This window comes from Cylas formicarius, unplaced genomic scaffold (assembly GCF_029955315.1).
Source record: "Cylas formicarius isolate icCylForm1 unplaced genomic scaffold, icCylForm1.1 PGA_scaffold_7__23_contigs__length_41026272, whole genome shotgun sequence".
NCBI lineage: Eukaryota > Metazoa > Arthropoda > Insecta > Coleoptera > Brentidae > Cylas > Cylas formicarius.
The window spans coordinates 34,996,143-35,140,321 of NW_026844352.1; the positions used below are offsets into that span (position 1 = coordinate 34,996,143).

Sequence of the window (144,179 nt, forward strand, 5' to 3'; positions counted from 1 at the left end):
CAGCTGTATATATGCGTATTGGTTGTCGGGATATTTTTAAAAAATTTAAAATTTTTCCCTTAGCTTTTATGTGCCTTTTTGGGCGTTTAAACAAATGCTATTTCGACAAGAAATAAAAATTTTCCAAGAATACATCCTGTTAAAGTAAATGATTTCCTGGCTGAGATCTGTTACTATAAATTCTATTTTATATTTAATGACGGAGCTAGAAAATCTTGTAATTATTGGATGAATAAACAAAATAGTTCAGATATTTAATGATTGTTAATACTGAATGGCAACTAGCATTCGTCTGGATTTGTAAGTTGTAATGAAAACACACCCTCTAAAAAATTTGCTACTGACCCTGGTACAAAATCCACTGCTTAAAGCAACTTCGGAGTCGAAAACATTTTTAATAACATGAAACAAACAGAACACAATTTTATCTGCTCCTATAGCTATCGTTTAAAGTTTCAGTAATATTATTCTACCCTAGCCGTAGCAATATAGAAGGAGGATAGGTGCGGTTGTCACTTGGAGTTTTTGCGCTGTGCTTGGAAATTGTGTATACTTTAAAACTTTGTGCGGAGCGCAAAAGCAATTCGCCGAATTGGATTTTACACGCTTCGCATAAAACCAGATTCATCCTGACGAGCAACTGCTTGACGGTTTAATCCATTACCCAGCTCTTCCCCAAACAACCATGATTACTCCCATGATGCAATTAGCGTTAGAAACAGTATCTTAACTGCAAACGACAACAGTAAATACTTCCAATATTTTTAAAGCTATGTCGGCGTATTCGTCTGCCATACACCTGAGCAGAGTTTAGGCGGGTATCGCGTAGAACGGAAAATTAATAAGAAATTCCTCCGGAAAATATTTGACCGAAAAAGCGTGTCACACAGCACGATACGCTTCGGCATCCCCTCTCTGGCGGCGGGAAATACGATGTAATGGAGACAGTGGTGTACCACCTCGAATAAGAATAAGCAAAGGCGACGGTAAAACCGTCAGCCATTTTTTTTATTATAATAATTTCAAATTGACAGAAAGTCACGTTAAAGTCGCATGTATATGACAGACCGTTACGTCTAGCTACGTGGCGTTACAATAAAAAGAGCAATGCAAAGGAAACAAATGTATCCGAGGGTGAGATCCACGTCTGCGTTTATGTGCACTACAAAATAAAATAGGATAAGGCAAACCAAGCTCGACGCCTGACGTTCAACGCAACGGTGAAAAGATAAATTAGAATTGGAGGCCGTCACACCGCCCGCTTCTTTCTATTTCTATTGCGTTCCTTTACTTTGTAAACCTTAGATATGGCATGAATTATGTATGACATCTTTCTCGATCCAGGATTTTCAATGCAAAACCCATGATAAAAGTCAAAAATGGGATTAAATAAATTAAAAGAATGACAGCGAATATTTTTAAGCACTATGCATTAGAACTGTCATTTTTTTTAGTAATACGTAGATATTACCTAAATCTGCGCATAATAGGGGCTCACAAAAAAATATATATTTTTTCAGGTTATTATAAAATTATCAAAAATAGTGTCTACTCCCTACCTTAAAATTTCTCAGTTATGCACCGATTGAGTGTTCAGAAAGTACCACTCACGAATTTGGTTGCGGTTGGATGTTTTAGTGTGACGGTCACTTCGCACATCGCTCAGTGGATGGATTCGAAATATTGTGCAAAAATGTATGGTTATAAGAAAGGCACAGTATGCACCAACTTCGCACTCGCCCCGTGACTAAAACGGCATTTATTAAGGTTGTTGCATAATATACTACAACCATATGTTCCGAATACTAAATAGTATATGACAATAAAAACATAATTGCAATTTATACAATAATTTAGGAGCTTGAAAATCGAACTTACTGTCTATGGCTGCCCGTCCCTGGGCTGTAAAATAGCAATAAAACAAGTTTATTATTTACGAGTTTATACGAAGATGATTGTTTGGATAATCTTAAAATTAAACACTTGAGCTGATTTAAACAGATGTAATCTACGATGAAACACTAGATATACAAACAATAAATGAACAAAATTCAATAAAGTCGACAGAAAAAATAAAATACTTGGGGGTACACAATTAAATGGAATAAATATTTACAAACAGTAGTATACAACCTAAGGCCACTGACTTACAAATTTAAATATTTTATAAATATCTTAAATCAATAAACACCACTTCATTATGCGTTAGTGCAGTCACGTTAACAATATGGTATTTTAGGATGGGGAGAAGTACTGCATATATATCTTAAAAAATTGGAAATTACGCAAAAATATTTCCTGACAATAGTTTTCCAAAAAACTAGAAATTACTCTTCTGTTCAATTGTTCAGGATGTTTTACGATAAGACAATTATTTTTTTTAAACAACGGTTTTTAATATTTTCAAAAACAAAACGGATCTACAAAATATAAATCGTTATTATAATACAAAATATTGAGAAGAGGGAAATGTGATAAAAAAATAATAAAATATAATTTTCTAGTCGAGGATTTAAAGCAGAGATCCATAATTTTAACATCATTAATATTAAAATTTATAAACAACTTAATAAACACAAATGCATAAAGAACAAGAAGTAAAAGAAATATGAGAAAAAATATATTTGTATACAAGAATAAATAACAATTTTTTTGTTTTTAATATCAAATGTAAAGTAATATTTTTCTTTTAAAATTTTTATATTATGCACGAGAGACTTTATATTTTATATAAATTAAACATTTATTAGCGTCACTTTCTGCAATATGTGGGAGGGCAATGTGATCCCGCACAATTTAAGGGTTTTAGATAGAATTTTTTATTTGTATGTTTTATGGATATACAAAATGTGATGTATTACTGAGAGACAATGGGCTGCACTTTCAGTTTTAGTGGAAACGACGGTAACATTCAAATTTCAAATGCACACCGTGTTTTTTTTTATTTTTGGTTTCTATTTCGAGTAGGTTAATTTCTTCCATTTTCTTATATTTTCCAAATTTTACCAAGAAGACCGCGAACACAATACCGATGACATAAAAACATGTGAGTTCACGATTTTAGAGGTTATTTTTGACATCAGATAAGTAGTAATTTAGAAAAATTTCACTTAGTTTCGATTAGTTTGGAACTGCAGCTATCTACATTTTGAGCGTCGTCTAGGACTGAAACAAATTTCAGCAGAACTTAAGTCTCCGGTACAGGCAAAGTAATCAGGTAAATTGAAATTTAAATCTTTGAATAAGCACTAATTGCAGCGCTTGATAGACGAAACCGTTAACTCTTGGAGGAAGTTCGGCGAAGCGTGGCAGTTACGTGCGAATTCGGCTCATTTAAAATTCACAACTCCGGAGGCACTGAGCATCGGCGTTAATCATAAATTAAATTATTATTTTACATCTAATCGATATACACTTCGCATAAGAAATAAATTCGGTTTCTTTTGAAGCGTATTCACATCAGCGGACTTTCAACTAGTCTTGCAAGAATTCCAATGAATTCCCGAAGAATTCTAGTGAATTATAAGTTTAAATAGAATTAGTCGAATCCTATGCACTGGTCGAGCAATTAATAAAAAAAATCCCATATTTTGCACACTTAAGTGACACTTGATTTTTTTTTGTTTTGGTAAAATTTCATTAAATACATATAACATACCCTATACATATTCAAGGTTAGTCATAAATCCCGCAACGGCTATATATCTCAGGAATTATTAGTCTTAAATTCATAAAATTTACTATAAGGAGGTTTCTAATTAGGGTGGATCCAACGGTGTTATGTTTCCCTTCCTAAGCTTCCAAACTTTCTTATTCCAAATAGACGGGATATGTTTTTATTCCATTTTGATTGTTCTTAAATTTCTAATTATTTTTCATGTAACGTGCCTACCCTATACCCAAAATCAACCGTCTTTTCAGAAATGACAAATGATGTGTACCTAAATAACAATAGAAAATACTGGGTTTGTGGAAAACCGCTCAATGGTAGGACTACTAATCTAAACTAAAACCGATGAAGAGGTTTTAAATGTTTTATTACCAACTATAGATAATCCACAAACTTGGACAATACAGTTAGCAGCGTATAATAATTCTAGACAGTTATCAGTGAGAAGCACAAAATAAATACAATTGTCTGAAGATCTAAATTTCCCGAGTTTCCAATCTGTTCTTCGGATGATATCCCCAATGGGCTCCAATAATAAATGGGAATATTATACGGCCTTAGTTTTGCTATATCCGAATATTAGAAATGGCGAAATAGGGATGATTGATAGCCAGAGATGGTTTCAACAAAACGGGGCACCTCCCATTATACACAAAATGTAAGAGCACCTGCATGAAATGCTTCCAAATCGGTGGATCGGACGAAAAAGGGACTATCGTTCACCTGATTAAATTCCCTAGATTTTTTTCTTCGCAAATATCTGAAAACTACAATATACGAAACCAAACCCAACACCTTGACCAAGTTTCAAGAACGAATAAGAGCCGAAATTCGAGTTATAACACCGAATTTTCTCCAAAACAACATACGAGAACTTGCAGACCGCTTAGCAAGCAACAAAAAGGGGGTCAGCTTCAGCATTTATTAAAATAAGTACCTTTCTTTGTTTTTAAATAGTTCTCATTATCATTTAAGTTTATCAACCCCTTAAAATCAATAATAATAATAATAAATAAATTATTTTCGTTTTTTGTCATTTCTGCAAAAACGGTTGATTCTGGGTACACATGAAAAATTCAAAAATACATTTTAAGGGCAATTCAAAAATGGAATAAAAATATACCAGTTCTATTTTAAATAAGAAACTGTGGTAGCATTAGGAAAAGAGGTTTATAGCAACATCGCAATTAGATCCGGTCTAATTAGAAACGCTTGTGTACTCAATTTTATGAATTTAAAACTGAGATATATGGGCGATGCGCGACATACATAACTCGGAAACTAGATACGAAGACGCAGAAAAAAAGAGTGAGATAAAGAGGAATAAAACGTAACTGATAATAAATAGTATAAAATGTTCTGTAAAAAAATCCATGTTTGTTTAATTCTTTTAATTTCTTTAATTATTTCTATTGCAAAATACAAAAAAATATGGCATGCGCGCGTTGAATGGACTTCTCAATTTTTTTATTGATATTTGCCTCATAACTTTCTGTATTATGGACATAGGCAGGGTCCCTATCTCTCCAGTAGACAAGTATGACATGACAAACCGTAGACAGTACAATACTAAGGCTCATTCTAAAGTTTTTCATAAAATTTAGTTATTCTTTGGTCGGCAATATTCGCTACGTTATAAATCACGTCTCTCGCACAGGGCTAATAATATGAATACCTTCGTCCGTACTCAAAAAAGTTTTCCTATTCGTACGGCTTTCATGAAACATACAAACACAGACGGAAATATTACTTCCTCTTATATGGCGCGTAACTTTCTGTTCATTTTCAACTTTTCGCCTAGAGGTTATAAATCGCTCTAGTTCCGAATTTAATTTCGAGATATAAATTTTCAAAAGTGCACCACTTTGATCTCTTCACGTTACTGCAGTACGTGTACTGTGGGTGTCCAGTTGTAGATGTGGTAGGTGTAGGTGTAGAACTTGAAATGTTGTATAATAATATTTTGACATTTTTGTAATCGAATTTTTAATGCAACAGTAAGCATTAAGCATTTAAAATTGAAATTAAAAGCTAAAACTACAGGTGATACAAAATCTGATAATACCAAAAATAATAACGGATTCTCTCATCATATATCAAAAATGGGAGAATCTGAATCCTAGGTGGATATACGCTTAACACAATAATATATCCAAAAATTTAAGCAAAATACACTTTACACTCTCCTTGCATGATATAACTGTGCAAATAATTAGCTTAATCGATTTATTAATTTCAAATCATAACTTTAAGTAGTAAGCAAATCAATCGTCGCAAAATACCTCAGGGGAGACGACGTTGTCCTTGGCTTACAATAGTCCCTGATACTCAAACGCACGGAGCAAATCCAACATCTGATTGGTAATTAACTGAAGTTACCCAAACAACGCTTAAATCACGTGTATAATATGTTGTGTGCGATCTAAATCGAGCGTAGGCGTTTGAGACCTACAAACCAGACAACCCGATGACATAGTCGCTACTTTTTAGAGCATTTTCAAATTCAAACGGCATCGGCATCGATTTTAGTAAAGTCCTGGTTTGAAGTAACCGCGAAGACTTATATTTTGGAAAGTAGTTTAAATAAATATGAATAACAATGGATGACATTTTCAAAACTAATTATTGAAAGGAATTCGTAAAAGTTCAAAAGTGAGAAGCACCTCGACGCAAGTTTTAATGTACTGTCACTCTAACTGGCATGGTTAGGATACATAATTTAACCTGATCACGTAGGCGTTGTATATCCCGTATAAATATTGATGAGTGTGATGACCTTGAGGAGGAAGGCACTGTAACATCTATCTCTCTATGTGCAGAATATTTTATACAACCATCAATTTTTCCCTTCCTTCTCTTTCCTTTCCTTCCACTATAAACAAAATAATATTTATTGTTATATAAATACTATATTTTTTATGAATTTGGGAAAATTATATGTATACCTTTATTCTCTCTTTTTTAATTACTTTTTCCTTCTACTTGTTTGTGCCCAATAAATAGTTAAGGCGCCTCAATCCGTGATGCCTCTAGTAAGAGCGGTCTCACTCTACGTGCAAAATCGACATTTTCATCTTTCTCCACGGCTACGACCTTCGCGAACCCAAAACTATGACCAATTCATTACTTCTCGCTATCCACGGCCTAATTCCATTGGCTACTTTTTGAGAGCATACCAGTCTATGGTCAATTGACCGATCAATTCTACATCGCTACAGTAGCCCATAAATTTTAATTCTTCGATAATTCGATCTGATCAATATCTGTGGAACCTTTGATTGAGCCGTTTCCGGTCACTGCTTCTTTTTAAACCCCAGTGCCCATATTCTGAGCAGTCCTGTTTCCAATTTGAGAGAAAAAATGTTGGTTTCAATCAGTTTAACCAAGATTTAATATCCTCCAGTTGGACCCCTGGCCAAACAGATCAAGCACCAAGTTCTTTGGAATGCCACAGTCGCACGTACTGAGCTTAGAATTACTCCGCGTTAGTCAGCCATCAACTCCTAGCTTTAAATAATCTGTTTGATCTAGAATTTCCATCCAATAGGTTTGTAGTTGGGATTGATACCCTGGATTTCTGCCAGTTACATACGCTTTAGTCTCGGGGAGGGGCAATTCGATTTACACTTCTCTCTTCTCTATTCGAACGAGACAGGGCCGGGAGAGCATCAATAATTAATGTCAAAACGTCCGCTTTGGCTGTATAAAGTTTGCGGCCGGACCGCCTTTTACCCTGTTTAATTATGTAATGCAAAAACGTAAAATTCCGTTAATTATTCCGTACAAGCGAGCTAGACTGCCCGCTCCACAAAGGAAGTCAAAACATCCTAGAGTATTGCCTTTGTCGAAACCTTTACTATTTGACTGAGCCCGTTAATATTTCAACTCAAAAGGATCATCCACATACCGAATAGTTCAAGGAGAGTTTTAATAGTGGATCTGTTTACTCGAAATTTTCATTTATATTAGGGGTAAAACTACTTAAATTTCATTTACAATTACAATTTTCACTAAATACAAGTGCCATTGCATTAAATAAATAAATTTTTATTTTCTTTTATTACCCTATATTTTGAGGACCATTACAGAAATGACTTATAAGATAAATGCAATCGAAACGAAACTTACATTCACAACATTTTCCGGAAATGATATAAAGAGTAATTTCAAAAACCGAATTTAAAAAAAAAGAGCATGAAAGCTAACAATCTAAACAAATCTTTTACAAGGGCCACAAAATCATCCTACAATGTGATATTGAAAAACCAACAAAACAAAATCATTGCATTTCAATATAACTTTTTAGTTTTAATGATCTAGCCCAAAAAAAGAAAAACAAATATTAGGGGTATATAAATAGGAGCAAGAGTAGGACAATCGGAGGATACAAGTTAAAACAAAATTTCAAAGACCAAAATCTTTGCCAAACTGTAGTTTATTTAACGAAATTGTTGAAAAAAGTACTAGTTTTTCTAAAAACTATCACCCTACTATGCACCAATCAAGCGAGTGCAAAGTATTACTTTAAGACGTCTTCGTTACCCACAGTGAAATCGAAATTTTCGGGTTGGATTTAGTCAAGTGAAAGTTAGGTAGTCGAAATCGGAAATCTAAGTTTTGGTATCAACTGATATTCTGTGCAGTGTTGATGTCCATTCCAAAACTTAGGTCGTTTCTTATTAATCAATCCTCTTAACGGATTCCAGGAAAATGTTTTCCAAACCAGGTTATACCTCTTTTTTTAAATTGTGTGTTAACATCTTATTTTATTTTATTTTGATTATTTTTTCTAATTTTCTTTTTCAGTTAAAATTGACAGTAGCACTAAGTTACGCTTACGCTTTAGAGGTCCTTGTTATAGGAATACTCGTATTTCCTAATAAACAATATATAAAATTAAAATTGGATTGAATTGGTATCAACCAATATTCATATAAGGATCCTTAGGTTATATGCAATTAAGTCGTCCATAGATTAATAATACATAAATTTTCTTATAGATTTTTCCAATATGTCATTCCTTATCTTATAGAGCATATTTTTATCTTCAGAATAAGTCCTGTTTTAAACGACTTATTAACCACAAAATTTCCCCCTTAATTCAAAAATTTATCCAAATTACCTAGAAATATCTATGATTGCAACAAAAATTTACCAGGAATGCCTACTGCAATTTACTACAATTTAATTCGAATTTGAAGTCGGCACTAAAAATTTTTTTTCGCAAAAATGTGGTCCTTGTTTTCACTGGATAGATAATACAGTGCGGGTTCATGCTCAAAACCTCGCCACCGAAAGGTAATCGCGGGTAATTTTTGCCGCCGTTTAAAACTTTCGTTATCGACGGATCTTGAACCAAAATTTATTCCCGACGAACTTTTTATTAGCGACGTAACAAACAAATTAACTTTTGAGAAATTGCCCCTTAACGCGGACTCGTTTAATATTAAATTAGCCATAACAAATTTTCTTAATAGGCGGCAATTTAAAGTTTCTTAAAGCTTAATTGAAATTCGTTACGGAGTGTATCCCGGCTGAATTGCTCTCGAGCAAAATAGGTGTTTATCGCTTAAATGTAGCTCGCAGCTTGCCTCCGATGCGGCCTAGCGAGCGTTTTTGTAAAGGTAGGAATTCATTGATGATGATTGTGGCATATTCGTAATGTTTTACTTAACCATTTTGCTTTTAAGGGTGTCGACAACTGCCTAGTTCTTCGATCTTCTTTTTTATTACTTCCAAAGTGTCAAAAATTGTATCTGCAACAAGATCCGTTGCATATAGATTACTGCAAGGTCAGTTAGCAACAAAAATGACAAACTCTACAGAGAGATAGATAGACAACACACGACCTTGCTTGGTTAAACAATACAGGACTTCAAAATCAGAGAAAACTGGGGAAATGGCTCACGAAGGAACTCAAGAAGGAATAGGACGAAGAAATTCCAATGGGTAAGCTAGCAACAGTGTTACAAGCACTGGTCAACGCACTGTGGAAGACAAATAAAAAAAAAATAAAACAATTGCGATCTACATCCATACCCAGAAGCAATTAAAGTTATGCAATCCATCAAAATAACATCTAAGCTAGTTTTGGATTGGTAGAAGGCATAAATCTATTGGTAAAGGTAAGATCTATGAATTCTGCAGAAATCCATAGGCCTAATTTACAGCAGGCTTGTTAAAATATACGCAACGTAACAATAATAGTAGGTCGTCTCCTGACGGGTCAACGCGGGCTAAAGTTCGCCTAATGGGTAGGAAAGAAGACACTGTCGAAACTGTAGGGTCAAGTCCACGAACCTAGACAAAGCTGTATAGCTATGTAGCTAAATTCCTAAACTTATTTAGTTCGAAATGGCGGTGAATAATTTATAATTATTTTAACCACGTGACAATAAATAAATATCATTGTCTGCTTGCATTTGCGTGCTTTACTCTAAGGTTCATACTTACTGGCAATCTGCACGCTTAGAAGTACGAGATTTAATTTATTTGTTCATTGTCATAAACGAAACCAGTCTTGCAGTATCACACTGTTTGGCGAATTTATTCCGAAATTAATATTAAAATGTTATAACGATTGACAGAAAAACAAATGTACTACCTGTTCTAGGAGTTGTCCCACCTGTACAATCGGTTTTAAGGAAGCTTAGTAGTCAATGATTATTTTTAGAACTCTATACCTCTCTTAGTGGTTTCTAGAGTCCAAATGAAAATGCGCAGTTCTCAAGCTTTCCCGTTCAAAATATTGAATTTCAGTTGATTCTAGACAAACTTTGTTGGTCTCAGCGTATGATTTATGATTATCGGGTTATTCAATTCCGAGACGCTCGCTTTAACTCAATTGTCATCCCGAACGAATAAATGGCCTCGCGCTGTACACGAAGGCACATCATCTTCTTTTGCGAAATGAAAAATTAGGCGGCAAGTGCCTCACGCAGCTGTTGCCAGACTTCCGACTACGTCGCTATGCTACTTGGAGGAGAAAAAGTAACCAGCGGAATTAGTTCGGACGTAATTTACGGCTATGCAAATTCTCGCGGATGTTTTATGTAAGGGTCCGGAATTTTGGATTACGGCGGGGGCGCGGGTGTCGAACAAAAAAAAACTTGTTAATCTCGGCTTTCGGCGAATCTTTCGAAAACGCGAGGATTTACTCGTTGAAAAGAATACTAATTAGTTTTTAGCTTCGCCTAAAGCACGGCCAGCCTTTTAATGCTAAATACGATAAAATTATATTCCCAAGTAGCACTTACAACCACATCTTTGCCTATCCCGACGTTGCATTTACTTACCATTTCTGTTAGTTTTATGTAATTTCTGTTAACACTGGTTTATACGTTAATGATACGCAAAAAGTTTAACTGCAAATTTTTAACTGCAAATAATTTACCGTCGTTCAGACGTTGATCGCTGACTAATTATTTTATTGTCTAGTTTTAACTAATTTTAAATTACTTGTGACTCATATTCTAATTGCTTGAGTTTCTAGGTCCGTTGTATGGTTTTCTATTTTAAGCATAAAATAGATTTTTTTTTAATTAAAATTTATTAATTAATTAAATTAAAACACTGTGCAAAAGAGCAATCACAATATGTAGCGACCAAGCATCTCTCGATGCCGAATTGAACAATATTAAAAACATCAAGTTAAAACTGTATTTAAATCTGAATCAACATTAAGAAGTGTACTCAGAAAAACAAAGCCTCGACTCAAGAGAAAGGGTGTATCTACCAGATACCCTGTGAACGCGGAGAGGCATATATTGGCGAAACCAAATGACCTCTAAAAATAAGAGTTGAAGAACATAAGAAACATACAATGAAGGGTGAAACGCGAAAATCAGGTATCGCAGAACATGCGTGGACCAAACAACACAACATTCAATGGTCCAGGCGCGGGTTGTTCACAGAGAGTAGCATTGGAGGAAGCGCAAACTTAAAGAAGCAGTTTTGGCAACCTCTAATAAGGCGCACCAATGCTGGCGTTCTAGTTGAACAACTTCATCCTTGACCACACCAGACTCCGTCATGGATGAGCGCCCTCGCCTAGTATATAAACCTTGTAGCCTTAGAATTAAGTTTAGTTTACACTTGACAACGGGTAGTGATACAACTGTCCGAAACGTTGTGTAAGTTAAAAATAAAGACAATGGAAGTTCGACATTCTTTTAGCATTTCTTCAAGGAAAGCTGATAACGAAAGATTTTTCTGCGTTTTCAAATTTCCAAAACCGAAAAAGGTGTTTTCCATTTATTTTGCAAAAAGATATATTTTTACAAAAGCTAGTTTCTTGGATCAATTTTGATTCAACTGCTAAAACTTATCCATAAAATCACAATTTAAAAAAATACTATTTGATGTAAGGACGTTCGCGTCACCTCGGGTCATTATTCCAAAACATGGCGTAGTCACCTAATTCTTACTAGCATGGACCGCCGGTTAATCAAATTACCCCGGAAAAAACAGTATCGACGACGATTTGAACTATTTCAGTTTCGATTACGGTCACAACTAATTTCCAACTGTGTGCCAACTACATTTGAAGGGTAGCAGGTACATTTTACAATTTAAATCCTCATAATGATATGAAAAGGCTTTGTGGAATGCGCGGTCTTACCGCATGCAATTTTGGTTCGATCCGCTGCAGCAATCGACAATACAAAGGACATCTTTGCATCGCGCCTTCAAGTTGCTTTTTTATCTATTTATTCTTCTAGACCCCAAGCTTGAATTACTTTCACCTTCTTTGGAAACTCATAAAAATCTTTGTATCGGTAAAATATCACCATGAAATCAAAATACCTGGCACAAGTAAGGTTATAGTTATTTCTTGATTAAGTTTAGTTTAGTTAAGAAAGCTACAAATATTTTTACAGAAACTATTTAATAAAATAATTAGTCATCGACCGAACGTTTGGGTTATTTTCAGTCAAAAACTGGTTGGTCTATGACCTCTTTATATATAACTTACATAAAGAAAAAAAAGATAACCAAATCCAATGTCGAGATATTTAAAGATGTGGTTGTATGAGCAGCTTTGGTTAAGATTGGATACAAATGTCTCTTGAATTACCGATTGTAGCAGTAGATCCCGTAAAAATTGCATTCTTAGCATTTAATAGGACCTCGCCTTCTACAAAACGTTTGTACATCACAATCTGCATTTATTTAGGCAGACAATATCTGCGACTGGTGGAAGTCTATAAACTGCTGACCTGCAAACTGCTTTCCGATGGTATTTTGCTTAACCGAAGGTCCGTATTAACAAAAATTAGGTGCATTTAGTTACTACGCCATAGTTTGGAAACACGACCCGAGCTGGCGCGACCGCCATTGGACAAACTTATGTTATTTTTCCAAATTCTTGTGATTATTTGCAATCAGTTAACAGGTTTTAAAAACATAAAATTGATAATGTGTTTCAATGAGTTTCGAAAAAAAAACTGAATACTGAATATCAGTTTTTGGGTCTTTTGAGATATACAGGAGATATCAGGAAGAGAAACAGAGCAAAACGATAGTGACTGTGTCTGTGTGCAAGTCATTGAAAAGAAAAGCATTATTTAATAGCACCAAAAAATATAGTGTGTTCGATATAAAATAGGTTTGTGGGGGTTATACCTAACCTTTTGTGTACCCTAATAAATTCTACGTAAAATCCATCTATCAAAAGGGTTTTTAATTTTCTAATGTCCCCAAGAGACTATCGAGATCTGGGTAGTATTTTCAAAAATGTATTTAGCTTGTGATGTTATCAAATTTCTCGTAAAAAAGTGCCAAGGTGGTATCTTTATTGGTTCTCCAGGGGACAACTGTGTTATCTTAATGACATCATTTTTATTAATATTATGATTATGAGTATTACGGGATTAATTTTTTATGAGAAATTTATTCTTACATCTTCTATTTGAATATTTCTTCATGTTTCAAAGTTACAGAGTGATGATAAAAACGAATTTTTTGGTATATAAAACTTCAGATTTCAATTATAACGAGTAGGGGAACATCAACTTTGGTAAGCACTGTACATACAGAACGAAAAACTTAAAACAATATTTTTAATTAAAAAAAAAAAATAAAGGCTACAAAATTGAGGCCTCATAATTAGAAAATTTTAAATCCAGACCACATAGTAATAAATGGTGAGGAACATTTAGCCATCTTGCATGGGAATTTCTTTGAGGTATGAAGACAAACTCAAAAAGTCCGGGAAAGGGTGCCTGAGTTATTCGAGGTGTAAATAAATAAGGGATGAGCTTGCAGTCACCGATGCGAGCCGACTGAAACTAAAACGCCCCAGCAAGCGTGTAGTTCTTAATTGGGATCGCAACTGAGGCTTTTGTGCTTTTGAATTTGTGAATTAAGGATGGCAAGAGTTTGCTCGTACTTGGATATACGAGCAAACCCTCGGGATCATAGTTCGCGAAAATGTCACCGCACTGTTAATCCAAAATTGCCGTGAAACTACAAAATGAATTCCGTCCATTCACAACCGGACGCGTCACGACAAGCAAGGATTCTATAAAAGATTTAAAAAACGGTCGAATGGGGATTGGGTGGGAACGGGGAGGACATCGTTTCCGTCGCGTGTGATGTAGAGTTGTATTTGAGGGTCCCATCAAGCGCGGATTTAAGCGTATAAAAAATGGTCGTCGGTTTCTGCGGGGTTCTCGCCCTGATGATAAAAATTCCGCTCAATATTTTGATGAAATCTGCTCCGCTTCGGCAAGTCGGATGTGTGGCCATTTATTTGTCGGCTCTAAGGGGGGCTAAAATGTGTGACCTTTCGGCAAGAGATACGTGCCGCGCAGCGCTCGAGTTCCGGGGTGTTAATTTTAGGCAGAGACGGGAGCAAAAAAAAAACATTTCTGCTCAATATTAACTTTCGCCCGCCGGTGACGTAATAGGATCGTCGTTTAATCACTTGATTTCTCCGCTCTCACTCGTCGCATGGTGGAGGTTTCGCTTATTATTATCATAACAATAAAACATACTTAAAGCTTTTAAAAAATAACAACAGCTTTTGTTTCGCAATATTTTAGAATGAAATAAAAATATTTCGATGCATTTTTTAAATCGAAATTAAAACTATACGAATTTGTTTCATTTTTCAATATATCGATGTTGGCAAAACACATGATTAGATTAGATTAACTTCCTATCAAGCTGCATTTTGTATACGCCCGGATTACGATGGACATTTTGTATAAAAATATTGTACTATATTGGCCATATTAACGGTATGGTAAATATTGTAGACAAGAAAAAATGTTTTCTCGCAGATCTTTAATAGAATTTTGTGTTTGGATTTTGTTAGGCGTGCGTTAGGTGACAGAGATTGGGCAACTTAATTCAGGTATGTCTCAATCTTCATCGTGTTGGACCCTCCCCAATAAAACGATGTTACTACCTATTGTTATTGGGAAAAGCCATTAACCAAAAGTTTATTCTTACTTGAGTGACAAGGTAGGGGTGCAGTCTTTCTTACTGATATATTTCTTGGTGGTTTACCATTTGTGGCAATTTTGAATAATCGTTTTTACTGTGCGTTCCGAAAATATTATTTTACCGTATAACAATTTCGCGTCGAGATCATTTATCGCTTGATGCAAAACAGGTTGCGAAAAATGTGTATGAAACTTTAATCCGTTGAAGACTTATTCAACAAGAAGCTTCGAAAGCAACATGCCTACTTAAAAAAATCGCCAATATCGTCGATAAGGGATAGTATTAATAGTGGAGAATTGAAGAAAAGGATAGTGATCAGTACCTAATAAGATGAAAATTTATCTTTATCAAAGCGATGTTGTTCCTACCTTGCATAAAAAGAACTGAAAAGAGCGAGAAGATGAAACCAGTATAAATATAAACCGTGCCACTCTCTATAGAGTTGTTTGTAAAATGGGATTTAAGTTCCGCAAAAGAAAAGTAATTACGCAATTAGAGATTTAATTGCTTTTAAGAAATTAAAACATGTAGATTAGAAAACAGATTCATAATTTACCTTGTTGAAACATTCCCCAACACTGTATCCAAAGGATGAGTTTCCACGAGTTAGACGAAGGTACCTTCAAATAAAAGAAAACGCATCACCACGCATAATTTGTCTGAACAGGGTGGGCATACCATTTTACGTCTTCCTCCACATCATTGCATGTTTAACTCACTAAAGCATGTATGGCATTAAGTAATATCTAAGGTCAAAGCAGAAAATGTTTCTCGTACTTTAAGTCCCAGTGTTATAAATTTGATAAAAAATGTAATTAATAACATACCAATTGACAGCTGGCATAAATCCTATTGCAGTGACTGATAGTGAAACAATTAGATTTAGACATTTAGAATAAAAAAGTAATTATGTATAGATATTCCTATGAATGAGTCCGTCCCTAATGTTCTGTCCTCTAATAACTACTGGACCCGAATTTCATTACCATTCATAATTGCGGGCAAAAACCTGCACGATACAGATTGAGACAGACCATATCAACTAGAGTGGTTCAGAACCAACTTTAGTAGTCTGGGAAACGAAATTTAGGTGTCACCTATCGTTAGGCGGCCCCTAAAATTGTTCGTTGATTTACTCTGATATTTTTCTGCGCGAGTTATAGGTCAATAAACCGAATATAACAATATCCCATATAATCGAACCACTGTGGCGATCACAACTGACATTCAAGCGAGCAGCCACCACATAGCAGACATCGCCTATCGCGGGGGGTTTTATTTAATATCACGAACAATGTGGAGCGTTGGAAAGTTCTCGTGAAAATCCCCTCCGATATACAACGTGGGGAAAACCGCGAAATACGCCTGCAAAAGTCGGTCAAAGTTTGTCAGATATATTGCGAGACGGCTTGACCGCTAATTAGAAATTTCCCCTGTTACGGCCAGTCTGTATTAGTGGGCCCGTCTCTATATACATATATGGGTGCCGGGAAATTATTACAATAAATCATTGGCACCGCAATTGGGAAGGCTGGCGGCGGACGCTTTGCAAATGTCCGCGCATTTTTAAATTTAGGTCCCCCAACCCCGCCGCAATTTTCCGACGGGTTGCCCGCGAAATAATTGTCTTCCAAATGATTGGATTGGATAGTTGTTGTTAGAGCAACAGTTTATATCGTTAATAGTAATGCAACAAGTGTGATTAAGTCCACTTTAGTCACGAGTTCTTAATAAACGAGTGACTGAAGAAGATTATTGACATGTTGGCATACTATACGTTTTCCACGGTCATTAGTTTTTAGGTGCATTTTTGGAAAACAGCACGAATTCATTCACCGAGTAAAGTAAGCATCAGAAATGGCAAATATCAAAATACGATCACAGTTTGTAACCATTCGCAATTCCACAATTACGGTCCAGAACCGTACTTCGGTACTTCGTGCATACAAATGCTGAAAGCAGGCGGATTTAATAAATTGGATTGGACAAATTGTAATGAAATGTATATGGAACCCAATAAAAATGGCACACTGAGTCTTGAATAACAGTAAGTTGGTAAATACTAATTACAAACACAAGACGGAATACAAATAACTAAAGCTTCGACGGCTAAGAAAATCCTGTGTCATAAAACTGACAGCCACCGCAAATGAACCAATAGCAAAGTGGGAAAACGTCAAAAGATTTTGTATTGCTTTCCTAGGTAAATATTTTAGAGTCATTTTGATAAACGTTTAAATTGGGCATCGGTTTAAGCTTTCGAGCGTATGTATAACATAGAAGATCAAACAATCTAATGGGAAAATTCAATTTGAAATCGAGCTACTTCAAGTAGGGAGTGTGTTAGGAAGATTCACAAAAAGAACACTGATATGAATTAATATATAGCAGTTTAATCAAAGGAAATTTCTGTACAGTTCTTGTCGCCTAAGATCTTAGATACCCCTTCCGCTTTACAACAAGCGGGTCTTAAACTCATTTCGTAGTCAAAACCATAAAAGGGTGGTAGAAATGGCATATCGTCTGGAGAGCTCTACCGGAAACCCTGGAAGTGGCTCGCAACGTGTTTACTGTAGATAAAGTTTGAAAGTGACTCGTTCGATCTTACTTTCTTCTAAAATCTACCTACGTCTAATTATTTAACAGAGTAAATTTCGACGAAAATAATAGAAATTAGAGAACGGCATGTATACCAACATTATCCCTGTGAATTAGTTGGGATTGGGGATATATTGGTTGGAGATACTACATGACCGATTGATTTTCCCCGGGCACTATACCTCTCGCAACGTGTTAAAGAAGAATCTACTGAATATTTTTACCTCAAATTTCGAACTGCACTGGCCGAATTGCGAGGACCTATTGTGGTCATTCGCCACTACGCGACTAATCGAATATTAACTATGTGATGAACAAAATTAAGAACGCCAAAAATTATATAAATTCATTACTACAAAACAAAACAAACAAAAATAAAAACAAGTGGGACGGACCAGCAGAGATTTCCTAACAACATTATCAAAATGAAGCAACAAAACAAAGCCAGATCCATTTTTGCTTATTTTATGAATTTTTGATTTTGTTCTTGAACACTAAATTGGTTTTTATTTAAACACTAATTTGAGAATTGTAAAGTTTATTAATTTGCACGCATTTTCTTCATGTGACAGCTACATATTTTCTAGGTCTGTAATTTTTTTTCCATTATTCTCCTATTTGGTATAATTTATTAGTGTCTAAATCATTATCAAGTTAAAAAACCAATAAAATATTGTGGAATTTAAACAAACCTCAATTCCTGTATTAGCATAAGCTATCTCTCGGATGAAGCTATTTTAAGAGCAGCAAAGAAGTTTAAAAATAAGGCTACCCAGGGACCAGATAGAGTACCATCCTTTGTTGCCAGAGATTGTATTAATGCTTTCCTTAGACCTATCGCTTACATATAATAACCTCTATCTCGAAACAAGCACCTTCTGTGTACGAGTGCATCTATGGACAATTGAAGCATGTTATTACCCAAAAATAACACGGATTCTTAACCAATAGAAGTACTGCCAGCAATCTAACATGTCTTGATGTACTATACACAGATTTGACCATGCTATCTTTCTGAAGAAGATTGAGGGAATGGGAAGCAATAAACTGGTAGACTTTTTTGCTTCATATCTACAGGATAGATATCAGTATCAGTACCGCTCTTTGAGGTTTATAGCCACAAGCGAGACACCTCAGGGCAGTAATCTGGCTCCACTGATCTTCCTATTATTCGTTAACGACATAGCCGACCACATAACTGCTGCGCCCTGTTGTTTGCCGATGACCTGAAGCTGATTAGGATTGTGGTGGGCATTGCCGGCTGTACAGCATTGCTGAGGGATCTGGAGTCGTTGATTAACTGGTGTGTGGCAAACAATCTTCATCTGAATCCGGATAAGTGTTCTGTGATGACGTTTTGTAACAGATAGTTTTTAACTACAGCCTGGGAACTACTCCAATTACCAGATGCACCTCTTTCAAAGACCTTGGCATTTTGTACGACACTAAACTGTCCTTTGCCTCTCATATTGAAACCATTTGCAAAGATGCAATAAGATCGATGGGCTTTATATTTCGTAACGTTAAAGAGTTTCGCCTGAATGGCTCTCAAAGCATTGTTTTTTAGCTATGTCAGATCCAAGTTTGAGTACGGCGCGGGGTACTGAACAGTCATTACTTTTGGAAAGATTTGAACTCCCGTTGTTCTGTCCAGGAGCTCTGAACGCAATTACCTCTCCATGTTCCTCAAAGATTTGTCCGCGGTTCACCGATTTTCCACTTGCCTACCCCATCTACAAACTTCCTTATAAAAACCCCCTTATACAATGCTATGTATCTTTTCAATGACCGTTGTAGTGATATTGACATTTTCAACCTCTCCTGTAATCAGTTATCAAACATTCTCAAAACAAAATTTTTTGTTTAGGCAATTGATATTGTACCACGCATAGGCACTAAGGTACGAGTACAAGTGTGTTGTATTTAAATTATGTATCATATGCTTGTCAGATTGTCTTGTAAATGGATGTAGAATCTGTTAGACAATAAATGATTATTATTATTATTATTATTAAAAGAAAATAAAAAAAATAACAATTTAAATCGACTAGATGGTGATAACAAATTTAGCAAAAATAAACCAACAAAACTACTAAAATCTCATAAAATTTGCGAATTTTAAGCCACGTCGAAAATGAGACCTTCTCTTCCATAGTCTGTAATATAGGGAGCATTTTTTAATGGCGGATTGCCTTTCTGCAAATTGTTTCAATATCCATCCGATTATCGATTCAAAGTCGAAACAAAAGGGCAGGGCGGATAAAGATGTTCATTAACGTATTCTAATGAATGAACCGGAGTCAAACGAAAATGAATCAATTTGAATATTTTGCCCATTTCCCGGCCTTATTCGGGCGATTTAATTAGGAAGTCGCTAAGCAATACTAATGTCGACTTATTTGCTTTCCCCGGATTTAACTAGCGCTTAAGTAATAATTTTTTATTTTCTCGTTCTTCCCGCCCGTCGTGCGTCCGCGACCGAGACAGAGACAGACTTTAAGTTAATTTCCTGAAGGAATTAAAGAGTCTCCGGGATTTCAGGAATTTATTAAAGAATAAAACTCCGGTCGAACTTGATTTTCAGTTGGCTGTGGGCGTACAATCAGCTGAAGCCGGCCCATTATTTGTATAGTTACTTCGAAAAGGGAAGGGACATGACTTTTAGTTTTTTTACTACATTTTAACAAATAACCCTTTGCAGCAAATGTAAGTTCGTAGGATTTTAACCTGAAATATTGAAACAAACAAATAACAAAACAAGTTTTAACAAACAAATATTACCGGTACTGCAACTCATTTACAATGTTCATCTTTACACAGCTTTCAACTCATTAATTTGTTGAGTTTGTTGAGCACTTTTAAATGTTTTTTTTTTCAGATAGTATATTACCTACCCATAAAAAACCGGAATTGAATTGCCGCGCGCAGTGCTTGTATAGTACACCTTTCTGCCGCTAGGTTGTGGATAGTACAACTTATTGCGAGTTCAACGCCACCTTCGATTTAAATTTAACTTGTTTTCGTTTTTTTTCGATGGCAAGTTTAAAAGAACAACGTGCAGCTGTGAAATTTTGTTTTCTGCAGGGTAAAAGTGCTGCAATGTTAAAAACAGCTGCGACGGGAAAACTCAAGTGTACCAGTGGTTTGTTCGCTTCAAAAATGGCGACGAGTCAATTGATGACCGACCTCGTTCTGGACGTCCATCAACTGCTCGAATCGACGAAAATATTGGAAAGATTCGAGAGTTTGTGCTCACAGACCGTCGACAGACAATTGAACAATTATCACAGATTAGTGGGTTGTCTTGGAGCACCGTTCAGCGAATTTTAACCGAAGATTTGGGAAGTTTGTTCCTCGTGTTCTGACTGACATGCAAAAAGAACATCGAGTTGAAACATGTCGTGCTTTGAATCAACAGCTTGAAACGGATCCAGATTTTCTTTCCAAGATCATTACTGGTGACGAGTCATGGTGCTATGGTTACGATTCAGAAACGAAGCAACAGTCCAGCCAATGGAAGACGTCACTGTCTCCCCGTCCAAAAAAATATAGTCAGGTCAAATCAAACATCAAAACGATGCTGATTTGCTTTTTCGACATCAACGGCGTAGTTCATGCAGAGTTCGTTCCACCAGGTGAGACTGTTAATCAACCTTTTTATCTGGAAGTTTTAAGAAGATTGCGCAACAGTATTCGACAAAAAAAATCCGATTTGTGGCGGACAGGGGACTGGTTCTTTCACCGCGATAATGCACCTGCACACACAGCCGTTTCTGTTAAGCAGTTTTTGGCTAAAAATGGCATGGTTCCTCTGCCCCATGCATCTTACTCGCCTGATCTCGCTCCGTGTGACTTCTTCTTATTTCCACGTATGAAAAGGGACGTGAAAGGACAGCGATTTGATAACATTGAAGAGGTCAAGAAAAAAAACGAGGGATGAGCTGTCGGCTATAGCCTAAGATGAATGAAAAAAAATGTTTCGAAGTTGGAAGCACCGCTGGGACAAATGTATTAGTGGTAATGGAGAGTATTTTGAAGGGGATAAGGTCGTTCAATATATAGGTTATAAAAAATGATTCCGGTTTTTTTTGGGTACTCCCTCGTATGTAATAAGTGCGGTAAAGGGCACTTGAGTCACAAGTCTATTTGGCACCAGAATAGTGAGTGCTTAATCAACCAGTGACTTAAAAATCTCTCAAACGTATTGCATACGACCATTAGTTTCGGAGTACATTTTTGGAAAACAACGCGAACACATTCACTGATATGACCGATGGATTTGACAAAAGTGGATATTCAAGCCGTTGTAAACATCCGATTGATCCCAAACCCGAAATATTCTGGAAATGTCCGAAGTGGCTATCAGCCGTAGGTAACAAAACTGACGTCGCAGAGAAGCAAGTAAAAACTTTACAAAACGTGTTGCATACTAGTTTTTGGGAATATTTTTCCAAAACAGTCGGACATTAACATATTTCAACATTTAAATCTTGGGAAATATCTCCGAAAATTTCCGATTGCTCCCAAACCCGTGCGGTAACATCCCGGAAATGTCCGTGGGTATCGACACTGATGTGGTAAAATAACACTTTCCGTATCGGGGTATAATTGAGTATTTTAGAGAAGGAACTAGAAAAACGTATTTCTAACCACAAAATCGGTTCCAATAATAAATCATTTTTTAATATAACAATCAGATAAGAAACAATAACAAAATAATTTAAACAATTTATTATGGTTGTTTGTCCCGTTTTCACTAAATAACTAATATTTACGCATGTTATAATAAATCGTTAATTACAACGAGTTTGAACAGAGGTCGGCGCCAGTAGTATAGCAATTCCCTGTTCTAACCCACTTTTGGCGGCAGCAATTACTTAAGACACCCACTTTTATATCCGAATCAGGTCATGAGCACAGTATAGGTTGGTCATTATCTAAAGTTTTTGTGTGGCGAAAACATTGCTTGGAATTCTAATTAAAGTTTAGCCTGAGTTTTCCGTAACGAATTCGAATTCCATTTCAGCGCCGGATCAAACTATTTAAACAAATTCGACAGATTTACGATCCAAACAGTCGCGCAGATGTGATCCGATCGCTTGCGAGATATCAACGTAATAAAAGTGCTTTCGAAACTTTCGAAAACCGTCCGAATTCCACTTCGACCGAGTTTACAGGGAATTCTCGCTGCAATTTTGTTTCCCCTTTGAAATTCGAATATTGTTTTTATGGCGAAACGACTCGCCATAGATAATATATACTTTTCCCGCAAACACGGGAGGTAAAAGGGTTTGCAAATACATATTCAAACGGTATCGTTTCCTTTGTATACAAACTGGTTAGTCTAGGATTATGTTCTACTGAAAGGGCTTGCTTACGGTTTTCCGAATTTGTTTACCGAACGATTTGGCTCACAAGATAAAAACGCGTCGTCGATTTTTAAGCGCTTTCCTATAGATAAAGTGACGAATAAACAATAGAGCAACATACATTTACAAACATGAACTGTCGGTAGTAATATAATATATAGTAAATATATAGAGCGTTTCATAACTTCGTCCGTAAAATGAAACGCAATTTCAAAAGTAATGAGAAGTACACCATTTTTTTATTGTCATCTCAACAATAGAACCAAAGAACCAAGTGTAATATTTTAAATCGATGACGTCACTATTCCCTGCGCTATATTCCATTTCTCAATGATGCCAAATAATAAAACTTCGTTATACTTGTAGAAGAATAACCTCTCCTCCCTCTCACCACCCCAAAAACAATTTAAAAATCTTACCAATTTGTCCCTTGTTATCGCGTAGGACCACGGGTGCACAGCCCCTAAATATAAAATAGGAGTACCGTATGGGATGCAAAAAGAAGTTAATAAAAATTTTATTGCAACAAGGGAAATGTATAACATTAAAATCAATATGTGTGGATAATAAAAATTATAGATACCGGTGTTCGGTCATACTTGGTCCCGCAACAACAGGTTTATCTGTCAAACCAAATAGATAAAATAACAGGATACTAATAAATATTAAACCCTACTTACACATTTTAACATTTTTTGCATAATATCTAAAATATTGTCCAATTTTTATGCTTTTTTGTTAATTTTCTCTCTGCGCCTCTGGGCGATCCTTAATGTCGGGTGTAAAAACAATTCCAGTTCAATACTACAACTAACTAAAAATAAAATAGAACTTTTTTGCCAATTTCAAATGGATAGCGAATTTCCCTTTGTTAACATTTTTAATATCTTTGTGAATTTTTAAGGTTTTTTTTTAATTTGGAATTTAGTAGGTGACATTCCTTATATTTTCGATAATCATGTTTTATCATTAAACTTAAAACCCTTTGCTAGAATTGCTCCACGCTTTTGACTTTGACTCTAATAGGTATATAAAAAATAAAGCCTTTTTGATCTGTTGACGCACACACCTTGTGCGTTAAATTAGGACAACAAAAGCTGTACCAAAAACAACGCAGCTGCCTCTCGCGACCGGAACGAACCTGCAAAAATAAGCGCCCGTGTAGAGTGCGAAAAAACTCTTGGCGCTTTTGTGAAACGAACGGGGCAAAGTGCTGAAATTGCTCTTCAAAGTCGCCAAAATTCAAAAGGGCGGAAATAACATTTTTCCAGCATAAACGGAGGTGCCGGTACAATAGGGACCAGGAGTCGAACCGTGAAAAATATTTAATTAGCCGGGTTGCCGTGGACTATACGCTCTCGCATTTAATCTTCCTGTTTTTTGTTCCGAAACTTCATATACCGCTCGCCCGTACATCGGTGTTTTATTCTGGAAAAAATAACAAAAGATGTGGAAGTTTTGAAATTAGAGTGCATTAGCCTTCGGATTTATTATACCCCAGCAGATTTAACCATCAAATATAGTCCGTTATTTTATGCGGGGTATGGTCCGGAAATTCTCACGTCTCAAGATTTTCGATCTCCTGCTGTGAGTACATAGTTGCTTCTGCTTTTCGCTGCATCGCCCATGAAAACTCATTGGCTATGCCGATTTTCATAATATCCCGAAACTCGGTTATTATTGAAAATTAATAATTAATAGTTAATAGTTATAATAAATTATAGCTATATAATATAACAAAAAAATGTAATGTACAATAACAATGAAAATGTTCTTGAGACTTAAAACGTCCCGAAAATAAAATTTACATCAATTGCGACGCTGATGACGGTCTTGGAAAAGCAAAGCCTTTAATTGTTGAAAACATTTGAATTAAAAAGTATTTACAAAATCAAAATATTTTTCATATAAGATATAGACGACAGAATTTTTAAAATTGACAATTTTACAATTTTCCCTGGTAGCTCAGTAAAATATTACTATACCGCTGTTGAAGTCTAAAAAACATGCAATATGCAAACGGCATCTGTGTATCTTCAGCAATAACGAAGATTCGAAGCCAATTTTATATATTAAAAAAAATCGCCAACCACTCTTTCCATGGCATCGAAATGTTGTTTAACATATTTCTCAAAAATTTAAGATTCCATACGTCATTCGAACGAATCTGCAGCATCCCAATGGAGAGTTAAAGAAAAGAGTTAAAAGAAACATTTTTAAGAACTTTCACTATCCATTGTTATTTTCCAGACTACTAACTAAAACTAAACTAAACTATTGATCCAATCTGTAGATTGTCTTTAGTTATTTCTTTTCTCGCAAGAGGATTTAAGAATATTTTTAATTTATTATGAAACCAAAATATGGGGGGAATTATCTGTATGAATATCATATCTACGAATATGTTTTTATCATGTTTTAAGAAAGCTGTTAATTCCAATTTCCCATTAGCACATTATGTAATATTTGGGTAGCGTGTTGAGGCTGGCCAATTGACCACTTCTTAATTGACTAGTCAAATTCGATCAAAATGTTTTAAATAACATCTTGCAATTGTAGAGTGTTATCTGTCATTACTTAATAATAATATATATGTATTTTATTAAGAATTTACCTCTTCAAGGCATACCCGAAGACTGCATTTAGTTCTCAGAACGATGCAATGGTGACGTAACGCGCCACATAAATAAATATAAATAAATAAATAACCACAAAGAAATTTGACCGGCCAATTCCTCAACGCTAGTTGAGCAAAATAGCAATCATGTCATGACGTCGGTTATACGCTATACATTGAATTGGGCATTGGCAACAGATGTTGATGACCCCGTCCTGTCAAGCCAGCAGGAAACTTTCAGTCTTATATTTATGGCCAGATGATTATTATTATTATTATATTTATCATTGATTCGATTTTTTGGATTCAAGTTTTTAAAGTCTAATACCAATTTCTGTAGATCTCGCCTATCTTGAACTACTTGCTGACTCGGCACTGTTTGAGATCACATTTTGAACGAATCCGAAGAGGCATTATAGGTAATCCCGAATATAACGGACAATACGAAGCCCGGGCGAATTTAGACGAAATAGTTACAGCGACAAAAGGCCCTCTCCCTTACTCTCTCTTGAGCTTTTGCGTCTTAACTGAAGGCTAGCTGAATTATGGGTCATCGATAAGGCTTAAGATATATGTCATTGTTAACTTCGATTACCCCTGGGCTTCCTTTGTTGACGGTTGCATTGTTGCCGTTAATAAGATCCGACGTGCTTCACAATAATAACAGTCGACGTCCTAGGCAAGAAACGTACGAGTTTATTTAATAAAAATAATTGTCGGAAGCGTAATGTAACTCGCATAGGTTTTTAAAATTCCTCGCCGACTATCTATACCAATTCGGCACACTGTTTGATATGTAATTACGATTGTCGCACGCGTTCAGACTTAACCCGTTTTCTATTAAGTAACGAACAATGGGCCCCTTAAATCTCTTTATTCTGTTTGTGACGTTACGAGCGAGAATGTGGAGAAAAGCCGCGATTCTGTCACGATTGGTTTCATCGCAAGGCATCTTTATTTTGACAAAGTTATCTGTACGACCCCGGTCGATATCTACCACCAGCCCATTATTCTGCTTCAGCGCATTTTCTTGTAGGTTCAGAGGTATAAATTAGGTATTAATTTTATTCGATTTTCGTGATAACAGAAGCTTCGTTGTGCCGTGCACTTCGTTTTTTTTATTGAAACGCGTTGTATTCAGGAGCTCACTATTGCGAGATTTTTTTACATCTTCGTAAACGTTTATTTTATCGAAAAATTGTAAATACAGAAGTTGTTTGTATGAAAGTCCAATGAAAATTGTTTCCATCAAACAGGGCCTCATAAGTCTCTCAAGGTACCTAACTTGAGTGGAACTTTCGGTATGTTATTTCACTTTTGAATTACTCTGAAAATCTCATGGTAGGTTACTCCAGGTTCAAAGAAAATGAAATTTCATCGAATGGTTACCAAAACCTTGGTAGAATATATCAAACTCAGCATGCTCATCGACTATACTATTATAAGATTTGGCATTGAAGCTCAGTATGCCAACCTGCTGGCGAGATATGAAGACCAAGCCAAAATTAATACTAATCTTTGATCAGAGATTGCCGAGTTAAGAAATCAAATTGCTAATAACAATCGCAGTGATAGCACCACAGCAGCCGAACAAAATCACGCAAACGGCATTCTGCAAGAGAGCATGCCTGAGAATCACTTCAAGTCTCTTCACTGCTCTCCTGCAGTGGCTCTACACAGATTCAGGTCACTAACGTTGTTTATGTCGGTAAACCAAACCATAATCGCTACAAACCAGTTAAAGTGACACTTTCTAAACCCAGCGACGTGTCACTTGTGCTGAACATTATTCTTGCCATTTGCACGCCCACTAAAACACCGAGACGAAGGCGATTTCCATCATGGTTCAACCAAAGAAATGATCGCAAATATATTTGAGAAGGAGAGAGCTGTCCATAATTTCAGGCAACACAAAGCCGCGTAAGTCAATTAAGTTCCAGTCGCGCATAGCGGATACTGATTTTTTTCGTCGTGCTGAGCTGAGTATAAATGATAGTCCTACCAATTTCTGTCATTTGTTCAGTTTAAGAAGACAGATTCGTGAATCCCAACCACGATGTCCTATTCTAATCAGCCATGCCATAGGCTTAATATGATTGTTGCAGCTTTTGCAAAGTACTTTGGTAGCGTTTACACCATATCCTATCCAGATCGATGTTCATCTTCAACCGTATCCTTTAATCTCGATTTTGTCAATATTACCTAAGCTTACCATCCAGGATGTCTTATCAGCAAGCAAAGCACTCAAAACAAATTACCGCCGGTCCTGATGGCATACCAAGTTTTATCCCGAGAGACTGTGTGCTCCTTTATGTTACATTTTTAACTAACCTGATACTTGAAACGGGTGTTTATCCAGAACCTTGAAAAATTGTCGTGAAAGTTTATCCTATTCTCAAAAAGGATTATCCTTCTGTAGTTGACAACTACCGACCTGTTTCGATCTTATGCAATTTTTCTAAAATATTCGGGATTATATTGAATAAATTTATTTTGCTCAAATTAGAAATAAACTATATACGCAACAACATGGTTTTTATTAGGAAAGATCATGTATCACCAAGTTATGCTTCCTGTCTTCGTATGTCTGTGACTCCCTGAACAAGCAAGGTCAAGTTGTCGTCATATACACTGACTTCCACAAAGCCTTTGACCAGATAGATCATCCCTTACTGATTGAAAAAACATCTCAAAAAATTTGGTTTCTGCGTTTCGCTGATTACAGTGTTTCGGTCATATCTGGTGAACCGTAAACAGTTCGTTGGGATTGGGGGGTTTAGATCAGTTCTATTTGTTCCAACTACTGGTGTGCCTCAGGGTTCTAATCCTGGACCACTTCTGCGGATGACCTAAAAATGCATTGAAACCAGTACGGACTGCATGACTCTCCAGGACAACTTCAATATTGTCAGTCAATGGTGGACTACAAATAAATTGCATATTAACATTGGCATGGTACTATTCTGACTGAACTTGTCACTGTGAAGCATCTAGGGATTTTATTTGACCAGACGTTTTTGTACCTCACATTACTAAATGGTTTCCAGTGCAATACAAATTTCAGGATTCGTAGTTAGAAACTGCATGCATTTTTGAAGCTCAGCTACTGTTAAATTTTTATTTAACTGTTACAAGCTTGACTATGGCGCGCTGGTATGGTCACCAATATATAACTGCCACACTCAGTCCGTTGAGGGTGTACAGAGAAGGTTACTGAAGTATCTAATGTTCAGGGAGCATGGTTCCTATCCTGAAATTGAAGTTAATCATGATCTTCTGCTGAGAAGGTTCACTTTACTGCCTCTGAGCTTCCGCAGAGATTTTGCAATCTGTTTCATTTATCTATAAATTAGTTCATTACGGACTTGATTGTCCGTTTCTTCTGGAACAATTGCGTTTTAATGTGCTGCGGATGGAAGCGAGACCTCAATCAGCTTTCTTAACGCAGTTCAAAACTCCATTTACAATATGTGTATGACCTTCAAGAAACTATCCTCGCACTGCGATTTATATGATGATGGTCTCCAGGCGATACTTCTGCAACTTGGATTGGCGTCGGGTTATCCGTACCGATAAGTCTCATCCTTTTATTTCTCCTTCTATCTTTCTTTTAGTTATATGTTTAGTAGATTTAAGATTATTTTTTACGTCCCATAGTATATACATTGGATTTAATATTTCCTGTAATTAGGTCATGTTGCCTGTTGGAAATAAAGTGCTATTATTATTATTATTATTATTATTATTATTATTATCAGATATTATAAAAACCGGCATAATTATTTTTCATTATTTAGTCCATTTTGTATATTAAATGTATTAACTCTCGTATTAAAATAAGATGTGATGATTATACAGAAAGTAGGATAACTAAGACTTTACCTAAAAATAATCATCCTGAAACGATGACTCGCAGGACCATGTTGCATTACGCTGTTTTAAAGGCCTTTTAATTAATTAAATCACTTGTTAATTTGTTTTCTTTATGCTTGTCTAACCGCACTCAGTACGTCTATCTCTATGGTCACACTTCCGATGAATACATTGCTTCCTCAGGTGTTCCTCAACGCTCAATATTGGGGCCATCCTTACTCAACATTTTCGTTAATGGCATCAGTTTTTTTGACACATGTGGATGACGTAAACATTTTTAGAGAGGATTATCTTACTCTACAGCGTAGTTTGAAGCAAATCAACAATTGGTCCCTAAGTAGCAACTTGCAACTTATTACAGTCAAGTGTAATGTAGTCTATTTTACCACCGTGGGTGCAGCTGTAAAATATGACTATCATCTTTTTGATAAACCTCTCCCGTTCTAACACTTTTTGTGACTTGGGAGTAATATTCGACTCGAAATTATCCTTTGCTCCTCGTTTGATTGGCTAAGACATAGACTATATTTGCTTATACCCCGTATTAACCCTAGGCATAGTAAAACATTCTTTCTGCCCACACCAAGAAATAATATTTTAAAATAAAATAAAAAAAAGAGTACAATGCAAGACACGATTAGGACTTTTTTCCGCAATCTATTGCTAAGGTAAAAACGTTATTGTCCCAGTAACTACAATTATTAATTTCAGTCTTTTCCCATTCTCTTGTTTTTTTATTAGAGTTAATATTTATGTTAAACTTAGGTTAAGTTTCGTCATATCATCATTACTTGTAATGCCTCTGTAACTATTTAATGCTTTGTACTACAACCTACCTATTAGTTGGGCTTCATGCGTGTTAGGTAGACTTCTTTTAATATGCGGAGTTAGATGAAACCTGACAAAACTGTAACGGTATAAAATGGTAAAAAATTTATTTTGGGGCAAAAGTAAAATTTATTTTAATTTATATTTATTTAAATGTTATTCAAAAAATCCATGTTCCATTGTGATATTGAAAACAAGAAAATTAAATTAAAACCCTTAATAAAATGTCCACCCTGTAGAATATTGGGGTGAGGACCGACAAACGCTCTGAAAATTGTGATGTTTTTAAAAAGGGTACGGAAATGCCACTCGGTCGTGATTAAGCACTCGGCAGAGCATATCCGCGCTTATCTCATAAGCGGCTCTGAATGACGGTTGACGTTTCGCAGGTGATCAAAAATACGTTTCCGTTTCTACAGAGTTTAGCAATTTTTTTGAACATCCTTGTGTCGTAGAAATTTTCGGCTGTGGATTTAACGAAGGTTTGTAAATTAAATTGATATTGCAAGCTTAAAGTGATTTCCTTAGTTTTCATTACCGTAACGTTGTTATAATGTTACGATACCTTTTTCTTCTCTAAAAATAGTTCCTTAAAGCCAAATTTTCTATTACCGTGACATACCGAAAGAGTATTCTAAATAATTAAAAAATAATATCGCAGAGTAAATTTTTAGCTACAAAACATAAAAACAAATTATCTTTAAAGCAAACTACGTCAACAACCATTAACGCGAACCTGCCAATTTCACTTTTCACACTATTACCATTTATCCTTCAATTAAGATAATAAAAAATTATTCAATTTCATGAAATAATTAATTATACGAAGTTATTACAAAAAAAATCGAAAATCCGCAAACTGGCAACGAGATGGGCAGGTGGGGGACCGAAATTTCATCAAAACCGAACGCTCCCCCTCCCCTCCGAGTTAAAATTCTCGTGCCGCCGCGACGACGGTCATCCTCTGCGTCAATTAAATTCGTCGGGGCGATAAAATTCCGTTTTCATTAAACTTGTATTAAATTTGTTACGCACAAACGAAAGATCCCCCCTCCTAAGCTCGTCCGCCCCCCGGTGTTCCCGGTCTGCCCTTTTACAGGTGGCGTAACGTTTTATTTTTTTTTTTTGGCGCTCCCTCCTAAAATTATTTAACGAATTTTAAACGGGTATTTAATGTCCGATTCGTTCCGCTTTTAATTTCTAAGTACTCCGGGCAGGCGAGATTTAAATTAAATTCGGATAAAACTCCGGACCGTGGCTGTTTCGCAATTTATCGCGGGTTAAAAAAAAGAATCATAATAACACTATTCATCCGGGAGCCAATTTTCGAAAAGATGGTGGTGGATGGCTGGCGATGGTGGTTTTTTATTATAAGGTCCACCGTGTAATTAGAGTCATTCGAACGTAATTGGCAGATTTCCGCACTGTTTAAAAATAATAATAATAATAGCACTTTATTTCCAACAAGTAACATGACCCATTTACAGGAAACATTGAATATCAATCATATGATAAATTTACAAGGGACGTAAAAACTAATCTTAAATCTTCTAATCTTATAACTAAAGAAAGAAGAAGAAAGAACAGGTAATAATAATAATAATAATAAATAGCCTTTATTATAACAAAAAAAAACAATATACAACATTAATATTTTTCAAAACAAAGTAAATAGATAGCTCAAAAGCTTTAAATAGCTACTCTACTGAACCGCTAGAGAATATTTATATAATTAATAAATTGCGCACTACTTATTGAAATAAAAAATGGATGAAAAACAAATAAAATATGAAAAATTCCTGCAAAATCGCTACTACAACACTACACACTACAGAAAATGCAATTGAAGATAAAGAATTTGATAACTCAATATAATCCCTTGCTAATCACATAATTAGTAACACATTATTAGGAAAACTGTATTTGTAACAAATGATTTTTGTACCTTTTTTTAAATGAATATAAATTTAAGTTACTGAAGAATAGCGCTGAATGTGAAAGATCTACGAAACAAGATGATGTGGCATCGTCTGTACATGTATCTTACATTCACAGAATGGATAGTACTCCTAGGAGTAAGCCGGTCTCTCAGCAAATTGGGTGAATCGAGGTTATGGATAATTGTCATAACGAATATGTTGAAATGAAGACCTCTTCTTTGTTCCATTCTAAGCCAATTGAGTTGACGATATGCAGCAGATACATGGTCGTATTCTCGAAGACCCATAATAAAACGAACACAAGCATTCTGCAACCTTTGAATACGGCACTTACACTCGTTATCAATAAAAAAGCTATACACTACATCACAGTTGTTAAAATGTGAGACAACAAGTGACTCACATAATTGTCTCCTTAGTCTAAAATTTCAAATATGCCTGTTACTATATAAGATTTTTAGTGAGAAATATGCCCTTTGAAAGATATTTTTTAAATATTCACGGAATCTTCCCCATCACCCCCAAATTTTTTGCTGAATCGGTAACGGAAAGTTTAATATTATCTTACATTTTATTAATATTTTGTTTAAGTAGCTTAACTTTATTTTTATTTCTAAATATCATTAAATGCGATTCTGATGGGTTTAGCTTTTTGAGGAAGTTCACTAATCCTGTAAATTTATTAATACCGTTGCCTCCATGCTACTATTAACATCAAAACAGCAATACAATTGAGTATCGTCGGTATATGCCTGAACTTTGCAAAACTCTAAAGATTTTAAAATATCAGAAGTGTAAAAAAAAATAACGGCCCTAAAATGGAACCTTGTGGCACCCCACAGAAAATTTAAATTTCTTTCGAATATCTGCTATCACAACGTCGATGTGATGTCGACTTGAAAAATACTATTTAATCACCGCGCGTCAATTAGAGAAAAAACCATAGAAATTCAGGTTGGAAATCAAAATTGCACAGTGAATCTAGATATATTCTCCTTTCTCTTTTTATTGTAGACAATGTAAAATTCCTTAAATTTTTATATAAGAGCCAATCATTATTATTCCTATTTCTTTGTAAAGCTGAAGCTCTCTGCTTCATAAATATTTTAACATTTTCCGTCAACCAGGGAGCGTTTGGTTTACTTATACGTGACTCTTTAATTGGAGCATGTGCGTCAAATAATGTTAACAGTAAATTATTTAGTATTGTAATTTTCTCATCAATATTATTTTCATGATATTGTCCCGAGGTAATTTGCACATATCCTGTTGAAAATTGTTTAGAATCATTTTTAATCGGTTCTTTAAAGAAATCCAAGATGCAATAAATTAATTATTGTGATGTGTATCTAAAGTGCCAGATTCGTTAGCAACAAAACAAAAATCGCATCAATCAACGTACTACTAGTTGCTGTAATTCTTGTGGGTTCGTTTATAACTTGATAAAGATTGTAATTTTCAAAGAAGGGTACTAGTGGATTATCGTGAGATAAAAGAATGATTAAAGTCGCCAAGATAAATACTGTGTTTATGCAATTTTTTAAGATTAAGTATTCTAATCCACTATTTCCATTAAAATTATGATTAATAACTTCTACATTTAAATGACTTTTTAATTTTTTCTTATTTTAATTATTCTTATCTTTACTTTGTTATATCTGCGGCGTGCTCCCACACTCACAAACAGTTGCCAACTAAACGTTTCGATCGTCTGTCTGAGTAGTCTGTTTCTAGAGTCTCCAAACAATTTCTGCAAGGTCACGAGTAGTTAATAAACATAATTGCGAATTTGTTAGCCTAAGGAAAATGCTCATATTTTCAATCTGGTTAATTGACAAGACAAAGGAATTGCCGATGTACTCCTTCCCAAAATTAAAAAATAGAGAAAGGTGCGGCACAAAACGCCACAATGGGAAACTGACCTGAACCAACGCTTCCCAAAAAAATATTCGCGGAAGTTTCACCGTTAACGCCGTTAGCGTTTCTTTGCTCTGTTAATAGGCTTTGCGGACGTTTTTCCATTCAATTTCACAACCTCCACGAGGCAACCCTCGAAACCTCCGGGGTTAAATCCCAGCAGAGCAACACGCGAGCGACGTTGCCAGATTTAACCGGACGAGAGCGCTGGCCCTTTTATATATTAAGCCGCCATGGATTTTCCTTGGGGAAGGAACACGAGTGCGCCGTCTTGAATTATGTTCGAGAGACGTGCCTTGCATGTCGCTTTTCAAATACGTCGAACCACCTGCCTTTGTTTTTTTAATGCTTGCTCTGTACCTACCGAATTTACTTAAATAAAATACTCGAAAAATACATAACAAATAACTACAACTCTTTTCTAGACATTTTAAAAATGGTTCGAGTTTCGATCATTTAAAATGAATTAATTGATGGATGAACGTCCTTATTTGGCTGCCAATTTGATATACAGTTTCTTAAAAGCAATTGTTTGGAAATTGCACTAGAATCGGTAATATAGTTATTAAGAACTACAGTTCCCAAACAGAGAAATTTTCTTTAAGAAGAATAATTGAGATAATTAGAGTATAGGAAAAGGAAAATAATACAGCTAAAATTTAATAAACTCTAGAAAACCTCAATTGAGTTAAAATATGACAAAACAAAATTCAAGACACAGGAACATATTTGCCTTCATTTGCAACGTGAATGATTATGCTACTCATCAACAAACATTCCGCTACTTAGGAGGCAGCAGGGGTTAGAAAACGGCAACGGCGCTTGGGAGTAACTTGGATCGAGAATTTTGTCCTTAATTCGAGGCTCATATTAATTATGTTGCCCCATATGAATATGACACCGCAAATGCAGAATGTGTCGGTGCCACCATACAGGCAGACAAAAGGTCCCCGGGCAGGACTACTTCAATAATTATCGCGGCCCAAAGCGCACACGCCATGTTAATTCCATATAGTTGCCTCCAAAGACCTGTAGAATTTTATATCAAAATCTATCATAAAACAAAACTCACAACAATAATAAGTCATTTACCACTTATGTGTGAACGATAAAGTTAGGCATACGAGAATGGGTCAGTATGTAACAGCAACGTAACAGAAATTGTCTGACCAATCACAAAAATAACAATTAACAACTAATAGCTAACAAATATGCACATCAGTTCGTAAATTACAATTAACAAAACAATTACCATACATTTGGGGATATATTAATTTTTTGTTATTTCTTCCGCGGCTGAAGAAAATGCATTATACATTTTTATTATATAAAAATCTGGCTAATACTTGATAGGGAATGGAAAATAAAACATGATCGATAAACAAACGTTCTGTTTATGCCGTAATTTCATCTGATCCTTTACAACCAATAGCAAAGATACATTCATGATATATACGAACATATGTATGTCTTTTGTGAGACAGGGCGAAAAATTTTCAAAAATAATATATATATATATATATATATATATATATATATATATATATATATATATATATATATATATATATATATATATATATATATATATATATATATATATATATATATATATATATATATATATATATATATATATATATATATATATATATATATATATAAATATATATATATATATATATATATATATATATATATATATATATATATATATATATATATATATATATATATATATATATATATATATATATATATATATATATATATATATATATATATATATATATATATATATATATATATATATATATATATATATATATATATATATATATATATATATATATATATATATATATATATATATATATATTCTCACGTATTGATTCACGGATGGAAAAATGTGATGACACTATATTCCGGGATATCATCCGTTCGCTCGTTGAACTCCGACTGGAATCCTGCGATCTTCGACAAAACGGATACCAAAGGCGCACTATCAGCAAGGCAATCAGTAAACAACAACAGCCGCAGCAGAGAGTGCAGGACGAGACCCAACGAAGATCGATCTCTGTCCTGCCATACATCAAGGGGGTTACTGACAAAATCGGCCGAATATTACGGAAACACGACATATCAACGGCATACAAACCTGACCATACCATCGGAGCAATACTAAGAAACCCAAAACAAAAAATTACTCTGGAGAACTAAGGAGTATACAGTGTAGCATGCGGATCGTGCAGCCTGACGTATGTGGGACAGACCAACAGAAGGATTTCAGCCAGGCTCGAGGAACATCGTTTAGCCATAAGAAACAAACAAACAACACCTGCTTTGTTTCAGCACCAACATCAGACAGGCCATAAAATTGATTTCGGCACTTGCAAACAAATAGCTAATATTCCTGATTTTAGGACTCCTCAATACGAGAGACGACGCTCTGCATTTATCCAACACGTGGAGAACGATAATCAAACAGCAGAGCGATGCGCAGCAGCCAACGGGGACATCGCAACTACGATCGGGCGAGATTAACAACGCGACAATTCAGGGGGCGGAGCCACCTCCCCCCACGCACAAGCAGCACCGTTACCATCTCCAGCGCAGAGTATAAATACCGCACGCACCGCCGATAACCTCCCAGTGTTCGAAGTGTTTTCGGAGCGCGAACATTGAAGATGCCAAGTGAGATTTTGGCGAAACCTCTGCAGGATTCCAGTCGGAGTTCAACGAGCGAACGGATGATATTGTCAACAAAGGCATGGGCCTCTAAATATATATTCACCCATAGGGGGAAATTAATTTAAAAATACAACAACTGCTAGGATATTTAAAATTCTTACACAATCAACATTCCATGGAGCAAATATTCTATTAGATGCGACATGATTTTAGTTACCTACATTTTCCAGTATTTATTCCAGTATTTATTTGAAAGCAATAATTCATAAACTACTTGAAAAACTTTTTTCTGCAAAACATTGTTGATAAACTTCTGCAGTCACTCGAATATTATGTAGCCGCTTCGCTGCGTTCCGCTCTTGATGCATAATATACTACAATTGTTTAATAAAATTTCCCGTTCTTCGCTCCTTTTCATGTGCACAATGGTTGTCCATGCGGGGGCCGCTGTGGCCCAAATGGGATGAAGGAGCCGAGTTAGTTTCGACTTTATTCGTTTTTCCGCAAATTGGGAGAAAACGATTCGTTATGCACAGCGCATAAAAGCAATCAACGTTGGGCAACGTTATAAGCATTTTTGCCCGCATCATCGCCTAAAACACGGCAAAAAAAGATTTTTTTTTAATCGATCTATTTGATACGACGACAATATTTACATACATTTTTCGGGCGCGAGTGTACGCTCAAAACTCCGGGCCCCGTTAATTGGAAAATCAGTTACGCTTAAATTTCAATTTGTATTTTAATACGGATTTTTTGCGTGCCAATGCGATTTAATTGAATATCGGTGTCCATGTGGAAATCCGCGGCATAACTGCCTGAAAAAGCGTCACAAAATTGTTAATCTTCTGTTGCCGTCGACAAAATTTGGTTTCCGTAACCGCAATTCGACATTTTGTTGTTTTCAAAGTGACATGCGATAAAACCTCTCCGTTTGATTCTCGTGGTGTGTGGGCAACCCACAATACACGGCTATTCTATGGGGTGCTGCATCGCATTGATATTTTAATTATTTTTTATTAATTTATTTGTTTTTAGTTATTGAATTGATATCCTGTAATTTACGAGTGAATCTCTGAATAGAGGACAGAAATACTCGTAACGTTGGGCATATAAAATCTCGGATTTAATTTAATACTGGGGCTCCAATTCCATCCGCGTCAACAGCGAAGCAAGGAAATTTAATAATAGACAACAAAATGGTAGAAATTTTTGTGTGTGACATGTAGTGCGCCTGTGGGAGATTTTGTCTCGACAAGAACGTGCGGCGGGGCGCGTCTTCAAAAGCCGAAACTCGTCGGCAAGGTTCCCGTTTTACATGAAAAAACTTCTGTGACGTGGACGAAATAAACCGATGCGACGGAACGGGCTTATACGGTTATAGTAAACCCGACGGTTTAGATTTCCGCTAAACTTTGCTTAGGGTTATTTAAGTTTTTACGGTGCTTTATTTACTAAAAAAAACAATTCTGATTGATATTGCCAGGTATCAAAGAAGTTTTATAATTGCCAATTTATTGGCTTGTTTTTCGATGCTCATTAAAAAAAATAATTGGCGCTTAGGGCGAACGAACACGAGGTCATGCAATAACAACAATGCCCATGTCGCAGAGGATCGTCAAAATGACGTCATTTTCTGGCAAGTGACGAGATTATGACCTGAATTTGACCTACTGATTTCTTTGGCCTACTGATTTCTTAGACAGAGAGTTGTCAATTTATGTCAAATAAATCATAATTCTATAAGCCCCATAAGTTATACGGTGGTATTTGTTTTAGCAACCTCGCCAATCCGGCTAAATAAAAATAAATTTAAATTAAAAGTAAAGGAATACGTCTGTGATAATTATGAAGAAAATCTGGAGCATACAGTTTTAAGGCTTCCACCTTACCATTGTATATTTAATACCATTGGACATGTTTGGCACCAACTGAAATCTGCCATTCATCGTAACAATGTATCAGTTAGTCACTTTCTTATATCTATGAACAGACTTTACCTGTCCTTTATGGCCCAGGCGCTGCATTCAGAGGCACAGAGAGAATGTTTTACGAAAAAAAATATTAAAAACTGCGGCGTAGTTTTCAGCCCAAGAAACATTTTAGTTTATAACACTCCAAAGGATAGAAAAAACCTCGGGTTCTAACGGCAACAAAGCCAATTCAATTATACTTTAATTAGTCGGTTCCTCTTATGATCTAAAAGTTGGACCGATTTATTGCATTCTAAAGAGTACTTTATTAAAATCGCCACTACGTTCAAAGCGAAGAAGACGACATAAAAGTTTTGAAAGTTGTACGAGATCAAAGACGAACTCCAATATTTGTTTTCAACCGATTTAATTTCGCTCATGACCGCTTACCGAGGCTGGAAAATAACGCTTCGTCCAACTTATTTTCTGTGCAATGTTTTCTCCGGATGACGGTTATATTTTTAAATCATTAGCGTGTTTAATTGGTTTAACAACGGTAATTTTAATTATAATTTTGTTACTTCTATGAAGCCGTATATTTTGTTACCGTTAGAATGGCTTTGTAAAGTTTTGAAAGCTGTTTCGGTGGCGTAATGTCTCTTAGTAATAAAATATGACAGTATAAAGCTTGGCAAAAAAATCAAAAAACTAACGAGCTAAGCTGAAACACGGACGCAGCACGAAATCCAAGAGTTAATCTTAATCTGGGGCATACGTAATTATCCCACAAAGCCTCGTAATGTTAAATTAAATACGATTTAAGTTCTGAACTAACTTTTAATCCCTCGCTTCATAATTCCGCCTTTATTAAAGATTAAACTAATCATTTTAGTCTTGCGGACGTTTTCGATATTACACGCGACAATAATATGGGGCACGTGCAGAATCGTAAGGGCGATCCCAAGAGATTCAAAAATAGCTGTCAGAATACTACGTCCCTGCTGTCTACTATCCGTACGATTTATGACAAAAACAGATCACAACTTCCTTGAGCAAGTTTTTTCTTTTCTTTAAGGCAAAGAGAATGTTTCTACTCCGAACTAAGTCACTATCAGGGCTACAAAAAAAGCACAAAAACTTTTTTCTTTACCAATGAGAGTCTAGTCTTAGATTTTTGCATGTGCAAAATATTGCCCAACAAAGTTCGGTTGTTGTTGTTAAAAATTTGAATTACACTTAAAGCAAATAGATAATTTCTAAAAACCCTTTCGTAATTCATTGACACCACCGTTTTGCGATATTTGGAAGTTATAGTTGATGATTTTTGTTTTTCCTTATGGACGTCATTTCGCATACAGTGTTGAGGTTTTGAAAACAAAACCTCTAAACCGGCATGTGTCGATAACATAAAAGAAATTATCGTCAACGGAAACGTAGATTATAGATCAGCCAGGATATAAAGCTAGTCGAACTCAGTCAAAAGAATATATATATTTTTAAAACTTTACTGGAAAAAATACCTTTAATAAAAATAAATGAGTAAATAATATTAAACAAATAAATATATTTCAAAAAATTGAAGGTTCAGCTTAGATTTTTATTAGTTTCTGAATATGGATTTCTCAACCCAGTCAATTGAGTAAACAGAATTTTCCCAGAAAAACTTTAACGTAAAATAAATACTTACCTGTCATTACGGTTGGAGAAAGAATGAAAAAGGAAATTTTAAAAAATTAGAAGACATTTTAAGAGGAATATGAAATAAAAATTGTACTCTTCTGTTGATGAGTTCCTTTCTTTTTTTTTTCTTTCTCCAAACACTTATTATTGCCATTATTAATAGGTCTAGGACTTGCTTAATCCAGAGCTTCCTTCCACCTCTTTCTTGGATATCTACATTTTGTCCATCTTTTTCTTACCCACCAGATGCCTTAATAGTTTGCAGTCTGACTTCTTCATTGATGTTCGTTATTTGGACACCGAGGTAGTTCAAAAGTGGCACTCGTTTGAACGATAGTGTTGTGAAGTTGGAGCTTTTTGGGAGGTTTCCTACTTCATCAACTACATAATGACCAGTAATTTTATGATTTTTTGGAAACTCTAATGGTGATAATCGTTTTACGTTACGATGGGCCAAATATACGTAAAAACTAAATCTTCCTGCTAATTTTTGTATTCTGTTGTGGTTTGCAAAAAGAACTTATTGAAATTCAGCAACTTATCGCCATCTCTATATGAGAAGCATAAGTAAATGGCTTAAGCCTCACCACTCGGGGTCCTGTCGATTGAGAGCGTGCAACGCAGTTGCTCCCTACCCATCATCATCAATCCACATTTTGTCCATGCAAGTCGGGCATTTTTAATTCAATCCAAAAATTTTGATTCTTACGTTTTTTACTGTGTGCGTATCAATAGCAACGTTCAAAAAGGTATAGGTTTTATTTTGGGATGTACTATTTACAGGCAACGAGGGAATTTTATTGAACTTCTGTTAAAAGGAAATTTTACACGTACACCGGTCAAGAAACTAGATGCTCCTTAGCACACCCGAATATTTTCCTTTCTTTTTTCTATTGACTGTTAAATTTAGTAACAAATGCACATCTTTGAGCCACTCTGTATGATACTTCAGTACTATAACATGTACCGCATTTAAACCCTCCTAGTTTTTATAACAAGCCCAACTTGAATATCTCTATACGCGTGTATGATCCAGCCACACCACAAAAGAAATATCGATAATTATAATAATTGATATTATCACATCGGAGCGGTATAATAATAGCCACATTCGTCGGGCGTTATCTAAATGGACTTCCGTTTCAAATTTGCTGCGCATACGGCACCACCAGGTCCAGCAAATAAGCAAACAAGCACAAAGCCTTTGTACCGTTTAAACTGCGTAACTAAATAACTCGCGATGAGTCGGAACTAAAAATGTTAATCCGATAAGCGACCATTCGAAATCCCGTTGCGCAAATATATCTAAATTTATTTTGGCAGCATGGCCGCAAACTGTTTTTCCGACCCGAGAGTTTTATCGACACTGTTTGCAGTTTCCGGCTGTACCACGAGTATATATAGTTTGGACCAAGATATTTCTTGTGTTAAATTTTGCAGCCAATATGCGAGGTAAAGAGTTATTTAAGAGAAAGAACACTTCTTTTAACTGACTAGATCTAACTAGAGGATGAATTATATTTTTCTACTTCTGTCTATAAAATACCTAATTACACACCGATCTAGCGCGCGGGAACGTCACTTTACCACGTCAGATTCGTTTCCCACGAATCCGAGCCAGTTCGGACATTTCCGGAATTTTCGGAGATATTTCCCACGCCTTGCATTCTGACGTTTGTCAATTCTGATGGTCATGTCAGTAAATGTGGTGTTTTGCGAAAATGTATCAAAAACTAACGGTCATAGAAAAAGTATAGTATGCAACACGTTCGGTAAACTTATTAAGTCGCTCGTTTATTAAACACTCGCTCCGCTCGTGTCACATAAACTCGCGAGTCAAATGCCGTTTACCGCACTTGTTGCATAATATACTATTTTCTATTCCCTTCTGTAAAATACCTAATTATACACTGATTTAGCGTGCGGAAAGCGTCACTTTTACACGTTAGTTTCTTGTCCCATGCATCCGAGCCCCCTTGGTAAACTTTTTAAATCACTCGTTTATTAAACACTTGCTTCGCTCATGCCAAGTAAACTCGTGATTCACATGCCACATTTGTATAATATACTATTACCGCCTTGTCTTTAAACTTGATATTATATCAAACGCGCTGCATGGTATACTTTTCCTACGACCTTTAGTTTTTGAGTACATTTTTCCAAAACAACACGAATACAATTACAAATCTACGGAAACATCCGATTGCTCCCAAACGCGTGCGGCAATATCCCGGAAATGTCCGATCGGGTGGGAAGCGAAACTGACGCCATAAAATGACACTAGATCGGAATATAATTAGGTATTTTACAGAGGGGAGTAGAAAAACAATGTGAAAGATATAAAGTTCATGTAGAGATTTAGGTTCAGTGACAATACAGAAGAAACTATTAACAGTACTGGTAAAATCCTAACGGCATGCTGCGCATATACTTACGCAAAAAACAAAAGCAAATTACCAGCCGTCATAAGAATATGCGCCCTTCCCATAACGGAAATGTTCCATCATAAGGGTCCATATCTCGGCAACTAATAGCCGCAGTTTGAGAGAAAATATCTTTTAAGAATCATCGACCATGAGAACTTGATGGCAATATTTTTTATGTTTCTCATGTCTACCGCTAGGGAAAAAATACCGTTGCCTTTATATCACTCAATATTTGTTACATGTCACGCGAAAGTAAGGCGTTGTTGCCAAGGTCGAATGATCCTGTTAATCAAGTGTAGCAAAGAAGAACTTTTTCTAAAATTTAATAATAATTGATGCGTGGCTTTGCTCTTTTAGGTACTCAGATACAGCAATAAACATGCCTTTTTGGTGGTTTCATAAAGGGCGATTATTAACTTTTGAGGTGTGGACCTTGGTATTAATATATAAAATAATTACTTCAAATCAAATGACTTACAGTAATTATTTTACAGGTCTCCACATCCCAATTTCCTCGGAAATAACCAAAACTTTATTAAAATTTATGGGGTTTCACAAATATATCGCGATATAGGTTCCGTTCGCAGGCAGAAACTTTCTCACTCGGACCGGCGTGTACCTGCATAAATAAATTTATTTTATACTTTAAAATATTTGCATAAATTTGATTCGGAAGGGCTTCTCGGGCGGTAGAAGTGTCGTATATGGAATTTATTAGCATATAAACTACCCTTTTGCTCGCTATTGATGACGCTTCCGCTTGTTTCGGCCCACGCGATATTTTAGGCGGTCCGCAAATGATATATCCGCATTTTTGTTTCTGGGTTTCGCGTTTTGCATCGAAATAAGCCACGTAAGATTAAAAGAACCTCGCTACGCAGATTTACCCGATGCGCGTTTTATATTTGATCGGGGTGGATCTGATTCAGCAGGTCACCGTCACCGGCCATATTTTAGGAGTCGGATTACGAATTGTGTTAAAGTTTCTTAATATCATTATGATTATTAATGAATATATTTTCAAAAATATGTTAAAAATTTTATCTAATTTGATTAATTTGTAAATTTTCTGAAAAATTATACAGACGACATTTCTCCAATATTCCTTCAAACTTCCTCTAAAGGACCAAACACCCCTCAGTTTTCCAAAACATACCCAAATATTTCTTCAAACTTTGCAGTTTTACGTTTTTTTTCTTTGATGCATTGGGATAGCAAGTGAGCCTCGAAAACTTAATGTAGGTTCGTGTTACAATAAAAACAGAGGTATTTTTTTCCCAAAATTTCAGCGTTGATTATTTGATTGAATCTTGGAAATTCCTCATGATTTTTCGAAATTCCCGAAGAAGTTTTACTGGAGAGTTCTGCCCTTTATGCCGGAGATTTTAATATGCAAATTACGAATAAACTATTCTTGGAACCAGTACAATCCGGACATAAATGCTTACTTAGATATAATTGATATTTCATATCTCGGCAACCACTCGACGTTGGTGAGTACCCTATTTCGACTCCATTTGTTTGTAATGCTATTATCGAATCGAAAGATACGATTTCCTCCCATTTGGTTAGTGCAACTGGTGCAACAACTTTCATATACTCCACTATTAAGTACTCCATCCTTGCATTATCAACTGGATGTAATTCTTTGCAATGAGAATGCAGCAACTGGTTTGCAGGTGTCATTTATTTACTACGTATATTATGATAATTACATTAAAAACATTGAATCCAATATTGAGCAAAATACAAAAAAAAAAGAGTTTAATCGGAAATAAAAGGAAAAATAATGTTAAACAGAGTAAAACATAGAAAACTTTTTTGTTATTTATTTAAAAATTGGGAGCCCTGACGAGTGCGTTGGACTATAAGAAGATCTTATGCGATTGGAAGAGTACTGCCAAAATAACTACCTTAAATACTGCAAAGTGCTTTTGTATTTATTTTACTAAAAATATAAATATAATCAATTCCTTATACTATATCAATAACATTGAGAATCGTGTGTGTGTTTAATTTCCATAGTCTTTTCCTAGATTTTGATATGTTTGCTATGTCATTTGAATGTTTTAATCGTCGGGTAAAAAAATATCTTTTAAAATAGAAGCTTTAAGTTTAAGTTAAGTTTAAGTGCACTATAGGTTCTCTTTTGTTGATTAGGTTTACCCGATGCGCGTTTTATATTTGATCGGGGTGGATCTGATTCAGCAGGTCACCGTCACCGGCCATATTTTAGGAGTCGGATTACGAATTGTGTTAAAGTTTCTTAATATCATTATGATTATTAATGAATATATTTTCAAAAATATGTTAAAAATTTTATCTAATTTGATAAATTTGTAAATTTTCTGAAAAATTATACAGACGACATTTCTCCAATATTCCTTCAAACTTGCTCTAAAGGACCAAACACCCCTCAGTTTTCCAAAATATACCCAAATATTTCTTCAAACTTTGCAGTTTTACATTTTTTTTCTTTGATGCATTGGGATAGCAAGTGAGCCTCGAAAACTTAATGTAGGTTCGTGTTACAATAAAAACCAGAGGTATTTTTTCCCAAAATTTCAGCGTTGATTATTTGATTGAATCTTGGAAATTCCTCATGATTTTTCGAAATTCCCCGAAATATCCGAATTCCACTAAAATACCTTGACTATAATCCTCTGGCTTCAAGTTCTACGTTAAGTACCAAATTCATAATTATATAATTGTACTAAAAAAATAACACCTACCTATGCATCCGTTGTTTAAACTGAAATAAATTGCACGGTGTTTTCTCCTTCGAATCAATCGTATTCTTAGATGTCTATCCATAATAATTCCATAATTTATTATTAGTTTCCTTGCTAAGCCATTTGCAGTAGCCAATAAGGGTCAAAACCACTTTTGATGTTATGGTTTGCGATTGCTGCCATCCAAGAGAGGGATTTTTTTACCATAGCGGCTTAATTAACACTCTAACAGGTTAGATAACATCAGCTGAGCAGTAGTGTGGCTTATTTTAAAATTCAAATGCAATTAGTCTACGCAAAGGTTGCGGCAATGCAGCGGCTGACGAAAAAGTAAATTCGTATTGTGGCCGCTTTCACAGACATCAAAGCGTCCCTCATTCCACGACCTAATTTCCATGGTCTTATAATTAGTACGACGCATTCGTGGCGAACTCTTTCGCTCATCGAATTTGGAATATGGATTATGCGCGGGCCTTATGGGCTTCATCAGTGCGGACCTTTGAACGAACGGAAATACGTGATTACGCAAATGATTGTCCCGATACATAGATGCGTGTATGCATGTTATAAACTATGCAACGACACGAATTGCAAGATCCAAACACACACAATTGACAATTAATGGATGTGGACGTGGATTATATGCGGTTCATGACCGGGGATGACGATCGCGGCGGGATTTTCCATTGTCATTCGATAACCGATGTCCGATGAAACATCCAACTGGCGAAACGGAAAGAAAAAAATGAGGTACCATCTATTTCAGAGACATAAGTCTTCGATAAATTATCGTACATCATCGATAGATCTCCGTAAATTAATTCTACTGAATAAATCGTAATAAATACCCTGCTTTCTGTAGTTTGATATCGACACGGTGTTGTCGAAACAATTGTCATGTAAAAATATATAATTTCGTGAAAATCTGAACTTTTAGTTCTTATTTATTAATAAATCGTCTGAGAAATGACAAATACTGAACATCGCTAAAATTAGTGTTCGATATCCGTTGGTTGAGGCCAAAAAAAATTAAATCTTTTAACACGTCCGTTAAAGTTTGCGTAGAAATCGATATAAAAAGCAACGAGAATTGTCACACATAAAAAGAAAAATAAAATCGTGGTGTCAGGTGCGGGGTAGTTGTATATGCGGACAGGTGATTAAGATTTTCGTTTTCAAACAATACATGGGTACTCTATTAAATCATTTTTTTTATTTTGACATAATACAAAGACGAAAAATAAAACCAGTTTTAACATCCAACATCAGTGATTTTCAAAATTTATCGGCAATATGTGAAGCAGATGGATTTTACTTCCAACAGGGTTAAAAGTCAGTACAAACCATACAGCTTCGTTGAACCATTTAACCAAAAATTTATATAAAGAGAAAAGGTCCTAAGAACTAAAAGAAAAAGAGAAACTTTGTGGTCAGTCGGTCGGTGGTTGTGTCATATATTGGGTTGTTCGGAAAGTCATTTCGTTTTTTTTGGGGAACATGAAAGACAGTTTTCGTATAATGAATAAATATTTTATTAAATTATATATTGGCCATTCTGGTCCAACACCTTTTGCCATCTTCCTGGCAGTAACATAATTCCCCTCTCATAAAAGTTTTGGTCCTTGCTGGCAAAAAACTGGTTCAGGTGGTTTTTGACATCTTCATTTGAGGTAAAGGTTTTGCCATCCAAAAAATTTTGCAGGGACCGGAACAAATAGTAGTCGGAAGGCGCCAGATCTGGAGAATATGGTGGATGTTGCAGTACGTCCCATTCAAGCTGTAAAAGTTTTTGGCGAGTGACCAAATTTGGGTGACGTCTCGCATTATCCTGGTGGAACACTACACCCTTCCTGTTGATTAATTCGGGTCTCTTCTCTTTAAGTGAATCATTCAATTTGTCCAGTTGATGACAATAGACTTCTGAATTAATCGTTGTATTGTCCGGCAGAAGCTCAAAAAAAACGATTCCTTTGACATCCCACCAAACGGAGAGCATCACCTTTTTTTGGTGAATGTTGGCTTTTGACACGCTGTGAGCCGGTTCATCTTTTCTGCTCCATGACCTCTTGCGTTTAACATTGTTGTATACAACCCATTTTTCGTCCCCAGTAATAATCCGCTTCAAAAATGGATCATTTTCTTGACGTTTGAGGAGCGAATCACACACGTCAACGCGACGACACAAATTTCGCTCCGTAAGGACATGGGGCACCCACACATCGAGCTTCGAGGTTAAGCCCATGCCTTTCAAATGGCCATAAACAGTCGAATTCGACAAATTTAATCTCTCACCGATCTCTCGTGTGGTTATTCGCCGATTTGCATCAACTAATGCCTTTATCGCATCTTTGTCAGCTTCGACCGGCCTTCCAGACCGTGGTGCATCTTCGACATCAAAATTGCCGGATCAAAATTTTGCAAACCAGTTCTGGCACTGGCGTACTGTTAACACGCCTTCTCCATACACATCCGTCAATTTTTTTCTCGCTAGGACAGCATATTTACCTTTTCTGAAGTAAAAAAGTAAAATATGACGAAAATGCTGCTTATTGCTCTCCATATTTAAAAGGGCACCAACCAAAAACTACTGCGTAGAATTAATAGAACTTTTTCACACACAAGCCTTGCAATATCAGCTCTCAAGACATATAATGGTTATGCGGCTTAAGTGTGAAGTTGGTTTCGAAAAAACATAATTAAGTCCTCTGACGGGAAAAAACGAAATGACTTTCCGAACAACCTTATACATATCGCGCTGTCACTGAAATTGAGTTTTTGACAAATTCGTATAAAATATAATATATATATAATGGTGTACAATTTGTCGGGCAGTCAGAACGAAATGAAAATGTCGCAGTTAGAGACTCACTCTTGCCTACAGCACAAGAAACGCAACTGAGGAGGGATGTAGTTGACTACTTCGAAGAAAAACTTAATAATATAGGTGAGTGGATGGGCAATCTAGACAAAGTAATTTACGAGAATTTGAACCTTAAGCAATAAGTAGCAATGCTTGAATTCAAACTCAATGAATTGGGTTCAACATCACATTTAAACAACATCGAAATCTTAATAATGTTAATCATCAAATTGCAGAATAAGTTAGCAATACAGCTAAGAGTGAATTGAATATGTAACAAGAGTATAGAATGTCAATAAATTGATTATCCGAAGAATTTTATGTAAACAATGGAAAACAAAATTCTATTTAAGGAGGCCATTGTAAAAAATTAAAATTGTAAGTTAAAAGAATACTTCACGTCAGTGATGCTACTTTTATAATGCTAGAGAAGAATGTGTCAAGGTCTTTGAGCAAAAACCTGATTAAACAACGCCGAGCTTTTCAATAACAACTATTTGGTGTATCGGTGTGACCAGTAAACAGCGTTTACAAAAAAGACGGGGGAGGATGCTTTATAGCTTTCAAGAAAATCCTTACGTCAAATCGATAATATGATCTAATAGTTAGTCCATTAGATCTAATAGTGGAGAAAGCCTACTCCACTTATACTTGCACTAAGGTGATGTAGCTAAACACGAATAAGTTTTACTGGAGAGTTCTGCCCTTTATGCCGGAGATTTTAATATGCAAATTACGAATAAACTATTCTTTGAACCAGTACAATCCGGACATAAATGCTTACTTAGATATAATTGATATTTCATATCTCGGCAACCACTCGACGTTAGTGAGTACCCTATTTCGACTCCATTTGTTTGTAATGCTATTATCGAATCGAAAGATACGATTTCCTCCCATTTGGTTAGTGCAACTGGTGCAACAACTTTCATATAGTCCACTATTAAGTACTCCCTCCTTGCACTATCAACTGGATGTAATTCTTTGCAATGAGAATACAGCAACTGGTTTGCAGGTGTCATTTATTTACTACGTATATTATGATAATTACATTAAAAACATTGAATCCAATATTGAGCAAAATACAAAAAAAAGAGTTTAATCGGAAATTAAATAAAAAATAATGTTGAACAGAGTAAAACATAGAAAACGTGTTTGTTATTTATTTAAAAATTGGGAGCCCTGACGAGTGCGTTGGACTATAAGAAGATCTTATGCGATTGGAAGAGTACTGCCAAAATAACTACCTTAAATACTGCAAAGTGCTTTTGCATTTATTTTACTAAAAATATAAATATAATCAATTCGTTATAATATATCAATAACATTGAGAATCGCGTGTGTGTTTAATTTCCATAGTCTTTTCCTAGATTTTGATATGTTTGCTATGTCATTTGAATGTTTTAATCGTCGGGTAAAAAAATATCTTTTAGAATAGAAGCTTTAAGTTTAAGTTAAGTTTATGTGCACTTTTTCTCTTTTGTTGATTAGCAATTGTTTGTTAACATACAACTTTTTTGTTGCATAGGGATGATTTTTTTGGTACTCTGTACCTTATGCAACCTAAATTGGCAATAAATAAATTCCGATTGATCCAATCGCTTTCACAGATAATCTTTCTTGCAGATCCCCACGTCGCCGGCAGTAAACCTGCCCCCCACCAAAACGTAAAAGTGTTTCTACCCACTCGAATTTTAGCTTCGCTCTCTCGGATAACGCTTCCCACTTTTTTTACTTCTTTAATAACTACATTTAAAGTAAAAAGGCTGCGTATAATTCAAGCGTAGCGGCGCAGACATGGAGGAAACACGGTTATTCACTTTAAATGATAGATCTGCTTAATACCGGGGTGCATTACGCTGTAACCAGCGTACGTTGTCAGGAACGAACTTCTGCAGATTTATGTCGCGCTTATGGCCGACGCTCGGTGTTAATATGACCGCGCATGGCTACGAAGGTGTGTTAATTTGTTTAACAGTACCGCTACCGTTTTATTACCTCTGCAAGCTTACAACGGTCTCCATAATAATATATAGAATAAATTTACCTCCAATTTCGTAAATTTATCGATTTTTTAAAATTTGTACAAAATCACCCTATGAAATATCTTTTTCAAAACCTGATTTTTGTGTATAATACAATCTAAGAGTGTACTCGTGGCACATGACTTCGGTTTAAACCTTTATGCAAAAATCCTAAAACGCGACAAAAATGAGTTTAATACAACATACACGAGAGCTGATAGAGCCAATAAAGTTGTCGAGGTTAAGTGACAGGGTTTTGTCTAAACGCCGATAGTGAAGGCTGCGTTGGATCGTTTAACTGCCTCGCTTAATTAAATGGATGTCGAAGGAGGATCTGCTTAGAGAGTATTTCAAAATATCAGGATCGCGTAGAGCAGTGGCTCTCAACCTTTTTGGGATCACGGAACACTTTTAAGTGGTCTCGATTTTGGCGGAACACCATTATCATAAAATTTGTAAATCTAATGTAAATCACACAAAATAATTGGAAGATTAATATTTAATTGAAATAAAGATATATATTACATGGTAACTTATTTTAATGAGAAATTTGCGCTTGACGACCTTTACAAATTTCCTCAAGGTTGGGTCTTATGTAAGAGAGCGCTACTCTCATTTCTTCTTCTAAATTGGTAAGTCTTTCTCTTTTTTTGCTTTTAATATTTGTTAGAGTTGAAAATCCAAGTTCGCACAGATAGGACGTCGAAAAGAGCAACAAGATATTCAACGCTCGTTTTGCAATAAATGGATGTTCATTCTCGATGGAAATCCAAAACCTTTCCACTCCTTCTTCTTTGAATTTTAGTTGTAACGTTCGATCCGTTGATATATTAATAAACTCATCTGCTTCCTGAATAGAAAAATCTTGGTTCATTATATCAAACTCACCAAATGGATTTCGCGCCCAATCAAAGTCTTCAATATTAAGAGATGGAAAGTAATGAGTTATTTTGTCTTGCAATATTGACAAATGCTCTGCCACATTTGAAATCATTTCGTTAATGTTAACAATATTTTCCGTTGCTAATAACGGAAACATATCAAATTTGCGATTTTGAGCAATACGATTTTTCCAAAGCAAAAGCTTTTTCTGGAAAGCTAGCAATTTGTCTGTGGATGTCAGAATATTTTCATTTTTTCCTTGAAGAGATGTATTGACTGAATTTAAGTAGCTGAAGATATCGGCTAAATATGCTAGCTTAGTACACCATGCATCATTTTCCAAATATTTTACGTATACATCATTACCCTCTTGTCTAAAAAAAACTAGCAATTCCTGTTTCAACTCATGAACTCGGGTTAGCACTTTTCCTCTTGAGAGCCACCTCACTTCAGAGTGCAAAAGCAAACATTCATATTTGGATTCCATGGTGTTACAAAGTTGTTTGTTGTTTTTATAAGAAGCGATTTGCGCTTTATCCGAAATTGTAACGGTCTTTCGAAAGCATGTTGCTTGCACTTCTTGATTTTTCAGCAATCTTTCGAAATAATCTTTACCTTTCGAAGTTAGACAAGAATGTTTTGTTGAAAGGTGTCGCTGTAACTTAGCTGGGACCATTGCACTGTTAGCCAATTTTTCACCACAAACAATACATCTCGGAATAGGAACATCTTGACTACCGCTCCATGTAAAACCAAACTTCAGATATTCTTCCGAATAATGCCGAACTGATTCGGATATCTTTTTACGTTTATTTTCGACATTTTTGTTGCCTTGCATATCTCCTTCAATTGAAGAAGACCTGCTTGTACTCGCCCCAACATTAACCTCACTTTCAGTCTTTCTTTTCAAAAATTTGTCCATATTTCAGATTTAAAAGTCTTGTATAAATGCTAAAATAAGCAACTAAAAAAGATAAGAATACTGTTAAAACTACACAACTTGCATTTCATCTTACCAATTTCCAACAATATAAAATATATATATACAATAAAAAACACACTCACGAAAACTCGATATTTATATTAAATTATGGCTGAACCGCAGATCGAAATTGCGCTTTTGTTATTTACGTACGAAGAAAGAGAAACAGCACGAAATCAACACTACGTAGCGCTCCCTGCGTTATCGAGTACACTAGAAATTTAGTGGTATTCCCCGGAGTAACTCCAAACGACGTAACTGCGTCGTTCGATAATTACACTGTTAATATTATTGACTGTTCCGCGAAAATTTAGAATAATATTGAATATTTTTGCTAAATTTCAAATAATTAACAAAACTATGTAGTATTTATTTTATAGTAATAAAAAAATTTGCTGTTTCTTATTATATTATATTCAAAATTTTCGCGGAACACCTGGGACAGCTTCGCGGAACACCAGTGTTCCGCGGAAGGGCGGTTGAGAACCATTGGCGTAGAGCATTACGCCACATATTGGAAGGCGCTCTCGCTCGGTCAACCTTGCAATTACTATTATATTTGTAGTAGCAGAAAATAGGAAAACCTGGGAACTAACAACAACTAAAACAACATAATGACTTCGTATATACTGTTCGTTTGTACGAAAATATAATGCTAAAACGTGCCGCAAGCTTATAGTTGTTGCCTGCCCTAGCCTATATCCACTGTTGATTTAACATCTTCATAAATGCATCTTTCTCTTCGTTCCAAGATGTTAAATTTGACTTCCATTTAGCAGCTCGATGAGAATAACTAAAGTGATAGGGTGCAAATATTAAACACACGTTTGTGTCTTTCTCTATCCTCTGCTCTCTCTTCCTCTATCTCTCTGTCCTGATACGACCGAAAATCTTCGTCCCGTGAAAATTCATTTGAAGAATAAGAAACCGGTGTAACGCTTTCTTAACAAATCGATAACAATTTTAGCACATCAATTTTGCGCGTCTCTTCATTGTTGGGAAATATTAGCCATCATTCGCTTGATGTGCGTCATTATGCGCGAGAAAAGAAATAATTTTCCTTATTCGAGACGAGGCGGCAGGTGTCTGCCGTACTAGCTAATGTTAATAATATAAAATATTATCGCCCTGCCATGTTGCATACAACTTTTGCCTTCTATTGTTGGGAATATAATCACCAACGTGATTGGTTCGTTCAATCTTTAAAGTTAAGGTGTTCAGGGCCGAACTGAGCTGCAGAAGTAACGCCCATTTATTGATTTTAACTACTTGCACCAAATATTTTGCTGACCTGAGGAAGTTGATTTGATTTTCAAAGTTTTACAATCAAAAGTACTAAAAACGAACAACTGAAAAATTGTTCTCAAGCTTAACCAGCTATGAAGATGAGCCAATTTTCGGACCATTTAATAGGGTAGCTTTGGTATTTATAAAAAACAGTCATCAAATCAAATTGTGGACTCTTGTCTATAAGAACTTTAAACTCTGCAAGGGATACAAGGCAAAACTATCCCCTAACTGTTGGTTAATAGGGAGCAATTATTGGAAAACATTAGAGAGGAATTTGAGAAAACGTCGGGAAATATAAGAAAATCTTACGAAAATATTGGAGGACAGAGAAAAAATATTTGTGTGAATATTAAAAGTTAGTTTTTTCATGTACATCCACTTAAACGTAAGTTGATTTCGCAATTTCGTCGCGAATTTGCCGCATATCCCCTCCTCTTTGACGTAAGCATTGGCAATTGTTCGCTAACTCCTCTCTTGCCGTTACAAACTTTAAGGGATGTCGATTAATCACTTGGCAATAAAAGCAAGTTCCTTCTTTTCCTCGTCGTCGCCCGGGTTAAAACAATGGAAAAGCAATCGATCGTTATCGGCGGCCATAAAAAAAAATTTCAACACTCGTAACAACGGCGGAGGTAGGGTAAGTATAAGGCCGCCTTCACACACCCGATGATGTTCACATAAAATAATTTTAGTAGATATTTTTACGTCGTTTAGACGATATATTTTTGGGTTGTTGTTCCTAAGAAGGAAATATTAAAAGAGAAAACCCCAGAGGCGATTTTGGGTAAAGTCCGTTCATAGATATAAGAAAGTGACTAACTGATACGAATTAAGGAAAGACACGGCCAAGCTACTTAAATTACTTAAAATTATTCACATAATATATCAGTATCACTATTGCTATCATCGCCTGTTCTAATTATTATTTATTCTATATTATTTGCAATATGGATATACGATTGTTCTGCTTTTTCTATATGTTTAACAGCACATTTCAGATGGTGCCAAACATGTTCAATGGGATTAAATATACAGTGGCGGGAGCGCCTCCTGAGATACACTAGACTCGTACATACTTTGCCTAATTCGCACACGATACAACACACGCTGTATTACACACGAAATAAGAATTATTACTAATAAACTTAAACTAAGTAGTATACCAAACCAAAGAATATTAAATACAGGGAGGTACAAACTTATTTTCTGTTACGGACCACAATTTTACCTTAATTTAAATTCCGAAACTTTAGGTAATAATCTTGTGCACATTCGTATAATCCAACATTGAAATCGACAAATCGGAAACCGACTTCTGCTGTCGAAACAGCAAATTTGATGAATCGAAATTCGTGTGAAAGAATCAATTTAATTATATTGAAACCGGCGGCGGTGTCAGTACCGGCATCGGCTTTACCGGTGTGTGTGAAAGCGGCCTAAGGCATAGGCGCGGCAAAAAAAGAACGTCTCGCATAAACCTCGACAAAGTACGCCGCTAATCTGAATCAATGAAACAAGTTTAAGGCGCCGGGGAAATCAAATTTATCAAAGTTTTCACTCTCCCGGGGCGAGGACAGGTATAACGGCGAAGAAACTTCAGGGGCTTCTGGGGAGCGCTTCTCGAATATCTCGATAACCGCCATTTAAGTGTTTAGCGACTGTTTTCCTACGCTCACGAGAATGTATAGGCTTCACCACGACAAAGTCCTACACATACATTTTAATAGTAAAAAGAGAGAGGGAGAAAGAGGTTTTCGGATAAAAATCAATAAGAAAAACACCGAAAATGTGTTGTTTTCCCCGATATCAATAATTATTCTGAAATAAAGCTTATCGGTGTTCCTTTAGATGATCGTCTGATCTGGCTGAACACTCGAAGAATTTGGCCAAAAAAATCAATAGAAATTACCATATCTATTTAGATATCTCGTGAAGGAGGTTCAGTCAGTGCCTTATTTATCTTTATTGGTAATAGATTGGCATTCTAACCTTGAGTGAAGAGTTTCAAAAGTTCGGCTGGGATTAAATAATATTATAAGCAACCTAAAATTGTGACCTTTGGAGAAATGTCTAATACCACTATGGAATAATGTTTTACAACAAAGTGCCAAAAGCAAAAAGTAAATCCTTTTGTACATGTTACGAATATTGTAGCCCAGAGTTTATCTGTTTTTTAAGTGATTTTATTGTACATTCCACCGTTTTTTTTAAAAACCTTGTATTTTTTATTGACGGCAATAAATTTACGTCACGTTAACTTGGGTGGGAAGGGAGGAAGGGAGAACCAAAAATTGAATAAAGACTTGTGTAGAAATAGTTCATACTCTTAGTGAGACACAGACCGCAAAATTGGTCTCTTAAAATTTCCATCCATTAAGATAATTGAATATTAGATTTGCACACCATAATATAACTTAAACTAATGAAAATTACCTTTACATATTTTTTATTCATTGGAATTATCAAGTCACACATTATTTTCTAATAAATTGGACCCTTGGGAAGACTCAGCACTTCTTAAAGCAGAAAAAGCGGTAAAATCGAATTCAAAAATTGTTGTTGAGTTGATCTGCTTCCCCGAGCTTCTGAAGAAATCATTCAAACAAAAGGTCAAAGAGCGAATTTTCTCACTCAAACAGAGATACATCATATATCAATCCAATCCCACCAAAGCTTTATCGTATAAGACAACTTCACCTTAAATTATTCCCCTTTATAGATAAATTAAATTTTCTAAAAACGGACCCTCGTAACATAAACCTCTCCAAGGTAACTTGATTTTTTACAGAAATATGTCTAACCCTTATAAATAAATTTCATACATACATATATTTAAATAGAGTGAGTAAAAAAAAATTGTATTATTTTGTTCCAGGTAAACGGCACGTGGGCCTTGCCGGGCTTCGTCTGTGACTTTTACATCGCAATGGATGTAACCTGCTCAACTTGTTCCATTTTTAATTTAGTCGCCATTTCTATAGATAGGTGAGTGCGATTATTATTTTTTTGTATCGGACTAAAACAGCATATCGATAAATCTTCGGTATCGATAACCGGGGTCGACCATTAATCCTTAGGGAACAAAACGGCAAAAGTGCAAGTTAAAAAGATGTCGTGTCCGCTTAATGATAGTTTTCGCCTTCTCTTTCGAAGAGAATCGGAGGTCGCGCTGCTCCCTTTTAAGGGTACTTAACAGTAAGTGGATATAAAATGGAAGGAAAATTAAAGAGGGAGGAAGTAATGCCCGAGGAACATGACGACCGTTTCATTTAATTTGATGTAGAAGGATAGAAATTAAAAAGAATATACCCTACATAAAGCTAAACCCCCTTAAGAACCGGGTTAGGTAAGGTAAAAGAAGTAATATAAATTCGTCGCTCGGCCATTAATTCTATCAATTTTATAGCAAGTTAATGCATTCTGAAAGCGTTGTAGTTCAAAGCGCATTGTGATTCGAAACTGGGTCGTCCTCATTGCTTCTTTTTTTACTACAACTTGAAAATATTAGTAGAATACGAAACATGATTCTGGGACCAACCGCAGTTTCCCGCTACTTACCTGTCGATTTAATTTTGATTATGGATTGACTCATGGGTCGCTTTAATGGTTGTACAAATTTGTTAACCACTGAACTATACCATAATGAAAATTATTTCCTTTATTATGATTACTTACTTTTCTGCTACCGTTAAAAAGTTGAAATCGAAATTGATAATATATACAGGTCGTCTTAATTTTAAACGGAAGTTATACGGAGCATAGCAAAAATCCTAACGAAAAATCGACTCAGGGGCAACTCGAGACATGTTTACGTCTAGCGAAAATCGAATCTATTTATCTCAGTCATAAAACCAACCACAATATCACCGAACGCTTATTTGCCGAACGTGAAACGCTATATGTTCGTTCCCCAAGGACTCATCCCTCCCATTATGTCACGGTCAATAACGTATTTCCGCTAATAGCATATACCTCGTATGCATTTACGGTAAATATGTTTTGGTGGGGCATTTTATGAGACGACAATAGTTACGGACGACCCGTTTAAAGGATTCAACTGCGTTTCCGTCGTCGGTTATTGTCGAAGGTTTTATCCTTGTTGATGCCATAAAACGTGTACTTCCAATTTGGCGCAGCGGCGTTGTTGTTTTTAACCTACATTGTGTACCGAAACGGCAATTTTACGAACCCGCTCTTAGCACCTTAAACTTAATTTGTATGCGGGATTATCGCCAGGCAATGTCTGTATTGCCAGCTAAAGTTTAATTCATCCAGCTTCGCGAATGGCAATTGCCTTCAACAACAAACGAAAATTGCAACGCAGATAGAAATTACTTAGTTATTAAAGGATACCTAACTGACTTTCCTCTACGCTCAGTATGATTTTAGCTGGGAACGTGACTCACAACTGAAACAAAATATTTAGGAATCTGCACATTGATAACGTCAGAAGACATGCTTTTTTGGTGAATTCACAAGAAGCAACCATACTCGCGAAAGCCGCTTGCAGGAAGCCGACAGAAAGTCGAACTGACAGAATAGAGAAACCAGAATATTCCAGAAACAAACAGAAAAATTGTGTACTAGAAACCTAAAAAAGACGATATGTTGAAAGATAAGATCAGAGCGTTCTTCGTGTTCCTTTAAATTATTTGGTTGCATCCTGTTTCAGCAACGTTCACCTTTCTATTCGATTTGATTGAACTGAGTAATGCATGTAATAATGGAGTAGCGACATTTACGAATTGCGTTGTGTAACCACAACAACCAAAAAAATAGCACTACAATTGTCAACCAAATACACAACCACTAGAAATAGACGCACATCATAAACTCGTAAGCTTTTGCTCGATACTGTCGGTCCTAATAAACAATATTAACTATTTTCTGAAGGACTTTATTGTGGGGAGTGATGTTATGGCCTAAGATATTTCGTTAAATATTTTAACTGCGTTATAGCTAAAAGATCTCTCGAAAGTTACCGAAGTATGTCTAATAACGCCGTATAGCAAAACAATGGCATGGTATTCAATAAGGGTACACGGTATTCGTGTGCCGCAGACACCTCGGAAATTATTTTTAGATAAAAATATATTTTAGTAGCAGCATTCAAACCTTTACTAGCAACAAAAAAATAACTGAGTGTCATCGGCGTATTGATGAGATTTGTAAAATGTAAGAAAAGTAGAGAAGTCAGCTGTATAAAATGAGGTCCCAGCATACTCCCCTGGGGAACACCCCCTTTCAAAGCAATAGCATTTGAATGAGTATTTCCTACAACTACTTTTTGATGTCTCTGTCTTTTATCCCGAAGTATTTCCAGTTCATCAGTAACGTGAAGCGAATCAGAAGAAGAAGCAACCTTTAATATGGCTGGCGACAAACTGATTGGTCCAAAGTCGTTAATGCCACTTGGACAATATTTCTTTGGAACGGGTATAATTCCAGCTTGCTTCCAACAGTCCGAGAAAAAGACACTTGCTAACAAGGAAAGCGATATGATCGACTAAATATGGAGTAGTTAAAAGAATTATTTTGATATCAATATTTTCTGAGCACTGAACGTTGGTTTTAATACTAATCAAAGTGTTATTAACTTCCTCGAGGTAAACTTTAGCGAAACGGAATGAACTAGGACCAAATTGTTTATTAGTATAATTTAAGACACAAAATCAGGATAAATACCAGCAATTATTGCCATAAATTTCATCCTTTAATGCTAGTAAATTCTTAGGTAACGTTTCACCCATGACAACTATGACCAAAAAAAGAAGTATTTTCAGGTATAAATTTCTCCGCGTCGATATTAACATATTTCAAATTTTGTTGCTCCGGTGCGAGTGTCGAAAACGTCAGCAAAAACACAATTTACCGCGGTAAATGTGAACTTCCTCGCGAAAATAGGATTTAATGGCGTGAGACAGAACAAGTCGAACCGAATTTGCGCAAATTCTTACCCCATTCTCCCCGAGAGAGCATTAGGAAATTAAAGAACCCTCTATTTCCTCTTTAAACGAGAATTCCCACGGGGAGTTGGGTTTTCTATTTATTTTTCTTTATATACGCCGGCGGTGGGGGTTATATCATAAGGCAATTTATGCGCCAGACCGAGTCCAATATCCTTAGTTCGCGACGATTGGTTAGTTGAACTGCGAATAGGTTCAGTGGATGTTGATGAGTAACGTTCCTAAAACTGTTAACGTTGAATTCGGCCGCAATCAAAGACAAAAGGTTTACGACAAAATACTATTTCTAGAAAGCTTTATGAGTTTCGCATCTTTTGCTTATATGAACTGCTGTCGACATTCACCCGTAAAACCTGAGGTCATTGAAAAACACGACAAGAGTCTTAGCGAATGAAAATTAAGTGTCTGGGCTGAATAAATTGGTCCATTGGAACCAATCTAGATCGTCGCGCGCCCGACAGAGGGAGAAATGAAAATAAAGAGAGACGAAGAGGTAGGGGGGCGAGAGAGAAAGCAATAGATAGAGCGAGAGAAATAAACGCTTGCTTGCGTAATCGATTTAGCGAAATTTGTGTCATTTGATAAACAGATCCGTTTAATTAAATTACTTTGTCTCGCAGCACGTCCGCGGGACGAAGCTTTTTGAAAATTATACCGACGTTTCTTGTTTGGGTCATTACGGCCCGTATACCGTGCTGATTACTTAATTCGGTTGTCGCATAAAAATGGTCCTAGTTAGTTGTTTACGTTGAAAAAGCCAGGTAACACAAATCAAGGTTCCACTTCAAAAATAATAGTCTCCACACTCTTTCCGTTATTCTCGAATACCGTAACTTTGTGACAAGTATCAAAACAACTTAACAAAGAGATAATTAAAACAACTTCAAAGTTCTTAATTTAAACACTGAAATATGGTATCACACATTAAGTCAATGAACCTAAACCCAAGGAAAAGAAACATTCAAAGTCAGTTAAAGAAACAACTTTAGATATAAAATATCCTAAAATGAAAATGACCCAGCAAGTTACGTGGCAGGTCGAATCGAGTAATTAGTAAATTCTGGGGAACAATGGACGAAGATCTGAAGAAGCCTGTTGAGACTTAGTTATCCCAAACTTTCGCTGAAAAAATGGATTTGCGTAATGATTACAGCTAAAGGTAACTGCTATGTATTATTATGTATGTATTATGTACCCAGATACATACCACAGTCAACCTTAGACCTTAGTAATAAATAAGAAAATGGGGCATATAAGATGGAAATATACTATAAATGACTATAACTTGGTGAGCAATCCAAGAGGGGAAAAAACTAAAAAAACTAAATTTTAGCGTATTTGATAAACGTTATACAACTAAACAGTTAAACTCCTCTTTCAGGCCATCCTTAATACAAATTCACATATTTCACCGACGTTACCAAACAAGGAGCTGTTGCTAAATAGTACTGTTATAATTTGGAGCGAAAAAATGAAATGAAGGGTCTATATTTAAAGATATGTATCGTATTTGCAACGAAATACGAAATGATACTAAGTACACTTCTCTTAAAATTGTCGCCGAGAATAGATTGTATATCACAGCCAAGATTACACGTGTTACAAGTTTTATTGGCTTTGATAGCCGGCATCCGCCAAGTTACAAGTGCACAGAAGATTTTGATAAAAGTGCATAAATGCAATAAATTTTCATTAGAACATGAACACTTTACCACACCAGTTTCGTTACATCGTGGACACATCTACCCAAAAACTAACGGTCTTAAAAAAAGTATGTTGCATAATATAATTTATATACAATATAGGATTTCCGTTAATATTTCTAAATATGGTTAAAACTCTTTATCTCCAAGGTTTCCATAATCTCGAGTGGATCAACAAATTCGTACACCTCATATGTGTGCCCGCAGAGGAAGAAATCCAAGGGCGAAAGGTCAGGCGATCTAGGATGCCATTTATTAAAGCAAATGCACTAAGCTTCCTCTAAAACATTCTACATGTACTTTGCTGTAGGTATAATAGGAGCGGCGATCCCTGTGTCGAGAAACGAATGTGGGACAGATTGTAAAGTCCGTCTCAACCGAGAAGAGCTCGGTGAAGTCAGATGCGCACAAGACGGATGGATCAGCTGTCGTTCGAAGATGCGGCCGCTATTGGCGTGGATGAAATCGTTCTAATTGCATACGTTTCGTAGCTGTGTTTTGTGGGTGCTTAAATTTTGTTCATTTTTATAGATTATTATTTTCGTTTTGGTTGCAGTGTCTTTGTTAAGGTAAGGCGTTTTAATGAATATTATTTGCGCCAAACCACTACGATAATAAATGTAATAAGTCAGATTTTCTATCACAAAGATTTTATTTACCAGCAGCAGTATACACCTTTTGCTTAAAATTAAGAAGAAAATGTAATATGTTTTTCTTCAATTTAAAACACAAGCCGGAACTAATGCTTGAAGTAATTTGTAATTTTGTCACAGTTTTTTTTTAATAAATTTAAGTACCTGTTCTACTTACTGATGCCCAAAAGCAGTGTGTTTTATATATGAAGTGAAGTGAGAAGAAGTATCACAGGTAAATAATTTTATGTCAGATGTAATTAAAACATCCATCTCGCTTTTTACAAAACTTCTGGGTTCCTTCTGCGTCGGTTTCTGCTTAGCCGAAACGTCAGCAATTTCGACAAAGCAAAAACCGATGCAGGAGGAATCCAGAAGTTTTATAAAAAGCATTACAGTAGCCTGTTGAAGTTTCTTTGAAAAATTAACATCCATCTCTTTTAAAATTTGTTGGCTTAAAATAATATATGTTTACTTTTCAGATGAGTGGCTCAGCATATGTAACCATGTGAAGAAGTATGAAAATAAGTTAATCGAAAGATACCACATATTTGATGAAACTAGATCATTTAAAATTTGTAATTAACACAACCTCATCCGAGGAAACGGAGAGTGCTTCAAGCGATGGCAGCTTGGAATGTGCTGAGCTTTCCGAATCCGACTAATCGAATATATATTTTTTTAACATTGAAAATCTTACTTTACTTGAAAATGACGTCGGACTCTGTTATGTGCTTCTTCCTATGACCACTTATGAAAGTAATAAAAAGAACACTGGTAACTTGGCCCGAAAGTATCCAATATCACACCCTTGATGAAAAAAATCATTTTAGTGTTTAAAAGGACTTTTTTCAAACATAAAACGTTTTGGTTCTTTGGGAATGAAACATAATTTAGGCGTAATATAAGTACATGTTAAGTTACATTACTAGCATTTCGATTTATTACTTCTTCAACACTTGTGTCATTTTCTTTAACCATAGTATTGAAACGTTTTTTTTTTAAGAAATATGCTTTGTAATAGTAGGAAAAATAGTATGCATTAATCACGTAAAAGGAAGTTTTCAAACTTATCGTTTGAAAATTTTCATTTCTTGTTATTTAATATACCGTTGATATAATTGTCCCGAAAGTAACAGTTCAACACAAAGCCAAAACATAGCCGGTTTTTCTTAATAAAAAATGTTTCTTTGCCAAATATTTTTAACTATTTTTTTACTTTCTTGGCGAAAGTTTAACTGGAGTGAAATTTGCTTACCGACCAGTAAAATTACACTTTCGGGACTTGTTACATAAACAATTATTTTTTACTACTTCAGCTTAATAATTATTTGTAGTATTTGTTATTCAGAATGTGTTCTATTTATTTTTTATACCTTTTAATCGTGTATTTTGATTAAATATTGTTTACTTATTATTGATATACCTAACTTATTTTCCCATTCGATTATATAATTTAATATTTTTCCTGCCTTTGGTCAGTGATATACTGCCCTGCTCAGCTGGAAAATCCAATCCGACTTTTGGAAAGTTTGGGAAGTATTGACGATTTGTTTTATGTTTCGCAACGTAGATGTGTTTAAAGAAAAATGTTGATTATTAAGCAAAATTGGTAATCGATAAAATTGGATATTTACCTTTGTATTGTGTTTAGTTCATTTAAATTTTCAAAGACACCTCCACGGGCTACCATAATATTTTTTCAAAAAACTTCTGGATTCCTCCTGCGAGTCGAACTTGCTAACGTTTCGCCAATCATCCTATTGGTTTCTTCGGAGCTTGACTGAAACTGAGAGTTCCAGAATCCAGGAGTTTTGTAAAAAGTAGTTCATTTAATTGTTTTAGTTTTTCATAAAAATTTCCAGTACTTTTCGCACCATCAACAAATTGAAAAGAAAAATATGTAAATTGTTACACCTTTACCCAAAATTTTTCAGTTATAACAAACTTAACACAATGTACTAGAATAATGAACATTATGGGTATTAAAAATCTGGTGAAAGCGCAGACATTGAACAATGAAATACACGTAATTGAAATAAGTGGTGCCTATAATGAAACCAATAACGCGAGACGCACATATGACGCTTATTTCGCACATCGAACAACGATGTCACTCGGCTCTTCTCTATTGAGACAGACTCTATCCGTTAAAGTTTATTTTATTTCTCGTGCTTGCGTTTAGACAGTGACTTTTTTGTGGCGTAACAAGAACCTCTGCATTGTAGACGACTCAAATTGATTATCTTATCGGTTTGCTTTACACTCTCAAGAAAAATAGCTAGTCTGGTTTCGATGGTCTATCTCTGGCTTGGCTAAAAAAAATTACCGAAACATTTACTTCCTTTCTAGGCATAGAATTATTAGGCAACATCTGCCCCGGGCAGCCCGGTGGAAAAATCGCTTATTATCCAACAACCGTTTAGATGTTTAAATTGCCAAGACGCGTTGTATGCGCAAGGAAATGGCTTGTTTGTTGTTGATTAATGATAGAGTGTGACAGGTTGATTAGTAAACAAGCACCCCACTATGTGTAATGCCATGAAGCGACTTTGTATGATTTGCATTAGGTTCGTGTTTATCCGGAATACGACGACGTAGTACATGGTAACCACTATCTTGGAAAGGAAATCGCTTTTTAAAGTTAATCTTCTATTTCACGACTGAAATTATTTTTAAGAAATTAATTAATATTTGAAAAATGGTGACGGTAGTGCAAACCTTCTTAAATCTGAGATGGTTTGTTAGTGGTAACTTTAAAATCTGCTGAACTAGGTGATTACTAGGCATACCAAACTAATATCCTTTTTTTTATCTATGAATGGACCCAGCCTATTCAGAGACACCCTAGAAGCATATTTATGTAACTATTTTGCTGTATTTTGGTTATATTTATTATTTATTTGGTTGTTGCCTGCAAGATATGATATGGCCCTGTGATAATATTATTATAAATATAATACTAATAATCCTCTACTAAATAAGTCAGAATGTCATATTAATTGTTTTCAAAAACAATAAATGTCAAACTATAGACGTATGAAACTATGGACAAAATCCTTTTTTTCAAAGTGTTTAGAACATTTTTATCTGAGCTAAAATGTTTCAGCTTTTCTGCGATTTATTGCTTAATGTAGATTCAAGTGTTTATTTTTTTTCTTTCTTTCCTTTTTGTTTATTTTCTCTATGGTTCTTGAAATCAAATCAAATATTCATATTCGTAAAATTACCGCACATGCATTCCCCAGAACAGGGTGACAAATCGCTGAGGTCAGTGGTTAACTTGGCCAACTTGTATTCTCATTTAGTCTAGTCTAGTGTGTTTGAGAAAAAATGAAGATATATATAATGCACTTATACGATTACATAATCGCCTACAGCCAAGAGCCATAATTAACGTGTCTTCTTCTACCATAATTCAAATAAAAGTTTAATTCAAAATTACCCAGGGAGTCGGAAACACGTGGCACGTCCTCACCTGCGTGTCGTATAGATGGTAAAACTACCGCCCCACAATTGCGGCACGTCATCGGAGACGGGGTTGGCGAATTTACTTGTTGAAGTTGGAGGCAAGACCATTGGCGCCATGTGGCACCAGCGAAGTTATCTCCCAACTTTGAAACTTTCAATGAGATTATGGAATTCTGACCGAAATTGTATTAAGCGGGTGCGAATTGGGTTTTCCGCTTGTTTTCGTTTAGATATCCACGTCCGGACACCAACCGAATCCCTAATTGGTTTGCCGCAAGCCATTTGCGACGACATCCTCCATATCACTTTGTTTAATAAATTTATTAAAATTTATTGTTTAATGTATGTTAGTAAAGAAAAAACGGTGATCAACTTTTGCCCCGTCTGACAAATCTACCAAAAATAAAAAGTCTCCCTCACTTCACAGAGCGCTGATAATATGTATTTAATTGAACGTCATAGAAGATCATAAATATCATTAAAACGAGATGCTGTTCCTTTCACGTTTCCCTAAGTTAATAATAATTGATGGGTGTGGTCGTGCGTATTGTTTCCAAATACTATCAACACGTGGGATGAATGAATGATTGACAGCAGTTTCTTTGAATTTTCTCATCCTCCATTGCTGTTGATCCTCATTTTTAAAGGTCCCTTGGTCCGGCCTCGAAAACTATCTGAGATATACAGCTTACGGTTTTCTAGTATTTACCTGAGGACGACTGTAGATGTTTGCCAGTTGAAGGCTTGTCGAAGTAAATATTAATGATAATGAAAGTCCAAAATACAGTTCTATACAGTTCCTCCAACGCTGCTTCCGTCTTTCTAACCCGTCCAAATAGTACCCAGCCCAAAGGTGATTGCCTCCTGATTTCACAAAAATCTTTGTCCTCCGAGCTCAGTTTTCAGATGGGGGCACAAAAAGAAGTCGCTTGGGGCTGGATCTGGTGAGTAAGGCTGATGGTCAAGCAGATATGGCAACCGCTAAGTATGTCTTGGTGCAAGAGGATTCTTTTTTTGCAAATGTGGCTATTTTTCCGCAATTTCTGCGCCCAGATGGTCAAGTAATAATGCGTAGTATGATCCTGCACAAGGACGTCCGTAAAACAGGATATATTGGATATGGTTGGTGAATCATCACTGAAGTAGCAGGCGATATTTGAAATGCACAAATTCCAATTAATCTTTAATTTTGCTTTTGATGGTAAAAGTGAAAGAACGCCGATTGATACCATTAATAAAACACATTTTATACACATCTAATTTTTTTCTCTTTTAGGTATGAAAAAATTGTAGTTATATAATATAGCAAAAAGATAGAACAACCTAACCTAAAGTATCTTAAAAATAAAGTAAGATACCATATCTTGAACTAACCTCTAAAAAAACAACAAATATTTGACAGGTTTTCCGTCATTCTTTGATGAAATTAGCTTTTTTCAGCCAAGTAGCTATTTAATTCTCACATTCTTGTGATATTTGTGATGTTTTTGCCTTTTTATCCTCATCTGAAAATATTTTAGTTTTGAGAAAGACAGGTTTTCTATATCTGTACTTTATAAAAAAATAAAAAGAACGAGACTGGTATCTTATATGTTTAAAAAACAGATTTAAAAAAATCTCTGCTTCCTCCTTTTAATTAAAGGCTTGATTTGAGGCTGATAGTACTGAATGTGATCTTAGATGCTAATCTCCACGATGATGTAGGTGTACATTTGTGTATTTCATTTCATTAAATACAAACCTCATTAAACTCTCATCGGTAAGATCTCTTTCATGAGAAGTACTATCGTAGGAAAAATGTTTTCATGAATTATCTCAACAACCATTTTAATGTGGAAATTGTACTTTATGAAAGGTGATTCCTAAAATTAATACTTTGTTTTTGCGGGGCGATTCTTGCATCCATTTTAAGAAAAAAATATACTAACTATAGATACATTTTCTCTAATATTGCTTACTTAAATTAAAAATTAGTTGTTGTATGCCTAAATTTAAATGCTCAAAAAACATGAATGAAAAGTAGATTTTATTTTTCTTTTGAAAAACTAAGCAATAAGATACGAAAAGAAGTCTAGAATCAAAAAGGATATGTAATGTAAAACATATATAGGTTATAAAAAAGTCAGTTTTATCTTACCTCGATCCAGCAATCACTCCCTAAACATCACAATAATATATACATAATACCTACTTACCAAGTATTAATTTTGACAATTTTAATTTCGAAAATTTCTCCTTTTTCTTCATGCCCAACCAATTAAATTTCATTGCAAGTTCATTTGAAAACAGCTGGGTCAGAGCTTCTTTTACATTTACAACTCATAACTGCTGCCGCCGCCTGATCTTGCTATCGCTTTGACCTAGCCAAATAATAAAAAAACAAGGCATGACGTTGGTAGACTGTTTGGAATGGTTCGTGCAGCTTAGAATTTATCAAATCTTATGTTATATCTAACCATAAAGCTTTACTTACATGAGTTCTTAGTTCTTCAGTAGCAATAATACCACAAAAAAAAAACTTAAACCAGTAAGCACAGCACACAAAATCCTCAAAATAGACTCCAAGTCACCGTATACCCTATACCGCCAACAAAAACAAGGCGGACGATGAGGCTGAGGAGAAGCCAACGAGACTCGAGCGAGTCCGGCACTGCACGACCGCGAGTAGTTGCGTCATTGGTTGCGGCCGAACGTTGTTGTCAAATGGGATCTTATTAACAAATATATTATTTTTACGTTTTTGTAATTTTTTCACTTAGATGAATTCGTATTTTTATTAAAATATCTTTTAACAAAAATAATAAAAAAAAGTTGATTTTAACGGTTTCAATCGGTTTTTTTTAGGACTTGCCAACACTGATGTCGATGTAGATAGATAGATATATAGATATTTATTTCGCTTTTCGATACTACATATAACACATATATGGGTATATTAAGCACGTCATATCATATTAAAATACAGTGTTTAAATAATACATTTAAAAAAAATCATCTACTGTTAAAAAGGTCTTAATTCTTTTCTTAAACACAGATAAACTATCAGTTTCTTCGAGGCATTTATAGAAATTTAAAGCTCTGTTATATACTTTCAAGCCAAAATACCTTGGGTTTTGTTGCCCGATATGCAGTCTAGAGAATGGAACATCCAAGTAATCTCTTTGCCGTGTGTCATGTTCGTGCAAGTCACATCTCCTATTCCATCTTATCATGTTACTCTTGACGTAAATCAAAACGGAATAAATATATAATGAAGTGTCATGATCTGAAGTTCCCTAAATAAATCCCTAAATGAATATTTACTAGTTACACGCATCATGTAACGAATAGCACGTTTTTGGGCTAAGAAAACCCGGTGTGCACCAGTGGCTAGACCCCAATAGATTATACCGTAACCCATCACTGATTGGACCAGCCCATAGTACACCAGCTTTAAAACGTCAATGGATACCGTATCTCGAATATTTTGGAATAAGTATGAGCAGGAGCTTAATTTGGGCAATATGTTGTCGATGTGATGATTCCATGTAAGTTTGTTGTCAATGTACAGACCGAGAAACTTAGTAGCCTCCACGTTTTCTATAGAACGGCCCTCCAATTGGAGGAGAATACTGGAATCAACGCGAGTATTTTTTGTGACTATTTCCATAGCTATTGACTTAGATTTATTTAATTGTAGTCCGTTATCGCGACACCATTCATTCACCCTCGTGACCCTTGGTTCTGCGGCCCCTTTTAAATTAGCTCTGTTTTTATCTGTAACTAAAATGCTTGTGTCATCTGCATACAGTACAAATAATGCATCTATATTATCCTGAGGAAGATCGTTAATAAAACAATTAAAGAGGAGCGGTGATAGGCAGGATCCTTGCGGGGTACCTCTGCCTACATATTGAGGGCTAGATTTTGAACCGCCGATCACAACCTGCTGTACTCTCTCGGAGAGGTAAGATTTGACCCATGAGTTTGCTGGACCTCTAATGCCCATATTTTCCAGTTTTTTTAAGAGCAGGCTGTGATCGACAGTGTCGAAAGCGCGGCTCAAATAAAAAAATAAGCCTAATGTGGCTGTTTTGTTATTAAGGCTATTGTAGATATGCTCCAGAGCACAGTCCAGAGCTGTAGTTGTGGCGCGGTTTTTTTTAATTACTTGTGTTATCTCTACTGTTGTACTAGGGTAGAGAAACATCGAGCTTGAGTGTATTTTAATATCAGGCGTTAGATTTTAAAGCTGCTTGCTATTGTTAGCAAGATCAGCAAAATATTTGTTAAAAATTTCACAGATTTTGGATCTGTCTTGTAGTGTTTCACCACTAACGGTTATGTTGGTTATAGAAGAGGATTTACTTTTATGGTTGCTATTTTCCCTGACTATTGCCCAACTTTCCCTACTTATGTTACCAGATTTCATTAACCTTAAATTGTGGTGAGTTTTCTTTGCGTGTTTAAGTTTTTTGTTGTAATGGGATTTAAGTCCTTTATATTTTTTATTATACAGATCATTTTTTATTCTTTTGTTTACTTGATGCATCTCGTGTACCACACGACTCAGTTCTCTTAATTCTCTATTAAACCAATTGGTTTTTTTCCTGTACGAGACTTTTCCTTTTTTTGTAAATGGAAAACTTGACATAAATATTTGTTTCAGTTTTTCGTAAAAAGTGTTAAATTTTTTATCCAAGTCATCAGATGTGCACAAAAACGTTGCCAATGAAATGTCTCCCAAAATACCACAAATCTAAAAAAACTAAGTATTTTCGTTCTCAGTTGTTAGGTTTCTATTCTAATGTTCCCATTATGGCGCAAGGGATACCCTCCTCTGAGGGTATCCCTTGCGCCAGAGAGGATATCTGTGGTATATCGTATCCGCAAGCTATCCATTCGGAGGTTATCCCTGGGATGTATTTTACAGCATATCCTTAGTATATATGCTAACGTGTATCCTAAGAATATTCTCCACTCGGGACATGCGACTTATATGGGACATTGACGGGATATAATGAGGATATTGTGTCCTATCTGGATGTAGGTCAGGGTGGGGCAGAAAGGCCTACCTCAAAAATTAACCAGTTTTTTTTTTTCGTTTTTTCTTCTAATAATTATAAATTCTGGTTATTTGTTTATTTTTAGCCCTTTGTGAAATACCACGGGTAAAATGGACCGCTGAAAAATTCTAAAAAAGCTGCATGTTATTGTACCCGAATCATAATTAATTTATTGAAAGTGTTATTATTTGGATAATTTTATGGATATAGCCCAAAACCCAATCTTTCGAAAATCTTATAGATACCAATAATAAATTTTTTAATAGATAGAAAAATGGTTACTAATCAATATCGTTTTTTTTATTAAATATTTTTTAATAATTAATTTGAATTATTTCATATAATATTATAAATTGGGGAGAGTGGGGCAGAAGTTTCGACAAAATTTTAGTAAATTTTGTTAAAGTTAGTCGACTTGATGGTTAAAATCCCCAAAAAATAATAAAAAGCTTAAGTGAACCGCGCCGCCCCATCCTCCTCTAATGATTTTTCCTTTTTAAAGATATAATCTATTAAGATGACTCCATGGCTATCCCAAAAAAACAGTCGCCCTGCGCAGTCCACGGTTTTGACTGCAATTTTGATTCCGGCTTAAAATGGAGTATCCAAGTTTCACCTACATTAATTCATCGCCGCCAAAACTTGAATTTACTGTGTCTAAACTGTCCGTCTAAAAGAGCATTGAAAACGTTCACTGGAACACGTTTTTGATCTAACGTCAGTAAACGTGACACCAAACATATTTAGTAACTAGTGCCGCCATCTTCAGGGTGATGTAAGAAACTTTTCAAGTATTTTGAAAAGCATAAGTTTTGACTAGCCAACCGGTCTGGTACCCCTGTATCTCAAAACCCCTAGTGTATTTACGCCAAAACAAACACGAGTTTATCCAATATAGGCGAGTAATTTTTTTCCCATTAAACATCAAAGAGATGCGAGTAAAATTATTACAAACCTCGTTTTCTAATCCGTTTCGATGGCGGTGAGGTTTTAATGCGATTGGATTTTTAGTGTCCGTCCGGCGGAAAAATCGTGGAGCTAATTTCGATAAATAGTCGTCCAATTACTTAATGAAGGCTCTACGTTAAAAGGGGAATAAAAATATCCAATGGGTTATTATGAATATCATTCAATTAAGGATATTTTTTCCTCTGATAAACGCACGACATTTTTATTTGGTTCGTCTGCAGATTCAAGTTCAGTGATTATTTTACATCATCCCCCAAAATGACTTTTTCTTCTTCTTCTTCTTCTTCTTCTTCTTCTTCCTCTTCTTCTTCATGTGCCTTGTTCGTTACGACCGTTGACAATTATGACAATTCTAATTTTATTTTCTACACTTCTGAATAATTGTAGTGATGTCAACCCAAACCACGGGAGTAAATCATGAAGCCACGGATGTCTTCTTCTTCCTGGTCATCGTCTGCTGTCTACCTTTCCCTAGACTATTAATTGCAATCAGTGGAATTTGTCGTGCCTCATTAGATAACCGAGGTATTCTATCTTCTTTTTCTTAATGGTGAATGTTTCGTTGTCTTTTCCCATCCGGCGTAACGCCCTCTTTCTATCAAATATAACAAAATCGCTTTTTATTTCAGATACATAGCGGTAACGCAGCCAATCAAATACGCAAAACACAAGAACAACCGCCGCATATGGCTGACGATAGCCTTGGTCTGGGTGATATCGGCGGCAATCGGATCACCGATAGTTCTCGGGCTGAACAACACTCCCGACAGGATACCTGACGCTTGCTTGTTCTACAACAGCGACTTCATAATCTACTCGAGCCTGTCGTCGTTCTACATTCCCTGTATTATAATGGTGTTCCTTTATTATAATATATTTAAGGTGAGTGGCTCTGTTGAAGCGCATCAACAGAAAATACCGACGTAGCGGTGCCTCGAGGCCAAGAAAATTCGTTTCAAATCCTTAAATTATTTTCAGCAAAAGGCTATCACGCTTGACCCCCGTTTCCGCACAGCCAACTCGCTTCTCAATTTTCCTTTTTGATTTATTAGTTTTACGAGGTGTATTTTTATGTTTTTATTTTGTATTATCGGCTGCGGCTGCGGGAAAATAGGTGAGCGGTGGTTGAAAATGTTACGGGGGACTTGAGGGTTATCCTTAAAATATATTATAGCCGACGGGCCATGGACATGACCTCTCCGTGCCAACAAATCAAAGCCACTGTAATAAAGAACCCCGTGAATTGTAAAATATATTATAATTTAAAAAAATAAGTTAGATAAGATCAGTATTCCGACCAAATATACAGAGGCTTGAAGGGCATTTTTCATAACACTTCCCTGTCAATTTGCCATTTCGATCGATTAGAATTGGAAAGATTATGCGCTTGCGCCCAAACTTATGTTTAATAATAAGGTAATATAGCAACAATAATAATAATAATAATAATAATAGACATTATTCATAATAACCGAAGTATAGGGTATTTTTTTTCGATGTATAGAACTTTAAGTTGCAATAAAACATCGATGGATTATTCGATTGACATGAATTTTATTTATCCGAAAAATAATCTTGTGGCATTACATTTTATTATTATGATTTCTGGCATATGACCGCCACGGCTGGCGCGGATGTAGTCCAATCCGGACGTCCAATTTTCGATGGCTTCTTCCAACATTTGTGGCCGTATATCTGCAATAACACGGCAAATGTTGTCTTCCAAATGGTCAAGCGTTTGTGGCATATCCGCATAGACCAATGACTTTACATAGCCCCACAGAAAGTAGTCTAGCGGTGTTAAATCACAAGATCTTGGAGGCCAATTCACAGGTCCAAAACGTGAAATTAGGCGGTCACCAAACGTGTCTTTCAATCAATCGATTGTGGCACGAGCTGTGTGACATATTGCGCCGTCTTGTTGAAACCACAGCTCCTGGACATCATGGTTATTCAATTCAGGAATGAAAGGGTTAGTAATCATAGCTCTATACCGATCACCATTGACTGTAACGTTTTGACCATCATCGTTTTTGAAGAAGTACGGACCAATGAGTCCACCAGCCCATAAAGCGCACCAAACAGTCAGTTTTTCTGGATGTAACGGTGTTTCGACATACACTTGAGGATAAGCTTCGCTCCAAATGCGGCAGTTTTATTTGTTGACGTAGCTATTCAACCAGAAGTGCGCTTCATCGCTAAACAAAATTCGCTTATGAAAATCGGGAACAACGGCAATCTCGTTTTGGGCCCATTCGACGAATCTATGTCTTACTTGATGATCGTTTGGCTTCAATTCTTGCACGAGTTGGATTTTGTAAGCACGTAAACCAAGATCCTTCCGCAAAATCTTCCATAAAGTGGATGGAAACAGATCCAATTCCTGTGCACGATGGCGGATGGACTCATTCGGGTCTTCCTCAATGCTACTCTCTATAGCAGCAATACCTTCTTCTGTACGCACCGTACGGCGTCTCTGGTGCGAGTTATCAATAAAAGTAAACGTGGTGCGAAAACGTTCCATGGTTAATCGAATTAACTGCTCTGATGGACGATTTTGTCGATGATAAAATGGACGTAGTGCGCGATACGTATTTCGCACAGAACCATTATTTTAGAAATAAAATTGCACTATTTGCAAGCGTTGTTCACGCGTGAGTCTATTCATGATGAATTGCCGAACCCAAACTGAGACTAAATCACTTGAGAGCTGTTAAACCAGTCGCCATCTTGAAGAGTAATGCCAACTTAAAGTTCTATACATCGAAAAAAACACCCATTATAAATGTATAAACAATATAAATATATTGTTGCGGTTGCAACATTGGGGTAATTCAACAATCAAAAAAATTTCGCAAGCACTTTTTACAGGGTGAAGTCTAACATAAGGCTATTCAAACTTAATCCAGGTCAAACCAAGTTTATAGTATAGTAGATAGCGCGTCAACTTATAAATATACCAATTAATATAAATTGTGTGTAAAAGAAAGCAAGGATATCATTATGAACTGTTTAAAATGCAATAACTACAATAACAAATTTATTCCTAGTAACAGAATTGCGATGAGAAGGGTACACCAAAAACTCTAGTTGACTGAGCTATGTTATCTACAACCCGCTCAAGTCTTAATAGCTTCAGGATCACTCTTAGACAAAACCATGATGAGACAATGCACGTCAGCTTCACTTTGCTGGTGCTTGATCGATTTCACACTATATATATATATATATATATATATATATATATATATATATATATATATATATATATATATATATATATATATATATATATATATATATATATATATATATATATATATATATATATATATATATATATATATATATATATATATATATATATTCTCACGTATTGATTCACGGATGAAAAAATGTGATGACACTATATTCCGGGACATCATCCGTTCGCTCGTTGAACTCCGACTGGAATCCTGCAAATCTTGCATCTGACTGGAATCCTGCAGACGTTTCGCCAAAATCTCACTTGGCATCTTCAATGCTCGCGCTCCGAAAACAGTGTTCGACGTGTTTTCGGAGCGCGAGCATTGAAGATGCCAAGTGAGATTTTGGCGAAACGTCTGCAGGATTCCAGTCGGATGCAAGATTTGCAGGATTCCAGTCGGAGTTCAACGAGCGAACGGATGATGTCCCGGAATATAGTGTCATCATATATATATATATATATATATATATATATATATATATATATATATATATATATATATATATATATATATATATATGGATAACGGGATATTTCATTATGTTAAATAAGGTAATTGAATCAGTGCCCTTAATGCGTAGGTAACAAGACTCTGAGAACAATTAAAACCTAAGGAAGATAAGTAGATGGCGCTGCGCGAGTCGTACTGCTTTCGAGCAGTTGCTTAAAATTGGTAATCATGCCTATGAACTATATTCTATTATGAACTATTTCACCTTCAATAACCTCTATCTTACCTCTCTTACCTTATTTAGATATCTAGGAAACACCAGATGGTTAGGAATGTTTCCCATTTTTTTCAAGTCCCAAGAGTTAGATTGACCATTGACCATTTACCTTAAAATTCTTTGTTTTTGCGCAGGCATTGCGGAGGAGGGCGATGCAGCAGCGGGCGAATCGAAAACCTCAACCCGCCGAAATCAAACCCGGATCTGTGATAGAAAACCTTGCGAGTACGCGACGCCTGGCTGAAACCACCCTCGGAGCGGGCAACATCGACGAACCAGCCACCAACACTGGATCGGGATCAGCCGATGAAGACGATGATATCGTCGAGGCCGAGTGTCACGTCATCTCGAACGATAAAAGTACCGAATTCATCCTGGCAACGGTGGTTGAAGAAGCAGCGTAAGTCGATCCCGCCAGACCCAAAAGGGGTTGACTACATAGCACCAAATATTTTCAAGTCGTAAAGGGCTACTCTCGGTAGGCGGCACTCTGTACCATTCAATAATACTTGTCAACACCCGGTGCTGACAAACGTATACCGGGTGATGCATTGCCGAAGAGAACACAGGAAATCCCATGTAAATTTTTTAGATGCCCAAATATTGGCTCCCCTAAACAGTTTATAGTTGTAATAAAACTTCTTCACGGGGCTGATATGATTAACTCATGTGCCGAGTTTGAATAAATTTTACTAAGCCAGTCTTCATTTATTGAATTAAATATTACGGCAAAATTGCCAAAGGTCAATACAACACCACCGAATATTATGTCCATGACGCTATTTCCAAAACTTGACGACGTTAAACTGGACAATGACATATCAAATACAAGTTGGTTTACAATAAAGACATGTACATTTGGTTTCACACATTCAAAATAAACTAAACATGCAGGTATATCATTGTTTTTCTCCTCCTTGTCCCATAAAGGGTTCTTGGAATGAATTTCATTTAAAGGGCGGCTTAAGCAACAAGGAAGTTTCAAGGAACAACTATAAATTGGACCCTCGAGTCTTTTATTGAAAATAATTAATAATTATAATAAAAATACGGCTACAAAGCATTGCTAAAAGGAAAAAGAAACAACCCTACTTTAACAGTTAAACAATATCGTAAGCGATCATAAAATTCATTTCTAACATTGCTTAATTGATGTTGTGAAATCCTGTTACATTCTAAGGAAATGGCGTTTTATAACTGGTTAAGAATTTCAAATGTAAGGGACACCACAGAAAGAAGTCGTTCGGCGAGAGGTGAGGTAACTTGGGTTGCCAAAAGATTCGGCACCTTGGGCCACTAATATTCCCGTTAAAAGTATTTCCCCAATACTCCCTAACCATAAGGGAATTGTGGGCTGGACAACCATCCATCTGGCACCAGATCTTCTGATCTTCGCGAACAACTTCATCAAGTGCGGGTTCGATTTGATTTTGTATTAAGTAAAAATAGGTTTCTGCATTGATAATAACATAATGTCTAACTATAACATTTATTTTTTCATGATATTGGCTTCGAGTATGAACAAAACAATATTCATCTTCCAATACCGACAGTTTTGAACTTTTGGCTCGTTGTTGAGTGTGAAAATCCAAACCCGTGCGGTAAAATCCCGGAAAAGTGGCTCGGATTCGTGGGAAACTGACGTGGTAAAGTGACGCTTCCCGTACGCTAGATCGGTGTGTAATTAGGTATTTTATCGTGCATAATACCACTTAATTATGGTTACTTTTTCTTCAATTGAATAACGTATATTTAAATTCCATTAAAGCGTGTTGTCAATCACAAATAAAAATATTGTTACTGTCACGAATTTTCGTGTTGTCATTGTCATAATGCACTGGTGTTTGATTTATTACCTAAACCATAAAAATGTTCTCCTTTTGCGTTAATATTTAATTCAATAACTGAAGATTGGCTTATTAAAATTTTATCAAACTCGGCAGATGAGTTATTCATACCGCCCCCCTTAAAAAGCACAACTTTGCTATAAAATGTACAGGGGAGCCAATATTTCGGCACCTAAAATATTACATGTGATTTCCTATATTCCGTTCCTTTATATTTTGTAAATGTTTGATACTTATTTCGTGGATTTCGTATGCTCCCATTAAATAATAGATTTATTTTTTACCCCAGGATCTAATTAAAGTGCCTTAAAAAATTGAAAACTCCACATTTAACTAAAGTTTATCTTTAAATTAAATATGGAAAATTAAACATAAACCGGCACCCTTTTGGTGATTTATTTTTTTAAATGAGTTCTTAATTGGTATTCACAAAAAAGTGTAAACACCCTAATATGAAAAAATAATATTTTTTTATTGAAAGTTGGAGTATACGTATAGTGGACGAACAAATTTTGAAATTCAAATGGTAGAGGCTACGCTCAACTTTGTCTAAAGAAGTAAACTTTCTATAGAACGCGAAAATTTGGATCTTTGTTCCTTTAGGAGTATAGTTTTCAGGCATTGTTCTTTTGAGTTGCGGCCAACCATCTAAAGTTTAGCAGGCTAGACGGTTCGATTTTGTTGATTATCTTTTAATTTCGCTCTTACAACTTACAACCGATGGGGGTTGGTTAGAGAAATTGTTTTTGGATCTTCCCTGTAACTTTGGATCGAAATACACTTCAACTTTAAACCATTTTCAAAATTTGGGTTAATGTATGAAAAATGGCAACAGTTTTAATATTACATTTCTTTGTAATAATTTAGTTACAAGGTTTCTTAATGCCTATAGGACGTTTTTCATAATCGGTTGCCTATCATTCTGCTCCCAGATACTTAGGAAATACTAGTAACGTAAGCTAGATTTCTAGAATCTGAGCACCTTTAGTCGATGCTTTTGAAATTTGAATTTTTTTTGTACTTATCCTTATTTTTGTTGAAATAGAGCAGCAAAATAAAGACGTACCGAAGAAAATGCATTTATTTAGATATTCAAGAGAATTCTCGCTTATGATCATCCCCTGTAGGTAGGATGCTCAAAATATAAGAAATTACTGCCAAATTGATTTACTTTTAATTTAACTGAGATGCTATTTTGAACATTAAATTTAAGGTTGTTTTTCAAACATTCATTCGATGCCGAATATATGCCGGATGCACGCTTCTGAAAAAAGGTCACCTCTTTTGAAGAGATTTTTTTTGTGTGTAGTATCGACTCAGTCTTACAAGTACGTTGTTTACAGAATGCATCGTTCCGAATCGGAATACGAGAAAATGTAAGTGATCTTATATTAATCGAACCCTCGTCATCACGGCACACACGAATTCCTTTTTATCCTTATAGCATGACGATTAGTCCGAATTCACTTCACGTTAGCTCACGAGAGGATAAAACCGATACATAAACCTTCTGACCGAACTCCCACGAGAAGCAAACTGTCCCTTATAAAGAAAGTATTAGCTTTCAGCCCCTCCATACATATTTTATGCGGTGATACGTCGGCAATGAGCGGCATTCCGCTTTGAAAATTAAACCCCCCGAGAGTCGGCCAAGAAAGCGACCCTAACCTTGACAAACTTTGCGTATGGGGAACTCAAACAATTTCTTTGGGGTAAATGGGGAGGTAGAAATGCGACGGCGGTAAATTTTTAAACCGGTTTAAAGCGATTAGCATCGTAATATTATTTATCCGAAGAATACGCGGGCATTTTCTTTTAGAAAGGAAATGGACGTTGAACAGCAATTTTTATAAATTTAACACAACAGGTTCCGGTAGAGTCTAATCCCTTCACAGACTGTCATTTCACAGAAGCAACAACAAATATTCACGAAAATCCTAAAATCTAAATAGAGTGTGACCCGCTTGCCCATGTGAAGTGCGCACTTTCCCTTCAACGCACTGACGTAAAATAAAAATTTAAACCCAAGGTTCACATTCCAAACGCTATGCGGTGTTGCTGACCCAGTCGATTTTCATTTTTTCCCCATGACTTGTTGCCTTCGCTAAGCCCATATTTTCTAGAGAGTTAGCAGAATCATTTGTTACAGAATATCAAGTGTGGTGGCTAGTCTAGCCACCCCACGTTCACTTGCAGATCCTAATGGTAACAACGACTCTGGATACGCGCAAAGTCAACCTGATAGCACAGCGCCAGACAGTCCGAGACAGTTTGGGACGCTAAGGAGCTCCTCGAAGAAAAACGGAACGACATTGGACACCGAAATGAGGTATGAAGAACCAAAATACAAATCTCGGTCTCAAATTGTCGATTAATAACTAAATGGTCCCAAAGTATACACTAACCCAATTTGATAGTAGAGATGTTTTCAAAGTAGGGTATTAAAGTTTTTTTTTAAACTTTTTCGTATTAATATTTAAAATACTGCCAATTTTATTTATAAGTTCACTGATTAAGGGAGGTGACGAATTAAAAAAATCATTAATATTTTCGAATTTGGCAACTAAATATTAATAATAATAATAAAATAGGTCTTGTCAGTCTGTTCAACCTTGGCGTGTGCTTTGAGAGTAATATCCAAAAAGAAGGACTAACCTGACGTCCTTTATAACAAAAAGAAAAAGATAGCTCTGTCCTGTGAGGTGCCCCATTGGCATATTCGCCCGACTTGTTGAGTAGTGGAAGTCAACAGCTGTCCTTTTTACCATGGAATTGTTAGTAGAAACGATTAGAAAATCTAATTTGTTATGGGATATGACAGATAGAAGGTGTCTGTTAATAGACAGGGAGTGGACAAAAATGGAATTAGACGAAACAAGTAAAACAAAAGGTTAAATGTAATTTGAGACTTTCTGTATATTTAATGAGATTATTTACATGCATATTTTTTTGAGTATAACAGGCAGTGATATTGTTAGTTTTATGCGATACATGATATTGGAACATAAATTAAGTAATTCGAGTGAATTCTGCAAGTATCAAAACTCATTATTTGCAAGTCTGGCATCTTAAAATATATACATTACACATATACATACATATTTACTGTTTTCTTATTTTTTTTAATTATGGATAAACCGATGTGCGTATTGTAAAACTTTCTATGTACGGAATATTAAGAATATAGATATGAAATTCCATTGAAACACATGGTTGGTTAGTTTGTGTATTGTGTATTGATAGATCTTAGTGTGAAAAATCTGCAAAACTTTTTCCTTACAATGACTGTTCTTTTCGTAGCCCTATTATTTCTTTTTCTTGCTCTAAAATATTCCGATGTTTCCTCAAAGTCTATAATGATGTTATGCATTGCTTCAGCAATATGCACAACATTTTCTTTGGTATCTATAGCTTTTCCTAAAATTCGAAACTTAGTAACTATGCTTCCAAATGAACAGTTCACGAGCATTCTGGCTCTTAAGAGTAGGTAGTTGAATATGTCATTATCGGTTCCCACCTGCAGTTGAGATCGCGGAAAAGGAAAAGATCGCAAAGATAGCAACTTCGTTTAGTGACGTATTTATACGAACGAGGAAAATAAAACCCATCAAATATATGGGAGACAACAAATGTCAATTAGATAGGTATGTTTTTGAAAAACCCAAACTCGGGGGAAATATTAGATATACTCTATCAGAAGTATTATTTTAATCTTACTTTGGCATCATAATATCGTTTACAATCTAACCAAATATCTCTATCGCATTAAATTGGCAATAATAAGGCGGAAGTCGTAAAACGTCATGGCCCTTTTCCAATTCTAACTTGTCCATTTTGAAATAACATCATATTCAAAGAAAAATGTTTAGAAACTTCCTATGCAGTGGTTCTTCAATAACATCCACGGCTGGTCTTAAATTAAACTCGTCCGGAATGGGATAATCCTTTTTTGCAGCCAGTCGCTGAGAGACTGCGTGATCGAACTTTGATTAGGTATTGACCCAGCAAGTCCTCAGTGATCCAATGCATTGTCCATTATTATTAATGAAGATTCACTAAGACTGGGCAACAGCTGTCGATTGAGTAAAAAAAAATATATAAGTTAGTTTTTGCCCAAAGAAATGAGAGTTTCCGCCTACTTTTCCGATAAATAAGAAATATAAATCACCTTTCAAAAGTTACAGTTTTCATCGAATCATGGTAGTCCCCCGATTTTAAGGCTCTCTCACCATATTTCCTCCGAACTGTTTGTAGAGAATCGTCTTGACAGTATTTTCTAGACGCTCCTTTACTAAATATCCAAGTCCAAAAATACTGGATTGAATGAACATTCCGGTTTTTCATGTATTCTCTCAAAAATGTCAGTCCTTTGTGAGCAATACAATCTTCCATCAGATATTTTTGGCTTGAAATATTACATTTTTTTCAAAAAAATTATCATCCTTTTTAATCAATTAATTAATGAAGCATGTGAAATATCAATCGATACCATCGATTTCGTGTAAAGTTTTGTCTGAAATTTAACTTTATGTTTATGATCGGTTTGGATATCTAATGCATCGGCAACACGCTAACAAGTACCTACCTAATTAATACATTTCAAAAACTTTTAAATTGCTTGCTCATAAAATACGGAGACAGCAAATACTTACATTGTGTACAGCGCTTAAGGGTAAAAGCGGTTTCCCAACATTTTCTTCTCTAGTGAAATAATCCACCAGTTTTAAAATAACAGCTTGCTCTTTTTTAAAAAAATTTTGATGCGGCTTTTGACACAGATTTCGAAACAGACAAACAAAATTCTTGTCTCAATTTACGACATTCAGTAGACTTTAGATAACCAGTAGAGTACAAATTCTTGTAACAATAATACATAGAACCAGAATAGGCAGGTAATTCTGATGTGCCGTCTATACACCCTAGACAATGAGGAAACTGCCACCTTTCCCAAAATGTTTTCACAATTTCTTTGAATGTGGTAGTTGAAAATTCTGGCTATGTTCCATAATCAATTCCAAATTGGTGCACTGCCTGTTGCCAAGAATCTGAAAAAAAAAATGCGATTTTAGTTTTAGAAGAAACAGTTAACGGTGCAGAAATTTACGTGATATGAGAGTTCAAGAAGGTACTGAAATCGGGAGACAGTGCAGAACAGGTGCCTCTATATACAGGTTCTTGGTCTCACTTCGAAGCTATGCAATTTTTAAAGCGTGTAGAAAAATGGAAGAGTATCTAACAGCGTCTCAAGCAACACATATTACTAAAGGAGAGCCTGGAGAACTTAAATTGCACCAACATGACTTGCAAGTGAAAACAGGGACAAAAAGGAAAACACTGATAATGAATCACAGATTACACTACAGCTATCAATTTATAGTGAGACTCATACCTAGAGTTTACAAAAGGAAATGGAAGACTTTGAAAAATTATTACCTCAGGTACCTGCTTCACGCAAAGAAACGGCAAAAACGCTCCAGAAAGAGAAATATTGCAACTTGAGGTAAAAAATCTCGAAGTTTTAGCAAAAGTGGATGATGACAAGATGTCAGTCACTCTTCCAACATGTTAAAAAGCTTCCTTAAATGAATAAATTCAACTTTCAAACTGAAGTGCCAAATTTGCTGCTACAAGAATTAACTAAGCTTCAAAGCTCAAATTTTCCAATATTCGAGCAATGAATCACACACAAGCGCTAGCTGGTGTCTTTTGTGATAATATTAACCATAATTTCCTTTTTTCCCCAATAGCCATAAGTTGTCTTAATACATATTTATGCAAAAATTTATTTTTGTTTTCATAGCTGTTATAACAAAAATAAAATTGCTTTAACTTATAATTTTAAGTGAACGTGTTAACGTGAGCCTTCCTTCTACTGGAATAAGTCGCCAAAAATTAATTGCCTGATATCTTATTTCTTTGCTCATAGAGTAAATATTGAAACTCTTCAAATGTTCGTCCTAAATCAATAATATCTTTTGGTTTCCTTTTTACAGTTAGTTTTCTCTGTTTCACACTTCGCATATTAATTAACACATTCTCAGAGAGTAAAATGTTACGTCTGGACGACCAAGCCGTTTTTACACCACTGCATGTTCTCAGATCTTCTATTTTTTTATTAGAATTTTAGTAAATTATTACTGATAAAATTTTAATTCAAAAACATTTCGTAGGTATTTCCGAAATAATTTTTTTTGGGCCCTTCTAAAAGCGGCACATTAACCAAACTAACTTTGTTTTTTAATATTCTGTTTGCCCCAGAACTTAGCTGAACGTTTTTTCAAACGTTCGATTTCTTTCTACAAAGAAATTTATTTAATCAATATTATAAGATTTTGCAAAGGCAAGATTTAACTATCGAGGGTTTAACGGAAGAGGGAAGAGTGTACACGGAATTATATTTATATATGTTTAGAATAATGAAAACTGCAATATGAAATCGACGAATTTCACGATGAAACATTGACTATAGGAAAGCACTAAACAATGTTTCTCTTGTCCTTTCCAGGGTCGTGTCGGCGGTCAACTCTCGGACAGCAAGTGTGCGATCGATAGGCTCGAAAAAAGAAAAGAAAGCCACCAGCGCCGCCAGATTTACTATTTACAAGGTAAACAAGGCGAGTAGGAAAAAACGGGAGAAGTCCTCCGCCAAGAAGGAGCGGAAGGCGACAAAAACGCTCGCGATCGTCCTAGGTAAGGGTGCTCTCCGTCTTTCTCATCGACAAAAGGCGTACGCTTTTTGTTGTCATTTCGCACACAATATTCGACTTTATTTTCGGCACAAAACTTCGGAGAAGGTTTTTCCGACAGCGCAAAAAAAAACGGCCGGGTGGATCCTAACGATATTCCCGCTTATCCCAGTCACACCATTTGTGCATTTTTGTTAAAACTTTTTGAGAAAAAAACAGCTTTCGAAAATAAGTTACTAACCTTGTTTTAACACGTTGACTACTATTTCTATAACCTTTTTCGTTCTTAAAACCCTTTCACGTACATAGGTAACAGAACAATGCTCGAAAAATCACGCCTTTTTTAATATACTAAGTATTATCACCAAATCAAAGTAATATTTAAGTGAAAAACTACAAAAAAGGAAAAAAAAATAACTTCAAATTTTGAATCCATGAATACACCGTGTTGTTGCCGTTGAAATTATTTGGACAACAAATGAAGCTGTTAGTCAAATTGCGAACTTTTCGACTCCTACCAAGAAATATTTATATATTTATAGAGCAGTCGAGAGACTATACAGCAATGCAATAATTACAGGATTGCCCAAAAACTTAAGTACGGAGAGGGATTCCAGTCGGAGTTCAACAAACGAACGCATGGTATCCCGGAATACATTGTCATCACATTTTTCCATCCGTGCATCAATACGTAATATATATATATACATATATATATATATATATATATATATATATATATATATATATATATATATATATATATATATATATATATATATATATATATATATATATATATATATATATATATATATATATATATATATATATATATATATATATATACATATATATATATATACATATATATATATATATATATATATATATATATATATATATATATATATATATATATATATATATATATATATATATATATATATATGATGACACTATATTCCGGGATATCCTCCGTTCGCTCGTTGAACTCCGGCTGGAATCCTGCATCAGACTGGAATCCTGCAAATCTTGCATCCGACTGGAATCCTGCAGACGTTTCGCCAAAATCTCACTTGGCATCTTCAATGCTCGCGCTCCGAAAACACCTCGAAGTGTTCGAGAATATATATATATATATATATATATATATATATATATATATATATATATATATATATATATATATATATATCATCCGTTCGCTCGTTGAACTCCGACTGGAATCCTGCAGACGTTTCGCTAAAATCTCACTTGGCATCTACAATGCTGGCAATCACAGGTGAGAGAGATGATCCCATTGCTGCTCCATCTATTTGTCGGTAAATTTTCCCGTTGTACATAAAGTAAGCGTTTCTCAGGCAATGTCTTGACAGATCTATTATGTAGAGCGGAAGATCTTCGTTTTTATTCAAGAGTGCCTGTTCTACTGGAATGCTCGGGTAGAGGGATTTGACATCGAAACTTGCCATAATGTCGTCCTTGTCCATCCTGAGAGAACCTAAAATCTGAGTGAAATGTTCTGAGTTTTAAACATAGGAATCTGCCTTTTCCACTATGGGCTGAAGTGCACTGGCCAGATGTTTTTCCAGCTTGCATAATGGTGAGTTAAAGGCGCTTACGATTGGACGCAGGGGAACCCGGTCCTTATGGATCTTTGGGAGCCCGTAGAATTTTGGGCAACGACTCGATTTTTCCATCGGAATAAGTTTCTTCTTTGGTATCCTCGTTTATTGGTGAATCGAGAATTTTGGACTTAGTTGTTTTTTCCAAATATGTCGTGGGATCTCTGGTGACTAGTTTGTATATAGGGTCGTTCAAAATATCCTCCAATTTTGCATTATAATCCGACGTATTCATGACGACAGTGGCATTTCCTTTGTCTGCTGGCATTATTAGAATATTTTCGTTTTTGTTTAGATTCCTTAAGGCTTGCATTTCTTAAGTTTGGTTGCGGTGGGTTTAACTGTCTTAAGACTCTGGCGACATCTTGCCTAATTAACTCCGCATCTTGTTCGTCAATGGTGTAAAGACTTGCTTCGACGTTGGAAACGATCTCTTCGACGGGTAATCTTTTTGGAGCTATTGCATAGTGAAATCTTTTATTCAGTACGCTGACTTCTGTATCGCAAAGATGATATGCTTAAATATTATGAACTGTACTGCTTCGGTTTGTATTTGGCACTTGTCCTGATTTTTTGGAATTGGACTGCAGGATTTCTAATTGCTTCCACAGTTTTTTTGACGTGATGTCCTTGTCTTTCTCAGTGCGCCATGATGTTAATAATTCTATGCGGTCCCACAGCAACTGCTGTGGGATCTTGTTGCTCAGTTTCAGGTGGAGTCTAAAATGTTGTAGCTCAGTCTCACTAATTTCGTACCGGGTCCGCCTGATCTGGTCTTGGAGTAAGGCCTTGCTAGCTTTGTCCAGGATAGCTTGTGTCTTTCTGGTGCGTGTGTGATAAGACAACCTTGTAAATGTTGTCTTAGTTTTTCATAACACTTGGTGGCCGTAAAGGTTTCCTCCCCGTAAAGGTGTATGATATTTTCACGTATTGATTAATTGATTCACGGATGGAAAAATGTGATGACACTATATTCCGGGAGATCATCCGTTCGCTTGTTAAACTCCGACTGGAATCCTGCAGTCGTTTCGCCAAAATCTCACTTGGCATCTTCAGTGTTCGAAGTGTTTTCGGAGCGCGGAAATCGATTTTCATCAAGTAAAAGCCACCTCAGTTCAATTTTTAAAAACTTTACTTATTTTTTGAACAAATCGTTACAATGTGCCTGGCGGCAGCGTGATAATTTTGGACACGTGCGTCCTTACGCGGAGATGTCTGAATCGCATCTTTTTGTGGGTGTGCGGTGTAACACGCATCCCTACCCCATCTGCTTCAGCTGCGCGTCCATACACGGAACCTTTTGTCAATAAAGCAAATCACACACGTTACTTCGCTTTACGCTCGAACACACACGTAGAAATCAAGTAGGGTTATATCTGGTGACCTATGAGGCCGATAACAATTAACTTATTGTTAAAAATCGTTGTCCAAAATTAATATGTGCCTCGGAAGTTATGATCTGATGCGCCATGTTGTTGGAAATGGAGATTCTGCCTACTTATGTGGTCAAGCTCATCTGGAAAATCATCCAACATTTCAGTAATAATTGCAATGTAAGAGTATAGCTGACCGGTCAGCATGCCATCGTAAAAATTTAGACCAACAATGCGAGAATCAATTATACCGTACCAAACGTTAAAGCTGAAGCGAACTTGTGGGCTTCGTGGATATAATAGCAATACATTTTCTCTTTATTAATTAATCAATAAATTTCAGAAAATTATTTTTTTTTGGGGCGGAAAAAGTTAACATACCTCTGACCAAAAAAAGTCTTATCTCTGCAACCCCTGCCAAAAGCACCTGAGCTAGTCGGCATTTATAAGGGCAAAATTTGTGTTTTTTTTTTGCTTTGACAGTATTAAAGGATAGATAAGAGCCTTTGACTATGTCTCGAATAGAATTTTCGCAATATGCTTCCTGTGGTGAAATGCGCTGTGGTTTATGTATCGTTGTCACACTTTTCTTCGTATGTTAAATAAAACCTTTTTTGAATCAGTGATAAGTAAAATTAATATTGCAAATGACGTTTCTTGTTCTGTGGATGTTTTACGAACGAAACTTAATTTTCGTTACGTTTATTGAACACATCTTTTTGTGATTTATAGTATCATCATCATTAAAATATTGGGTGGCACAAATTCAAACAGTATCATTAGGATTTTGATAACAGTGTTAATTACAGAGCAGGTGTCGTTTTCAATTTTATTTTTTTCTAGCTCAAAGAGGAGATTGAATTTGGAATTTAGAATTAGTCACATACGGATCAGGATATTCAATATTTTATAGACCATTTGTTAATTAAATTAATAGTAAAGGTTAACAAAAAACACCGGTAAGTCTGATCTTACTCAACTATAAAACTGCCTCCCAATATATCCATAGAGAATGCAATTCATATAAATAGGGTCAAATAAGAAAGTTATCTGAAAAAAGGCGGGAATAGTGAACTGACACAAAACACAGACATAATTTTGTAAGAATTATCTTTTTTTTTTGGATAACCCAAACATCAAACTACAACGTTCATTTAATTTTTCTGAATTGGTTATTTCATGAAGAAAACGGTCGAGGATAAAATCGCAATATGTAAAATTCTAAAGAACTAGAGATTCATATAGCTCCTTTTTTGTTCAAGTTTATTAAACGTTCACTATTATGAAAGCTTAAAGCTGAGCTTAAAGTATGAAATTGAAATTAAGCTCCCAAAATTTTGTCTAATTCTCAAATCAGTGTCCAATACCAAGCCTAGGTTCCTAGGAGAATCAACAAACTTCAAATTTCAATTTAGAGATACCATTTTGTGGTAAAAGCCCATCCCGAAGCCCTTTCTTATGGAAGATACTTTTAATAAGTCGCCTTATTCATGAAGGGATACATCTTTCACTATTTTATAGCCAATTAATTCCAAAATTTTTCTATAATTTATCTGTGCGCCTGGACTGTCTGACAAAAAACTCTAAAAAACCATTTAATAAATACAAAAAGCTATATAGCGGCGCGGAGAAGATATCTCTCTCCTATCCGCGAATTAGATCTTACGCCGATGCATCTGTCAACCGGCTGTGATTTACAAAATTGTCGTTGGCTAGGATAATAGTCGACGTGGAGCTTTTATTTGTCGCAGATATCGGATTAAGACGGCGACACGTTTAATTTTTGAGCTGTAAATAGCAATTTAAATCTCATCTGAAGATAACGTGATTTAAGGCGAAGTTAATTCAATGTCGCCGTCAATCCCCGCCCCAGAGTATCTCTCGCACTTAAGCCCCGGCGTTTAAATTTAAGTGGGGCGGCTATTACCCGCAACCGCCGCCGTGCCGGTAGGCACCTTGCGAGCAAAATACGGTGAAATTCGGGACCCGAGCTACGGCGCAGACGCGATAGTCTCTCCTGCTGAGTTAATAAACAACTGCACAAAAAATGCATATTTTCCCCAAGAATTCAAAATTAAATAATATAAATCTTGAACAATTTCACTAGGACGCAATACAGTTACAATGGAATTTCATTTTTAATACTGAAAATGTAGACCACAAATTAGAAATTTAAAGCAAAGGAAAATTGAAGAAAAGCACTCTAGTCAGTGGATAACCGATAATATTAAACTTTTGATGAAACCAAGGAATAATTAAACCCTTAAGAATCATATACTAAGCATTATTAGGGAGAAGATTTCTTATTTTGAACACCTCTCGGAAAAAAAAGGAAATGATTTTTGGGTAGGGGCAAAACAACTTAATCTTACTCGAAACAAAATAGATGATCTCCCTGAGGAATATCTAATCCCTAAGTACTTAATAAACATTTTGCAAGTGGTGATAGTGTTTCAATTGAAAAAAAGTCCATCCAAATATATAATCTAAATTTTAGTTCGATTAGCAAAGATTAATTATTACAGATTATAAACAGAACAACCAAAAACCCGTCTGGACAAGACGAAATTTCTATAAAATATGTCAAGCTCTGTTAGCCATCCACTGTTTGGAAAAAGGCCATCATAAAACCAGTTGCGTAAATATCAAATAGCAATGTATTGTTGGCATGTTATTTCGGGTTCTCAGCTGGATCTGGTACTGAAAAAGAAAAAATCTATCTATACCCCCCATTCACTACTGGCGTGCCCCAAGGTTCTATTTTGGGACCTTTATTGTTTAGACTTTATGTAGCACATATGAATGAGTGTATCAAATATTCACACTATGGGGATAATTTCCATAACCTTAAACTTATTTCTTATATAGACTGGTCTGTTGTTATATAAACGCTGGGTGGTGGCACACAAAAATTATATCATCTAAGAAATGGCTAAGATATCTTTGTGAACTTTGGTAAATCCACGACTTGTAGTGCAATTTTGGGAATATATACCGGGAATCTAAAAAGTATGGGACCGGTGCAACATCTTAACAGTTACACTGTTGATTTGAATAATTTGAATTGATACCCCAAGTTTTTATTACACTTCTCATTCTATACCGCAAAAAAAACTCCAGTTTTTGTCCGATTTTTTTTTGTGTTTTGGATTCTCGGTAGACAGTGCTGTAATCGCAAAAAAAATGCAATTTATCCTATTTTTCCTTACTCCCTACTCTAATTATATACTTGTTGTACTGCGCAAAATGTCACATTAAAACGTCAACTTCATTAAACACTGTCGCGAGCCAATTCGATTTCATCGATTTTCCTAAAGTAATAGGTTCTACCAAGAAGGAAGCTGAAATAATTTCATCGACTCGTCTTACGGCGAGGAGCTTCAATTTTATATTCCCGGCAACGAGCGTTCGTAACATGTATTTATTTACATTCCTTAATGGACGGCAACGGGACTGCACCGAATTTAAATTGCTTCGTGTGATGTAAATTCTCAATTCCCACGAAAATATGCATACAGACGCGTAACGCGTCGAATCGATTTAAAGGAGGCGATAAGTTTCCCCGATTTCAAATAGAAATGCCGTATATTACGTCTACGATGTCAAAGTGTAGAGAAATTCGCCATCGTCTTGCTCCGGGCGGTATGGACCACCAGCTTATTAGGGGCGAAGCAAGCAAACCCCATAATTAAAGGCGAAACGTGAGTTAGGTCATAATGTTTTCGTTAATGTACAGAGTGGGCCAGAATTCTCGAACGACAGACATGAAAAATTCCACTGTTTCTGAATGTATTAACAATGCAATATTTTCTAGCATTTTGTACGATGCACACAGAATTTTCCTCAAAAGCTGGCCAGAAGTCAGAAACTCCAACTTAAAAATCTTGAGCTAAATCCATTACATTTCAGTGATCTAGTTACCTGACTATTATAAATAAACAACCTTTTGTTTTGATTCGCGTTGCTACGCGCCATATTGTTATTGAAACTTGAAAGTTTATTAATTTGTATTCATTTAATCAGAGTGCATCAGTGTGTATTTAACCACTTTTTTCGAAAGTTGCTGATTGAAAAATATTAAAATTATAGTATGGAGCCTATTGCTAGTGGTAAGTACAAGCATATAATTATTATTATCCATGCAATTATTATCATCTATGAATTGTTTTACATGTCACAGTGGCGTCCCTTCTTAAAACACATAAATGTTTTGTTTTTTTTAGACAAAAAGCACATTTCCCCGCGTTTCACCATCTTCGAATTAGCATAGAACTCTTATTTAATATGTCCTTAAAAAGACATATTTTCCTATTTATGCGATAATTTGCGATCTTAATGGGTATCTATTTTTTAAAAAGTGCTGTCAGTGCTGGTATATATTTTTAATTTTGGTAAAATTTACTATTGTAGGGTTTTTGAACATGCAAAATTCAAAAATGCTAAGGGCAATATTGCCAGATTTACAGCTTTTTGAGAAGAAATATTTATATCCTAGATTATTAAGTGTTTTTTGACTAATGCATGACATAGCATACATGACAGTCTAAAACCTGTGTTTGCCCTGTGTCATTTTAAAAATTTGTGACACAGACACAGGTATCTAATTAGATTTTTTTTTATAATAGACCAAGAATTATGAGATATGTTTTTGTACTAGATTTTCATAGACGCGACTCTACAAATTTCAATAGTACAGAAAAAGACTTGTCATAAAAAGTTCTGCTTGTTTATTTACCTACATAATAAGATTATACTTGCGAAATTCTTAATACTCAAAGTACTCAAATATCAGTATCTCATCTTCGTTTTTACCCCTTTTCTCTAAAATATTTATGATTATCTTTTTATAATATTGTTTTTGTAATTACATATACATATCATAATGGTGTTGTTAAAATAAGTTTTAATAACTGTCACTGAAAAATAAATGAATTACGTAAAAATGTGAACAAGCGAGAAACTAAATTAAAAATGTTCTAACGTCATTCTAACAAAAAAAATATTAATCAGTACTGTATATTTTTAAGTGTAACGGAATAATAGTGTAAAGTACTGTATTAACATTGAAATTTATACTTTTCTTAAATAAATTCATTATTCATCATTTTTAGATATTTCTTAAGATTAATATTGGCCAGCATTTTAATCAAATTCGCCTGTGTGCGATGTACGCGAGACATTTCAAATAATCATTTTCTTTTCAACATTTTTTTGTATTTCAATTTCTCGTCTATTGTACAGGGTGCAAAATATATTTGAAAAAAATATGTTTTTTTGATTGTACCATGTAAGCTTATATTGTATGCTAAATAATAATTGTTATGCTCTGTTTCATAATGCGAGACAGTTATAAATCATTATTGAAATGTAAAACTTGGTGGTCTGATGATGAATGTCAAGGATCCAAGGATGGCAGATAGACAGACCTTGCCATAGTGTTTAAAATTAAAATTATTACTTTCCGGAAGTTGTTGACAAAGTTCATTCTTGAGAATAGCAAATGCTAGATCTTATTACTCCTGGGTCTGTTGAACTGGGTTATTTATTATATCTTGGCACCCACTTAGAAGGTTAATTTTGAAAGATAGGTAAAAAAGTGTAAATACAAAAGTGTGAAGATTTTTGCTCTATTATCTTATGCAAATGTCGGAAAAAACAAAGACGGTTGCAAGCTGTCAAAATGACACCAACATCTTTTTTTTTAATTGAATCCCTTATATATTATTACCTAAAATCGTAAACCTTTTTCTTCTGATTTCATTTAGCCGGTTTTGAGATATTTCAGTTTAAAAATAATTATTGTTCGCTATTGTTTAAAAATGGCCAAGTCTGCCGTAATGGCAACCATATTATCTATTATTAACTAATCAAAACATTATCTATGTTTGCAATTGTTTTAAAAATGTTTTACTTTTGACAACTAATCAAAACTAAAGATCCACAGCGTAAGTTAAATAACATAATATATTTCAAAAGGGTTATACAGAGGAAGAAAAACGCCAAATAAAAAAATTACATTATTCAAACGAACATAGTGTTGCAAGGATTAAAAAAACATCGACAAATATATCCTAGTAGCAGAGTTGTTATTAAACAATGTTATTAAACAATTTAAGGACCGAAATAGTGTCACACGGAAGAAGAATAGAAAGAAATTTTGATGAAGACCTCAATATATTACTTTACTTTCAAGGTAAATTATTATACTATACTATATATATACATTTCATATTATATATTTTTTACAAAATCCTGAATATTCTATACCTGCATTATCCGGAATCTCTTATAGTAAAATTCAACGAACGCTAAAATATAAGTTTCACCCGTATCAGTCCCCACCAGTGCAAAATTTAACCGATGAACATAAAAAGCAGAGGCTCGAAATTTGCACTGAAATATATAGAAGATCACAAGAAGATGAACATTTTCTAAGCAAAACAATATTTTTTGGTCCACCAATAATCCACACAAAATGCAAGCAGTGAAAATCCAAAGATGGTCGGACCAATTATATAGGAAAAATCATTGATTGGCCAACGATATTTAAATTTATTTGCAAAAGAAATAGAACAGTTGTGCCCGTTAGGAATTATTTAAATTTAATTTGGCGTCAAGATTGCTGATCTCCACATAATTTCCAACCGGTTAGCAATTATCTAAATAATAAATATAGACTTTGAATAGGTAGACAAGCAACTATCAAATGCCCTACTAACAGCGCCGACCTGAATTCTTGTGACATTTTTTGTGGACATAGTTAATTAGTGATATTTCTTTTGTTTAAATAATATAAGTTTGTCATTTGGCTGTGTTTCTTCGTCAATATAACCCATTTGAAATATCTTCAGTTATTTAACTTACGCTGCAGATCTTTAGTTTTGATTAGTTAATAACAGATAACACAACAAAACCGTAAATGAAATGGGGAAAACCAGGGAAAAAAGATCTACGATTTAGCCTAATATAAAATATTGTTACTGTCATTTTGACAGCTTGCGATCTTTGTTTCTTTTTTCTGACATTTGTATTAAATAATAGAGCAAATCATCCTGTAGGAGTTTGTCAAAATATAATGAATAACCATGTATGTATAGAGTGGGCCGTTTATCTCAGAAACTATAAGGAGTGGAGCCAAAAGTTAATTGGGGTCTTGCAAAACTTTTAATTTATTTTAATTTTGTATATACAGGGAGTTTCATTTTCGTTCAACTTTCTCATTTTAAACGGAACACCTGATATACTACTTAATTTTTGAATTCTATACAAAATTCTAGATATATTTTGTGCAAACTTAGTCCAACCGTTTTTGAAATTTGAAAAATGACGCACTAATATGGTGTCCACGAAAAAAAACTGCCAAAAAAAATTTTTTAGACCAAGGATATGGAATTTTTTTGATAATGAACGATCAATAAAAAATTAATAGCTGACAAAGGATAAAAATTATTGTAATAGTTGTTCAATATGTCGCGCCATTTGAGGAATACAAGCAAGGATTTTTAAATACATAATGGCAAAATATGACGACGTCTATTTATTTCTTTCTTCAATGTTCCATATATGTATTATAAAGTGTTGGTAAATCCTGTAGAAGATCTTTTTTTCTGGGCGCCTCCTTAATGGAAATTTTCTAATATAATCTCTAAGAGCCAGGGTGCGGTTTTTATTGTACAATATGTTACTTTCTAACATATCAATCTTTTCCTCTGTGGTAAACATAATACGCAAGCAGCGTTCTGGCACTTGTTTTGTTTAAACGCCGTCATAGCCACCTTACACTAACTGAACTTATATGGCAACAGCATATTATTGTATTGTATTGTATATACAAAGGTTTGTACTACCCCAATTAACTTTTGGCCCCATTCACTATAGTTTCTAAGATAAGGTAAAGTCCCAAGATAAATGGCCCACATAATGCCAGCTACTACTCAAGAAATTTCAAAAAAATACCGACGCCTTTAAAACAAAGAGTCTATTCATTGGCTTACTTTAAATAAGAAGCAATTTCAGAAAGAATAATATAATATGAGTTACTGGACATTTTAAATCTAAATAAACCCCTTGGTACATTTGTTACACAACTTTTAAAATGAAGGAAGTTCAGGCAGTTGATTTTGAGTAAATGCGTCAAACATGTGACTGAAATAAAGGAAAGAATGTAGGAAGCTACTCACAAACACTGTAACGACTACAGTCGTCTGACAACGCCTAACATGATGACTAAGATTTACAAATGAAGTTCTATTGTAAAAAGTACATCTTTTAAAATTATAATATCCATTACAATTTATCAATTTTGATATTGTTTTTGCTTCTATGTCAGTTTTTATTTATCTTGCCTTTCTATTGTATGCAAATTAGTGTGACCCCAATTTAAGATTGACTCGAAGTATGTTGGTCATAAAAACTGAAATATGGAAAATTATAAGTGCAGTGACCACCCTGCGTAGTGATTGACTTTTTTTTGTTACCAGGCATTAAGAAAAAATACCGGAGCAGTTGCTTTGGATAAGGGTATACAAGGAGAGTCTAAAAGAGACCCTTTGGGCGAAAGTATTGCTAATTCTATAATTACATTTTTCACTTTCACGCCCGGTTTCTATAATACAGGGCGTCACAATCTTTTAAACTCTTTAAACAATTTTAATAACTATTTTATTTATCATTTTTGCACACATTTTCTGAAATTTGATGTGTGCAATTGCCCTGTTAGTTTAAAACTTTTTATGCAGACCTTGTCGATAAAAGCAACATATTAGTAGCCCCAAATTTTCTCGATGTACAATTTCAAAGGCTTTCAAGGCATAAAGCAAATTTGAGTGCTACCTTCGTTAACTTTTTAAAACAATATCAGAGGAATATATGGATCAAATTGTCATAAGAATCCGACAAGGTTATTTGTAGATTAAAGTAAAGAATGTGCTATTTGCTAATCGTCATTTTTAAACATTTAATTTAGTAATCAATCCACAATGTCTCGAAAGTTAGTGTTATTCAAAATAAGCAAGGTTCGAAACATTATGCAGTATAACGGGCTTATTAAACGAAATATTTGCGAACTTTGCGACTCATATATATATATATATATATATATATATATATATATATATATATATATATATATATATATATATATATATATATATATATATATATATATATATATATATATATATATATATATATATATATATATATATATATATATATATATATATATATATATATATATATATATATATATATATATATATATATATATATATATATATATATATATATATATATATATATATATATATATATATATATGTATATATTCTCACGTATTGATTCACGGATGGAAAAATGTGATGACACTGTATTCCGGGATATCATCCGTTCGCTCGTTGTTCGAAGTGTTTTCGGAGCGCGAGCATTGAAGATGCCAAGTGAGATTTTGGCGAAACGTCTGCAGGATTCCAGTTGGATGCAGGATTCCAGTCGGAGTTCAACGAGCGAACGGATGATATCCCGGAATATAGTGTCATCATATATATATATATATATATATATATATATATATATATATATATATATATATATATATGAAAACTTTCTATAGAGTTTTTTAATTCATCAGAAAATACTCTCGACTTCGTACAGTGGACGGCTTTTTCTGGACACGACGTCCTTAATGGAAATAAAACGGAGGTGGGAAATTGAAGCCGGCACGCAGATACTTTCCAATAAAAGGCAGAAAAAATAAAATGTTAAAACGCAAATCAGTCGGTGAAAACGCGGCGGCCTTTTTTTTCCTTTCGTCTGCAAAAAGAAATCACCTCTAAGGAGACATTCAACGAAACCAACCAAGAATAAACGTTCTGCGAAAGGAAGAAAATTATTACGCCAAATCGGGCAAAACTTCTAAAAGGCCCCGCACACGAGATAACCTTTCCATGTTATTAACAACGTTTTTCGATATAAGTTTTTTTTTCGCCCTACATTTTTTCATTAATAATGAGACCGATCGGTTTAACGTTGCCGAGACGTTTCGAAAACTTTGTAATTCGATTCGGGAACAACTTGCCTAAAAATAAAAGTTGCTTTGTCAATTTGGAAGCAGCGTCGAGAGCAAAAATCACAAAAAAAATACATGAAAACTATCGAAAAGTTGGGAAAAGGCTGCAAGAGAAACACGTTGCAAACAATTTGCGATGAATAAAGACAACTTTCTTTTTTAAATTACCGGCTTAGGTTTTTCTAACATTGCTTTTCTCATTCTGAAATATATGTCACTATTTTTTAATTCAATAAAAAATGACAATGAAAATACACCCTATTCCATTTTTCCATATCGTGATTCCTCCAAGTACCGTAATGCGATGTTGCCAACGTATTGGGTAAAAATGGAAATACTTCATTCAACACGATTTCATATGATCTTCTATATTGTTCCATTTCTGACCTTTTAAAAGCAACACCCCGTATCTATCTACTTAGAGTGCTCAGTTACCTCTCTATTACTTCGGTTGAAGTGTAAATTTTTATTTTCTCCCAATCAGTTTTCAACATCGCGTTGACATTCAAAACAAGGTGTCATAAAATCACTTATTTTTAAAATATTTTTTATGCAACACGTATTAAACCAATTTTCCCCAATAGTGATATAATACTTTGCGTTTCGCTGTACATGTCTTGCCCAGTAACACCACTTTTATAAAAAATAGCAACAGCTACCCTATATTTTGTTTCAATTTCTGCTCTGCTGTTACAAAATTAATACGTTTATTGTACGTGGCGGAAGACAGCAAAATTTTAAAAATGCTGTATTAACCTTATTTATGAAGCAAAATTAACGAAATGTCTCTCAAGGAATTCTTCTTCATCCATGTCCCTAACAGATTTATTCCCTATCTCTACCTAAATAAAAAAACCTTTGAACGATTTCAGTGATATTCAATGCGTTCAGTTTTAATGACATTAATATCCATTCGGAACACTTAAATGTCGTAATTCACAATTTTATGCAGGCCATGGTTTGTGGGGCATCAATTAAAAGCGAATTTTCCTCTTCTTAATGCACCGTCGAAGGTACCGAAAAAACCGGTTTTATGAAAAAATTATTTGTTTCACCCTGTAGAGGATTTTGTGCATCGTCAAAAATATGTGCAATCACATTATAAAACACAATAACTTAAGAATTTTCTTTGTAATTCAAATTAATGAGTTTTCTTGCTTTTTTCAACTATCCAAAGCTAGCTTTTCTAGTTTTTTTTTATTTAAGGGCTGTATTAAAAGGAACTGTAACTAAAACTTGCTTTCTTACTTTTTTCAACTAACGCAAAAAATAACTAAAAGTTTATTTTAATTTAATTTAAAAAATATTCTTCTAGTTGAAACAAAATTAACAACAAATTAATTAGTTTTATACAAATTATTTTACCTTTTTTAGTATTTTTTTTTTAGTATAGAAGAAAAACTTGTAACTTAAACTTATTTTTAAATTTCAAATGAAAAAGGTTTCTTACTATTTTCAAGTACCGTAAATTTAACTGACGCGTCTTCTTTGATATTGAAAATTAAAAAGTGTTCTTCAAATATTTTTTTACTCAATTGTATAGAAAAGAAATTGCAACAGTTTTTAAATTTCAAATCTAAAAGTTTTCTTACTATTTTCAACTAACGCAAAATTAACTAAAACGTTTTCTTTGATATTTAAAAGTAAAAAGCATTCTTCAAATTAAAACGTGTTCCTCAGATTAATATGTTTTTACCTAAATGAATAAATATTCTTCAAATGAAAAATTTTGTTTTTATTACAAATATAAATATATATATATATATATATATATATATATATATATATATATATATATATATATATATATATATATATATATATATATATATATATATATATATATATATATATATATATATATATATATATATATATATTCTCACGTATTGATTCACGGATGGAAAAATGTGATGACACTATATTCCGGGATATCATCCGTTCGCTCGTTGAACTCCGACTGGAATCCTGCAAATCCTGCATCCGACTGGAATCCTGCAGACGTTTCGCCAAAATCTCACTTGGCATCTTCAATGCTCGCGCTCCGAAAACACTTCGAACACGTTTCACGCAAGATTTGCAGGATTCCAGTCGGAGTTCAACGAGCGAACGGATGATATCCCGGAATATAGTGTCATCATATATATATATATATATATATATATATATATATATATATATATATATATATATATATATATATATATATATATATATATATATATATATATATATATATAAATCTTCTTTTTTATTAAATATGGAAAAGCACTTGCAATCAATTACACTGTGGTCTAATCATTACTCGGTAAATGCCTCGGGAGGTGCAATATCATGATTATATTTGAATCTTAAGGTTAAGTAAGATTTTCCGCTAGTATTTCAGTTTGAATATTATACGAATAGAAAATTAATTATGTAATGAATTTGAAGGAAAGAATTGTTATTAATTTTTTCATTTGGATTCTCTTGTGTTTGAATGATTTTTTCCAAAGTTTTTAATTGGAAGTAATTCGTGTTTATTTTCGTTTTAGTTTTCATTTCCCTTTTTCGCCATTAAAAACCTCATTTTTTACAATTTTGAACCAGCATTCAACAACAGAATTGAACAATTTGGTGGTATTTACTTCAATGAGTTCATTCCATAAACCAATCCATAAAGAAAATGCCATGCAGTATTTCAGCAAATATTTGAAAAAATATTCTAATTCATTAATTCATTCAGTTCATTTTTATTTAAAGGCATTTTGATTTAATATTATTTTCTGTATCTGTTGTAACAAGTAACAAACACACCGATTAAACCCATACATTATGGGTAATAGAATATAAGTTTTGACAATACAACATTTACATTTAAATTTGCCCTACCTATTAAAGTGAAAGAAATTAACATTCATCCACTTCTTTTAAAGAACAAAATTAACTTCAAATTGCACATATTTTTGACGAGGCACAAAATCATTTACAGAGTGAAAATGTGAATTTTTTACACATTCGGCGGTGCAAAAATTACCAGATATCTATTAAACATGACACAAAATCGTCTACAGAGTGAAACACAAAATTTGATAAAAGTGCCTTTTTTCATACCTTCGACGGTGCAGAAACTGGAAACTACCTAGTCCTATTGAAGATAGCAAAATTCGTTTACAGGGTGAATCGTACAATTATTTGCAAATCCAACATGCTGGCCACACTAATTAAATTCAATAAAGGCAGCTTTATTAATTCTTTTAGGCAGTGCAAGCAAAATTTGGGAATATTTCATTACTGTTAAATTGATTTTTTAAAGATTTTTACAATCTGCACCTTCTAACATATACCCCACAAGCAATAATTTGTAAAATTATGAAAACATATCTGTAAATATACATCAGTCGGAGAATTCCTTGAGAAACATGCGTGCCAAAATACGTTATTTGTGCTCCAAAAATAAGGTTAATACAGTATTTTCAATGTATTTGTTTCGTCCGCTCTAATTTGACGCAGATTTCAAGCCCAACCCCAAGCAAACTTCAGCCATTTGATTTATTGTTACCAACCATCAAAATTACGTACATTTAAATAGGAAAATATAAATAGAATAATACAAACAACAACAAGCCTTGGAAGCGTCAAACACGCACTTTTTATTTATTTGCTAATAATTATAATTAAATATACTGTAAGAAATTAATTCTATTGAGATGCCAAGAGGTCCTAGCGGGTTTCGAGATAATATCGAAATTCTTTATTTTATGGGTGAGAAAATTGAAATCGTTTTTCGATATTTGGAAAATTTAAATTTCAGTTATTGTTAGTATCCGATGTCAGTATCCTGTAGAACCTTCCGTCATCGACATGAAAATGGCAGAAATGCATGTATTCAAATGGCATTTTAGGCATTTTAAAAACAACCTTCCAAAGTAACGACATAATTTTCAGGGGTGTTCCTGATCTGCTGGGTGCCGTTCTTCACCTGTAACATTTTAGACGCGATGTGCAGCAAACTGAACCTCGAGTGTCAACCGGGCGTTTCGGCGTTCCTGCTCACCACGTGGCTGGGTTACATGAACAGCTTCGTCAATCCCATCATCTACACGATATTCAATCCTGAATTCAGGAAAGCGTTCAAGAAAATTATGTTCTTGGGCCCGTAATGGATCAGGTTTTCCGTAAAGATCGAAATCATTTTCACTGAAAATTACCTTTAAGTACTTCTGATTTCAACAATGTTTAATATGAGAGAATCTCTTATCTTTCAATTTTGTTAAATGAATCGAAATGTTTCCCAGTAGTTTTATTTTGACCGCAAAACTTTCTTTTTTCCGTTGTCGTGGAAGACTCTGGAAAACCCTACATATATTTGCGTGTTTCGATTCTATCAAGAAAGGTTTATATGTCAACGCATCGCAAAAAGAATGACACTTTTTTTCTTTTGATCTCCTATATATTTAAATCTGCTATCTTTCTAATATCCAAAAAGCACCTTAATACAGTCAAAAAACATATAACAGGAGCACCCTGTATCTGACTACTTTATCATGTTCAACTATTGCACTTCTACTACTTTGCATAAGTTTTTCTGTACCTAACAATTTAAATTTGGTTAATTTTGGTGAATATTTGCTTTTATTAATCATTTTGAACAGATTGTTATCCATTTTTTTGAAAGGCAGCAAATAGAAAGATATAGGTGATCGTATATGTTGTGCTTCTATTTATTTGTTTCGTTTTTTTTTTGTTTAACGTTTTTAATAGTCTATAAATTAATAATTACTTTTTCTATTATTTTTAATTAATTGAGTTGACAGTGTGAAAAAAAGAAACTACTTTCTACTTTATCTCTTTCCCTGCCATCCTTTTATTACTGGAGCACCACGTATCTTTCTATTTTTCCCTGATTCGTCGATTTTCCCATTTTTCGGGAGTCATTGCAATTCTGCCAATAAGTATCAGGGAAAAGACTCTTGTATTAAGCCTTACTTTACTAACCGGGTAAACATCTAAGGAAGCAACAAAAAGTTGCACGAATTAGGTGAACGAGAACGATCCGGGCAAAAAAGTTATAAACGAACACATTTATGCAAATATTTAGTTGCATAACCCTATTAATTTTGCATTCAAATTGTAAAATAATCTTTGCGCCATGTAAACATTTCTTGTAGGAGTCGTAACATGCTAAAATATATAAGCTGCATGTTAAATTGAAAGTTTTGTATTACTTTTTTCAAAATAGTGAGTGGAGCACACTACATTTTGTATATAGTGGAGAAAAATACATGCATGCAAAACCGGTTACGGAGCATGGATGCTACTTTTCAATTTCTTTTTTAATATCTTAAAACCCAAAAAAATGAAACGCACGCCACTGGCGTCAAATTACGAACAAAATCCGGTATAATTTAGCCATTTTTCTATTCAATATCATTTCCGAGAACCCAATGGACGCAGCTCCGTTCTCCGAAGAGCGTAATTTAGTCTCTCGATACTTAAAGTTTGGAGCGACTTTGAAAGGTGGCCTACGAAAGGACTTTATTAAGTACGTCGAAAATTGTACGCGAAATTAAGTCACTTTCAAATTTATTAAGCTGAAACCGTAAATCAAAACTTAAGGCTGAAAAGTTAGCCGATAGTTTTGACTGTCCAGAGAAGTCTGCAAGAGAGTTCAAACTCGAGAAGCCTCAGACCGCCAAGGCAACTACTGCGGCTGCGGCTTTCAGTTTGTCTGTCCGATTGGGCGTTTTACTTATAATTCATTCATTTTCTATTTCCGACGTGCTGGAATAATAAAACCACATGGGTAATTAACAAACTGCCGCGAACAACCCGCAAATCGGGTATTACCGCGTAATCTGTTTAATTGAAAACCTCGTATTATCCGTACTCTTTCGATGCCGAAGCCAAAAAGCCCTAAAATTTTCGTGTTTTTTTTTTGTTTTTGTAAATTGGGTTTTGCTGATTTTCCGGTTGCAAGCCTCCGCTTACACATCGCGTGAATAATTTTCGACCAGCGAATTAAAGTGTATGCCGAAAAATTATGGCCCTTGTTGATAAAAATTTTTGTACTATTTTTACAATTGCAACAATTGCAGTTGACTTTTTAACCAGCATAAGGTTTCCCGCCATTTTTAACTCTCCTTCAGAGGGACATTACGAATTTTAATAAAGTTCCATGAAAGAATTTGCAACTGTTCTCAAAAAACAGATTATTTTTATATTAAAAGTTTTAAGTTTTTTAAAGACACCTATTTGAGTCCTATGCGTAATTCACAAATAAATGATTTGCTCTGCTCACTTTATTTCGAAAAAAATAAAAAAAATTTTTTTCGTAAAATACTATCAATCAAATCTTATTCCCGAGGGTAATTTAAAAGGTTCTCTGCGTTTCGGAGTTTGAAAGAAACTCACTCGACTAGGTATAACAAAAAAAAAAATGGAGTCGAATTCTGTCAAAAAACTTTACTCTCTTCTCGTATACATAAGCTGTCCAGTACAATATCAAAGCTTAGCAGAACTAGGATGATTTTTATAATATACCGTTCGAAAACATACGAACATTGTAAATATGTTAATTATTTGTACATATCAGTAAATTGTAATGTATCGTACAGGGTAAACCAAAATTAACGTGTGTTATAAAAACTAATTCCGTGTTTCGCTGGCCTCAGAACTTAAGCCGTCTCTCCATTAAGCAGACCTCGTTTTTTATTCTTCCACTATAAATAGCGGTGTATAAAATGTTCGTTGTAAATAGCGTGTGCTGAAAATTGTATAAATAATAAGTATACCGGGTGAGGCATGAAAAATGGGCACATTATAACTGTTGAACGGTTATTGGGACATTTAATCCGAATTAATTACGCTTAAAAATAATTTGAAATAGAAAAAAAAAACAATGAAAAAAGTAGATAAAATGTAACGTTAATTCTTTTGATTTATCAAAAAACTTGTCAGGTCTGAACAGTAATTGCAACTTCGTCTCATAAAAAAGCTGAAATTAGGTTCAGTTAACTAATTTTCTGTAGTAGCATTGTTTAACCCCGTTTTTTCTTGTTGCAATATATTGAGGTAATAAAATTTTTATTATTATATTTTTGTGTATGCCAGTTGTAAGCACACATACATAAGTTGAATAAAGACTGTTATAATCATTATATATTGTGCAAATATTATGAGAACTTTGCCTGATTTTTTAAACGGCAAAGAACAAAATAAAACAAATTTTGCAACGGTTGTTCCAGATTTCAAATCGCCATTAAATGTTACACAATGTTCCCACATCCTTGTGTCACCCGGTATGAAACGCTCCGCCAAAGGTATCAACCCCGGCGAAAATCCAAAGGGTCCAAACGCGTTCTCGCGAAAACACGCCGCGTCCCCCCCTCCCAAGCGCGAGGGTGACGCGGGCATAGAGCCCCTTTTTTCGCGACAGCTCCGACTCTTCGTATGGTCGACACGGTCTCCCCCGTTCCACTTCCGGAATTTTAACCTCAAAAACATTTTTCATTCCGCTTCGTTTTCGCTCGCGTTTTCCTTTTCGATGTTTAGATTTTAGCCTTTCCAGAGAGCAATAAATTTATTATTAGTGAAAAATGCTTTTGGGTTACTCTATACCGAGTGTCCGGAAAGTGGGGGCACATATTTTAACGGGAGACGATTCTACCTGTGAAATGTGTAAAATGAATACCAATTTTCTAAACAAAAACGGTTCCTTACCGAGATACAGGGTGTTGCAGTTTTTTTGTACACCAAAAATAAAAATTACGCTTAATATCCTCATTCAATGTCGAGCAATCTCGTTCCCTTGACTTTTTTACTCACGACTTAACAATTTTTCTAAATTTTAATGCCCCGTTTGTATTTCGGTAAAGAAACTTATCCGGGCATGCGTTTATGTAGGAGCCATCCCTTTAACGTACGAGCTCCCAATTTCAGGACACCCTGTATTTATATTAAGGAATCTTACGCTTATTATGATTCTATATTGTAAGAAGACGTTTAGGAAGCGTTATTACATTTATGTTACAATAAAGCTATTTCTTAATAACTCGCGTTTTATTGTCCCTTCTCCCTTCCAGCCGTACTCGTAAAAACGAAAGGCTATAACGCTGCTAATTCGGTTAAGCGGCCATAAGGAGGCACAAATTTCTATCAAACATATTGGCGACCGTCGAAATGAGGAACATTAAAATGTATGTTTACGTCAAGTATCACCCCTAACACCGTATTGGTTATTTCACAATAAAAAACGAATCAAATCAAGCATACGCCATGTGCCAGAACCTCTAATAGACTTTTATAACTTTTCGGAAATCTATTACAATTTTTTAAAATCACCAATAAGATTTTTTTTATTTAGTCTTTAGTAGTCAACCTTTGACGCTTAACCTTGAAAATAAAATGTCAAATCCATCAGCGCAATAAATACTGTAATTATAGTTGGAGAGTACTAAGAAGCTATCGATATTTGGTAGCACCTACTCGAACCTACTTAAACCTATTTTACATTTAAAAGCATTGCTGGACGTTACAAAATTTTATTTTCCAATTGTCACAAAATCTTGAACTTTTATCATCAGTCGTGTAAGAATTACAAAAGCTTACGATCTATTGTTGATCTATTTACAAAACCTAAACTACGAACGCCCTAGCTACTGGTACTGGTTCTCCTTATACTTCGAAGAATTGACATGTTGGTAAAACTGTGGTGCTGCTGCAGACTCTTGCTCGTTCGGCTGTTGCTGATGCAAGTACTGCTGTTGGTCCGAAACAGCAGGCGTGTACTGCTGCGACGTTCCGAATTGTCCGAGATACTGGTGGGCTTCCGGACTAGAATACTGAGACGGAGCCGCGGGATACTGTTGAGCCGCCGCGACGTAAAATTGCTGCGGGGAGTGAGCTTCGTACTGCTGCGAAATCGAGTTCGTATTGTCTTCTTGAAGAGCTTTCTGCTCCTGCGGGTTGTACACTATCCTGGATACTGCCAGCGGCTTGCCGATAGGCTGGTACTGGAAATCGTTCTGCGATTGTTGGTACTGAAGCGATTCGGGTCGCTGGTAATGGAAATTGACGGGTTGCTGTTGATACGCCTGCCTTAACGCTTGTGGTTTGCCGCTAAATAAGGTCAAACCACCGGCGCTGTTGTAGGACGCCACTGGGCTGGAGTAGGTGAAGGACGACACGTCACCAGCTTGCGAGTATGGCGCCTTTACGTACGACGGGACCTGTAAATAGCGTCGCTCGTTCCGTAAGTAAGTATTTTAATGGTGACACTTAATGATGAGCGTGATACATTGGCTAAACCATATTGTAATTTGGCGTAAAGGACAAAAACGTATTTTTAAGAAAATCGATTTTAATAATTAAAAAAAAACTTTCTTCCAGCGCGTTCACGTAGCCCTGACATTAACATTGATCAGTTGTTTTTGTTTATCGAATGCGAAAGTGCTTTTACGTGTACTTTCGATTACGAGTCTAATTCAGAACGGATCTTTTGTGTTCTCTTTCTTCTTTGCCGGGAAAGTGCGCCACCGTTTTTTTTTTTAACAAAGTAATGAGATATCGACGTCGTTGTGCTACGCGATTATGTTGTTTACGAGTGCAATTCGTGGAAAAGAAAGCTGGACGGTTAAGATTTTGTTTGTGGATCGTTCGATGTTACTTTCGGTACTTCATTTTCTAAAACCTCACAGAAAACAAAGAGGGCTTCCTCCACAGTATTTAATAGTAATTGGGTTTTCAAAAACGGAAAACTCTTAAAACGACATGTTACAATAATATAAAATTATCATCATCAAGGTTCAACTAAGATTTTTTCTTATAATATAAGAACCAGAGTTGAGGGACTAGTCCGTCTCAACCTAATGGAAAAATGCCATTACTTATAGAGAAATAAAAAAGTTTAAATTTTTTTTTTTTTAAGTATACTTTTTTTAGTTACTTTGTTCAATTACTTAATTCGTTTCTTTTCGCTCTGCGTTCCATACGACGGACGTTCATTATAATAGTCGATGACATGGAGGTTTTCTTGACTTAAATTGAAGGAAAAACGGCATACAAATTATGAAGAAATTCCAACCAATAACAAAGGAATTCTGATGGAAGGATACTGATGATGAATATTTATCGAATCTTGTGAACATTGTTTTAAAATATTCTAAAAATTGCCAGGCGGATCAATAAAGCAAGACATCAGATCAAACATTCAAATTTGCGATAGGAAGTCAATTCATATTAGGAGTTGCCCCCCGAGAACCAAAATGTGTTTCCTTGAAGAACATTTCTATTAACATTTCATTAAAATGTATTTTTCTTGTGGTTTTACAACACAATCTTAAAATATAGCACTGTTCTTAACCATTTTTTTAAATCAAAAGTTTTTTTTTTCAGCAAAAATAACAGTTTTGGTCAGTTTGAGTTTTTTTTTTATTTGGAAATGAGTCATATAATTTTAATTTGTTTGCATTGCGATGAAAAAGGATGCAAATATCGTCAATTTTTTTAATGTAAACATCCAGAAAATTGAAAAAAGAAGTGGCAACGCCGACATTTCACAACCATTTTCGCTACGATTCATTTAAATACACCAATAAAAAAGCCTTAGCAATTCGCAGACCTGCGCACTAATCCCTTGTTCCAGTTGCATACAAAAGGTTTACTCAAAATGGTCATATCTGTTAAATATTTACAATAACTTTTTTTATTTGTCCATATTTCTTATTCGACGGCGACCGACATTTCGTTTTGGAAATGGTGTTTAGGGAGAGCGAAATAATTAGTGTCTTTATTCGTCTGCCCCGCCCAAATAATTCATCTTCTCCCGTGCCAACCTTTGCTATATACAATTGAGATCCCGGGGGACCACGATTTCTTTTTTTTTTTCGCGACGGCTCACGGACTTAAAAAATTCAAAGCCCCGTTCCATTAAAGCCACGAAAAGTTTAATATTTAACGGCGGCTCCACGGACCCTTCTTTAAAGCTTATTAAAGAAAAGGAAATAAATTCGTGCATATCGAATAAAGTTTTAACCGTTCCCCCAACTCGAGAACACGGTTATCATCCGATTGGAGATGAATTTAAAAAAAAAGTTCTGTAAGCTATGGGCGAAAATTTATTTCAATTAAAATCGCATAAAATCATTTTTCAATAACAAACCGTAGAATGGTGTTCCGCATCATTCTCATTTTCAACCTGAGGTGCACTTTTATTGGAAGTCGTAGAAAATCACTTTCACCTAATCTTATCGGTTATTTATTTACCTCAGAATTCGTGTTTACTATTAGCTCTATTGGCTTAAAGAAGAAACTGTGGAACAAGACTCACCTTTTGCGATATACCAGCTGCGGAAGGTGTGCCGATATTCTGAGGCAGTTGGTGAGCACCGTAACCAGTAGCTTGGATGTATTTCTGAGGAATCGAAGGTACCGACTGCTGCTGTTGAACCTGGTAGTATTTCGAAGAAGGTTCGAACGGCTTCTGAAAATACTGGTTTTGCGGATACGGTTGATGAGCTCCAGCTTCTTGGGGAGGCCCGTAAGGCCTCTGGGCCTGTTGGTGATAGGGAACCAAATTCGCCGAGCTGCTATAGTCTGCGATACCTCGCTTGCCCTTGTTGGTCATCCTGTGGCGTGGATGATCTGCGACCACCATTGCCAAAAGAATGATAAAGGTGGACACCTGTGAATATGTTTGAAAATACCTGCTATACAATTGTATAGTATTGTTATAAATATAATATATTATCGTAGACCTTTGTTATACTTTTCAGATACCACATGCGCCAAAGAGAAGATTCACTTACTTGAAAGTAATTCATGTTTCTGCTCCGGTTTAGGTCGGTGCACCGAGTTGAGTGAGAGTGTGGTACGACCAGTGCACGGAAGAGTGTTATATATCCGCGCTTCTCTCATCTCACCTTTCTCCGATAAGCACACCCATTCGATATTAATATGGCATCAGGTTTATCGATGACGAATATGTCGGAAAAGGAGCCGCTTCATATTTAATGTGACAAGTTTTTTGAGTAATTTAGAGGAAGTGAGTTCTTATTACATGACATACTAGAATAATGATAATAAATATTCATTTTCATATTTTATATCAATATATCAACCACTGTTATAGGATAGAAATTACAGGAATGAAGACACACTGAATGCTATCATCAACAAACATAGTCAGCATTGTTCGCTCATTAGACGATGATAAACGTAACATGTACTTTTCAGTCCCAATAATATTATATCTATCCATAAAATATTTATTCTGTTTCCCTATTTTTTTAAGCACTGCAGGAGATAATAATACTAATAATAGTTAAATGAAGATTTAATTCTTCGTAAATGTACTTTTATTTATCGAGAAACAGAGTCAATTATCATTTTCGGTAATGGGGTTGATTTAGAATCGTTACAAACATTATTTATTAGTACCTACCCAGAAAACTTATTATTTATTAGAGTATAAATAATATCTGAATAATTTTTGGGATAGTATTTTTTAAAATAATATTTGGTTTAGGCATCGTTTGTCACGGTTCTTGTGTCAGTGTGGAACTTTGCAGAAAAATATTGGTTCAAATAAAACCACCCAGTTTTGCAGGCTCTCTAAATCCACAAACGAAGAAAATGATGCTTATTCATTAACAAGAAGAACGAACAAAAAACGATAACATAATTAAATCAAAATCTCTCCAGAATAATAAATGAGTTCTAAATAATCGGCCGTGTTTTTTCATAAACATTCTCCTAGATCTTTCAAATTGTAGATATTGACGCAATTATCAAAATAACCTATGAATATAATAAATATGTATTTTTTAACAACAACAAAAAAGATTGCCACCTCATAATAGTCCCCATAGTTCGAAAATCAAAAGGAGAGAGCGCTCACCTTACACACGCATCGCATATCCCCAAAATGTATCCGAGTAAATCATTTCCTTTCGTGTACGCTAATTATATCGGAACCGCTTTATCACAAGTCCGATAAGCATTGCAAATAAATTTGCGTGATCGACAGAAAGCGACTTCGTCGCGGACGCTGGTTTTGCGGATCGGATTGTTTTTAACTGTGCGTCGGCTGTTGTTCCGATACTTTACGCTCGAACGCAAAACGGTGGATGGATAGTTGCCATTAATTTTCGTCGGGGCAGTTTCGCGAACTAGCGCGAAGCAAAAACGAAGCAAGTGAGAGATTTACGTGCTACATAATAACGTGGTCGAGCTTACCATCCCCCACGCTTCGAAGGCGAAATTCTAACTTATTTAAGAAAGGTATAGTAAGGGGATAACACATTTTAAATCCCAACAAAACATAATAACGACATGAATTATTATTGCTTTTTTCTACAAACGGTTGAAACATGCTGACAATCAATTAAAAGCATCATGGAACTGATAGGTAGTGTCGAATTCAAAGCTTCTGCAGCAGCGTGAAATAAGAATAAGATGTTCGTAGCACGTTAACAAAGACTGCCGTGGATATGGGAGTAAATCGCCCAGCCTTCAAAACGATGGGACACTTCAAGCTGATCATTAACATCAGCAGCACTTTTTGAAATTTGAAGTCGCATCTGTACCAGTTAGGAATCTGGTAAGCTTTCCTGAATATCTGCTCGCTCTGAAATCGTTATGCCTATATACACGTCGCAGAAGCAAATTATTTTTACCCCGTGTCTGATTTCGGTGCCGAACCAACAAAATAGGAATTGCTCTGTCAACATGCTCGTCAGGAAGAAGCAGAGCATGAAAAACTGCGCGCTGGATACCGAGACCTGTCAACGAACGCGCTACGAGAAGCTCTTGAGAATTCGTTGAACTTACTATCGTTGCTTGGTATAGGAGGGTACAGAGAATAATCGTGCCACCCAAGAATAACACCAAGAGGCTCCAAGAGTAAAAGCTTTCAATTACAGCAGCAAGCTTCTTAACTTCTTCATAGTGTTGAATACAAACTACCAAATTCGACCTCATTCGATTCAAAAACCACGGCGAGTCTGCACGAAGCTTTTTTCCACCTTCGTGCGACAACGCGCCATTTTCAAATCGGTACTCGTCCAAAGTTTCCAACGTGGAACCGAGAAATTCGCACTGTTTCCCGAGTTCCATCATCAGGTTGAAGGAAAAGTGGTCGGTATTCACCACCAAGTAAATGTTGTAAGCTATAGCCAGGTCTTGGTGGAGCATCGTTAGCTCGTAATTAGGCGAAAGCCTATGATCAAACGGGTACCAGGCGTTGGTAACTAAAGTCCTTCGGCTCTCCAGGAACGGACTTATGGACCAAAATAAAAAAGTCGACAAACCCAGTACCGAACCGAGGATTAGCAAGCGGTTGGATACCATACGTACCGCCGCTGTTACTGCGTGGTGTTTCGGATTCTTAGCCTAGAAAGAGTACTTCCACACGGTACCTTATGAATGTTAACGTAGAGTTTTACCTGAAGTAGCGGATTTCTGTTAATTGATTTCAAAACTGCTTCGATTTGGTGTGCACGAAAATACAGACCAGACATTTTGACCAAGTTTATCGAGAAGCAGAACAACACATAGGTGGAGGCGGTGAACTCCGATAGTTTGTTGATGTTGACAATCATGAACCCGATCAGGGGAAGCAAATAACTTACCAGGAAGGCGCAACACAGCAATGTATAAAATTTGTAAACGGATCGGTACTTTGAGCTTCCGTTCAATTTCCAAAATCCACCCCAAACAAACATGGTTCTGTTTAACTGTAAATAATCGCGTGGCATCGTCGCAAGGTTAACTAAAACCTTCGAGTGAGCGGATGCAGTAATTATTGCATTAAAAAGTTAAACCCCGCCTCGTTCTAAGTATCTGGAAAAATAACTCGATGCTTAGCGATAATCACACCCTGCCAGACGGTGCATTTTTAAGCACCTGGATATCATGTCGTTCAAACCAGCTGCTTAAAAGTCGATAAAATCAAGTTACCAAGTTTATCTCTATTACTGCGTCTTCCTCACACGCGAAAGACCTTAGGACCCTTTGGTCAAAATTTTTATTCAGTTTTAGAATACAAATTTCCAAATTGCTGATAGCTGAAGGTGAAGGGCCGGAAATTCTGGTTGATGAGGTGAGAGCCGTCGTCTCGAAAATGAAGCCACGAAGGACTGCTGGTTCGGACCAAATACAGACTGAATTCATAAAACTACTGAATGAGGATAAAACAAAATGGTTGACTAGAATATTTAACAACATCTATTCAACAGGGGAAATTCCAGAGAACTAGTTGAAGTCAGTATTTATCACACTCCCCAAAAAAGCAAGTGCGAAAATTTGTGGTGATTTTAGAACATTAAGTTTAATGAGTCATCTCTTAAATTTATTGCTTAAGATAATACACAAAAGAATATATATGTTGCAGTCAAAGTGTACATTTACTAGCCATTGCATACATTCACTTCCCATTTTACTGGAATGAACACTTTAACTAGTAACTGCATGCATTAACTAGGTAATGCATGCAGTTACTAACCAACTGCAGTCAAAGCGTTAATTGATTAATTTCAAAATAAAATTTAGTTTAGCGAATAATTAAATTAATTATTGACTCGATGATTATTGCACTAGAGCTAGTTATAACATAAAAATACAAAAGCACCTAACATAGAAAGAAAATAATTTGAAACACAAACACATTTACAAATAAGAAAAACACTTTATTTGTTTGAACAATTCAACTTCCGTGGCATTTGGAATTGCACAACTTTTTTGCTTTAAGGCATGCACATCTATTTGTTGTGCATTTTGTTCTACATTGGCAACCTTTCAAATTAGCGATGACGTGGTTAACAAATTCTCGGCCATTGTCCGATTGCAAAATAGATGGTGCCCCAAATAGTAAAAAAATTCGAAGGAGTTGATCAGCAACTTCATTAGCTGTCTTATTCTTAAGAGCTCTAAGAATGACAAACTTTGTTAAGTGGTCCTGGTATACCAATATAAATTTAAATTTATCATCTGGCTTTCACCAAGCCTTTCTTTTCATTCGCCCTTTTTTTAAGGCACACTTCACAATTATTTAAAAATGTTTGAATATCTTGTGCTGTTATATTTTTAAAGCGAAGGTTAAGTTCCTTTTTCATTCTGGCTCGTCCGCCATGTCCAATTGATAAATGAGTTTCATATAAAACTTCAAACAATTCTTCAACAGTAACATAATACAGCACTTTGTCATTTGCTATTGGTGCAATTAGCTTATCCACATTACATACATACACTATATCATAAGGTTTTAGTAACCAGAAGTGACGATTTTCTTTTTTCTGAGCAGATTTAGAGGATTTAACATCATTTATTAGTTTTGCATACCTTTCCGCAGTCATACGAAGCCGTTAGCTTTTTGTTGAGTATTGTTAATATATTCGTAGAATTTAACTTTCATCGCTTCTTTATCCGTTTTATATTTATGACTAAAAAAAAAAAATTAATAATTATTAATTACTCTGGACACATACAATTTAAACAATTCACTTACCAAGAATCTCAAACGGAAAAACCACAAACAGCAAACGGCGCAGAACGAATAAAGAGGTTAGGTTTTAGGTTTCACGGTAAATTTAACCCACTTCACACTTTGACTAGAAGCAGTCCGTGAATGCATACATCCACTAGCAGATGTGTTCATTTCGGTTAAAATGAATACTTTAACTACGGAGTTTAGCAAATGTATGCATTGGCTAGTAAATGTATACATTTACTAAATGAATGCTTTGACTGCAACATATAGACTTTGTGAAGAACAGATTGCACCAAATCAGTTTAGATTTATGAATGCCGTTGGCACAAGATAGGACCTATTTAGTGTTCAAGTGCTTTGTCAGAGATGCAGTGACGTCAGCTGTGATGTGTTTGCATGCTTGATAGACTATCAGAAAGCATTTGACCGAGTCCAACATGCATTTATTAAAATGAACTCGCTAAGAGTCACGATCTGTCCTTACACATGAAACTCAGACTATTGCGTTGCTACGTCTTCTCGGTCCTTCTGTATGGCGTAGAAACTTAGACACTCACTAAAGAAACCACCAAGAGACTGGAAGCATTCGAACTATGGCTGCACAGGAGAATATTGAAAATATCTTCGACACAAAAAATTACCAATGCAGAAGTATTGCTACGTATGAATAAAGAAACATAATAAAATGTCGGAAACTCCAATATCTCGGTCTCATAATGAGGAATTCAAATAGATATGGGTTATTGCAACAAATCCTCCAAGGCAAAATTAACAATAAGAGAGCATCAGGTAGAAGGAGAATATCTTGGTTAGCAAACACTAGAATCGCCATCAACAAAGTAAAAATAGCCATGCTGATCACCAACATCCGAAACGGATAGGCACTTGAGAAGAACTATTGCCGTCACTCGATCGTGAAGTTACCAACATTGACAAACTAATAGGATTCTTCTTCTTAAAGTTAACTTCACTTCGCTAACTTCATTTGCATATTGATTTTCTGAAATGACCTTTTGGTTTGAAAAACCATAATAGATGTTACAAATAAAACTTATGAATTTAGTGCTATGATAGAGTAATTGAAGTCAATATGTGGTTTTTGAAGTCACGATCACCATCTGCTAGTATTGTCGAAAACCAAATTTAAAAATAGTTTCACCAGAACGTTCGGGATAAGGACATCGCCCCGTATTTTCCGGAGCTAAGTAGCCAAATTAAGGAGCAATCAGCACTTTGAGGTATAATGCGACCGACATTTAACAACGGCGCGCTGTTTGCCAACTGTACCGCACAAAACTATTGTTACAATTATCCGCATTCGTGCAATACGGGCGTTGAGTTAGCTATACGGTGCTCAACAGTTCGCCAAGTTCTACGTGAAGCGCTCGAAGTAATAATTTTCAAAACTATACGCTTATATTGAAGTCGGTATGGGCGGAAAAAAGAAGCAATTCAGACCTCGGAATACGCGCAGGTACTTGGGAGCCGAGTTGAGAACTTTCGATAACTTTAATGGGGAAGTTTTCACATAGGAATTTGCGTCATTTATTCCGACGACCATGTCAACCAATAATAATTTATTAAGACCTTTTTATTGTTCAATATGGAGGGTAGAAAAATGTAATTGTATATAAAGCGGATCATTTTTTTAAAAAAATATGAATGAATATAATACAAGTTATACACCTAAAGTGACGTACTTTCGTGAGATGCGCTAGTAGAAATGCCCATACCCGTGACCTCCATAGCCGTGGTATCCGAGAGAGTAATAAGGGTAGTGTCCATGGCCATATCCCCCGTAGTAACCTATAATACACACAGGGAAACGTATTAGCTTCCTTCAGTGACGTCATAAAAGAGTAAATAAGTGTAAAACATCAAAAATTGATCTTACTGTATACTATTATTCTCCTAGTTGAATTACGGTAATAAACAATATAGAAATTGGCATTTATTTTTTTAATCTATAGGGACCTCAATAAATAAGTATGCTGAATTAACTTAACTTACCGTGCGATCTATATATAGGGGCAAAAGAATACGAATAGTGGGGGTAGTAGCCGTGTCCATAGCCGAAACCGTACCCGCCGTAGATACCTCTTTTAACGGCCTTTTTGGGAGTTAAAGAAACTTGTTCAACGTCGTCTTCGGCGGAGACAAATAGAATCGCACAAACCAAAAGGAGAGCCTGAAAAATGAAATTTGGTGCTCAGTGCCTAATTATCTAAGCTTTTCCAGAGCTTCTTCCAATCCTTAACACTTAAGTCACAGAACAACATTTACAACCTACTACATCTATCTAGTCTACTTATCTAAGTCAGTGCCCATTTATTTTATAAACTCTGGGTATCTATAGAAAATGAACTGCCTAATTGTATTTAATCGCCGAATAGGGGTAAATCACAAGAAGAAAAACAAACAAATAACAACAAAAAAAGCAAGTGCAAAGCGTCAATTGTTTATCACTTTCCAGAATAGCCATTCTACCGCTCTGTAATCACAAGTAGTCTCGTACTAAGCTTAAATAACTGAGTTCCCTTGGGAAAAAATTCGTAATATAATAGAAACTGTTTAAATGTATTTACTTACCAAAAATTGAATTGAAAATTCCATTTCGCTATAGTGCGTGGGTATCTATTTAGTATTATTAATCGTTTTGCACCAAACCGACTGATGAAAATGCAACGACAAATTGCATATTTATACAGGTTGCCAAAACCAAAATTTTATCCACCCTCCCCCAACCGAAGCTCAACATATCGCATTGGCGTGCGACAATATTAAAAACATTTTGCTTTACGGTTATCGGAATAAAATACGAAACTATATTCATAATTTTTTTGGATGCCGCAATGTTTTGTGCAAAATTTTAAATTAATCATATAATGATATGATAATAATAAGAAACTCAAAATAATCGTTCTATCTCCTTATCAAGAAAAATATATGTGTTGTTGTGTTTCTAATTATTTATAAGAAACAGAAATTTAATATTATTTAATAAAATAAAATTAAAGACTAAACAAATAAACAAAAACTTATATAATCTGCCAAGTTATTTACTACTTACCCAAAAGTGGCAATAATTTTTTGGTAGGGTTGTTGACAAAATTTAATAATTGTTCTATCTCTAAAAATAACTTTTGAGCGGCCCCCACTTTTGTGTTTTGGTTTCGACCAACAAATTTCAGTTTATTTTTTAACCTTTTCATTAAATAAAAAATTTACGGAACTTTCATGAAGTGTACTCTAAAATACATACTAACCATAAACAGATCTCGTACGGCCCTTTTGGAAAACGTGTTAAATAATGGAAGATATTGAAGAAAAAGACATCGCGAACCTTATTGGGTTTGTGGCGATACGTCCATGGTAGCCGATATAGGAAATTATGACACAGATTTACCGGGTTAAGGTTTTACCCACCGTACGGCGAAGGAAGTTTTCATTTAATTTTATATTGTTTCTTTACATTCGGACATATGTATAATAACGTGCGTGCAACACAATAATTACCGCGTTTCCCAATTCTAATTTTTTTTAATCAATGGTAATTATTAATGAGGTCTTTTTTAATGGTAATTATAGACACGCCAATTTGGCGGTATGTGTGGCTCATACCATGAAAGGTTATGTATATAATTTAAAACTATTTTTACGCAAGATATAGAATTAAACGAGTCGTATTTTAAATATTGTACTGAAAAACAATTATTAACAAAAACGATTTTAACACTTTTACTTTAATTAAAGTTAAGATCTTTGGACTGGAAAATATATCACATATCACCATCGAAGTTAATCAATCCATTTGCGTATGATAATAATAACTTTTTGATGACGAAGATGTTACCCACAATGCTTTGAATGTCAATTAGCATCAAATACATTAAAATTACTTCATCCATAATATAATTAATCCATCTTATAATTAATTAAATATCTTTGCAGTTAAAAGTACCATATGTAAGAAATCAACGAGTTTTCACTGATATTAAAAGTGGAACACGATGTGATATGCAGAAGTTTTACCTTGCGTAATAAAAAATAGTATATTATTATTTATTTGACACGAGTGACTTCAAAAGTTTACCGAACGTGCTGCATGCTAGACTTTTTCTACGACCGTTAGTATTTGGGTACATTTTCGTAAAACGGCACGAATACATTCACTGACATTACCGTCAGAATTGACAAACGTCAAAATTCAAAGCGTGGGAAATATCTCCGAAAACCTCCGATTGCTGCCAAACCCGTGCGGTAAAATCCCGGAAATGTCCGAAGGGGCTCGGATCCGTGGGAAACGAAACTGATGTGGTAAAGTGACGCTTCCCGCACGCTAGATCGGTCGGCAATTAGGTATTTTACAGACGAGAGTAGAAAAAATTGTTTCTGACGTAGATATTAAATTTCATGCATATATTTATTCAATAAAAGTTTTGATTTTCAAAAAAACGCTAGGGGGTAATTTTTACCAGTGTAAATAATACAATAAATGATGACGTAAGTATCGACTCCGAAATGAACAGTATAAGGGTGACTGATATTAAATCGTGCACGCATTGCAAGCACCTGTTGCGTCACACTTGCATGACTCTTTCGTTTCGACACAGTCGCACAAAACGGAAACGGCAGAATACAATAAGGATTCGTTCGCACCGTATTGGAGGAATTCGACCTGAATCTAGATTTTGCAATCGCCGTTATAACGCCGCGTATCAGACGGTGATTTGTTTTTTCGCCGTTCCACAGATTGAAAAGTACCAAGAAGGCCATGTTCTAAAACTCGTTGCTCGTCAAACCGCTCGTATCAACCGACTTGATCGGAATTCAAAGATTTTCTCCTAATTTTTAAGGCGTTCTTACGGGCGAAAGCAAAACAATTTATAAATTTCAATGGAGATTAATCGACCCGCACGCATTTATTTCTAATTAACCGGATATATTAAAGTTTCTCATATTTACGACCTCTTAATATACTCCCCATCCTATCACACTATATTCCGGGATATCATCCGTTCGCTCGTTGAACTCCGACTGGAATCCTGCAGACGTTTCGCCAAAATCTCACTTGGCATCTTCAATGCTCGCGCTCCGAAAACACTTCGAACACTGTGTTATTATATATATATATATATATATATATATATATATATATATATATATATATATATATATATATATATATATATATATATATATATATATATATATATATATATATATATATATATATATATATATTCTCACGTATTGATTAACGGATGGAGAAATGTGATGACACTATATTCCGGGATATCATCCGTTCGCTCGTTGAACTCCGACTGGAATCCTGCAGACGTTTCGCCAAAATCTCACTTGGCATCTTCAATGCTCGCGCTCCGAAAACACTTCGAACACTGTGTTATTATATATATATATATATATATATATATATATATATATATATATATATATATATATATATATATATATTCTCACGTATTGATTAACGGATGGAGAATATATTCCGGGATATCATCCGTTCGCTCGTTGAACTCCGACTGGAATCCTGCATCCGACTGGAATCCTGCAGACATTTCGCCAAAATCTCACTTGGCATCTTCCATGCTCGCGCTCCGAAAACACTTCGAACACTGGGCAGGATTCCAGTCGGAGTTCAACGAGCGAACGGATGATATCCCGGAATATATTGTCATCATATATATATATATATATATATATATATATATATATATATATATATATATATATATATATATATATATATATATATATATATATATATATATATATATATATGAATGTCACAATATTCTTATATCCTTCGCCTGCAGCTGACATTAAGTCGCGAATTGCACTAAGCAGAATTCCGTAAGGGTCACAACACGCCATCAGCCTTATCTTGTGCATTAGATGACATTGGCATTATTATACATACAAGAAGATTAAGTGCACTTATCCTTCTTGGTCATTCTAAAGCCTCAAACTTTAACAATGACTTTACCCGCCCTCCCTCGGACCAGGGAGTGTAGACACTGCAGGCCTAAGAGGCATCTTTGCTTGCTAGACATTGGATTCGACCCGGAGTGCAGGTGGTATCATCTGCTCACCGAGTGCCCTGCTTTGACATGGGCTAAAAGAGTTGCTGACCTTCTATAGGAGGGGCGGCATTCTGGACGCCCTCTAGCACTGTCTGGGGGCACAACGGGGTCATCTGGTGTCCTAAGTGCTTGGACGCCCGCGGGAGACGCCCCCCTTAAATACCAATACCATACCAATACCAATCCCACAAGCCTCGATTAGTGGCCCACATTTTCTTTTTATACACCTTAAAAAGGGTCTCAAGTAGAAGGCGTATACATATTCAAACATACCCCGATGATCAACAGGTACCTTTCGCCCTTGTGAATCAGCAGATGCATCTATCCTAAACTTGGATTCTCGTGCAGGTTGCATTCCAGTCACAGCTGCTGTAGGCTCCTTTTTTAGGGTTTTTGATATTTCTCCTGTGACAGCTATTACTATTGGGACATCAACCACTGTCTCCATTTCCCACATGCGTCGGATCTCGTCTGCCAAAGGTAAGTATTTAAGTGATTTTCTCTGCATGGGTCTTCTCTATGTTTGACGATAGCGGTACTGCAAAATCTACAATGAAGACTTTTCCCATATTTTTGAAGCTAAGTACCATGTCTGAGATATTGTTGGTATCGCGCGATCGGTAATAATTTTTCTGTTCCAGAACACGAGGGCGTTTTGATCTTCACAGACGAAAGGTGGGTCGTACTGGTAGTATGGCTTATCAGAAGTTACTCGCATGTAGAGTTCGCGTACCTCTTGGTCGGGCTACAGCCGCGGTGCCAGTCATAGGGCATCCGCCGAAAATATGATCCAAGTATTCTGGCTTGTTGCTCCACATCAAACACTTTGCGTTATCCGGTGCTTCATCTAATATTGTTCTTTTATATATTTATCAATCCCGTCTGATTCTATACCTGCCAAGTATTTGCCACTTTCTTTATATTCATTAGCGGATTGAAAGCCGGCTCTGCAAGTCTCAGTGGTGTCGCCTTTCTGTCTGCCCTTGAAACCACTCTATGTATGTCGTTAGTCTGAGCTTTATCTTGAAAATATTTCCTAAGACTATCGATCTGCCTACTCTATCTGACAGTCATATCTGGAAAGCCGCAGCGTCGAAGCTTGCAGGGGAGATGAAATATTTAGTCAGCTGAATTTGCTAATTATGTTTACATACTTGTGGCGATTTTGTAAATAAACAAATCAGGCAAAGAAAAGCTAAAATTATTAAGGACAATACAAAAAAAAATCCGAAAATAGCAATCTGAAATAGCGAGTTTCACACACGCATTAAAAATTTTAACAGTGAAGAATTATTCTTTTAAAACAAATTACTTGACGATTTGAAATGAACCAAAAAAAAGTTTTACTTTTTCAGAGTTGGAATATTGGAATATTTTATCAAATTTGTTCCCTCAACTCATCGTTATACATTTTAATAATTATTGCGCTAAATAAATTGCAAATGTTGTTATTCCAATTTTCTCACATTCATAATTTTGGTAAAAAAATATATAAAAAAAGTCAAGCACATTTCAGAGCGTTACTAGAATTAATATTTTTTATCTAATTAGAGCTAACATTCACCCCTACTACCATAAACACATTCAACGCACTATATAGAACTCGGGGTCTTAAAAACTTCATATAGTATCCACTTCTCACCCAAGGAATCGCTCCTTAAAATTTGACAGAGTACTTTTTTAGCACCCTGTATATAACCAACATTCCAATTTTAACATTTTTTATTAAACTGCAATATGAATAATTTACGAAGAAGCCAAGGCCCTTTTTCTCTGTTAGTTAGTTTACCACTAGAGATATAGAGGCCTTGCCTATGCCGATAATACAAGAACTTATAAAGCAAATATGAAAAAAAAACAGATAGTCAACATGCTTAGATTTGCAGCCAAACAAGATTTGGAACACACTATAAAAATCTGGCATATTATTTTAAAATTTTTGCTTTTGAAATACTTATTTTAAAATAGCAATTAACAATTGAATGAGCTGTAAAGACCAAACTTTTTTTATGTAAACTAAAATAAATATTAGAAAGATGTCTGTTTTTTTTTAATTTTAACCATTACACATAAGTTGTAATGATATAACAAGCTACAGAATACTCACATCTGTTCTAATGAAAGGTATAAATGAAAATGAAACCATTCTGTTCCACATGTTTCTTACACACATTCTTTGTTTAAAAAATATAATCGGCGACCATATAACAAAATCGCAATGTTGCAGATTTGATACAAATATTGGAATCTGATAATAATAATCATGATCCGTTTTAAAACATACGTGTACTTGTCCTTCATTTTTGAAAAAGCAATGAACTGTTCAATTTAAGACTAAGATTAAGATCATGACTCGGCAATGTCCACAATATGATCTGTTTTGAATAATAAGGGCAAACTAACCAAAAATAAAAAAAAATAAGTGCATTTAAGGGCAAACCAATCAAAACACTAATCTGTCTGGAGATGCAGCTAGTTTAAAACAAAGCTAGATTCAAAGGATTTATGAGCTTGCAAACTCTTAAAAGCCGTAATCTGCTCCTTAGTGCAAAAGCTATGCGAAAACACCAAATAATTTATCATATCCATATTGGTGACTGGTGAAACTCCATTAATTGAATAGTCTAAAATATCCGTGTTTAAAATAAATGAATTTAACACATCTACTAATCTACTAACAAAAAAAGCATTTCATAAGGTAAACAACACTATTTTACAGTTTTTCAACATTAGCTTTCACCAATATCGTTTTTTTTTTGTAATGATTTCTTTCAATAATGACTTCATCTCAAAATAACAAACACACAAAATAGGACGCTACCAAAAATCGATTTGAACATTTAAAAAACCCGCCCCACAAATTATTTTCTTGATGACCCACTACAATTTTTTGCCTAATTATCTAATGGTAAAACGAAACGTATAACTTCAGCTCCATTAATACAAAAAGGGATTAACATTAAACCGGCTTTGAATTAATCAATTATACGATATTGTATATCGGATCTAATTGGCTTTCCCGCAATCTTAATTTCCGCTCTTATTCGACGGAGTAATTTTCGTTTTCACAGACGCTTCCGCGACCTGCAACTTTTGCTTTCCGTGCCTACCGCGGATAAAATTTGAAACCGATCGATCGAAGTGTGCGATGATTTGCAAGTAATTCGGGCGTGAGCATAGATGAATATACAATAAACGATATCTGCGTTGGCCGAGAAAGTTACGGGCGCATGTGAAGGGTACAGACCTTTCGTTGACTTTAAAAATATGCGCAGTTTTTTTTTTGAAAGAGAAATTAAGATCGAGGATGTTAGACTCGTTGATTATCGCGACGATCGATGACGTAATATCCAACGGAAGGAGAGACTAGTCCAACAGTTAATGTTTAGTATAGTTAAGCGATTAGTTTGGTTAGTTTAGCAACGCGTTTCTTAACCCGAGAAAGTTATAAATCATTATTGAACTGTAAAAATTAGTAGTTTTAGCGGTATTACATAGGCCAAATATAGAAAATGGCCAGCGTTTCCGAATTTGTTGGAATAAAAATGGCATCATTCGTACCAAATTTGTTTTGGACGAAGTCGCTTCACAACAAAATATAATTATACCTCGCCTTCCACTATAACACTGGCAGTTAAATCCTATAGAATTGGTAATGACGCATTTTGTAGCAAGACATAACCCTCCTGCAATAGGATAGTGCGCCAAAAATGAGCTGAAAACTATACTATAGTTCATCTGACTACTCGGAACATGATGACTAAAATTTACAAATAAAGTTCTATTGTAAAAACTAGATATTTTAAAAATAATAATATATACAGCAATGTATCTATTGTCATTTTATTTTTACTTCTATATAAGTTTTTGTTTACCTGTTTACTTGATATCAATAATTACAATCATATTTAATTATTATATTTGTGTGTTTGTGTAGAGTACCCTGTTGGTATTCATCATAGCAAGTACGTTTTTGTCTGAGGTGTGTGAAAGTAAACCACGGAAAACCAGCTCGAATGCTTTTTCAAGGTCTATTAAGCATTTTTAATTTGCTTTTTTTTTTTTGGGGGTCGCACACAGAACAGGGCCGCTCTTATTCATAGTTCCTCTGCGAAGCTAAAATGCTCGTTCTCCAATCGCTTGTACATTCGGTTCTATATTATTTTCAGCAATAGCTTAAGAGAATAGCTAAAACACTTACTCACCTTGTTTTTTTCCGGAAAAGAAATTAAAATAAATCCGAGCCAATCTTTCGATATATATCCAGAGTAATAGATGTAGTTGAAGAATTCTTTGAAAATTTTCGCTAGTTTTCTTTAATTTAAATAAATGATATTTCATACGTACCACAAAATCAAATAATGATTCTTGAATATGCATCCGAATTATGAAAATTTAGAAGAAAAGAAGAAGAAAAAGTGAGAGGCAAGTTTTTGAATTCCGTAACTACATTAAAGTAGTAAAGTGAGGAGCTGCTGGTCGCTTCTGGTGGACGTACCCGTAACGGCACCCATCTGGGGGGTGACCCTAGGCCGTAAGCTCTACTGGACGATTCACGTTAATGAAATAAGCCGGAAGGGTCTGTATCTCTGTAGGTTAGGCCGCATTATAGTGACCGGCACTTTGAAAACTACCCAACTGTGTCGATGACGGCGCTCCTCGGACTCGAGCCCTTATACCTCAGGGTGGAGTTAAGGCCTGGAGAGCGGTCCTGCATTGCAGAATCTAAGAAATTAGAAGCCGTGAATGAAGGGGCACCGTCTCAGGCGGCAACCAAATTGCCCTCTCTATGAAGAAGAACGGCATGTTGAACGGTTTGCTTTTCTGCCCCGCAGTCACACTTCGCAGCTTGCCCCTGGCCCGACTTGTATAATGAGTACGCGGATTCGCCATGGTTAGTGCGTATTCTGTTCAGTGATGTCCATATTTTTCGTGGCTGTTCGAAGGCGGGAAGTTCCATCCTTATGCACGGCAGGTTTCTGCATTAAGGGTGGCAGTTTTCTGTCCATTTTCGCTCCCAAGAGTCTATGGAATCGAACTATCACAAATGCAGTACTCCAGCTGTTCTTATGGCTGGTATACGTTTATATTTTCAAAGAAGAGGGGGGCTTTGCGCCGGAGATCTGGAGGGGGTATATAGGTCGATATTGGTAGCCACTAGGTAAAGGTCGATCTTAGAGTTCCATGATTATCTTAAATGTTTCATTCAGTTGTATGTCTACTATTTGGGTATGAACCCTATTGAGCCCGATAGGTGCGCCGAACAGTGGGCCAGGATGACCCAAAAAGTTTGAAAAATTATTTAAAGGGTGTTTTATGTCGGAAATCATGTGATACAGCAAGTAAAGACCAAATTAATGGGAAAATATTAAATTTGTAAAATTAGAGTACCTGCGATATGAGGACTTTGTATGAAGTGAAATATCTTAATGTTTCATTGTGTTCATTAGGCATTTATTTAGAAAATAGAAGATGCGGTATCCAAAATTCACTCCGTGATAAATATTTGCACCAGAAATTGGAGTATCTTTCTTTGGATGAGTAAATAATGTAGAAAAATGTCACCTTATATTCTATATTCTCAAATAATGACAAATCTTTAGTTTTTGTATCAATATTTTATGGATACTTACTGGCATTTTGTACCAAGGATACACATAATCGACCAGATTCTTTCAAATAGATATTTAAGTACCATGTCTAATACTAGTGCATTAGCTAAAACTTGCAAAATAACATAAAAACTGAAAATGAGTTTTTCATATAATTTGATAATTTCGGTAGAAACTGTATAATTTTTGAAAAATGAGCCTGAGCCTTGCCTTGTCTGGTCTACGATGATCCTCAAACGACATCGAAATACATTCTGAATTCTTGTTTTTTCTTCTTTACTAAGTAACTTGCTTGCCTGCCATTTGATGATTTTTAGAAAACATTCTAAGCACCTAATCCGTTTATCGGCTTCATCAAAATATTTTCTATTTGGTTCATAATAAATTTTCAAATTTTCGAATTTCGCTTGAGGAACTAGGCCTAAATATATTTTTGTTGATCATATAATTTTTGTAAATTTTGGCAATATGGAGAAATCTGTAAATCAAAAACTCGCCGTGAAACTGAGAGGAAACCAATAAAAAAACCTATAATGTTACTTTCATTTCCCTCTGCAGACCGTGTATTAATGAATCGCCCTGTATATATTAACATAATATATGAAAACTATATCACATTTTTTTTGTTTTTTTGTTTTTTTTTTCCGGCTTTGAGATAATATTAAACAGGAAACCATGTACGTCACAGCAGCATCAAACATAGCTAGAGAGAATCAAAGTCGCTCCTTCATTGGATACTTATCATAATTAAGTAAAATGAAGATTTTATTACTATTAGCCAGCGGACCGCGAAGAGAAAAAATAACTCATGCCGCTTCGTAATATTTGTTGTATCGTTTTACCAAGTTAAAGAGCGTCCGTAATAATTCCGTAATCCGGAGGAGCGACTTCACAAATAATAATAAGGCTGTAAAAAGTTGGCCGAATGATCTCCCGGAAGAAAAGTTTCGCCTTGAATTTAAAATTTTTCCCGTTAACTTATTCATGCCCCGGCGACACGGTCTTGTTCGATTTTTAAACCACCGGGCCGACACTTGTATTATTTTAAGGATCTGGCTTTCTGACGGTATGTCCACAAAATCGGGAACCTGTAAAAAATATTTCCAAAAATTAATAACAGAAAATTTTTGCATTCACTTAAGCCCGTTTCCCACTTAACAACTTTGGGAACTTGAAACAAATGAAGCATTTTTAACGTGTTATTTTTTTGGTTTCTGATGTTCATTTTTCGTTACACTACGTCTGGAGTGACGAAAATGACAAGAAAAATAATGGCCAAAAAGGAAAAAAAAATTATGTACACTGTATTTCATCGTTGATGATTCTACGCATATAATAGTGACCCTATGCTCTGTTTCTGGATAATTGTCAACGTTGACTTGCCAAGGGTAGCAGATAGACGACCGGTAGTTGACCTACCTGTTTCTCAGTATTTAAAGTTATAATTAGAGTTACTTTCCTGTAGTGATTAGCAATGTTCGTTCAGAATTTATTTGAAAAAAATGACAAAATTCATTCGCTTACTTCAACTAAGATGCGATTTCAAAAAGATATGCCGAAAAATAAGCTACTGGAGATTGTATATTTGAATAAACCTCTTTGAACGATATTTGTTGTCTACAAAATCCCTTCAAAACGAAATATAACAGTACTCCCATTCCGCCATATAGAATTGGTATTAACGCAAGTAGATATTACATATTATTCTTTCTTCTAGACAAGTTTTAATATCGGTAATCTTAGAATATTTAATATTTCAATTTAGATATATTATTTTAACACGCTAGCTGTAGTAACGCCGCTGTCACATGAGTTTCCTTCATTAACCTCGTCTTTCTATTGTTTGCAAATTGGTGTGATCGTGAACGAACGTTTATCTGAACTTGTCGTTTAAAGTAAATATTGTTACGTGTATTTGTTATCCGAAGTGTTAGAGACGTAGTGCCTATAAGGTTGGGAAATAGTGTTCGTCTTACGCGGATGTACATGGATTCGTGATGTGTAATTCCATGAGGTGTATGTTAACACGGTTTCCGGATGTCTTGTATTCACGCTGGTAACCAGGCCGGATGGGATCGCATATCCCGTATAAGATAATTGCGGGAGCCGTTTGAAGAATCGGTCGTCATTTTATGACAATTTATTTAGAAGTTGTTTCCGTTTTTGTATACGTTAAATAACCTGGAGGATGATGGATTGGTCCAGACACATCTCTTAAAAAGGCATTCTTTAGGATATCTGAATAATGTTAAAAATTGTGTAAGCTGGCCGAATGACCTTATGCAGTCGTGGCCATTAGAAGTAAAGAAGAAGAAGAAAAACCAATTCTTTAATGATTCTCGTCACAGAGTATTGTAAGGTAAAAACTGATCGCTAAAAAAAAATTCTTTTTAGTTTTCTTAAAGTTCGATACCCTGAATATTTCGCACCTATGCCTGCAAACACTTTTTGCAACAAAATCACCGGAAATTTGTCAAATTTGGCCATCATGCGTTTCGCAGGGTATTGCCACATATAAATTTTTAAAAGAGTAATTAGTGAGATATTTTCTAAAAGTGGAAATAAAAATAAAGGCTTTGTTTCAGAGATTTTATTTTTCTTTTAAACGTCGAGTTGAAATTTCGCCCCTAACCGTTTTCTTTCTAAACGGGGATCTCCGCCCACTTAACTCGCTTCCTCAGAACATTTAACGAGATCTAGGCATATTTTGAAAAAATACTGTTATAAAAATATTACCTCTGAACTGAAACCTGTTGAATTGACGAATTGTCAACGCTCTATTGGTTGAAAAGGGGATTTCAAATGACCGCGCGTGCGCATATTCATTTAATATATACATAGTACTTACTATATGAATATTATTTTCATCGTCGCTTCAAAAATGTCTGTATAATGAGCATTAGGCACGGCTACTATACAGATATCTGGAAGCTATATGGCTTACGGCATATTTTTCAGAAGCCCGTATCAAACCTAATTAAATTATTAAAAGTTATACACGATGTTCCGTTGAAAAAAGAAAAACCGTTTGTGCCACCTTTCGTTTCCTAAAAAGGCAACCTTGGCTCAGTCACAACAGAAAAATCAAAAATGGGACACACTGTACGGGGTGTCAAAACTGATGTTCGAGTGAAAGCCTTTGGGGTTGATTTCCTTAAAAAAGGGGATCTAGGTAAGTGGTAGGTGTTGATGTTTTAAAAACAAATAAATACCGGGTGATCAAAAAATAACACTAAAAATTTTGAATGGAAAAAACCGTTAAAAGCAATTTTTTATCAAACAATATAATTTTATAATATTTGCAATTAAAACGATATTCTATAAAAAGGTTGTAGCACTAAACAAATGGCACTTTACTGTCTATTGACAATATTTTATAACTCTTATAAATCATGTCGGGTAATTAATTTATTAACGCAAAAATGGAACAAATTTTATCAATACATTAACGCACCTAAACCTACAACAAACTGTTTTAAGCGAATTATAGAAACATTTTATATTTTCACGATTGTTATAAAAAACTTACTATATATTGTTAAAAATACATATTATTATAAAATATATTGATTTCCGAACCCGCAGCAAGCCCTAGTAATCAAATGTTTGTCGTCGTAACATTGAAAAAACGTATTTCTACTCCCGTCTGTAAAATACCTAATTACCTTGTCCCGCGGATCCGAGCCACTTCGGACATTTCCGGGCTTTTGCGGCACAGGTTTGGGAGCAATCGGATATCTTCGAAGATTTGACCGCACGCCTTGAATTTTGACGTTTGATAATTCTGACGGTCATGACAACCAAGGTATTCGTGTTGTTTTGGGCAAATGTACCCAAAAAATGACGGTCCTAAAAAAGTATAATATGCAAAACGTTCGGTAAACTTTTTAAGTCACTTGTTTATTAAATACTCACTCCGCTGCGCCCCGCTCGTGTCCAATAAACTCCTGAGTCAAATTCCGTTTACCGCACTTGTTGCATAATACACTATTATTGCTAATTGCCAATTATTGCTAATTATTGCTACTTGTGCAAACAACTATCGTCTCTGAGTTTACTTTTGACATTTTTCATTTATTTTGAGAAAAAGTGTGATCATATAATTAATAATATTTCTCTTTTTAACAGAGAGTAAAATTTAACGGTCGCTGGCACAATATTGTCGTCTAGCAGAGACAAGCGCCAATTTATCAAGACACGCATCAAATAGCAGCGAAATTATTCGGCGCAAATTTGTTTAAACAATAAAATATTAATTAATCGAGTTGACTCCGTTCAAATTTATTCCATTGAGAAAAAAGCTTTTGTTTTATTATATGTATCCGCGATACCGAAATGAAAGGCCAGAACGTTAATAAATTAACAAAATTGCTGTTGGTGACGCTCAAACATTTTAACGCCGTTAAATTAATAAAAATAATTTATGCTTTGATGTCGTTGTGTATAAAGCACTATTTAAATTGAAATTGGAATCATAGATACAACAAACGACATTTTTTCCTCTTGTGAAATCGATCTTTATTTATATGAATTTTCTGCGGTTTTCCCTCCATTCACGCAGAAAAAATCATTCAGTGTTTTGATGAATGCGCCAGACTCTATTTTATCGTTAGGCATTCCGTTACACAGAACAAGTGAATTATCCCGATAGTTCAAACGGTGAGTAGCTCAAATGTACACAACATTTAATACGAAGACGTAACCCGTTTCATAACCTCAATATTCGATAGAATATACGAAACAAAGTAAAGTGCTAATGCAATAATTAAAGTTTTGCGGGGATATTTGGCTCCACACGCGATGAACTTTCTTAAGTTTGTCGCGCAGATGCCTGCGATAGGCATAAGATCCGTGGCAAGTTTAATGTCGCAAACCAAACTTCCGCAGCATTCTACCCAGTCGTTGGTTAATAGAATATCCGGATTGCTGTTTCAAGGTACGTTCCGTTGTTATTCGAGGCGAGATCTTATTTCCCGCTTACTTGACATAATCGATGTCCTTAAAAAATCCAAATACATTGGAAACCCTAGCGTCTAGACCTGTGTGTGTGTTGGGTTGCCTAATTTTTATTTTAGGGTATTAATCGACAAATGTAGGGTTTTGGTTGATTCGCAACTAACTCTACAAAATACAAAAGAGTTTAAGCAAGTTAAAAATATTTTACGGATGTCGTTACACTTAATGATAATATGTCTAATAACAAAGTTTTTAAATTCCGTTTCCCGGGCGATATGTTTCATTTGCCCTTTTATAGATGGCAGCATCAATATGAAATTAGAGTAAATTTCCAAATCTTCATTAACGAAAATTTTATATTTTATGATTAAAGTACAATGACGTTTTATAAAATACGATTTTAAACAAAAAGTATACATTCGATTGCAATACGGGGGCAGTTTATTAGAATTCAATGCGTCTTCATGTGGACATTGGAAATGCAAACCTTGCCCGAGTCGGATGCCAGGGTCGAGGCTGAAAACCACAAAACATCCCTCGAATACAGGCCCACCCTCGCATCGCAACACGAAAGGGTGAACACGCGGGGATGATTGCGACGGATTTGGCCACGAGGAAATAATAGAGGGATTAGGATTGCCGTTTGCTGACCGTAGGTGACCACACACGGATCGCATTGTTGCCACGACAGTGGCGTCGAGACACGGTCCACGGTGGGTTTTGTTTTTCAAACCAAAACGGCAAATTACGATCGAAATTACAATCATTGGTGAAAAATCGCTTAAATCCAATGGGTTGTGACTGTGGGGATGAAGAACTATATGCATTTCGTCAGAGTTTGGAGGAATTCATACGCCGAAGATTGTAGCTAAAGTCTTTTAGTTTGCATAAAATTTATGGTAAAGTCTGTTCATAGATATAAGAAACTGACTAACTGATACGAATTAAGGAAAGACTCGGGCAAGCTGTAAGAATGAAATATGGCCGAACAGGTCCGTACTTTGCTTAGAATATAAATATTTGGGTTTTTGTTTTGTTTTTATACATGTAGTTTTGGATTGTTGCTTTTGTGTCACACGAGGAAGGGGTTTTAGTCAACTGTCTACTGTGATAACTTGCATTGTCCATTACAATTACGCTATTAAGATTAATGTTTGGAACTAGTTTGCTTTTAAACCAACTTTCAAATAAATCAGCGGTGGTGTCTTCATGGTAATCCAGAGAAGAATCTTTAATATTTTTCGCAGACAGAAATAGTCCATTTGGAATCCGACCATCTTTAGAGCTAGCATGCTGATGGCGCGTTTGTTTTACACTTGGACTTTGTTGTTCTCTGTAAATCCTAATTTTTTCTAGATATTCCAAAGATTCCATTAAAACTTGTCTTTTGTCCATTTTTTTAAATCTAAAACCCATGTGTTGAATACACTTCCATAATTTGACACATTTAACACCGGTTTCATCTTTTTCAAGCCTCCTAATTAAAATGTCTAATATAGGCACGCTTTGTTCCTCGCATAACTGGTAAATTTTACGCCGTATATCTTGATCACGTTCATCTACACTCGAGAAAATGTCAGCATTGCTTCTTTTTTTCGTCACTGAAATGGGATTATTCACAATTTTCCATACAGTTGATGTTGGAATTTTCGTGAATGTGGCCGTTTCTTCTAAAGATGCTTGCTTGCTATCACCACGTTCAATGAGAGTCAAATAAGCATTGATTAGAACTTCCTTAGTCGCAATAGAATAGTGTTTCCAACATTTGGGCGGGAGCATCTCCTGATATACACTAGACTCGCACATATTTTGCATAATTCGCACACGATTTAATACACGCTATATTACACACGAAATAAGAATGATTACTAATAAACTTAAACTAAGTAGTATACCAAACCAAAGAATATTAAACACAGGTAGGTATAAAATTACACAATTTTACCTGAATTTAAATTCCGAAACTTTAGGTAATAATCTTGTTGCATTGTATGTTAATGACCACCCTTGGATAATCCCATTCAAAAGCAATTGGTCACTTTCTTATATCTATGAACAGACCATACCAAGCCTAATCCACCCCGATGAAAATAGGCTTAACCCAACCTTGGGCTACTGGTGTAACCCAAGGTTGGGTTAAGCCTATTTACGACCTAGGACACGTCATCAAAGCCAAGCAGTAAATTTTTCTGTAATTTTGGAAATTAAAAATTAGTTTTCAAATTTTTGTTTTTTTTTTTGTTTTTTCTCGCACTTTTAGTTGACGATTATCGTTTCTAAACGAAAAATCGTTCTTGGTCGCAAGTGTCAGACTGACGTCGAAGAGAAAAACGTTAGTTTAGAAATACACTGAAAACTATCAAACAGCTTGGTCAAGATAAAAAGTCCATACTTACAGTTGTCATGTTAAATTTTAATTTAAAATAATAAAAATAAGTAGTTAAATTGTTATCATTAATAAATGAATGAATGAACTGTTTAAATTTATATAACTAATTATTTTGTTGCAGACTCGATTAATTTTTTATACACATTGAATTTCGACAAATTGAATTTTATTTTTATTTAGAATTGCTTGACTATAAAACTAACCTAACTAACTAACCATTATTATAAACGAGACCCTGCCATCCGAAATATAATAAACATATTTGTTCGTGGCAAAATGTTTCTATTACTTATTATCGCGTTTTGTCCAGTGCAGCACAGTGACGGCCACAAGGGAAAATAATCCCATCCGTGGACCGATTGTAATCTTACGGATTTTGGTTATTGCATTTTTCAACGTTGAATGGCAACTGTCACTACCATTACTATTTCTTGCTGTCTCATCTCGTTTCCGCAAGCTGGTACTGTCACTGCTGGTTTTTGTCATAATTTCGCACCGGACAAAACACGCAGCCATTCACTTTTAACAACTGACCGTAGGATATACATACGTTAGCTCCGCTCCGCTAAAAATGCGCCTACTTAAAAGGGCATTCTTGAATGGTCGAACGATCAAACGAAAAAGGCGCCAAACTAAAAATTGCGCTAACCAGAGAGAGTCACCTCAATTGTTTGAATAAATAGTTCATTAAGTGGTAAAGAATTGTTGCTAAAGAAGTAAAGATACGTTTAAGGTCTTTATTTTTGTGTTAACATCGATTTTTTTATGTTTATTACAGTAAAAAACATCCATTCACTTAAAAAATTTGCCATTTGCTTTAAACTATGTGTTCTATAATTCCTTTTTGCACTAATAAAAATCTTCTATAATTGCGTTTAAATTAGCACTGTCCTCCCCAGGATGTTGGGTTAGTCGGATCATTTTTTTTCTGGTAAAGGAAAATGTGATTGATGCAAGTTTTTAGTGATTTTATTTTTCGCCAGTCTTCTGGACAAATCGCTTATAAATCGTTGTAATCCCTCAGAAATTTCAGCAGATTTTTTTCGCAGGCAGGACGATGGCGAGTCTCCAACAAATGCACAGGACCGGGCCGCACTATAAAAAGCGAATAAAGAAGCGACCTCTGGACGGCAATCCGTTCATGAAGGGAGTAGTGATCAGAACGCTAATTAAAAAACCGAAGAAGCCGAATTCGGCAAATAGGAAATGCGTGTTGGTGAAACTGAGCAACGGTAAAGAAATGGTGGCATACGTGCCCGGTATCGGACACAGTTTACAAGAGCACCATATAGTACTGTGCAGGGTCGGACGCTTGAAAGATTGTCCGGGCGTAAAAATCACCTGCGTTCGCGGAAAATACGACCTAGGACACGTCATCAAAGCCAAACAGTAATTTTTTCTGTAATTTTGGAAATTAAAAATTAGTTTTCAAATTTTTGTTTTTTTTTTTTGTTTTTTCTCGCACTTTACTGACGTCGAAGAGAAAAACGTTAGTTTAGAAAAACACTAAAAACTATCAAACAGCTTGGTCAAGTTAAAAAGTCCATACTTACTAATTTAAAGAGAAGTAAAAAACCATGCAAGTATATTATAAACTAGATCTGACTACGCCTGAGTATGACCAATACTTTTTCTTTTTTTCTAAAAAGAAATACACGAAACAAACTACTTATTTTAAAAAACTAAAACAAAAACTACAAAGTAGTGGCTCGGATCCGTGGGCAACGAAACTGACGTGACGAAGTGAAACTTTCCGTACGCTAGATCGGTGTGTAAGTAGGTATTTTACAGACGGAAGTAGAAAATAGTATATTATGCAACAAGTGCGGTAAATGGCATTCGAGTTTATTCGACACGAGCGAAGCGCAGCGGAGTTTATCGAACGTGTTGCATATTATACTTTTTTTACGACCGTTAGTTTTGGGCACATTTTTGCAAAACAACACGAATACATTCACTGGCAGGACCGTCAGAATTGACAAACGTCAAAATTCAAGGCGTGAGAAAGATCTCCGCAAACATCCGATTGCTTCCAAACCCGTGCGGTAAAATCCCGGAAATGTCCGAAGTGGCTCGGATCCGTGGGAAACGAAACTGACGTGGTAAAGTGAAACTAGATCGGTGTGTAATTAGGTATTTTACAGACAGGAATAGAACAACTTTGTAAATCACTTGTTTATTAAACACTCGCTCCGCTCGTGCCAAATAAACTCGTAAGTCAAATGCCGTTTACCGCCCTTGTTGCATAATATACTATTTTTTGACGTCTACCACACTTCTGCATAACGTACTGTTGTTTGATATTTTTCCATTTTTTACAGTTGTTTTAAATTTTATTTCGTTGCGTACCACCGAAAGTGAAAAAAATGTTGAAATACGGAACAATTTGAACGTGTAGTTTCTAAGTTCTCTTTTCTCCTTACTGTCAGAGAGTTAGCCACTTTGTTCATTTTATTTCCATTCTAAATTTTGTATGAATTCCCTTTTTCAAAGCGTATTTAGCGCTATATCTTTTATTCAAATCGGGCGCTTTATCTATCAACTTCTCGTTTAACTTTGAGGGCCACCTTGAAAATCAGAAACAATTTCAATTTCAGTTTTTTCAAATTCTGTCCCGCGAACGACTTTCAAAGCATGGCAACTTCGCATCGACATCATTATCGTGTGGCAAACAGATACAAATTACCGGAAATCCTCCGATACAATGGGCCTGTAAATCTTGGCATGTCAATGGGTTCGAAGTGAACAAGTTATTTTAGATAAATCTGACGTAAAACTTCATTACAGTAAATACCGAAATCCGCTTACGGGGAAGGCGCCTTAAGAATTCGTCGAAGGAGTTAACGGACTATAGAGATAAGAGTAAGAGAGTAAAATAGAAATAAATGTTATGTCAAATTAGAAAAGAAAATCTCTAGTTTGCCCAACGATTGTAACACGTAATATTATGTATACGAGTAATTTTACTTAATTTAATACTTATCGATCGATCCATCAAATATTTTTAGGGGCTAGATGAAACCAGCTTAAGGCGAATTTCGTTTTGCCATATTACTAAAGTCTAATTGTTGATATCTAAATTTAGTTGCAAGATTTCAGCTACTTAGTGCATACCTAACTAAATCCAACTTCAAAATTGTGTCAAAAATGTGTGAAATAAACAATCTTTGCATGCTAATGCCTTAAAATAAATTGGTATGATTTGGGATTTTTCGAATATTATTTCGAAACTTCTCTAATCAAATGAAATGATATCAAATCAATTTTTCCACACATTTCTGTAAAACATCTAATTATACACCGATATATCATGCAAAAAGTCATTTTACTACAGATCCGAGCCCCTTCGGACATTTCCGTGATATTACCGCACGAGTTTGGGAGCAATAGGACGTCTTCGGAGATTTTACTTGAATTTTGACGTTTCTCGCTGACGCTCATGTCAGTGAAATCCCATCTGTAAATTACCTAATTATTCTCCGATCTAGCCTGCGAAAAGCATCACCTTACCACGTGAGTTTCTTGTGCAATTCCTTTATATGCTGCGCCCGCTTGTCGTTTACCATACTTGTTGCACATTATCCTATTTACTAAAATGGAAAAGTATCTCGATTATTTTTCACATAGCGGGCGTATTTGATGGGGACCCAGACCTACAACGAAAATATAAACAAACCTCAAAAATTCAGGTCATCAAAAATTAAAAAATGGACTATTGTGGCTCAACTTAAGTGACACTTCTTTTTAAATTCACAAAACGTCCGCCAACGCTGGGCTGGAGATTAATCTTCCAAAGAAAAAAAAGTTCACATAAATATAGGTTAGGAAATTTTTAGTTTGCAAGATGTTCAATGTTAATAAGTTTATTGCGTAGCAAAGGTTCCAAAAAATAAATGTTCTTAAAAATACGTTTTGTCAATTTTCATCACTTTTTTTTTCGGTCAGAAACGACACAAGATATGAAAACAACGCGAAAGCCAAAAAAGTGACTAAAAGTCAGTGGCTTACAATGCCAGTACTATTCCTCAAGATGCATCCCGGACCGTCACTGAACTTGCCAAATTTATGAACGGAAAAATATGGATGTTCCATTGTTGTTCCAACTGCAGGGGCAGATTGGCGGACATGGCTGTATAAACTAAATGTTTTTGGAAATTGTTTTTATTCTTTTTATTTCTAGAACACCTAAAAAAAACCAAAACATGTTAAACAGATAGATACCATGGCAATAATGAAGCATGAAGTTATCGGAGCGGGCGTATGCTCAAAGACGGCTCGTAAATTATATCGGACGGTAGCTAAGCTAATTCCACCCCATTAAAGGGTTGTGAGGAGCCGTAAATTGCCTCGGAAACTTCACAATAAGGCCACGCTTTATTAAAATTCGAAATTCACCGTCGCTTGCCCTTCTGTTCCGAAAGTTGGGAATATTCAAATCGGGCAATAAAATTTCCAACAAAGGTAGTAAGGATTAGGGCCCGAGTCTCCTCCGACTATATAACCGCAATAATATTTTTTCGAATTTGTCGTCAAATTGGCAAAGATTCCCGGAACCGAACGGTACTTTACTTTTTCGCAGTCTTTACGGCACCTTTGGCTCTTTTTACGACTATTTTGGATGCGAATTTCAATCGGGATCGTTTTGTTTGGGAACAGTAAAAAAAAGGGCTCGAGTTTTATATCGGCAACATTTAGATTCAAATTCTGAAAGAAAAAATGTCCCTTTTTTGGTTTTCTTATTCGTCAAAATATTTGAACGGTCTGATTTTAAGAAAAAAAGTCCCATTTCTTTTTTGATTGCTCCGACAAGTGATCTTATTTTCTTTTTGAATTTTATTTGCTGGGAAAACAGCGAGCAACTCGCGGAGTATTCGTGCTTTTTGTTGCATGTTTGGAATCTTTTATTTCGTTTTAAGCTGAACACGCACGTATACTAATAAATATTAGACTTAATCTTTGCTGCGAAATGAAAATAAAACGAATGTTTGAAGGACGTAATTAAGATGAAAGTGCTACTACTTTTTCGTTGGTTCAACTTTTGGTGTCAGTGTGGTATAGTAGTGTATATTTACATCACCAATAATCTTTTTTAACAAACGCAGAAAACGCAAAAATTTGCGGAAACAAATTCTAACTAAATGTTGAAGTTGTGGTGGTGCAATGGTTACTTCTAGAACCACAACAATTTGTTTGTTGCTATGACAATATTTTATAAAACATTACCTATATGCAAAGCCTTATGAAGCAAACTTTAGTCCGAGCACTACTTTCTACGCTTGTTTTTGGAAAAATTCGATATTAATGCTTTTTGAGTTCGAATAATCTTCGTTAAGTGTTAAATCTAAAATTTTTTTTGTCGACTTCAGTTATGCTGTTTCACTCAAATTATTTATAACCAGTAGGTACTTATAAATAAAGTAATTTTTAATCATTTTAGTTCTTGGAAATAAAAACGCAATTTGTTTTTTAATCGTACAAAGTGGGGTCGAAAACGCTCGCAGGTATACCGAAATCCGGTAGGTACTAAGACACAGTTAAACCGTAAAACAACAAATCGTAATTGCGCGTTTATTCGGGACCCGAAGAATTCGAAACTGAATCGGCAACAATAAAAGCTAATCGCCCGTATTTTACCGTTATCCGTTTCCCCCAAAATCGCAAATAACGGCAAATAAAAAATGCGCTTTTTATTTTCGGACACTCTATTACAACCTTTTCTTATTTACTGACCCTTTTTTGCGAAGCTTTGTTGTCGCTACGATTGTTTTGGTTTATTGCCAACGTTCGTGTCGTTTTTTAACTTTGGTCATTTCAAACAACATTTAAAAATGGTAGAAAATAAGCGCTATTACTAATTGCACTACTTTTGTTTACTATTCACGTAGCCACAAAACCAATATATATCTATACAGGGTGTATCGTTAACAATGCGTTAACAACTGTAACGTGTGACCAATTAAAGACATTCGTATCTCGAAAAAGTAATTGTCCTAAAGACTAAGAGGATGGCAATTAATTTTAAATTTCTAAAATGGTCACCAAAATAATGTTATATTACAGATAATTAAAATGGATGGATGGATAGCTGGCATAAATTCCATTCTTTTTCGTTGTTCGAACATTTTCGAAAATGAATGACTTCAGAATTGTTGAACGTATTTTGTCAAACTTGGAGTTTTTTTAAAGGGTTCTTTTTAGCCTATAAACGCAGCCCTGATAGGATCTATTTATTTATTTATTTATTTGTATGGCCGCTGATGAACAACAGTTTAAAAATTTTTAAACTGTTCGTCAAATATACATTTGCGTACCTGTCCGTATATATTTTAACCGAAGAACAAATCATTTTCGCTTAAGATGATTAGAATATTCTGATGAAGGTCAACCAATAAATTTGTCAATTCGAAATAAAGGCTATTAATAAATAACGGACCACATCCCAAGAACCACGCATGTGTTAACTGTTAAAATACCAAAATCATATTTAAAATGTCAATAATAATTATTATTCGTTTTTCAATAAATTTATTTTAATTTTTGATTTGTTTTCCTTATTTTTTCACATTTGTTTTTTGTAATTCACGCACTTAATATACAGTGTTAGTTTTGGTTTAGTTTTGTAAGTTTGATTGTTATTTTTTTTTAATCTTCTGCTTATCGTAGATATAGGTAGGTACTTACTTATAAGTTTTACTTTGTTAATTAAATAATGGTATAATTGTTAGTGTGTCCTTGTAAATTGTGAAGTTAGTTCTTCATGTTAGGGCACCTTTGTAATAAATAAATAAATATGATTGAATAATTGGATATTGAAATTCAAAATTTTTAAGGTAACAAAATTGCAAAAATTATAATGGTGATGTATAAGTGTCAATCATATTGAGATTGCAGCCAGTCACAGTGTATTTTGGGTGGCTGTATTTCTAAAAAAATGCCTTTTCCACCTGTAGAAGCGCCTGATATGTTCCCTGTTTATTTTCCAGATATTAAAAGCGCAACTGTTTCTTTTAGAATCTACTAAAGTATCCTGCATTAAAAAGCACACATCTCTGTTTTTATTACTTTTATTGATAATATCGTTATAGGTTAGGAACGTGATAGCGGTTTTCACTAGCGTGGAATCTTATTTGCCTATATTTTATTTCAATAAAAGTATATCGTTGTATTTATTTTTTTGAAGAAACAGGGTACAGTTGATAGCCTAAAAAAAGCTCTTTTCGACAATTCCAAGTTGACAAATTACTGACATTTAAGAATAATCTCCAGTATTTTCTTTTGGCCGCTTTGCTCATAGATTTTTTCACCCTGTCTTTACGACAGTGGAATGTCAAAGAGGGTATGTGCAATTTTTTGATATATTAACATTTTGCGTATCGTAATAATTGAGTAACCTGCATTTGCTTTATTTTTACCGCCACCAGCACTTATAACCATTTTTCTAAATTTGTTTTTCTTGATTATCTCAAAAATGTAATTTTGGGACAAACCAATTTGGGATTTCCACGTTTTAATTAGTTTTGAGATATACGTACGTATGAGAAACATTGATTGAAAGTTAAAGTCGGGTTTTACAACTTTAAGAAAGTTAAGAAGCTAAGCTTAACGATCAGGTTATAATCTATCTTAATGCGTTAAAATTTTGAGTTAAAAAAAGGTAGGAAAGTGATAAATACAGAATTCTCATTGGATATTTGGATATATCATTAACTTCATTTAAGCATTTACCGTAATTTAAGATGCTATGAGACCTCTATTATGTAATTATGGCATTTCCTGCTTGGAAAAACTTAATTTATATATTAATTAAGCCCGTTCAAGATTAATGTTGAGTGACAATAGATTTGAAAACAAATATTCCCTAATACTTCCCGGCGTTGAATTTTTAATTGTGATTAATAGAGTCATGTACAGGATGTGAGCAAAAACCCAAAATTTCATCCTTACAGAAAATTTTTGAAACGGAATACGGAATTTTTACTAAAATTACAAAGTGTCTTAAACGAGTTTTACAGTTACAGTTTTAAAAAATGCATTTTAAAAATTCTTGGTTACATTTCTTTCACGCCGATGAGTCTCGGAAGAAAAAAGACCAAATGGCGATTCACTTCCAGGTGACACGCGCTGAAGGGTTGTCCGATAAGGGTCCCACGCATTTTCAATATAATACGGGGCAAATACGATGTCAACACCGCTTTACAGTTATTTACGAAAAAAAAGACACCCATTGCCTTTTCATGTGAGCTTATGTGCGGTGTACCTGGCGATCCATTCTTTCCCTTACTGTACGATCTCACTCTAGGTGACCATTTATTTGTAACGCTTACTGGGAATATACAGATACGTATCGGTGTGGTCATGGAAAACGGCTTAAGTCCGTAAATGCACAATCAATGGATACGCGAGATGGCAAGCAAAAGACAGCAGCCATTCGAACTAAATTTTGCGAGAAATACAATAACCTTTGCGTTTCTTAAACACGGGTGTTGAAACTCCTAAACCAGTTTGGAAGTTTTTTCCTAGCTCCCGTTTACTATAACAATTTCAAATTCTGTTTGTTTATTTTTTGTTCTTCTTCTATTAAGAAACAATTTTATTATTATTAGAAACCTTTTTCATTTACAATACTTGGAGCCTGTATAAAATCCAGACAGCATGCTAACGAAATTTCTCCCAATGAACCAAAAAACGTATTTCTGTTTTTTACAAACAATAATTTATAAATACAATGACAATAAATAAAGTCAAAATGGAAGTAGATACATGTAATAGCTGTGAGACTAATACTAAAAATGTTTTTTACTGCGTGTTTTAATTTATTGAGACTCACGTCCCAACCAAATATCCAAATCCTAGTGTATATCTAATATATTAATAATAAATATAAAATACAATATAATAAATATAATAAAAATAACCGAAAAGTCTTACATGCTAATTATTTACAATACAAGGACGTAAAATATTTTCAAGTTTTGTACTTTAACTGAAATTTATCCAAAATGTCTTCAGTAACACTGGAATGAATGGGAATACAGAGATAAAACTTTTCTGACCATAAACAGAAAATAACGTAATAAAACTAACCAAAAAATACGTTAGGACCTTTGAAACACCGGGCATATTCTAAAAATTTTATTTATTTATTTTATTGTTTATTAAAAACAGACCAACGCCAATAATTGGTTGCCAACGAGTTAACAATCAATATCACCAATGACGTAATCATTTACGCTGAAAGTTACGAGATTGTGCAATGGGGCGAGTTTTCTAAACACCAAACGTTTTCCCGGTCGAGATAAAAATCAACAATCAACTTCGGCCTAATATTGACGTTACGATTGCACGCCACGCTGCAGAACGAGTTTTTAATTGTCGTCATTAGAGCGACAGTCACGTAGACATGTTTAATCTGAGATTAAGAATTGTGTTAATAATATAATTAGCTAAGTCTGTTTTAACTGTGAATATAAAGTCATCGGCGACGAGGATCGTACGATGACTAAGGACGTTAAAGCCGTTTGGTTCTTTGCCCTTACGTAATTTGACAAGGTCGCGTTATTTCATATCGTCTTCACTTCGCTACCTAAAATCTCCCAATCAAGATGTTGTTACTCATCTATTTCATTTCCTAGTTAGATCATGATTTGGTTTTTTTAGAAGACAAAGGTGTAATAGTATATTATGCGGATGTTTCCGGAGGTTTTACAGCACGGCTTGAATTATGACGTTTTTTAATTGTGACGGTCATGTCAGTGAATATATTCATGTTGTTCTGCAAAAATGTACCCAAAAACTAAAGGTCGTAGAAAGTATAGTATGAAACACGTTTGATAAATACCGTTTACCACACTTGTTGCACAATATATTATTATTTGTTTATTTAAAGGAGTTCCAATTATTTAATTAATATAAATGCAATAAAAATTCAGTTAATTTGGTTAGAAAAATTAATCTGGTTAGAAATTGCAAACTAAAATATTGAACACTGTGGACTCGGGTTTCAAATGGTGAAATTCTGATTTTTTTTTTAATTTACAAAATAAAAAACGTATCTGGTTTGTTACTTTTGTTGTATTTTTATGTTTCTTGGTTCTGCTTCTGCTTTTTTATTTTCTTTTCTTTTATTCAAAACTGTTGTGAAACTATCAACCATAAATAACCGAAGACACCTATGTGTATCACTACTACCACATCCACTTGAGGCAGAGAATTTTAATTCAAATAAATCAATGTTTCTCCGACCAATTCTAGAAAATGAAATTATAATTCAAGTAAATATAGCCTAAAACAAGATTTCGCATCTGGTTGGGATGAAATCCCATTGGAAGTAATAAAGAACAACCACCATCTTATTCTGCTACGGCTTTTATCACTGCAATCCATAAAGTTGAAGATAAAAAAACAATTAACAATTGTCGGACCAGTAACTTGTAACCAATAAATGAAAAATGTTTTAAATGACGCTTAACTGATAATCTCGATAGGAATAACGTTATTTCAGAACACTAGTATGCCTTTAGGCTAAAATCTATACCTGACGTGAGCAAATCATTTGACACCGTGGCTCACCAAAATTTGGTAATAAAAATGGCAAAACTGGGAGTGAGAGGTATTGCTAATAAATTATTCCAATCTTACATATCAAATGAAATTCATTGTGTAAAAATTAACAATTCCCTCAGTAGCTCTCAAACAGTGAATCTTGGTGTCCCCCGCGGGATGGTGCTTGGTCCAGAGCTTTTTTAATACCTACGTTAATGAGTTGTTTAGCTCAATATCCAAGGAACAAGGAGTTGGTTGGTTTTGCAGATGATATCGCCACAGTCATTAGTGGAGAAAAGTGGTATGAGGTGAAGCCAAAGAGACAATTGTTTCACAATGAACGTTGTCTTGAATGTGAAGTGAAACCTTCTTGGCTTCTCAATAACAAAACTGAATGACCCCACTATTACCGATATAAATGTTCATAGCAATTTAGACAGGTTATGCCTACAAAAATCCTAAAAAAGGTGTACTGCGCGTTAGTTGAATGACTACTGAATGACTGTATCAAGGCATGGGGTGGATTCCAACTCAAAAATATGTCTTAAAGGAATGTTATGGTGTAATTAGTTGGAAATAAATTATTATTGTTTAAAAAAAGTAAATTACCTTAATATTTGAAAAACGTTGTAATACGCGTTTCGCAATGGATTTTTCATCATGAAGATGTCAGCGGGAAGTTCGAATCACGGTAACTGGTCGTAGGTGGATGGTTATTAGACGTGTGACCATCGAAACAACCTTATTACGGGAACTTGAAATGCCAGAGATTCGCACTAAACCCTTTTATCCTCGCACACAGGCAGATGTTTGTCCGAACTGGGTCAAAAGCTTTAAACTTATTTGCAATGGGGATTAGAGGACGGTCAAATATATGTACAGTTATTACTAACGTAGACATCCATCATAACTCGGCACAAAGGCGCGCAAGTGAGGGCTAGTTTTGTGGCATTTCACGTCAAAAACCCCCTTCATAAAGCCCGGATATTTGTAAAGGCTGACCCAAA

The 144,179-nt window shown here is 35.1% G+C and overlaps 5 protein-coding genes across 8 annotated transcripts; 2 read left to right on the forward strand and 3 right to left on the reverse strand.

Moving 5' to 3' along the window:
• Nucleotides 1-15,109: 15,109 nt before the first annotated feature.
• Nucleotides 15,110-101,579, forward strand: LOC132705431 (dopamine D2-like receptor; the record flags this gene model as incomplete). Its single annotated transcript, XM_060676016.1, has 7 exons — nt 15,110-15,139; nt 56,619-56,728; nt 72,159-72,411; nt 75,639-75,904; nt 79,501-79,680; nt 83,857-84,041; nt 101,032-101,579. Coding segments are annotated over 7 exons (1,239 nt in total), but the record flags the coding sequence as incomplete, so codon positions are not given.
• A 3,878-nt stretch (nt 101,580-105,457) lies between these two features.
• Nucleotides 105,458-111,827, reverse strand: LOC132704912 (transcription factor kayak-like). 2 transcript variants are annotated; one of them, XM_060675232.1, is made up of 3 exons: nt 111,714-111,827; nt 108,413-108,766; nt 105,458-106,313 (listed from the first exon to the last, which is right to left on the reverse strand). In XM_060675232.1, the coding sequence occupies exons 1-3, from the start codon at nt 111,804-111,806 to the stop codon at nt 105,741-105,743; spliced, it is 1,020 nt and encodes a 339-aa protein (XP_060531215.1). In that variant the 5' UTR covers nt 111,807-111,827; the 3' UTR covers nt 105,458-105,740. The 2 variants fall into 2 exon arrangements, with proteins under 2 accessions (XP_060531215.1, XP_060531216.1); XM_060675233.1 differs by lacking the exon at nt 111,714-111,827 and adding an exon at nt 108,891-109,141 and having other exon boundaries at nt 105,460-106,313.
• Nucleotides 110,503-111,700, reverse strand: LOC132704913 (odorant receptor Or1-like). 3 transcript variants are annotated; one of them, XM_060675237.1, is made up of 3 exons: nt 111,528-111,700; nt 110,760-111,474; nt 110,571-110,710 (listed from the first exon to the last, which is right to left on the reverse strand). In XM_060675237.1, exons 1-3 carry the CDS (start codon nt 111,681-111,683, stop codon nt 110,673-110,675), a joined length of 909 nt encoding a protein of 302 aa, XP_060531220.1. In that variant the 5' UTR covers nt 111,684-111,700; the 3' UTR covers nt 110,571-110,672. The 3 variants fall into 3 exon arrangements, with proteins under 3 accessions (XP_060531218.1, XP_060531220.1, XP_060531219.1); XM_060675236.1 differs by having other exon boundaries at nt 110,573-110,864; nt 110,914-111,474; XM_060675235.1 differs by having other exon boundaries at nt 110,503-111,474.
• Nucleotides 111,828-115,133: 3,306 nt separating the features above from the next.
• On the reverse strand, nt 115,134-116,252 carry LOC132704914 (prisilkin-39-like). The gene is made up of 3 exons (XM_060675238.1): nt 116,159-116,252; nt 115,580-115,757; nt 115,134-115,375 (listed from the first exon to the last, which is right to left on the reverse strand). Exons 1-3 carry the CDS (start codon nt 116,180-116,182, stop codon nt 115,284-115,286), a joined length of 294 nt encoding a protein of 97 aa, XP_060531221.1. The 5' UTR covers nt 116,183-116,252; the 3' UTR covers nt 115,134-115,283.
• A 13,719-nt stretch (nt 116,253-129,971) lies between these two features.
• LOC132704608 (small ribosomal subunit protein uS12m) lies at nt 129,972-134,064 on the forward strand. Its single transcript, XM_060674715.1, has 2 exons — nt 129,972-130,221; nt 133,680-134,064. Exons 1-2 carry the CDS (start codon nt 130,086-130,088, stop codon nt 134,021-134,023), a joined length of 480 nt encoding a protein of 159 aa, XP_060530698.1. The 5' UTR covers nt 129,972-130,085; the 3' UTR covers nt 134,024-134,064.
• The last annotated feature ends 10,115 nt before the right edge of the window (nt 134,065-144,179 follow it).

Bases quoted from the DNA above. Each gene is read 5' to 3' on its own strand.
- LOC132704608 (XM_060674715.1), top strand. From the start codon at position 130,086: ATGAACTTTCTTAAGTTTGTCGCGCAGATGCCTGCGATAGGCATAAGA. The intron at 130,222-133,679 runs GTACGTTCCGTT...TTTTTTTCGCAG, and splicing joins ATCCGGATTGCTGTTTCAAG to GCAGGACGATGGCGAGTCTC.
- LOC132704912 (XM_060675232.1), bottom strand. From the start codon at position 111,806: ATGTTTGTTTGGGGTGGATTTTGGAAATTGAACGGAAGCTCAAAGTAC. The intron at 108,767-111,713 runs GTAAGTTATTTG...ACATATTCACAG, and splicing joins TGCTGTGTTGCGCCTTCCTG to GTGTCCACCTTTATCATTCT. The intron at 106,314-108,412 runs GTGAGTCTTGTT...CGCTATTTACAG, and splicing joins CAGCTGGTATATCGCAAAAG to GTCCCGTCGTACGTAAAGGC.
- LOC132704913 (XM_060675235.1), bottom strand. From the start codon at position 111,683: ATGATTGTCAACATCAACAAACTATCGGAGTTCACCGCCTCCACCTAT. The intron at 111,475-111,527 runs GTAAAACTCTAC...TACTCTTTCTAG, and splicing joins ACAGAAATCCGCTACTTCAG to GCTAAGAATCCGAAACACCA.
- LOC132704914 (XM_060675238.1), bottom strand. From the start codon at position 116,182: ATGGAATTTTCAATTCAATTTTTG. The intron at 115,758-116,158 runs GTAAGTAAATAC...TTCATTTTTCAG, and splicing joins AATTTTCAATTCAATTTTTG to GCTCTCCTTTTGGTTTGTGC. The intron at 115,376-115,579 runs GTAAGTTAAGTT...TGTGTATTATAG, and splicing joins CCCTATATATAGATCGCACG to GTTACTACGGGGGATATGGC.